The following is a 144,179-nucleotide window of genomic DNA, read 5'->3' as shown; positions in this document are numbered from 1 at the left end:
GAGCTATTTCCAGGGGTCTTTGCTTAGAGAAAAGAGTAAACCAAGGCACATGAGTGGGGCCCTGGAAGCCCACCCACTGGGACTGCAGGTAAAGGAGGGAACCCAGCAGTGTGGTCTCAGGAGGGAGGTCATTGCCAGGCTTCTGGACCGGAAGGAGTCAGAGAGCACAGGAGAGGGGAGAGCCCTGACCATGGGGTCAGGGACCTGGTTAGCCCCAGGCTGAACCACGGGTAGACCCCTTGCCTTCTGGGCCCCCATCTCTTCACCTGTGCAGTGATAGGGCTGGACCACCTCAAGGGGCCTCACCCTCTTACACGTAGCCATGGAAACCTTTCCTCCAATGCACTCATTCCTGGCAGGCTGAGAGTCAAAATTGGGGCTTTCGGAGCAAAGCAGGAGTGAGGGTAGGAGCCATCCTTCTTGTCCTGTCCCTTACCTCCCAGCTGTTCCAGGCACCTCAGTGTTGCCCCTGGGGTCTCTCTCAGAGAGCCTGGGCTCTGACTGGCCAGGAGGTCTGAGCACATCAGGAGTCCCCAGGACGCAGATTTCATGCTCTGAGGTGTGTAGACCTGATGGGAAAAGTATGTTTGGGGATAGGGATTCCCTGGTGGTGCCTGCCAATGCAGGGGACACGGGTTCGAGCCCTGGTCCGGGAAGACCCTACAGGCCGCAGAGCAACTAAGCCCGTGAGCCACAGCTACTGAGCCTGTGCTCTAGAGCCCACAAGCCACAGCTACTGAGCCCGTGTGCCACAACTACTAAAGCCCACGTGCCTAGAGCCCCTGCTCCACAACAAGAGAAGCCACCGCAATGAGAAGCCCACGCACCGCAATGAAGAGTAGCCCCTGCTCCCTGTAGCTAGAGAAAGCCTGTGAGCAGCAACGAAGACCCAACGCAGCCAAAATAAATAAATAAAATAAATAAATTTTTTAAAAAAAGGATGTGTGGGGACTAAGAAGTAAAACCAGGATAGGAGATTGGGGAAAGAGAAGGACGTGGCAGGAAGCCAGATGGCAACATATTCAGAGGCCACGGTCCGGGTCCTCTGGGGGCCGAGCAAGGCTTCATGGCTGGAAACAAGCGTCCCTGTAGCCCGTCCCTCCCTCCAGGCCAACGCAAGTGTCTTCCAACATCCACACCTCCTTCGCAAATGTCCCAGGCCCTGGTGGTCCTGCTGGTACGTCTGGTCTCCTGGGCATGTGGCAGGAGCTCTGAACAGACCCGAGTCCCCAGGTGTACTTCTGTCTGGGGCAACTGGGTGGCGTTTCTGCAGGCCACCTCTGCTTCTCTCCCGGGCAGGGGATGAAAGTTCAGGCTCTGCTCTCACAAGAAGGTCAGAAAGAACCTGTTCACGCCAAGGATGGGCAATGAGCTGAGGAGCGGTCTCAGGAACAGAATGGGAGGCTTACTGGACAATCAAGCAGCCCTGCAGGGGCTCAGAGGTCAGAGGTCAGCTCTCTGACTCCAGGCTGCAACACCGGGCAAGGGAGTGAGGCCTGACCAGGTCCAGTGCCCACCCAGACCGGCCAAATGAGCCCGACCTCACTCCCCAGGCAGGACATGGACAAGCCAGAGGGCATCCACGAGGCAGTGGCCAGGTTGGGAGCCGTGAGACCCTGTAGTCACACTGGACCCTGCTCTGGTTTAACGCTCTGTTCCTGAAATTCGTAATAATTTCTGAATAAGGGCCCTACCTCTTAACTTTTTTGCACTGGTGTGAGATAGTCTGGTACTATGCCCTGGTTCCTGGCACACAGCTCCTGAGATCTTTGTGATAAGAGCTCTAGAAGAGTCTTTTGTTCTAATATTTGGCCTTTGATCCCGGTTCCTGACACGAGTTCTTAAATCCCTTGGAATTTCCTGGGTGATAGCAGGTGTGTTTTGTCCTAATGAGGTGACTCTGGACGACTCCTGGATGGCGGCTGGTCACCAGAAAGGCCAAGCCACAATGAGAAGCTTGGAATTTTCATCCCCGCCTCCCTCCACCGCTCACCCCCCGTTTCCCAGAGAGGGGAGATGGTGTTAACGATCAATCATGTCTGTATGATAAAATCTCCATAAATATCTCAAAAGTACAGGGTTCAGAGAGCTTCCAGTCTGGTGGACACGTGTGGGTGCTGGGAGGGGCAGGGCAGCTCCACGTCCCTTCCCACACACCTCGCCCTACGCATGTCTTCCGTCTGGACGCTCATCTGTATCTTGTATCCTATCCCTTTATCATAAACCAGTAAACATCAAGGAAACTGTTTTCCTGAGTTCTGTGAGCCGCTCTCACAAATTAATCAGAGGAGAGGGTCGTGGGGAATTCCCCTTTATAGCCGGTCGGTCAGAAGCACAAGTGACAACCTGGATTCCCAACTGGTGTCCAGCGGGGAGAAGGAGTTTTTCCTAAGTTATGAAATTGTGACATTTTTCTGCAGATTCTGCAGCTGGGCCTGAGCACAGTGGCGAGGGGCCTGGTCAAAGGCGGACCCCTCGCAGGGCCAGGCCTGTCAACTGGGAGAACAGGGAAGACTCACGGAAAAGAAGGTCGTGTTCATATACCTGGAGCGCCTGGCAGAGAAAAGAAGGATCCGGCTTCCTCCGAGCAACCCTGGAGGATGGAGCCGAGGCCGGTGGCCAGAGCCGGGGTGGGGAGGAAGGGGCTGCAGAGCTCAAAGCTGCAAGGGCTTCGCACCAGAGGTGGGGACACCTGGCAGACAGATGCAGGGGACTTTGTGAGTGAGACCTGGGTCCTGGATCTGATACCTGGAACAGCCTTCCTGGACCTTGAACCTCGACTGAAGGCCATGAGCCACCTGGTGATGGAGAAACCACCATCCAGCACCCAGAGGGAGGTAGGACGATGATGGGGTCTCCTGAGCACAGGCAGCGCCACCTGCCCCGGCCCGGTTCACAGACAGGAGGCCTCGCCTTTCCCAGGTGCCCTTCCCCATGTGGGAAGCTGGTGAGCTCCCAGACCAGGCGCAGGCTGAGCCCAGCTGAGCTGCAGCGGCCAGGCCTCCCAGCATACCCTCCAGTCCCGTCATCAACTTCTCGGGCTGCCGTTTCAGATTTGGCATCTCTCAGCCCTGGGACTTGACAGGTGCCTCCCGTCTGACTGCTCCTCAGCTATTAAAGACGCAGCCGGCTTTCCCCTTGCTGCCCCAGTCAAGGCCCAGCGGTGGTTCTTTTACCAAGCCTCTCTTGCTAGCTGCTGCTTTCTGCTGTTTGCTTAGCTCTGTCATGACTGGTGGTCCAGCAAGAAAAGAAAGGGCTTTTTCCTACCAAGACCTGTGAGAAGCAAAAACAATTGAGCCCAGTTGTTTGGAAATTCCTTGCCTTGGAACCTAATATTCTTTTGGCTTTTCGCTTTGACCTTGTGTCTGGAAAAACTTTCTTTCTTGGCCTGGTGAATGTTATTCTAGCTCGAGTAGCATGTTTAGAGCAGAGAGGCTGTGCGGGCAAACTGGAGTTGGGGATGGTGCTCTCCAGAATGGGAGTGGCCTCCTTCCTTCATTTCTCGGGAGTGAGTTAGTGCTGATGCGGGGGCCAAGCTGTCCTGGTTTGCCCAGGACTCTTCCAGCACAGGAAGTCTCAGAGTCACCCCAGGCCTCTGGCCTGGAAGGAGGGGCTGGGGGCCCTCAGCAGAGGTGGCGGGGATGGGGGAGGTTACCTCGAGGACGTGGCTCAGGATTCTCTCCCACTCTCCCCCCTCCCCACCCCCTCCCCGCAGCTCTGCAAGGTCGTGCTGGCTCGGAGACACCAGCCCACAGCCAGTGATGGGCTAAGGAAAACAGACTCTGCTTCCCAAGCCCTTCCCTGTCTCCCCCCACTGATGCCCCTCCAGCAGTCCATCCCACCAGCATCGCTCCGAAGCCCTCCCTTTCCAGCATTTCCTGTGTGCCTCCCGTTCCCACAGGGTCCTGTGCAATAGACACTCCGACTGGCCTGTGTCCGCTCCTTGGAAGGGCATCTAAATCCATGAGATTTCCCACACGGTGAGGTGTCTTGTTATTCACAGTGGGCCCCTCGGACCACACCTGACGGTTTATGCTAACCGATGGCTCCGGATAGGGGCTGGTCACACCAGGGAGATCAACCGTGTGACTAGGGGGTGGGGCTTGAGCCACAAGATATCAGACCGGACCTGGGGGGGCGGGGAGGGAGCAGAGACTGAGGTCAGCCACGCCGGCCGTGAGTCAATCCATCAAGCCTGCGTACTGGGACCCCCCCCAAAAGTGCTGACGCTGGCGCTCCGGTGAGCGTCCTTGCTTGGCAAACACCCTTTGACCGCTGTCGCACTTTGCTGCTGGAGGAACGCCATGACCCTGACGATTATGGAAGCTCTAGAACCCTCCTGACCTCACCCTATGCACCTCTTCCTCTGGGCGGTTCTAATTCATTATCTTGCTGTAATAAAACTGTAACCATTGAGTCTAGCGCTTTCCTGAGTTCTCGCAGTCACTCTAGGGAATTATCAGACCTGAGGGAGTCTATGGGAACCCCTGGATTGGTAGCCAGCTGGTCTGAGCGTGCAGTTGGTCTAAAATGAGGTCTGTCTCGGGGAGGATGGGGCCCCTAACCTTGAGTTTGGCTGACCCCCAGGAGCTCCCCTTCCTGCGGCCTCATCCTCTCCACACCACCCCCCAATGACAACATCCCTCTCACTTGGTCCCTGACTCCTGTCTCTTCTCTCTGCATCACCCTTCAACTTGCTGCCAGAGAGACCTTCCTAAAACTCGGATCTTACCTTGATCCCTCCTTTCCTCTGCTCTTCACGGGCCCCCGTTACTTTCTGGGTAAGATCTAAACTCCTTGGCCCAGGGCTCTTGCTGACCTCTTTTCTGCCCAACTCAACCTCAGGAAATTTCCCTCTGGCTTCACTGCCTTCCTTGTAGTTTCCTGAATCTTCTTATCACGACATAGGTCATAACTGCTTTAATCGTCTAAACTCAGCCAGAACGCCACCTCCTCCTGGAAGTTTATCTTCAACTCTTTTCCTATGACTCATGACTGATGTAGGTGCCCCCGTACTGGTCCCAGCACTCACCATCACCCCACGGTACTTACACCCGGCAGAGGAACTGTCTGTCTTTCTGGATTGATGGCTACACTGTGCACTTCTCAAAAGCAAGGACCGTGACATTCAACTTCGTGGCTTCAGCCCCCTCACGGCATCTGAAACCCAGGAGGCTCCTAGCACATGTTTGTGGGATGAATGGGTGAATGAATCACTCAAACTTGAGAATCTTCACTGACTCTGTCATCTGAAGAAAGCAAGATTTACAAATATTTATTATTCCATTTGACACTGGTCCCACGTGGTCTGTATGTCAGAAGCTTGTCCTGCACGCAATATACAGAGAGCTCTCAACCACATTTTGGCCCATATTTTGTCCCTTTTTAGATTCGTGTGACATTTGCAGATCACTTGTACCCAGGGGATTCCTATGGATATTTGGATTACATCATATTATATTAGCTAAAGTAACTGTGTTAAAATGGAGAAGTGATTTTGAAATATTCAGCAAAAAACCAAAAAAAAAAAAACAACCTCGAAAAACCTAAGAGTGGAAATAATGCTAATATGCAGGCCCAACTGAATAATAGATATGGTATAAAAAAATAAAGATTTGGTCTCTATCCTAGTTCCTAGCATAGAGCTCCTAAAATCCTTGCAGCTTCCTGTGTGATGAGTGTCTTTTGTATGCTGATGGGATGACTCTTGGGGGGCCAGCTACATAATTTCAGGATGGGGGTTGGTCAGCAGAGAGACCAAGCCATGATTAGGGAGTTGGAACTTTCAGCGCCAACCCCTGATCTCCAGGGAGGGGAGAGGGCTGGAGATTGAGTTCAATCACCAATGGCCAATGATTTAATCAACCGTGCCTATGTAATGGGACCCCATTAAAAACCCCTAACCACTGGGTTTGGTGAACACATCCATGTGCCAGAGGGTGATGCACCCCAATTCCATGGGGATGAGGCTCCTATGCTTCAGGCCATTGCAGACCTGGTCCTATGCTTGCTGTTCACTTGTACCTTTTATAATAAACTGTGACAGTCAGTAAAGCATTTCCTGAGTTCTGAGTCATTCTAGTGAATTATCAAACCAGGATTGGGGGTGGGGGTGGGCGTGGGGATGGGGGCCAGGGGCAGAGTTGTGGGAACGCCTGAATTTGTAGGCAATGGGGTCAAATCACGGGCCACCTGGGGACCCCAAGTGTGGCTGGCATCTGAGATGGGGGCCATCTGGGAATTCCCTGGCGGCCCAGTGGTTAGGACTCTGGGTTTTCACTGCCAAGGACGTGGGTTCAATCCCTGGTCGGGGAACTAAGGTCCTCCAGGCTGCGCCATGCGGCCAAAAAAAAAAAAAAAAAATTAAATGGGAGCCATCATATAGGACTGAGCCTTTAACTTGCGGGGTCTGACATTAACTCCAGGTAGGTCGTGTCAGAATTGGGTTGAATTCTTGGTCCCCCAGAGTTGGCATCAGAGAATTGGAGAATTAGTTATTGGTGTGGAAAAACAACACGCATTTGGTGCCACCAGTGATGGCAGAAAACACTGCACAATAGGTACCGAGCTCACAAGGGTCTAGTAAAAACAGTGCGGATCTAGTGGTCTGTGACAAGAAGTCAGCCATTCTTTAAAAGCTACCAAGACCATTCGAAATGTGGATTTATACTGATTGCTCTTACTGACAGGAAGCCTCCCTCCAAGTTCGTGTTCATGCATTGCATTGTGCCACGCCGCTTCAGTCAGCAGCACACTTATTTATTTATTATTTATTTATGGCCGCGTTGGGTCTTCGTTGCTGCGCGCGGACTATCTCTAGTTGTGGCGAGCGGGGGCTGCTCTTCGTTGCGGTGCACGGGCTTCTCATTGCGGTGGCTTCTCTTGTTGCGGAGCACGGGCTCTAGGCGTACGGGCTCAGTAGAGCCTTCTCTTGTGGCTCGCGGGCTCTAGAGCGCAGGCTCAGTAGTTGTGACGCATGGGCTCAGTAGTTGTGGCTCACGGGCTCTAGAGCACAGGCTCAGTAGTTGTGGTGCACAGGCTTAGTTGTTCCGCAGCATGTGAGATCTTCCCAGACCAGGGTTCAAACCCGTGTCCCCTGCATTGGCAGGCGGGTTCTTAATCACTGCGCCACCAGGGAAGTCCCTCAGCAGCACATTTGAAAACTAAGCCCCCAAAGCCCAAGACACACCTCAATACTTTTCTCTACAAACTTTAGTCAATCCAGTTCTTCACAAACTCTTGCAAATGAACTCTTTTCACTCTTGTATTGAAAAGTGTCTAGAAGCTTCTTTTGAGTTTTATTTTAATAGAAAAAGCCTAAGAGGCATTACCAGTGTGCAAACACTTAAATGGATGAAATAGTGATACAGAAGAGGGTAACAAACCAAAACACATTCCTTTGTCAACAAATACTGCTGGAAAATGCCTAGAAAACACAAGTGAAAATCTGAACAGACAATCATTAGAACAAATTATTCAGTGGGCAGTTTGCTACATACAGTTGGATAAAACTACGGATATTGTTACTGTATCTGGAAAAGATTATGTTTCAAGATCGAAGTGCACAAAGAACTACTATTTTTTTCATGAGCCACCAAAAGAAGGTATTTTCTCAACTCTAAGTGACCTCTTCAAAACAATGTGTTATTGAAAACCTCTGTGAGCAACTGGAGCTTCATTTTCCTTGGAATTTAAAAAAAAAAAGGGAATTCAGAATCAGGTTACAAAGCAGGAACTCATTGTCTCCATCGCTGAGGAAGGCAAAGAATGTGACGCCAAAGAGCAATGCAACCAGAAGTGGTTAATTTTATAAAAACAACACTTTTAAACATAGTAGGATCTTTTCAATACTTTGCAATGAGATAGGAGCGGAGAAAATCTCTCATTCCACAGAGGTCCAAAGGTGACCTTGTGACAGAACACTTAAAAGACCCACTGAGCTGAGAACAAACAAAAAACAAGTGTTCCAAATGCAGGGAGCCTTTCTCTGATCACCTGACCATCACCTAGCAGGTACTTTAAACATAGACACCCGCCCGCACACGATCTGTCCCTTCAGAAAAAAAAATGACATTCTGATAATTCTAAGACAGTACTTGCTTTAGTTTGTGCAATTGAGCATTTGAAAAATATATTTGAAAATGTTCCCATTGTCGTGTGATTTTTTGAGGTGGACCACTGGTAATAAAGGTGTCAATAAAAAACTTCCATATCTGCACACACCAAAAACTTGGGAACAACAGCAAAGACACTTGGGAACGTAATTCTCTGTTTCCAGTTCGTCCCAATAAAAAGTCTTGGTGGGTTCTGAATACCTTTATTAAAAATATAATAACACCCTCTGATTAGTTTGCAAAAACAACAGGTAGACATCAGGGAAGATGGAAAGTTATTAGCCAGATTTTAATGACAGAAAGAAGATCTTTGTGTAATTGGTGGATTTATTTATTTATTCATTTATTTATTTATTTATTTTGGCTGCATGGCTCGTGAGACCTTAGTTCCCTGACCAGGGTTTGAACCCGTGCCCTCGGCAGTGAACGCGCAAAGTCCTAACCACTAGACCACCAGGGAACTCCCTGTAACTGGTGGATTTAGAAGAGAAGCATGATTTAGTCAGAGTAGACAGATGACAAGGCCCTTATTTGTTTGTTTGTCCTTTATTATTATTTATTTATTTCACTTAGCATAATACCTTCCAGGTTCATCCACGTTGTACCATGTGTCAGAACTGTACCTTCCAAACTTATCTCCCTCTAGACCCCGCCACGACCTCTGCTGTTCCAGCCAGGCTGATCTATTGTTCCCCGATACACCTTCCACATGTCTGTCTCTGACCCATAGCTCATCCTATTTCTCCCTTCTGGAACGTTCTTCCTTTGTTCTCACCATCTCAAGCCCTGCTCGTGCTTGGAGCTCAGCTCCAACCTAACTGTCTCTACGAAGCATTCTGAATGACCCCTTTATCCTCAGAGGAGGCTTTCTCCTGGGGTCCCTCCGCACTTACAGACTGCACCCAGCACGCTGGGCTGTCCCCTCTGTGTGCACCCTGCTTCCCAGCCTCACGGCCGGTTCTTGAAGGAAGACTTGGCCTTGTGTGTCCCTGGTACCCCTATGAGCTCCACACCAGGCCACTTGCACAGCAGGTGCCTGATAAGTAAGTGCAAAAACGCATGGACCTCGATACATTGTCCTAAGTACCCTCTGCACCTGCAGGTCAATTCAGGAGCCACTTTCTGTGTCTGCCAGCCCAGTCGGCGGTCACGACCACCCCGGCCTGGAGCAGGCGTGGCTCAGCTTTGAAGACCGAGAGGCCCCAGCTCACACTCCAGCTGGGCCCCTCAGTGGCTGGGGGACCTTGGTTGGTCGGCTTCGATTTCTTCATCTACAAAATGGGCAGACACTGTGGGCTTTCTGCGGTCAGTGTGCACAGCAGTTGGATCCCACGCGCGAAGCGTATCGCCCACAGTGTCCAGCTCTTAAAGGTGCGAGGTCCACAGTGGCTCAGGGACCTGGACACCATCCATGGTGAGGGCATGCCTTCCCTACCCCCCTTAACCTGGGTGGGTCGGGAACGCGACGCTCACCCCAAAGCTCTGCCGTCGTTGGCCTTTTCTGACGGGAACCCCACTTACTGGCTACAGGAATGAACTGAGGGTGGAAAGAAAGAGATTCCGTGGGGTCCCTTCACTGTGGACGGCCGTGTGATGGTCATGACCCCCTGGCTTCACCCCAACCCAAGCCATATGCCCACCACTGCCATCTGGCTCTTTATTTCACAGGATGAAAAGAACTGGAAACAAAACTGAGTGTGAGGCTGGGCTCTGGGTCAAGGGACGACAGGGAGGTGCTGGGACCCGGGACCCTCCTGGTGCCCAGAGGACAGGGATGCCGATGTCCCTGCAGTCTGAGCCTGCGGCTACTGGCTTCCATTCTGACACTTCCCCCCAAAGCCAAGTTCTCATAGCAACTGGAATTCCCAAAGCTTTTCTCACCAGTGACCCCTTGTCTGGTTGACCCCAGAGTTGGAAACAAGTCCCATTGTCAGAGAAGGCTGCGAAAGACATTCCTGGGATTTTATCTTTAATTGTTAACGAGTTCATATTTATTTATTTGTTTGTTTGTTTATATTGAAGTATATTTGATTTACAATGTTGTCTTAATTTCTGCTGTAGAGCAAAGTGACTCAGTTATACACATATATACATTCTTTTTAATATTCTTTTCCATTATGATTTATCCCAGGATATTGAATATAGTTCCCCTGTGCTATACAGTAGGACCTTGTTGTTTATCCATTCTAAATATAATAGGTTTCTTTTTCTTTCTTTCTTTCTTTCTTTCTTTCTTTCTTTCTTTCTTTCTTTCTTTCTTTTGAAGTATAGTTGATATATAATATTGTGCTAACTTCTGCTGTACAGCAAAGTGACTCAGTTATACACATATATACATTCTTTTTTATATTCTTTTCCATTATGGTTTATCTCAGGATATTGAATATAACAGTTTCTTTTTTAAGAATCTGTTTAAAATGTTTCTTTTTCAATGACAGAAGTAGTCAAATAGGCTTTGATGAACTAGAAATAATACAAATGTGTACAGAGGAAAATATAAAAGTTCCTCCCCTCTCCCCATCCCAAGCTGGGAGGAAACTGTCAGTGTTAGAAAAAGAGCCTCTGCTTTTCCACCCAAAGGAAGCTGGCCTCGTGGCCCCGACGCTTTGTCCTCTTTCAAGCCTCCACAGGCGTTTCCTCAACAAGGCTGGCGTCGGGCTGGCCCGGCTCCCCAGCTCCAGCTATTCTCCGTTTGCAGCGTGTGCTCATTTCTGCTAGGATGGCTCCCATTCCCAGGGCGCCGCAGGCCCCGCACCAGAAGGCCTGCTCCACCCGCCAGGAGCTGCCCAGCCTCGGACAGCTGACCCCAGTACTTCCTTCCTGGAAGCCCTTCCTCTCTGGGACGCTGACCCGCACATGGCCTGGGCCAAAGGCTTCATTCAGCAGCCTCTGGGGGGAACTTCCTATCTGGAGAGATTGGTGCTAAGAAGTGATGTCATCCAGACCTGTCATCCACATAAATTAGGTCAAAAGTGAGCTTGGCATCCCTGAAAAAGGGCCTGTCTGGAGCTTAAAATAGGTAGTCTTTAGAATGAAAAAAGAGAAGTATTATTGGCACAGCAGGAAGTCACTGTATAGATTTTGTTACTCCTTAAGTAACAGGATTTTAAAAGGTTGGATGAAATCAAATTAAAACACTTATTACGTGCTAGATGGTGAAAAGAATAAAGACACATAAACCCTGGTCTCTCCCTTCAGGGAGATTTAAAGTCATGGATATTGCTGTCATTTGGATATATTAGTCATTTGATTTTGCATTGTGAGGCAAAGATCCAAAGCTTCATCCTTTCATCTTTCAGAAGTTCAGCCCATAGCCTTGCTGGTGCTGGTACAGGAGCTCCACAAAATCACCGGGATCTGGGCTCTTCCCAACTCTCAGTGCCTCATCCTGGGGTGCGTGCCTTGTCCTCATGGCCCAAGATGGCTGCTGGAACTTGGCCATTGTGCTGAAATTCCAGCCATTGAGGAGAAGGCTGGAGATTGGAAAGGTTGCTCCCTCCATAAGAAACACTGGCTCCCAGGGTGGCACTTACCACTGCCATTTTCCCTTGTCTAGAACTTGGTGACATGGTCACACCTAGCTCCAGGGAGGCTGGGAAGTGCAGTCTTTATTCCAGAAGGGCATGTGCTAACATTTGGGATTTCTATTGGAAGATGGGGAGAGACGGTACTGGGGATGTTGTTACTACTATGCAGTAAACAAAGGAAGTGCTGGGTTTTGGAGGGCTGTGGCCTCGGGGAGAAGCTGGGCGGACAGGCCTCTCGACACCACGCCTAGAGTATGCAGACCACTGGGCCTGTTTGCTCCGGTTAGTTATATAGATTCTGAGACACTCAGGTTGAAAGTCCTGGAGGACACTTGTTCCCGCTTCAAACCCCATGCTGACTTCGGAGGCCCCTCACGGGCTGCCCCTCTTCTGTTTGAACAGACCCGTCGACACGCAGTCATTTCCTTCCAAGGCAGTTCTCATTTCTTCGACTTAGACGGTCCCTCTGTAGCTTGAACTTAAACCAGCTGACGATTTCTACCCAGGAATAATTAGATTAAATTAAAACCCGAATGAGATGTGGGTTCCATGCCAGGCCAGGGGATGCGAAAACCACTGAGAGGGGAACCCCCAATGTGCACACAGACCTCAGGGCACTCAGGGCACGAGTGTGTGCCCTGTGGGTGAGCAGGAAGGGGCCTCCTACCCAGAAGTGAGAGCAGGCAAGGAGGGGGCTGCCCCAGATGAGGGGCCAGAGACAGGCTCAGGGCTGGGCTTGAACCCGGCGCCGCTGGTCTGCGTGCACCTTTAGCAATCGCATCCTTTCCCCAGCCCCTGCGTAAACCTGTGTGCAAACCCCGAGGGCAGCTCCACTGAGGGGGGCTAGACGGGCAGGGCACCCCCTGCTGGGCTTCCCAGGCCCCCATATTGCTGCAGGCAGTGGGGAGCCCCCAAGCATCCCTGACATGATGCTGCCCTTGACCTGTCAGGCCCAGCAGCCCTGCAGGTCATCCTGACAAAAAGGCCCGGAGGAGTGAGACACCCCCAGTATCATGGCCACGTTCCCAGGGGGGCCGACCACACCTCAAGGGTCAGGCGGGTTGCCTGCCCAGGCTGGCTTTTTCCATATTTACCCCTGAGAGTTCCTCCAAACAATTGAGAGGAAACACTCTCAGCCCCAGCTGTCCAGGATACACGTGTCTGCAGCCTTTTTCCAGGGAGGGAGCCGCTGCTCACAGGAAGGAAGCCCGGCCCGCGGGAAGCAATACTGTAGCATCGCTGGTCTCTCGGCCACTGCGTTCTCCAGGCCGTGAAAGAGGCACTGCACGCATCCTTCCCCCAGTGTCGGGTTTGCGGTGGTCCCCGGGGCTGCCACCGTGCTCCGCCAGCAAACAAGATGCCACGGAGGTCTGCACGCCGGGCCACGCAAGGCTCCCCTCATACACACACGCAGCCTGGCTCGAGCCCCACTTTGAGAGGTTTGGGGTCCCTCTAGCCCGGGGACCCCACCTTCTGACATGAATTACAAGGCAAGCCTCAATCAGCCACTTGTGATCTTTCTGTCCGCTATCCCTGAGGCCCACGGGAAAGATCGAAAATACAACCTGAACGTGCAGTCCATCCCTGTCGAGGACCCGGGCCCAGGTGGGAGAGGGAGTTGGGTCCAGCACCACCCTCTCGGCCCCCAAGCCCTACTTTTTCAAACCAAGTGACTCTGTGTCAGCTGTTTGGTTCACTAGGGCTGCCGTAACAAGGTACCACAAACTGAATGCCTTCAACAACAGAAATTCATCAGCTCATGGTTCTAGGGCTGGGAGTCCAAGATCAAGGTGTTAGCAGGGTTGGTTCCTTCTGAGGCCGTGAGGGAGAATCTGTGCCAGGCCCTCCCCCCAGCTGCTGGTGGTTTGCTGGCAATTTCTGGCATTCCTTGGCTGGTAGACCCATCACTGGGATTCTGCCTTCATCTTCACAGGGCCTTCTCCTTGTGTTTGGGGATGTGTCCAAATTTCCCTCTTTATAAGAACACAGTCACCTTGGGTTAGGGCCCACCCTAATGACCTCACTTAAACTTGATCATCTGAACGACCCTATTTCCAAATAAGGTCACACTCACGGGTACTGGAGTTTAGGACTTCAACATGTAGATTTGCGGGGGACACAATTCAATCCATAATAGCAGATAAACTACAGGACCCCTGGTCATTTGTGAATATCAGTGTGTCCCATGCAGGAGATGGGACATACTTATACTAAAAAATTATTTGTTGTTTATCTGAAATTCAGATTTAACTAGGCATCCTGGACTTTCTCTTTTTTCCTTTCCACTGGCAACGCTACGATGAGTAAACCCCACCTATGAAAACTCGGATATTCTCAACAGAAAAATGGGATGATTCGTTGTTTTATGAAAAGATTAATCATAGGATGCCTTTAAATAGCAAATTCCTCTGGAGGCATTAAGGCAATCGGAGTAAAGACCAACGTCTGTGCAGGCTAAGGCAGAACCCCCCTGTCTGTCCTACATCTAGGGCTGGGGTAGGCAGGGTCAGGCTGGGGAGATGTACACGATGGAGCCCTTCTGCATTTGGGCTCCCAGATGTGTGAGGGTGTCAGGGATGGGCCAGGTGGGTGACCCTCCACTGGGCCTGGGGCCCAGGACCGTCTCGGCCCAGTCGTCCACCCTCTGAGCCTCGGTCTCCTTGCCCGCACACCGGTCTCTTCCTCCCCGTCTTCACAACCCCTGTGGCAGCTCCCCGCACAGGCCCCCCAGGGCGCAGGGCCGCACCTTCAGTCCTGGGCTTTAGACAGTTCTCCAGGTAGAGCACGAGGGGGAACAAACATGTCAAACTCCAAGGCCAGGTGACAACGAGGAGACCAAGGGACATGAGAGGCAGGTAAGTGAGGTAAGGGATGCTCAGGGCAGGGGCAGGTGCTGAAGTCCCCACGTCCAGGGATCTGGGTCCCCTCGGGGACGTGAACTCCTCTGTCCTTAAGGCGAGAGGCTGAGAGCCTGAGCCCACCCATGGGAGGCTGGCAGGCTGGAGGCTCCCTTCAAGGGAAGCGCCCTTCAAGGGAAGCGCCCTTGGCCTGCATTCCCCGGGCCGCCAGGCCCTCCCCACACAGTCAGCGGCTCAGTCGAGAAGATGCGGCCGGTCTGGCCGTGGGCTGCTGGTGTTGGGAGCTTTCTCCACTGAGAGAAGGTCTGAGGGGAGCTGAGGCACATCCCTCTCTCCAGGGTTCTAGAAATCCACGTTTTCCATTGTGGTGAGCAGCTCCCCAGAGACAACGGCAGGAAAATTATTCAGACAGATGGGATCAGATGTGGTTAGAATTCACCTGGAGTTCTTTTGTGTCGAGTTGCTGAGCTCCACCGTAGCTGAGATGACGGTAAATCACAGCGTCCATCTAAGGGGCACTGGGCAGCGTGACTCACCAGCAACTAGACAAGGGGCAGTTAGCAGTGCCAAGCAGAAGCTTCAGGAGAACAGGGTCCTGGCACCTCTGCCTAGGGGCTCAGGGCTGCCTCAGCCCCATCCGGCTGGCACGGCAGAGCTGAGCCGAGGGACAGAGCCGGCGTTCGCTCCTGGCAGCCACGGAGGCCCCATCATCCCCTCGAGCCGCACTGAGCGCCCCATTCCAGTCTGGGACCTGGATCCGTCACGTTTGGCTTGCATCTTCCCTCAGACGTGCTGCTCACTACCTCTTCCCAGGTCCTGTGGAGTCTCAGGTGTTCACTCCTGGAAAAGCTCAAATCCAAGTGGTGACAAGGAGGGCCTGATCCTTGGAGCCTGACTGTGGGTGGCAAACACCCATGAGAGGAGGAATTTGTCTGTTTGCACAGTTTGAGGAATCTGACAAATAGATTGGGTATGACTCAGATGGGTAAGCCTACCACCTCCTCCGAATGCATCATACCTTGTGTAATAATACTGGCGTGGGTTTTGTTCTCTTTTTCCATAACTATTATTTAATATCCACACTCATCGTTTCCCTGAATGATGAAACTGCATCCACAGAGAGCCGTCAAGCATTGCAGACAAAATTCCTCCCCCAGAGGGGATGGGTGCTGATGGGCGCAGGGAGACGCGCGAGGTACAGGAGGGGCAGGAGGCGCTGTGCGTCTGCAGGTGGTGGCTGGGGGTCACGAGGGGGGAGCCTGACGCGCCCGGTGGGCAGCGGGAGGGGCCGTGGCTGTCCTCCCTCACGCCTCCTCGGCAGCCACGCGACGGCGCCACGGATCAGGGCTCAGGCACTGCAGTCAAGCCGTAGAGAAAAGACCGAGAGCCCCAGCCCCCAAATGGGGTACCAAGAAGTGGGGTGTTGCTGTAACAAATACCTAAAGAATGTGGACGTGACCTTGGAACTGGGTGATGGGTAGAGGCTGCAGGAGTTCTGAGGGGCGGGCTGGGAGTACGGAAGCGAAGGGTGATTCCTGAGGACGCAGAAGGTAGAGAGGAGAGCTGGGAGGAAGGCCCGGTCTTCTTAGGGAACATCGAAGCGGCCATGAACAGAACGTGAGGAGAAATGCGGGCGGTGCCATAAGGACCCACTGTGTGGCCCAGGGAACTCTACTCAACACTCTGTAAGGACGTATACGGGAAAAGAATCTAAAAAAGAGTGGCTATATGTACAAGTACAACTGATACACTTTGCTGTACACCTGAAACTAACACAACATCGTAAATCAACTATACTCCAATAAAAATAAACAACAAACAAACACACACACACAAAAAACAAGAAATGTGGATGGTAAAGGCCATTCTGATGAGGTCACAGATGGAAGCAAGGAACATGTTATTGGAACCTAGAGAGAAGGTGATCATTGCTATGAAGCAGCAAAGAACTTGACGGAACTGTGTTCACGTTCTAGTGTTCTGTGGAGGGTAGGACTTGTGAGTGAGGGAATTGGATGTTTAGGAGATCTCTAGGCAAAGTGTTGAAGGAGCTGCCTGGCTCCTCCCGACGGCTTCTGCTAAAATGCAAGAAGAGAGGAATGATTTGAACGCAGAACTGTTAAGCAAAAAGGAACCAGAACCTAAAGATTTGGAAAATTCTCAGCCTACCCATGTTGTGAAAAATAAAACAGTGTGTTTGGAAGAGAACACTAAGGCTGTGGCCAGCGAACATTTGATAAGGAGTGAACTAAGACAGAAATGGGGACAGACGGGAGTCTTCTGGAATGTTCCTTGGGAATGGAAGGGACTCTTCAGAGTCTGGTTTTGTTATGTTTTGTTTTCAAGCTACTTATGTGGTGCTGCAAAGAAAGGCTCGTGTTATTCCAAGAAAGTAAGGTCAACTTGTCAACTTCAAGTCAACTTTAGGACTGAAGACATTGGCCCCAAGTACTCAGAACTTCCAGATAATAGGAATTTGGCTTCTGCACTCAGGTCTTAGGAGAAAATGGCCCAGGACAACGAGGAGAGCTTGTGTTCAAAGGGCAACCTGCTGCAGTCAAAGCCGCGTCTTTGCAGGAGGTGCCCTAGCCCCTAATTCTTCCTACCTGCCCTCAAGTCAGTGCCTCTTACTGCCAGGCCCTGGTCCTGGGGACCCACCAGCCCGCAGTGAACACAGGAGGGCGGTTGTGGGCACTGAGGGGGCCGCTGTCCTCTGTATCCCCCTGGAGTCCTGTCCAGTGGTACCTGAGTTTCAGAACGAGAGACCAGCCACATCCAGTCCATTTCGATTCCAAGGCAGGACTTACCACGGCAGCAAAGGAAATCACAACTTTTTAGAAGATTTTGCTAGAAGGGGTAACTTTCCCCTTAGCTGGCTAGAGAATGGATTTAACTGCCCAGCCATGAGATTCTGCTACCCCAGACACTTGCTCTCACACATCGAGATGGAGCCTGGAGCTGGCGTGACGTGGGCCTGGCTGGTCCTTACTGGCAATGCTGCAAGAATGTCACCTTAGCATTTACACCCATTAGTGAGGCTTTGGGCAAAACCACGATGGCCAGAAGACTGGAGATGACAGAGGCCTTAGGAAAGAGCCTAGTATTTCTCTCATGTCATGGTCTGTAAGGAAGTCGTCTGAGCCGATGGGGCAGCCCAGCTGCAAGAAGTCACTGAGGGGCCCAGGTTCCCTCCCTCCTGTGGCTCTGCCACCTCCCCATGTGCACGGTCAGAGCTGACCAGCAGCTTATCTGACACATCCCCAGCTCTCAGGAAGAGAAAGAGAGGAGGTGCAGGAGAAGATGTTTCCCTTCAATCTGGTGACGTGGAAGTAACACGTGTGACTTCTGCTCACATCCACTCCCGGGGGCTCGAGGATGCAGCCTCGGGCTAGATTGTGCGCCCAACTAAATCCGGGAGTGTCCCGTGACTAAAGGAGTGAGGGGGACAGTTAGCAGTCACCTGCACAGCCGGCAGTGACGCGCGGGGCTGGACAGGCGTGGGACCCACCGCAGCCTGGGTCACTGTCCCAGCTCTGGCCCTAACTGACACCCGGACAAGCAGCCTCTGGGCTTTCACTTCTGCAAAACGGGGTGGAATCTGCCCCTGGGGTTTCCACAAGTGGAAAAGCACTGGCACAGTGTGTGGAATATTCTAGGTGCCCCGCCAGTGACAGGTCTCGTTATCAAGCCTGTTATTTATGCTCACAACCTCCCAAATGGTCTGGTCAGTTACACTGAATTAAGATTTATTATGTGCAGGGACTTCCCTGGTGGTCCAGTGGCTAAGGCTCTGCGCTCCCAACGCTGGGGTCCCGGATTCTATCCCTGGTCAGGGAACTAGATCCTGCGTACCGCAACTAAGAGTCCGCGTGCCACAAATAAAGATCCCGCACGCGGCAACAAGGATCCCGTGTGCCGCAACTAAGACCCGACGCAGCCAAATAAATAATAAGTAAATAAATATTTTTTAAAAGGTCTATTACACGCATATTAATGCCTGAAAACCTAGGTGCTCAGAATCTGAGTGTCATCAGCAAGCCTGGACCAGAGCTAGAAAGACAACCCCGTGGCAGCAATCAGACAGATCTGTGCTCACGTGGTTACAGCTCCTTTATACACATTATCGTTCACCCCGTGTTATCCTCTTTTGGGAGGGAGGACACGGGCTCCCGAGCTTGTGTGACCTGCCCCGGGTCACAGAGCTGACATTTGACTCCAAGTCCAGGGCCCTTTCTCCACCATGGCTGCCTCCTCCTTCCAAACCCAGATCCAGACAACGCTTCCCACCCGAGGGGACTCTCTCCACCCTGAGAATTTTGGGTCCTCTAGACCAGGGGTCCCTGTTAGGAACCTGGCCACACAGCAGGAGGTGAGCGGCGGGTGAGCGAGCGAAGCTTCATCTGCCCCTCCCCATGGCTCCCCATGGCTCCCCATCACTCCCCATCGCTCCCCATCACTCCCCATCGCTCCCCATCGTTCCCCATCGCTCCCCATCGCTCCCCACGGCTCCCCACCGCTCCCCATCGCTCCCCACGGCTCCCCATCGCTCCCCATCGCTCCCCATCCCTCCCCATGGCTCCCCATCGCTCCCCATTTCTCCCCATGGCTCCCCATCTCTCCCCATGGCTCCCCATCGCTCCCCATCGCTCCCCATCTCTCCCCATGGCTCCCCATCTCTCCCCATCTCTCCCCATCTCTCCCCATCGCTCCCCATGGCTCCCCATCTCTCCCCATCTCTCCCCATGGCTCCCCATGGCTCCCCATCGCTCCCCATCTCTCCCCATCCCTCCCCATGGCTCCCCATCGCTCCCCATCGCTCCCCATCGCTCCCCATCCCTCCCCATGGCTCCCCATCGCTCCCCATCCCTCCTCATGGCTCCCCATCGCTCCCCATCGCTCCCCATCTCTCCCCATCTCTCCCCATCGCTCCCCATCTCTCCCCATGGCTCCCCATCCCTCCCCATGGCTCCCCATCTCTCCCCATCTCTCCCCATCGCTCCCCATGGCTCCCCATCTCTCCCCATCTCTCCCCATGGCTCCCCATCGCTCCCCATCGCTCCCCATCGCTCCCCATCTCTCCCCATGGCTCCCCATCTCTCCCCATCTCTCCCCATGGCTCCCCATCTCTCCCCATCACTCGCATTACTACCTGAACCATCCCCCCGCCCCCTGGTCTGTGGAAAAATTGTCTTCCACGAAACTGGTCCCTGGTGTCAAAAAGATTGGGGACCACTGCCCGACTTAGTAGCAGTGGTCCTGTGGTATGAAAAGCTGCCGTAGCCTCGGCCAATGCATGTGGGTGTGGAATAGAAGGCGGGTGATCTGCCTGGAACCAGCCAGAGGCCACAGTGGGAGAGGCGGGCTTCATATTTACTGGGGGTGCCTCTCCTTTTTACCATCAATTCTTCTGAAATAACTGGGGTAACAAGAAAAGCCCTGTGAGCAGAGTTCCCTTGGCTGGAGTGAAGGATGTATGGACCAGACAGCCCAAGGGTGTACTGGCTTTACTGGACATGCAGTTACCTTCAGCAGGACTGGGGGGCTGGTCACTGTGCTGACTGGGGTCGCTCCAGGTGAGGCCCTGTAGACTCATCTGTGTCTGAAGAGTCCTCCAGATACTGCTTTGCAGAGATCAGCAGTTGGAGGCCAGAGCTGTAAGCCAGCCTGGATGGAGACCTCCCCATCTCTTGTCTCTGATTTTCTCTCCTTTCTGTCCATTCCCAGTCTGGCACCTTGAGACACCTGGTTAACCCAGACATCCTTTCCTGGAGCATGAAATGCCTAAGAATAGCCCTTCCTAGACCACCCAGGTATGTGCGCACCTTGAATTTCTGCTCCCAGGTATGTGTGCACAGACAGATACAAATCAAATAGAATAAGGAGTGGATATCCAGTATATATAAAGAAATCCTACAACTTAACAACAACAAAAAACCCCCAAACAACCCAATTTAAAAAATGGGCAAAGGACTTAAATAGATATTTCTCCAAAGAAGATATACAAATGGCCAACAGGCACACGAAGAGATGGTCAACATTAGTAGTCAGCTGGGAAATGCAAATCGAAGCCACAGTGAGATACCACTTCACATCCACTAGGATGGCTATTATAAAAAACAAATACATTTTTTAAAGTAAGGAATAAAAACAGAAAATAACAAGTATTGGCAAGGATATGGAGAAACTGGAACCCTGGTGCATTGCTGGTAAGAATGTAAAATGGTACAGCCACTGTGGAAAATAGTTTGGCAGTTCCTCAAAAAGTTAAACATAGACTTACCATGTGACTCAGTAATTACACTCCAAGGCCTATACCCAAGGGAATTGAAAGCAGGGACTCAAAAAGATACTTGTGCACCAAGGTTCACAGCAGCACTATTCACAGCAGCCAAAAGGTGGAAGCAACCCAGTGTCCATCAACAGATAAATGGATAAGCCAAATGTGGTATATACATACAACAGAATATTATGCAGCCATAGAAAAGAATAAAATTTGGATACATGCTACTGCCACAAAGATGAATCTTGAAAACACATGGTTAGTGAAATAAGCCAGATGCGAAAGGACAGGTATTGTATGATTTCAGTTATATGAGGCACCTAGAATTGTAATTCATAGAGATGGAAGGTAGAGTAGAGGTTACCAGGTCAATGGGTACAGCGTTTCTCTTTGGGATGATGAAAAATTCTGGAGATGGATGGTGGTGATGGTTGCACAACAATGTGGATGTGCTTAATGCCACTGAAGTGTTCTCTTACAAATGGTTAAAATAGCAGAATGATTCTCCCCCATGAATGGCACAGGCCACTGTTACTTGTACTAAGAATGGCATTTTCAGTGAGCAGATGCCCCAGGTAGCAGAGTGAGGTTCGCTGGGCACTGGGGCCTGAGCCTGGCCTGGGGAAGGACTGGTGTTATGACAGAGCAGGAGCCCGGCCCGGGGCTCCCACTGTGCTGCTCGCTCCTTCAGGTGCTGGCTCCACGGTGCAGGCCCGGCAAGCATGGGGGACGGAGGGGGCGAGTCGAGCTGAGTCATCTGCAGGATGTGTAGATCCGGGGAGGGTCTCCAAACTTGGCGGCCGTGGAGGAAATGATTTTCATTTTTTTTGAACTCTCATATAACCTAGACATTCAGCTGGGACTCTGTTTCCTATTTCAAGACTTTTCCATACAGTTGTGTTTGCAGAGGCCTTCATAAACACACATCCAGGGGAAGGAACCAGAAGGAACCGGGCTTCTCTGGGGCTGCTGGTCAGTCCCTCGGCCCCAGCGCACCTCAAGGGTTTGAACAGGAACACGGTGGCGGAGCCAACTGAGGGGCAGGAAGACTCTCAGAGAAGCTTTCTGGATTTGACCTCCAGCCATGAAACAACTGTAAACAGAAACGGGAGTCAGAAGACTTACTGAGCATCTATTTACTGGCACCTACAGAGCCCTCCACCTGGCTGGCAGAGGAGGCCTGAGCGGGTGCAGTAACGCCGGCCTCTGCCCTCCCGATATTGGTTAATAGCCGCCTTTCTCTTGTGGCTTTTCCAGGGCTCTCAGAGGGAGGATGAGGACCGGTTTCTGGATGGGGCCTTGGATGGCTCTCTCCTGGAACATCCGTCTTGCTTCCTTCACCCCCTATGTGGCTGGGAGGTGGTCCCCGGGTGAGAGCTCCTCGTGCTTCCACCCCCGGAGCCAAAAGCCTTGAGCTTCTTCTACCTCAACACACCGCTTACCATTTTGCCTGATCTATGTTTCCGGTTTGTCTTTTTTTTTTTTTTTTTTTTAAATACACTTAATGTTTTTGAACAGCTTTAGGTTTACAGAAAAATTGAGAATATGGTACAGGGTGTTCCCAGGTACCCACACCAGTTTCTACTCTTGCGAGCATCTCCGATTCGTGTGGCACATTTGTTACAGCTCATGAATCAGTGCGGATACGTTATCATTAACTAAAGTCCAGAGTTTACTCAGATTTCCTTGGTTTTAACCTAACGTCCTTTCTCTGTCCCAGGACCCCAGCCAGGACACCGTGTTACATGTAGTATCGTCTCCTTAGGTTCCTCTTGGCCTAAGTTTCTCATGGATTTTTGTCTCCCTCCTTAGACTGGAAGCTCCTTAAGGACAAAAAGCACTCCCAACCCCTCACTGTGCGCTGAACGTGCTTTGCCCATCAAGTGCCCCATAGATGAGGAAGAATCGGCTTGCAGCTGTTTTCTCCCAGCAAATATCCAAACACCAGTAAGATCAAGCGAGAAGAAATAGTGGTTGTCCCTGTAGAGACGGGGTTCTGGGGGAAATTCGCTTTCCTTGTTACATTTCTATAATGTTTAAATCATTTTAAATAATCAGCATGTATTTCTCTTCTAATTAGAAGGAATAAGGGAAAATCGAGTTGCGAGTCGGGGCCTGACGTTTTAAGAACACAGCCTGGGCGGGTTCGCTCAGCACTGGATGTGTCCGGACGTCACCCCCTCAACACACGAAGAGGCCGGTGCCCTGAGATACGGGGTGGCCGCCTGGGGTGACCATCGGGTACAAGATGTGCCCAGAGCATGGTGTACTGGCCCCTTCCAGCCCTCACCCCCCGACCCAAGGTGCCGGAAAAGACAAGGGCTTCAGAGCCATTTGGTATAAATGAAATCCGACACATGCCCGTGACCCCCAGCCTCCTCCTAAGGCATTTTGGACACCCAGGTCCCACTTCTGAAAAGAACCATTGTTGGAATGAGCAAGGCGATGTGGTGATGGAGGAAACAGGGGCTCAAGGTGGCCAAGTCACCCTTGGGCGCAAGAAGCTGCCGGGCTACCCTTGCCCCCGAATCGAGGCCCCGCCCCTCTGGCTCCCGTGCCCCGCCCCCCCCAAGCCCTTTCACCTCCTGGCACATCTGCGGGCCGTCACTCATTCCCTGGGCCAGCCCTGTGCCTGGAGGTTCAGACTCCACTCCCCCAGCTCCCACGTTTCCCCTGCACTCCCCATCCCCTACTCCCACCCTGCATTGCCTTGCCCTGTCACGCTTTTCTTGGCTGAATTGTGTCCCCATGCAAGGAGGGACCCGGTCTTATCTGTCTCTTATATGTCCCCGCCTCCCATCCACTGTCTGAGACAATGCCAGGCACACACTGGGGGCTCAGAACACATCTTGCTAAAGGGTTTGAAGAGCAAACTGATTGAACAAGTATTTTCAGGTATAATTGAAATAAACCCTGAAGCCTCAAGCCCTGTTTAGAGACCATATCCTAATAAGGGAAGCTGGGAATTCAGGCAGACGAGCCAAGTCAGGTCTCCAGGGCCTGATTGCCCCCAGCTCCGGGGCCTCCAACCCGTCACAGCCTTGCCTGCTTGGCCGCCTTCCCGCGTTTGCCCTGACCTGGTGACCATCTGTCCAGCAAGGGCCCTCGGGGAGAAATGGGCAAACAGTGAGGTTTTTCCACCAGACATTCTGCAGCCTAGAAATGATGGAAATATTTTCTAAAACTGCTGAGCTATAAGTCAGATTTATACATTGTGTGTTGTTACTTAAACTGCAGATTTGTTTTGGGAAAAAGTCAAATATTTGGTACCCAAGAAATTAGGATTCTGAATCAAAGGCAGAAAGGACAGGGGTGAATGGGTGCAGGGGAATGTTCAAAATTCACCCAAAGCTCAGGGTTTATTCTCATCCAGAAGACTGCAGGGAAAGGAGCAGCAGGGATTTTTCCATTAGGGGTCTTGGTAATATCCCAAGCAAGGCAGGAGAGGCCATGGCGACCACCAGGCAGCGGGACGGAGGAAGGGGGAGAAGCAGGACGTGAGTCCTCTGGTCTTTGTCCCCAGCATCCTCTGAGATGGCCCTTCAAAGACAGAAGCTGTCTGGCAGGTTGTATCGGGAAGGGGGAGTGACCATCTGGTGGAGATTTGGCTTCTATTGATGAAACTTGTGGCGCAAATGGGGTCAAGCAGTGGGGAGCGGAGAGTAGGACTCCATCAACTGTTTCCATGGTAACGGAGCCTGTGACCCAAGTGTGGAGCCCACTTTGCTGACATGGGGCCTGGGACCTCATTTGGGGCTGAGTCTCCACCGTGGTGCCACCTTGTCACACAGTCAGATGACTGTCCTGTGGGCAGAACCCACCGGAAGGGTGTTCCCGCAGTGCCACACCTATGTGCCAAGCTGGGTCCACACTGGACCAAACGTGTTGACAAGACTGGGCAGGGGAGGGGGGTCAGATGTTGAACATCCACAAGGAACCTACCATTTTGTAAGCAATGTCTGGTTCTTTACACACTTTATCTCATTAAATGGCCCTGCAGCCTTGTGAGGTAGAAGTAATTATGCCCACTTGACAGAGAAAGAAATCCAGGGGCTTTTAATGTTTCCAAGTTTCTAGATGTGGTAACCGGCGAACCCGGCTGTTTCCTCTGAGCCTTTGATACCCGGAGATCTGCAGGTGGGAGGCCAAGGGTGGGTGTGGTCCCTGTCGAAGAAGTTGTTGCTATGGTTACGAGTAGCAGGGAGGAACTCTCAACCCACAAAGTTCACAGAGGTGCAGCCCAGTCTGACGGCCTATTTTGTACGGGCACGCTCAGCCCCACGTCCCCGGCCTTGCCCGACGTCACCTCTGTCACCAGAGGGTACGACAGGAGCCAGAACAGGGTAGAGACGTGCAGTGTATTCTGTCCCAGCCCCTCACCCTTTACCAGCATCGGCTGAGACGGGGCTGCGTGGGGCTGACACAGCCCATCTCCTGGGGCCTGTCAGGGCTGGGAGAGTTAATTGGAGGGTTAAGGGTAGAGACGATGGATGGCCCTGTGAACAGAATAGCGAACCTTTAGAAAGTAATAATAAGAGATGAGGACGAACAGAGAGTGAGGAGACGTGGATAGCACCCTTAGATGGTGCGGCCCCTTGGGGCTCCCCAGGCTAAGGGTGAGCTGGCGGGTCTTAGCCCCCAGTGCTGAGTTTTTCACGTTGTGCCTGCCACTCAGCTCTCCACGATGAAGAACACGCTGGTTTTCCTTCACATGTGGCTGCACTCAACTACATGAAAGGCGATGGCCCATACCTGCTGGGCCAAAACCCGAGGGAAAGTAATTATTTTCCAGCAGACGTTTCTTAAATGACTCTTCAAAGATCCATGCTCCATCGCCCCTCTGGCAGGAGGAAAGCCCCCAGTGGCTGAAGAGAGGTCCACAGGTCTGGAGCCACCTACCATTACCGAGAGCTGCCCTGTCCACCCGGCCCCGCCAACCAGGAACTCTAATTAGGGAGGGGAACTCCTTCCGCTTGTCCGCCTCCCATTCACACCCTCCTCCATTTGTCAATTGAGCCCTCTCATAGCATCTTGTTGCTGCATCTTATCGGCACGGAGCCTCTGCTGGGAAGCCCTCCTGGGTTTCTGCTGGCTACAGTCAGTTCTGTCCGCCTTCCTCCTCCTGTTCAGTCCAGCCCGCCTGTCCCAGCTCCGGGGCCAAGTCTTCAGTCCAACCTCGGCAAGGGCTGGGCCGTTAGCCTCAGGTCCTTCCAGCCCTGGCTCTGCCACTTACCAGCCAGTGTTCTGTCCCCGCTGGACCCTCAGTTTTCCTACTACAGCCGCCCTCACAGGCTGGTTGGTGTCAGGGCTCCGTAAGGCAACTTCCCAGCACAGCCGGATTCGAGATCAGCACCCAGCCCACGTGAGTCCCCCACCTGTGTTATCCCCTCCTGTCTTTCCTCCGTGTTCCTCTGTCAGCTTCATTATTTTCTCTTTCAAAGCCTGATTCTCCCCAGTCCATTCCTTTCTGACCATTCGTGGTGTGTCCCTACGAGCATTGCATCCAGGCAGTTTACCTGAAGTGTGGGTGTAAAGTCTTTGCCCTCCTCATGGGTCTGTAACTCCAAGTTCTGCCAGGGATTCCGGATCCCCTCTTCCGGCGGGATGGATGGGGCAGGGGGTGGGGAGGTTAAGTGGCCACGCACACCAGGCTCCAAGCCCCCCGCCCCGCCCGAGCTCCTGATGGCCCTGCGGCGGGGCCTGCAGCCCCTCGCCTCAGAGGGCCGGGTGCAGGAGCAGCGAACATGGGTCAGGCCCACTGAACAGTCCTGGGATCGCAGTTCCAGAAGCTCGGGGACCTGCTGAGTTGCAAGGAGGCCTTCTGGGCTTGGAGGGGATTATCTGCTTTGTCACTTGAAGTTCATGGACAGACGGCACATTTCTTGTTCAAGGAGAGAAGGAAAACCCAGCCGGCACTGGACCTGATTCTTAGAGCTGGGACGTACCCTGGCCCTCTGCTCACCTCAGACCCAAACCTCAACACGTTCCTCATTGTTCATGAATTGAGGCGTGATTTCTGCCATCCTCCTTGACCTTTTCAGCCTCATCTTCCAATCTGGATTGTTAGTATGTTATTAATGTCTGCTCCAAGCCTCCTGGCTGGTCCTCAACATTTGCTGTTGCCCTGAAATGATACCCAGTATCTGTGCCGAATTCAGTTGAATCCAGCGAGCTTCCCGCATCCTTTCTGTTCACTGATTCTTGATTCATTCAACAAGTCTGGGCCGACAACTCGGTGTGTGTGGGGTTCCAAGGCTGGCACATAGTAAGCGGGTGGCAAATATCAGTGGGATGGTTAATTTCATGTGCCAACTTGGCTGGGCCGCGGTGCGCTGACATTCAGTCAAACGTTACCCTGGGTGTGCCTGAGAGGGTGTCTCTAGGTGAGATGAGCGCTCGAATGTGTAGGCCGAGCGAAGAAGGTGGCCCTCCCCAGGGTGCGTGGGCCTCATCCGGGCAGCTGAAGGCCTGAATAGAACAGGAAGTCAAAGCTAGAGGGAACTCCTCCTGCCTGACCGAGTGAGGACATCGGTCTTTTCTGGCCTTTGGACTCAGACTAAAAAAATTAGCTCCTCTTGGGTCTCCAGCTTGCTGGCTGCACATCTTGGGACATGTCAGCCTCCATAATCACGTGGGCCAATTGCTTAGAGTAAATCTCTTTATAGAGAGATTCCCTGGTGGTGCAGTGGTTGAGAATCCTCCTGCCAATACAGGGGACACGGGTTCGAGCCCTGGTCTGGGAAGATCCCACATGCCGCTGAGCAACTAAGCCCGTGCACCACAACTACTGAACCTGTGCTCTAGAGCCCACGAGCCACAACTAGTGAGCCCGTGAGCCACAACTACTGAAGCCCGCATGCCTAGAGCCCATACTCCACGACAAGAGAAGCCATCGCAATGAGAAGCCCACGCACTGCAACGAAGAGCAGCCCCCGCTCGCCGCAACTAGAGAAAAGCCCGCGCGCAGCAACGAAGACCCAGCGCAGCCAAAAATAAATAAATTAAATAAATTTAAAAAAAGAGATTTATATCTCTTTATATCTTTACTCCTATTTGTTCTCGTCTCTGGGGAACCCTGACTAATACAGTCAGTGTTGTTATAGCGTGACGATATCTCCATTTTATGCGGCCATCAAGCAGCCAGAGCCTGTGGACTTCATCAGCTCAGAATCATTTATTAAGCGCCTGCTGTGTGCACAGGAGAAATAGTCACGCAGTCCTGGCCACAGACACAGGAGCTAGCAGTCGCTGACCGTCCACGGAAGACCATAGGTAGGGAGCTATATGGTTCTTAACTGCAGTAGAAACCAGCAAAATAAAGTTCACTTATTATTGTGAGATTTACAGCCACGCCTTTTTTATGTGTGTTTTTCAAACAAAGCTGTTGTCATGGTAACCCTCTTAAAACAAGATGTGACCTAGTTAAAGAACCAGAGCTAATTACAATAGTGCTTTATATTTAGTTACACCTTTCTTCTGAGGAGTTTAATGGACCTCATTCATTAAGCTCCACCCTCTGAAGTCTTTAGGGGACAGATACTATTAAACCCATTTTATAGAAGCAGACACCAAGGCACGGACGGGTTAAGTGACTTCGCCGCTTAACCACGAGCAAGTCTGGGCCAGACCCAGGTCTCCTCTTGTTTCCGTCTGTTTTCTCTGCTCATCAGGCTCCATTCTGGGTTTTGAAGCCCTTCATCATGAAAGGCTCAGAGTTTCCCACAGTGTGGCTGGGGGACCCCAGATTCTGCTGCCATCCTTGTGCAGAAAAGGCTGCCCAGCCAGGGGACTTAGGGGCGCGGGGAGGGGAGAGAGGAGGCCGGCCCGTCAGGGGTCTGGGGGCCAGAGGTGCTGTTCCTCCAGCATCGCGCCGCCTGGGCTCACAGCCTGCAGAGCCCGCGTCATCCCGCACACTTGGCCAGATGTTCCCAGGGCTGGTGGGGCGGCAGGGGCACACAGCTGACACCAAGCCGCTCCTGCCTCCATGCCAAGAGTCTGACACTACACTGGCCAACAGGCTCTTCCTTCAACCTCCAGGCAGAAGCCTGCCCTGGGGCCTCTGCTCGGTGGCTCTCAAAGGGGACCCAGCTCAGCTGCGGCGGCAGCTGCTGTGTTAGAAACCCGAAGTTTCTGGCCCCATCTCAGACCCGCTGAATCAGAAACTCTGTTTCTCAAGATTTCTGGGGGCTTTTCAGTATCTCTGCCCAAAATGTTCCTCCCCCAGCAGCCTGGCCACCCTTCCTCCCCTCCTTCAAGCCTTTTCTCAGATCTCACCTTCTCAACAAGGCCTATCCTGACCCAGCCTCGCTGGCTCAGAGACGGGCTCTGTCCCCTGTCCCACCTGCCGCTGACCCAGCCCTCGTGGCCCTCTTCACCCTCACGACGTTTGTGAGATAGTGTCCGTCCCCCCGTGGAAATGGAAGCCCCACGAGAACACGGCCCTTTGCTTGGTCACTTGCACGGTGTAACCCATCGATACTGATACGAACCATGATTTTTGACTCAGGTGACTGGATGAGCCACGAGGCAGAGGAACAAGTACTTGGGCTGAGGGTTGGTGGGGGCAAGGGGTCGATGCTGGGTGCTTTGGGCGAGGTGACCCGAGGCACCAGAGGGCACACGGATGAAAGGTGCAAGGGGTGGTCTTGTGAGAGGAGGAGGAAATCCCGGGGCACGTCCGCACCTGTGCAGTGCACGAGGATCAGCCACGGACCAGACAGCGCCCAACGCGCAAAGGAGCCAAGCAGGGCAGGAGAAGTGGGTCTCAGATCTGGCAAACGCAGGAGATGAGCCTCCCCATCTGCAGGGCTTCAGTACAGGAATGGGGGGAGGGCAGGAGGGCTGGGCGGGGCCGCCCGGAGACATTCAGCTTGCCCTGCAGAGACCTAGGAGGCAGACCCAGCAGGGACGGGAGGAAGGGTTGGGGGAGGGAGGTCTCAACTCCCCCAGTTTTAACTCACAGTTGGAGCATCTGAACCAGGAGGAAGGCCATTTGTCAGCTGGGTATGTCAGCAGAGACTGGATGGTGAGTTCAAAGGGACAGGACAGGGGAAATCCAATTGGGCAGGTGTGTGGCCAGCTGAACTGGAAGGTCGGTCCCGTCAAATCCCGAGAGTCTAGGATTCATGACTCTGTCCTGAGTCTGAAAGAAACCCAAGGCTACTAGAAAAATACAGTTGGCCTCCCTCCCACCCAACAGGAAAGCTTGTGGCCCTATAACTTTGAAGTTCCATCGGGGTTTACAAAATAGTCTCAGAGTCTGGAACCCAGCACCGTCAGAGAATAACAACTTCCTCCTCAATTAAGATGTGTGTGTGTGTGTGTGTGTGTGTGTGCGCGCGCGCGCGCGTGCGTGTGTGCACGTGTGTGTGTGTGCGCGTGCGTGCGTGTGTGTGCGCGCGCGCGTGTGTGTGTGTGCGCGCGCGTGCGTGTGTGTGTGTGTGCGTGCGTGTGCGCGTGCGTAGACAGGAAGACTGGGAGTGTATGGGTGATTTCCAGCCCCTGCAGGACAGCTGGGCAGCAGGATGCCCCACAAACACCCTGAGCTGTGTCCTTCCTGAAACCTGGCTCCAGGCCCATCCTATCTTTAAGGGCAAGGACAGAACATCTTCTAATGCATTTCCATTCACCCAGGATGTGTTCATGGTCAAGGTTACATGCCTTGAGTAGGAGGTGGCACCCTAATTCCCAAGAGAATTCATTCAAATGTCACAGACTTTTTATTGCACTAATTTTGGAAAATTTACATGTGGATAAAACATGAATTTCAGGAATAAAAATGATTAGGACTGGAATTTCCCCTACTTCAAAAAGGTGTGTGGTATCCTAAATCAAGCCACTTATATAGGCCTAAATATAAGGACACTCCAAATATAAGGCAACTCCATATTTTCCCAAAGAGAAGAAAATAATTTATGCCAACTTGCACAGGGATGTCGAGGAAATAATCAAGTATCTACTTACAGTATTTATTTATACATATACTTTTTCTAATACTTTGCTGTCCTCTTTCAAAGTTTTGAGTAGAATTCAGTCACTTCAAGACCCAACATGTTAATTTACTTTGGACTTTTCTTGGATTAAAATACATTACCTTTAGTATTCTCAGTGCAAATGAGAGATGAGTTTTCTATCAGATAAGAAATATGGAGGCAGGTCTTTTACAAAGGGTAAAATGGTTATGTAACTACCATCATCTACATTTGCTTAAAAACAATGACAGCATAAACTCCAGGATTTTGTTTCAACTTCATGGCTACATAGGTAATGTGAGGTTTAAAAATCATTTCAAAACCAAAATCAATCAAAAAACAATCAGATTTTTAATGCATCGAAAGTTTACTTAACAACCATAAAATCTTTTAAATTTTCTTATAAAACCACCCAAACTGTTCTTCTATAAAATCTATTTTGCATTTAATTTGTGCTGAAGATAGAGCTTTGAAAAAAAGAAAAGTCACTGAAATACTCATCTTGTGCATTCAGTCAAAAAAAAAATTCTCATGGAAGCTCCAGCAAAATGTCTCACTACAGGGCTTCCCTGGTGGCGCAGTGGTTGAGAATCTGCCTGCCAATGCAGGGGACACGGGTTCGCGCCCTGGTCTGGGAAGATCCCACATGCCGCGGAGCAACTGGGCCCGTGAGCCACAACTACTGAGCCTGCGCGTCTGGAGCCTGTGCTCCGCAACGGGAGAGGCCGCGGTAGTGAGAGGCCCGCGCACCGCGATGAAGAGTGGCCCCCGCTTGCCGCAACTAGAGAAAGCCCTAGCGCAGAAACGAAGACCCAACATAGCAATCAATCAATAAAAATAAATCTTAAAAAAAAAAAAAAAGTCTCACTACACAATTTATCACTATTAGAAGTTATAGCAACAATTACAGGTTTGCGGGACAAATTTTAGGGGGTTTTGCCAACATGCTCCTGGAGCATGAAGACAAATCCATCTGTCAGGGTAGGTGGCAATTTCCAACTCGGGGCTGGAGCCATCATTACTGGGTCATGTAATCAATTTAATAGGTGTGAACCTATTTGGGGGAGGATGGTGGGGTAAAGGAAATGTAATAGGACAGAACAGAAAAATGCCAGCCTGCTTTATATACTGGGAGGTACAGTTTGTAACACTTTTGATACACGTGTTCTGGGTCACAGTGTCAAATGTATTTCTTACTGTGGGACACGGTAAAAAAAAAAAAATTTGAAAAACACTGAGGTAAGATTCTGGAAACTCAGAGAGGCAATAAAATCCGAGGAAAAGCAAAAGCAGAACCCAGACTTCTCAACTCTTATGTCCTGTGTTTTATTACTCTGAGGAAGCAATTGGTGTTCTACAAAGATGCTCACGGTGGGTGGAGGGGCAGGAAGGAGAGAAAGGAACGGGATGGACAGTTCCTGGGGATTAAGAGATTCAGCCAGAACAAAGGGTTCTGAATCAAGGGTGAGCTTGGTGTGTAAGCACAGAAGTTCAAGACACGGTGAGCGGGGGAAGAAGCTCACCTTGGCCCAATGAGAAAACAGAAGCTATTAGAAGAGAACGTCCACCTGCCTCTCTGTCGCCTATCTGAACCCCAGTGGCCTCTGCCTGTGTGTCTGTGTGAGGTCGGTGTCTCTGTGCACTCTATCCCATTCCCTCTCAGGCTAGTGTGTGGGTGCTAAAATTTGTCTACAGATTCTTTCTAGGGTTGCCAAATCTAGCAAATAAAAATACAGATCATCCATCACATTTGATTTTCAGGTGAATGATTTTTTTTAATATAAGTATGCCCCATGCAATATTTGGGACATAGCTATACGAATAAGTTATGTTTATCTGAAATTTACATGTAATTGGGTGCCCTGTATTTTATCTGGCAACCCTACGGGATACTCCCTCCACTCGAAAGATGGTACCCAATTCCTCTCCCACTGTGAGTGGGCTGTACTTAGTGACTCACTTGTAACAAATCAAAGAAAGGGTGAGTGATGACGTGCCACCCCTGACACCAGGTCATAAAAAGCACAGTGGCTTCTGTCTTGGTCTCTCTTGCTGTCTGGGATCCCGTGCTCTTGGGGAGGGAGGACACTCGAGCAGCCCTATGGAGAGGCCCATGGGGCACGGAACCGAGGCCTCCTGCCGACAGCCGTGTGTCTGAGCTTGGAAGAGGGATCTTCTGGGCCCAGTCAAGACTTTAGACGACTGTGGCCTTGGCTGACGTCTTGAGTGTATCTTCACGAGAGACCAGGAGTCAGAACCACCCAGCAAAGCTGCTCCTGAATTCCCGGTCCACTGAGGCTGTTGGATAACTGTTACTTTAAGCCACTATGTTTTGGGGCAATTACACGGCAATAGCAACTGCTATACCTACTAATGGATATCACTCCAATAACTGTCCCCTGTCTCTCTGACGTCACTGTTTCCTTTTCCTGGCTTATTTCCAGTGGTGTGCAGTCATGCTGGATTTCTCCCGTTTTAAAGAAAACTCTCTCTTGATCTCACATTTTCTGTTCTCCTGTATTCCCAAACTCCTGCCAACTGCTGTCTATAGTCACTTCTTCTGATTCCTTTTTTCCTCTTCTTTCCTGAACTATCCAATTAGGCCCTTCAGCTCTGTAAAAGCTCTTGTCAAGTGAGAATCACCCCTCTGCTATTCAATCCAAAATCTGCCGTCCTCATCTAACTTGACGCAACTATTCATTTGATAAATACTTATTTCCGTCCTCATCTAACTTGACTCAACTATTCATTTGATAAATACTTATTAAGTAGCTACTATGTAACGAGGCATTGTACTAGGTGCTGGATATACAGCAGTAAACAAAACAGACCAGAAGAGAAAAGAAAACACTATCTCCCTATCCTTATGGAAGTCACATTCTGGTGTGGGGTGGAGGATGGGATAAACAATAAACAAGTAAAGAGCTACGAATATTTCTTGTAAAATGATACGATGTCTGGGATCAAAACACTTCAAAACAAAGGGCCAGTGGCCAGGAGTAAAGAGGAAACAGGATGAGCTTCTGTGGTTAATTACTGAAGCTGGATGATGAATGCGTACACGGAAGCTCATTAAACTGTTCTCGACTTTGGTTTGTGTTTGAAATTTTCCATAGTAATAAGTTTGTTTGTTTTTCTTCTCTTAAAGCACATTGAGGTGGGTATCGGTGCTGGGAGCAGGGGTGGGACAATTCTACACAGAGTGGTCGTGACCTGAAAGGTGAGACAGACATGCCGTGGGCCGACGAGAGAGCGTTCCAGGCAGAGGAAATGGCAGCTGTGGAGGCCCCGGCTTAAGAGACACTCCGCGTGTTCCAGAAACAGCATCACATGGCGACGAGGAGTAACTGAAGGGGGCGCAGAAGGGCCTGACCACACCATGCCGTGGAGGCTCTGAGGATCTGGGTGTCTGCTCTGAGGGTAGCCCCTGCAGGGTTCTCAGAGGAGAAGGGACCTGATCGGATCTGGTCCGAGTGGAATCCGTCCTCACCCCCGCAGCCCCACACCGGTTCTGTCCTCCGGGCGAGTCAGTGACAGCTCCATCCTTGCCGGGGCCGGGGGGGTGCCCAGCACTGGGGCCGCAGCCTCCTCTGCCCCTCATGCCGCGCCGCCAGCCCAGCCCAAATCCTGCCAACGCACCTTCAAAACAAATCAGGTCCCACCACCGCCTCCGCCCCGTCCAGGCCCCCCCCAGCTCACCCAAGGGCTTCAGCACTTCTGCCCATTCTTCTCACGGCAGCTGGAGGATAAGTGAGGCAGGTCTTTCATGAGGTGGAAACCCGTACAATTGTCTTAGGAACTTTAATCATTTCAGTTGCAGGCGTAGTAAGACGTCCATGAATGGTACTTGAACAGCACGTTACAGTGTGAGGAACATCACAAATAGCACGACACGTTGGCATCGTGGTAGGTACGGTAATAGTATACAGTTGTTCATACAACAGAAAAATATTTGGAAAGATATACCTTCTACTGTTAGTAGTTACGGATTAGTGGGGAATTTGTTATCCTGGGTACATGTGACTTTGGTGAAATAATTCTGTCTCTTATGACTTTAACTGAAGTATCACATGACACAGGGAAGCGTACAAGTCATGAGGGTAGCTGAGCACCTAGGTGAAGGACTAGGCCCAGCCAGGCGCCAGCTGCCCCATCACGTCCCCCTTCAACCACTTTCCCTCTCTCCAGAAGTAACCACTGCCCCAGCTGCTGCAAACACCTTTCTGTTAATAGTCGGAGCCAAAAAAAAACCATATTAGGCGTCAGGTTGAGGGTATCAGAGAACGAAGGGGATCTGGCACAGGCAGGCTTAGAGAAGTCATGACTCAGTAACCGCAGGGTGGTCCTGAGGTAAAACCCACGCCCCCAGCTTTAGGCTGGGCGTCTCCTACTGGCTCAGGAACGCCCTGCCCTAGAGAAGCACGCCACAGTATCGGGCTGCTGAGGAAGCTATCAGAAACACAGGGAAATTATGGAGCACGAAACTCATGTTTAACATTTTTAAAACAGAAGACTTCAAAGAAATGGGGGCATTGCAGCAGGTGCTTCAGGAATCGCCACCCTGAAGAGGTGGGGCTGTTTAAGGGGTCGCTAGGGGAACAGCGGGGCCTGGAGGATGTGCTCTGCAGCTTTCTATCTATCCAGCAAGTTTTTCTCGAATGTCCCTCACAGCTTCAGCTCAGGCCCTCCATCTGCCCTTTCACAGGAATCCCCCAGAACAAAAGCTGAGGGGCACCTCGCTCTAGGAAAATCTTGATATTAAAGAATATGTGAGGGACCTCCCTGGTTGGTCCAGTGGTTAAGAATCCACCTTCCACTGCAGGGGACGCGGGTTCAATCCCTGGCCAGGGAACTAAGATCCCACGTGCCACGGAGCAACTAAGCCCGCATGCCACAACTAAGACCCGACACAGCCAAAAATAAATAAATAAAATATTAAAAAAAAAAAAAGTATGTTGAGTTCAGAGGGGCGCGTGTGCAGGGGTGGGGGGTGGCTGCTGAGCGAGCACTTCGTCGAGCGCTCCTGAACCCGTGCGAGGTGCTCGTGCACGTACGGGCCGCGTTCACTCCGCACCGAAATGAAGCATCAGGCCCACTTACAGGAGGAAACGAGACTCAGAGAAGTTACGGTCAGTGGGCACAGAACTGGTAGCAACAGGCCTGGGACTCCACCCTGGGTCAGGCCGGCCCCGTTGCCAGCGTCCCAAGCGTCCAGAATGGGTCCACACCATCCTCCTGGCCCTGGCAATGCTCCGGACTCAGACGAGCCCTAGCTTCACAGGGCGAATGAGGCCCCTCTGCCAGCTGCAGCACTGCTTCTGGAATCTGGCACATGGTGTACTGGCTCCCCGCATCACACGGAGGACCCCGAAGAAAGAAGGAAAAGGGGGGCCCGGGAAGGCCAGGTGTATGTACGGAAGCGCCTGACCCCAGGAAACAGGTCTGGAGAACAACCCTCAACCCCTGGAGAAAAACTCCAGCTGGCAGTGTCCTTCTCTAACTTCTTCTCAAACTCCCAGCTCCTGAAGACAGCAGCGTGGGAAACAGAAAAGCAAGCCACAGAAAGCTGAAGCCCCGTGAATAGCTTAGGGGACCAGCTGAGAAAGGAAAGTACCAAACAGGTGGGGGACCCTCTGGTATCACAACACAAGTTGGGTTGGCTGCCCACGTAACCAGAGTCTCTTTCTGGTGACCGTGTCTGCCCACACACACACACACACACACACACACACACACACACACGCCTTTTTTCTGGAAACGTACCCTCTCTCTCAGACCACAGAGGTAACAGTGTGCCCCACGCTGTCCCCTGCCTGGGGGAGCAGGCCAGTCTGCACAGAAGCGGAGCTACAACGGGGAGGGGGTGTAGGAAGAGAAGACGGGAGACCTGAGGAGACAGGAGTAATGTTGAAACAGGAGGGAGAAAAGAAAGGAGGGCCGACCGGCCTGAGTTTGGAAGGCCTGGATCCAGGTGTCCCGAGGCAGTAAGGCTCTACAGCCTGGCTGTGTTAATTAACGCCTTTGCCTTTTTGCTCACAGCATTTCAAGTTCGAGTCTATCATCTACAATCCAAAGAGTCACTCTCCCAGTTGTACATAAAGAAACGCACCTCCAAAATCACATTCATACACAAAAAACTAAGGAAACCAAAGTTATTTTTCAAATTAACTCAAGGAATGGGTCTCTCTCCAAGAAGCTGTTCAAATGAAAGCATTTATTTTTATAAACATTTTCTCCAGCCAGTACGTCTCTAATTACACTTAAGAAACAGAATAAAAAAAAAAATCTGTATTTAATCTTGTGCCAAGTTAAAAGAATATCCAGTAGCTTCCACTTCTTGTTTTAGAGTGTTATTACCATTACTTTATATTCTCTTGGTATAAAAATGTTTTAAAAAATCCCAAACTAACACATAAACAAGCAACACAGCTACCAGCATATCCTTATAAACATAAACATGACCGACGCTCGCAAGTCAGGCAAGACAGGAATGGCATCTCGGGGTGGCTGATTCATGGATGGCGGCAGGCAGTGCAAGAACGTTTCTGGAAGACCGTCAGTCCTGGTTTTCAGCACAAGAGAACCTCTCATGTCACGGTGCACGTTTCACAATATTCAAAAACCACCACCTCGTTTACTTGATTAAAACCAGGGGAAAGGGGCAATGTTCTCGGGGAGCCACAAGGCACAGAAGCGCCCTGGGGGCACCGCACGGCCAGCGGGCCCAGCCCCGCGGTCTGACCAGAGGCCTGGGACCCGCTGCCAGATGCTGACCCCCGCAGACGCGGCGAGGGTTTCCGCGGGGCTGTGGAAGCGCGCGTCCCCGGCGCAGACAACACCCTCTAACGACGGTCAAGTGGGGGAGGCGAGCTCCTCCGAGTCACACGTGGGATCAGTTCCAGACTCAGTGGAACGGCCGTCCTCTCCGGGGCCTGGACCTCAGGTGACCGGCCGAACGGCGGAGGGCCTTCCTCTCTTGTCGGTGCAGTTTCTCAGCCTCCTGCTGCTGCTTCTGCTGTTCTGACTAAAAGAGAAAATTAAATGAGGAGAGAGAAAGAGAAAGGAAAGGCCAACACCCCTTTTTTGTGACCCTCAGAACGCCAACAGCACAACCACCAGTCACTGCCCTGCTCCGGCAGGCACAGCAGGACGAGAGCCAACATTTACCGTCACTGTGAAACCTGAAATCCTAAACCCCTGGGTAAGAGAACGGCCTTGACACACGGGTCTAAACCACGCAGTCTGAGGCTGGCTTTCCAACTCCCCACACAACACGGCCCCTCCCAGGAGAGCCAACTTTAAGAGACGCCATTGCTGTCAAGATGTCCACGACTTCTCGTGTAGAACTGTCTTTCGTTTACAAGCCAGAGCCATTCATTAGTTTACTCACACTGTCTTACAGACACAAAAATACTTCTGTGTCCTGAAAGCGTATAATAACCCACCCATGATTAAGCATTCAGTCTCCAGAGCCGGTTCCAAAGAGTTTTTGGCTATTTCCAAAAAGTCACACTCCCCTTGAAAGGCAGAGATCTACCATTAAATGCTGATAAAAGCTCGGCAGACACATCAGTCACAAGTTCATGGCTGGAGTGGGTGCGTGGGTTCTAGGCGGGCTGCCTGAAAGGCACCGTTCTCAACACTCAGGCGAGAGCCAGACCTCCTCCAAACAGTTTCACTATGTTTAGCAGAAATTCTTAAAAGAGAGGAGTTTCAACGCAGAATCCGTGATGAAGGTAAGAGCTACATAGTTTTAAAAACACTTTTGGTGGTTTGGATAATACAAACTCCTAACCGTGAAGCTCAAAAAAAAATTCTTAGCAGGTGGAACTGACAGAAGGTAACTGTGAAAGCAGTAGCAGGGACAAATTTTTAAAGGTTGAAAAACACTGCCTTATAGACACCTACGTACGCAGCCTGCCTGCCTGTGACCTGTATTTTCCATGCACCTGAAAATACTCATTTGTATTTTAGTCTTGAAGAGAGTCTCTGTGTTCACTTCCAGCTGGTATCATTCAATATTTTAAAGAGTTGGAAGGTGAGGGAATTGTGAGAAAGGAAAGCAATTCATAAGACCAAAAGGAGCTGAATCGCCCCTATTCTAGGAGACTCTCAGAGATTCCGAATAATTATTTAAGTTCTTTTTCTGATTATTACCATTTTTGCAAAGCCTTTTCAAAATAAAGCCTGCCCTGTGTACTCCTCCCCTTGGCTCTACCTTGGCCCCGTCCCAGCCCGGGGTGCTGTCCGCACCCCACGGGCCCCTCACTGCAGGGGAGGAGCCTCCAGCCACAGGACTTTTTAAAAATAAAAACAGTATGTAGTCTTCTGCTAACTAGACCTTTTCAATAACTTTCCACAGCTCTTAGGATTGAGGTTAAAATTGAACATGACCTACTCACGAGGCCCCACAGGACAGCCCTACACGTCTTTCCAGTTACACCCGAAGCCACAGTTCCCTCCCCAAGATGGCTGTTTCACACGCGTAGGCGCCTTCAGATCCCCGAGCGCGCCTGGAAGCCTGCCTGCCCCACCCAGGCTCTGACCTGACTCTAGGACCCAGCCTGTCCCTCACTCATCCGCCCCGCACTCCACGGTCCAGGCCAGGCCCCTGACACTCACAGCCCCGGGCCTCCCTGGGAGCACGTCCCACATTACAGTGACGTGACTGTATGTGTAGCCCCCTCTACAGCCTGAGGACTGCGGGGGCAAAGACCAAGTCTGTCTTGTTCTGTGTATCCCCAGCATGTGGCACAGAGCAGGTATTTGATACACATTTATTAACGGAAAAGTCAGAAACCCCGAGGGAAACCGCATACTCCCTAGCAGACCAAATAACGGTGTCATCAAGACCCCTGTAAAGTCAGTCAATTTGTTTTTTCATGTTAAAAAGTATCCCTAGGGCCTCCCTGATGGCACAGTGGTTAAGAATCCACCTGCCAGTGCAGGGGACACGGGTTCGAGCCCTGGTCCGGGAAGATCCCACATGCCGCGGAGCAACTAAGCCTGTGCGCCACGACTACTGAGCCTGAGCTCTAGAGCCCACGAGTCACAACTAGTGACCCTGCGTGCCGCAACTACTGAAGCCTGTGCGCCTAGAGCCCGTGCTCCGCACAACAAGAGAAGCCACCGCGATGAGAAGCCCACGCACCGCAACAAAGAGTAGCCCCTGCTCGCCGCAACTAGAGAAAGCCCGCGCGCAGCAACAAAGACCCAATGCAGCCAAAAATAAATAAATTAATTAATTTTTTAAAAAAAGTATCCCTAAAAAAAGTGCTTCTTGTCCAAGTAACTTTGGGAAAATAAAATAAAGATGAACAGGGTGTTCTGGGTGGGGCTTTTAAGTCAGGTGCTGTTATGCGTCTCTAATACAGACAGCAGTCGTAGATTTCCCTTATGTGTCTGGTGGCAAAGCCCCTTTCCACGAGGCCCTGCCCACTGGTCTCCACAAGGCAGGAGCCTACGCAGGAGCTCATAAGCAAGAGCGATCGTCCTGCAGACAAACCCCTGTCCAGAAAAACCTCTCATCAGCCCCTTTCTGAAAAGCGGCTGTACTTGGAAGACGTCGCCATCATGTGACCGATGCGCTATGACTGAAGAGCCAACTAGCTCACTCCCCTCCTTGTTCCTGTCCCGACTCCTTCCCCACATCCACAGCAGTCCAGTCACAGGGACAGGGGAGGGTGAGCGCGAACCCACACCCTCGCACTAGCAGCAGCCCAGGGCCCCTGAGGAACTGAGCTACAGGACATCTGAAACACGATTTGGGACCTAATCCCAGTTTTGCCACCTCACAATTTTAAATAATATCAAAGCATAGGTTTTCTCCCTCAATTTGATTCACATATGAAAAAACTGGGAAAACTCGAGATCTTACCTGACTGTATCGTACCCCTAGTATAAAAAGATATGTATAAACAAATATACAAACAATTCCCTAAATATTCTTAAATCAAACTAAGACTTAATAGTTCAAATTCTGTTAGTCGAATGGTAAAACAGGCATAAGCCAAACACCAATTGACGCATTCCCAAAAATAGTTTCCAAGCCTCTGCTAGACTCAACCACGAGGCTGTTTTAAGTATTTTTTACTTAGTGCTTCTTTTGTTTTCAGGGAAAAAAAAACCCCAAGAAAATCAGAGCCATCTTATTTTCACTTTACCATGAATTACAAACTGATATTCAACTCAGTACCTTCCAATTAAGGGGAAAAAGTGGGAAAGGAGCGTGCACGCCTCCTCCCTGAAGCTCACTCCGAGCCACAGAGGGAGCGCAGGGCCGGGGCGGCCGCGAGCCTGAGGTCCTCCCACAGCTGCCGTGCGCCTGACGCCCCCTCGGCCTCCTGGACTTCAGAGGGAATCGGGAAATGTCTGATGGTACACAGAGGATTTCTAAGAAACCAGGTATAGGCACAATGAGCTCGTCTGAACACACAGCCAGTTTTGGCTTATTTAAATGAGAAGTGTAAGAGTGCAAATTTGCTCTAAATGGAGACAGATTTAACTGAAAAGCTTCTTACACTTAGAATAAAGACGTTCTGAGGGGAGGTGGGAGAAGGGGGGACTTGGAGAAAGGTGGTCAAAAGATACAAACTTCCAGTTACAAGATAACTGAGTCCTAGGGATGTAACGTACAGTGTGATGACTACTGCTAACGCTGCTGTATTATATACGTGAAAGCTGTTAAAACAGTAAATCCTAAGAGTTCTCATCACAAGGAAAAAACAATTTTTCTTCCTTTTTTGCTTTTTCTTTTTATTGTATCTATATGAGATAATGGATGGTAACTAAGAAAAAAAATGTCCTTATCATTTGGCAAGCCTCCTGACGACACCAAGAGAACTGTCAAAGAATAAGAGATGAATGGGAGAGGGTGTGAACCGACATTTCTCCAAAGAAAATATACAAATGGCCAATAAGCACATGAAAAGATGCTCTACCCTCATTAGTCACCAGGAAAATGTAAATCAAAACCACAATGAGATACCACTTCACACCCACTAGGATGACTACAATAAAAAAGACGAAGAATAACAAGCGTTGGCAAGGATGGGGATAAAATGGAACCCTCATACATTGCTGGTGGGAATGTAGAATGGTGCCATCGCTTTGGAAAACAGTCTAGCCGTTCCTCAAAAAGTTAAACAGTTATCATATGGCTCAGCAACTCCATTCCTAGGTATATATCCAAGAGAAACAAAAACATGAGTCCATGCAAAAACATATGCCTGAATTTTCACAACAGCATTATTCATAACAACAACAAAAAACCCAACCCAAATGTCCATCAACAGATTAAAGGATAAGCAAAATGTCGTATATCCACACAATGAAATATCAGTCATAAAAAGGAATAAAGTTCTTACACATGCTACAACATGGATTAATCTTTAAAACATGCTAAGGTGAAAGAAGCTGGTCGCAAAAGAAGACATGTTGTATGATTATATTTATATACAGTGTCTAGAACAGGCAAATCCATAGGCAGGGGAGATGTGAGTATGGGGTGACTGCACAAGGGGTTTCCTTTTGGGGCGATGAGGATGGTCCAGATTTAGACAGCGGTAATGAACACCCAACTTGGTGAATATACTAAAACCTCTGCACTGTACACTTTAAAAGGATGAATTTTATGATATGTGAATCATAACTCAGTTTTAAAGAAGAATCAGAGGCAGAGTCTTTGTTACTCTTTCCCTCTTGGTGACAATGTATATTAAGGAAGATGGACTAAATGAGAAAAAAAATTTGAAAAGCAAAACCATGTAGCAAAAATAGAAATAAAGTTTTCCCTCTCCTGAGAACAAAGAAAAATAAAGGGAACAGTGAACAGGCTAGAGAAGAAACATAACCTGGCCTGAAAGAGTTAATCAATCCTAGTTTCATTTTAACTGTTACTAATCTGTAGTGTCTGTAGTTAGATTTGTCCTTCACAAAGCTAACCTGTCACCCCTAATCCTGTGTAATTTACATTCTGCACCTGGTATTTGCTCCCCCTGTAATCTCTTGTAGCAAATCACCCCTTGTAGCTGTTTGCACTTCAGAAAGGAGGTCACAGACCCATAACCCAGAGACTAACGGACCCAATTACCGGGCTGCCGGACCCAATTACCTGGTTGCCTGACTCCAGTGGGGACTGTTTTGAAATAATGCAAGAAGAAGAAGAATGTAAGACCTTCACCATTTTGATCCTTATCACTCACTTCGGACTGCGAACTCCCCTATAAGAATCCCTGTAACTCCCCAGGAAGCGGGGGCACAGTTCTTGAGGCGCTAGCCTATTGTGTCTTCCCTTTGCCTGGCAAAGAAAATAAAAAGCCTTGCTACTTCTTATCTTCCGAATCTCTGTCTCTGTATTTGTACTCGGCATCCGTGCGCGGGGAGCCGAGACTCGGCAACAGCCTCATTCACGAGTTACTAGCAAGTGTTTAAAGCAGCTTATTCCTCCTTCAGTGGGCGCCAGGCATCATCAAAGCCGGCTAACGAACTGACTGTTATAAGTCAGTTTAGAATAACCTACTACTGACAGAAACTATCTACGCTGGACAAGCTGATCCTACTGCCACGAACATATCGGAACTCACCAGTTCTTGATCTCCTTTCAGTCCACGTGAGTCTGAACCAGTCCACTATACCGCAGGAGGTCACGACTTCTGCTTTAGAAGGCCCCACTCCCGTGGTCCAGCCACCCAGAAACCACACGGCAGCTCCTCACCAACAGCACCAAGCCTGGGGTCACGGAGGCCCTGTCTCCCTCAGGACAGCAGAAACACGCCAGCTGTGCCGAGGCCAAGCAGTGCGCTTGCAGCCCAGGACGCGTGCTGGCGGCAGGAAAAATGCCTGAACAGAACACGGCTCCTCAACAGGGGAAGAGCTTGGGAAGGCAGCTCTGAGGTCACACATGCACAACACTACTGGAGGCCTATTTTTCTTCTGTAAATTAAAAAAGAACATTAAAAAGCAACTTACCTTCTTTAATGTAAATGTCAACTGTTTGCTGCCAACCGTGGTGTCCGATACGCTCAATGTCCCATTTTTCGCTTCGAGTTTCAACCGGTCTTCAAGGGTTTTACTGCAGGAAATTTAAGAGAATGACATATTAATTAGCATTTTGTTTTGATTTACCATTTGAAACAAGTTTTAATTGTAATTGATCACACGAAGAATGATCTTTTACAAATTTGGTGAAGACAGAAAATGGCATTCGTTTAATACTATCAATGGAGAGAATTGCGGGCACTCAAACCGTCGTTATTCAGACTCAGCAGATCCCTAGCAGAAACAGTGGCTGCCCCAGACACCCACTAATTTAGTATTTCAAGTGGTGGTTCCACATATTTCAATGCTTGCTACTTATCTTACTAAATCACATTTCTGAAGCCAAAATGCAAAGGAGCAATATTTCTGAAGCCTGTAATTTACTGTAATGGTCAGCGGCACTTACGCTGCTAAAGCATTTTATATGTAATCCACGCATGAGTTAGGTATGTGAGCATCTCAGCAACTCATTCACCTTCTGCAAAGGAAGCTCTCCAGGTCAAGCCCCAGAGAAGTGCTATGAGAATTCTGATTTTTCCTTCACTCGGTCTTAGCTCACGGACCACACTCATCACCCACAGTATGAGCAACCTGAAACATGAATACTCGTCTGATTACACAGAGAAAACAAAAGCAGTTACACTGAGGGTAAATTCTATCTGATCCAGCCCTATTCACTGCTACTTCTCCAGGTGTTTTCCTTTCAATTTCTTACCTGAATTACCCTTTCTGACACAATTTGCCCAAATTTCAATTTCATTTCATTTCTTGATCATGTTTCTAAGGTCTCTTTTTATCATCTTTGTCCCTGCTATGGTTTGCTGTGCCCGGCAACTCACTGCCATCTACAACAATCAAGACGTTAAATTTGAATTTTGTACCAGTTATATAACACTTCATTGAATGTTCTTAAAATAATGTATTATTATAAAATCAGATCATTGTTAAGTTGGTTTAGAGGGAAAAAACAGAATTAAGCCTAAAGATAGACATTTTGAGTAAGTTTTAAAGTTAGCTCTAGCCCTTCTAGAAAAGGCTAAAAAGCAACACCCTCATATCCCTGGGATGAAACTAGGAGGGGAGAAGAGAGGGAACAAAAAACAAGAATACGGTTTTCTCTTCTATTCGGTTCCTTCCTCAAAAAAAAAGTAAATATACTTCCCTTTCCAATCCTCCTTGCACCAACTTAAAACTGAATGCACCCTTTTTAAAAGTTAATATGAAAAAACTTGGTTGAATTTAAAAGGGGGGGTGTGCACTGTATGAAAGGGTCTTCTTTTTCCTGAAATATGATCTTCGTAACTAATTACTGAGGAGAACACAACTCCTAAATGATCCATTAGACAAAGTGATGCTCCTTTGAAATTCTGAAGCCAATGTTTGATGTTTACACCTTTGAAAGCCCTACCTCTAGTTTATGACTACTAGTTAGTACTAAACATACCTTCTTTACATGATTTGAGACATAAACGTGGTTAGGCATAAAAGTGGCACTGTTTTCTAAGCAATAATGTTATTAAGAAGCACTTTTAAAGTACTTTTCATCTTCAAAGTTCTTAACAGACTAACTAATTAATCCTTTCAACATCCCTGAGACAGAAGCGCTTATCCTCTATAGATGGCACAAAGGGAGGCAAGATGTTCTATGACTTGCCCCAGGCCACAGACGGATTCAAGCCTAAAACCAGGATTCCACCTGAAGAATTTCTGGTTTCCAGGCGTGTGTCAGACCATGCCTGATTTATAAAGGTTTGTTCAGGAAATGTGTCCACTAAGTATTCTAAATGACAAGCTTCCACATGACAAACTGAATGAGAAATTAAGGTTTGGTTTCGCCTTTTTTTCACTTAAGCAGAACTCAAAGGTGACGTGTAAACTGACTCCAGCGCGCCTGTGACTCATGGCAGCTCTGCAAATTCCTCCAGCCCTTCATTGCACTTTTGTTCTTTCCTTTCAGAGCTACAAGTGCTGAGATTTTAAAGGTAACAGGAATTCTGAATAAGTATGGAGCCACTGAGACAAGGTGGTACACAGAGAACACTAATTTGGGAAGAAAAAGACTTTTCAAGTAAATTGTGGGAAATTACTACTCTTTTCAGGATGACCTATTTCCTGCAGATAGGGCAGAGAAGCTCTGGTCTCCTCTCCGTGTACCTGGCCGGGCACCTGCAGCAACTTGTTCTGCCTCGGCTCCTTGGAGAGACCTGAGCTTTAGGAGGAGCCGTGGCAGAGGATCAGACGCAGGGGCCGAGGGCAGAGGCTCCTGCAGTAAAGCAGGTCCCACTCCCCCCCCTTTAAAGTCGGCTCGCGGAAAGCGGCCGTGAACCACCAGTCCCGAAGCCTGAATTCCCGAAGTGTGAATTCGCTCAGAGGTGACTGAAGACGCAGTCAGGCCCCTGAAAACTGTCTACTGTAACCGAAGAAGAAAACGCAGAAACCCCCCTGCCCATCCTCCTCACGTTCGCCCAGCACTGGCCGGCCCTCCCCGTCCTGCTCCTCTTCCTGTCTAGGCTTTGGGTCGCAGGCCTCCGGCTGCTTTGTAACTGACGGTAAAGTTAAGAGGTTTAGGGAAAAAGTACCCCCCTGCCGGTCACAAGATGATCAAAACTCCCCCACATCTGCGGGGACTGCTAAGAAGACAGCCATGGGCTGCAGAAGGTGGAAAGGGACAGGAATGACTCAGTACGGGATGGAGAGGGTATGGGGGGGGGAAGAACGTAAACGATCAGTACGGCTGCATTAAAAGAATGCAGAAAAATGGGCATAAACTACGAGGGGAAAAATATCAAATTATATATTTATTAGATGTCCCAGGACAGCTAAATGATTTACTTCTTTGAGGCTTTAAAAACACACACACACTAGTATCTACTTCCTTAATTAAAACTAATTAAAAATAATGCTCCTTCACAGAGTTTTTAAATCACTCTGTGAGGAAAGGGAGGTAGGGGAGTGGAAGACATACCTAAAGGCACCTGCTTTAGTACAGCATAGAGAAGAGTGAAATGAGCTTAAGAGAAAGGAATCACCCCACACAGTCTACATCAAAGGGAGTAAGAAGAGAATGGAGAAACAGAAGTATTTAAAATTTAAGTACTTCGTTTTAAATATATAACTTTGACAAATATTTACATACACTGTAAAGGTTACTGGAAACTATTTCAGTGCTTTCAGTTTGCATACGGTGGCTTCAAAGCCTCTATCTCAGCAGATGTAAGTTCAAGCAACCATGAAATCGGTTATCTCAACTTGCAGCTCAGTTAAAATTTTAGAAGATCCCTAATATCCACTATTGTTGCGAGTGTGGGGAAACAGGCATCCTGGCAAGAGGGCAAAGGGCCCAAAGCCCTTCTGGAGGCCGATCTGGCCAAATTGATCGCACACCTCTTTTGGTCCAGCAAACTCCATCACTAGGTAAGGCAGTCTAAAGAAATTCTTGTACATGTGTACATATTTATAACTGTGAAAAAGGAAGAGAAAAACAAGAAACAACCTCAACATCCAAAATTAGATAGCACGGCCCATCCATCTTACGAAATATTTATGCAGCCATAAGGCAGACCTCCATGTATTTACAATGAAAAAATTTCAAAACTTATTGTTCAATGAAAAGAGCACGTGAAACAGCAACAAGGTTAGTGTGATCCTTTCATGTCAAAGGCAGAAAAGCTACAACTGTACATGTGAGTGTGTGCATACACGGGAGTGACTGAAATCTAAGAAGGCGCCCAGAGCAGGACCTCAGGAAGGGAGTGTGGGGAAGAAGGGACTTTCACCTTTCATCCTATGCTCCTAAGTATTACAATGATAATATGCTCGTGTATTACTGGAGCACATATTACTGGAGTAATAAAAGATTCTCTTTTTTTTAAAGTGAAGGTTTGGAATTAAACTGCTTTCAAAATTAGATTTCAAAAATGTTTATATTAAAAATGAGACTGCATTCTTTTAGTTCTTATCCACAATCAGTGAAGAAAATTAGCTGAAGGGTAAAAACTGGCCATAGTTATTTAATTTAAAGTGGATAAGGTTGCAGACATGATAGGCAGCTCACCAAGAGCTACTGAAGTAGCTGGTGAAGAAGATGAGGTCGTCAAAGGCAAAAAGTGTCTTAAAAATCTTTGAATTTCCAGGACCTAACACAGGGTAGGTGCTTCAAAGAATGCTCTCATAAATTGGGCTGAAAGGGCCACCTAGCATGTAGTACTCATTACCCAAGAAGAGGGGCTATCCTCAACTACTGAAATTTAGAAAGTTATCCCAAGGACTCTTTCTCTGGGGTTTACCAACAGACACCTCCAATATTTACATCATGCGCCGCAGACCAAGGCTGCCCCAGGTAACTGAAGAGGCTGATGTGCCCAGATTCCTAACGGAGACCAGCCGGCGTGAACTCCCAATCTTTCTACCTAGAAACACAATCATCTCCACTCGTCCTGACTTCTCTCCCTTGTCTCTGAAGATGTACTGGTGCTCCTGGCCCCATTCACTCCTGACTGCTCACCTAATTCAGCTCTGCCAGTTCAGTCCAGTCTCTCATTTCTTCACTCTCCCCTTCCTCTCTGTGTACTGATAAGTCACATCTCTCAAGCCTCAAAACCCTTTGCTACCAAGTTACTGGCTCTGAATTCCTTCCTTTCACTGCCAATGTCTTGAAAGAACCATCTATGCTAATTGTTCACAATATTCTTTTATCTCCCATTCATTCATCAATCCTGAGAAATTCATCGCAATAAGACACTCTTCCTACGGCCTTTCTCCAACCTCCATTCCGGGGACTCCCCTGCTCCCCCTGACATTTGTGCCACGCCCCTCTCGGTGAAATTCTCTCCATGCTTGGCTCTTTCGTTTTCCTCCCGCCTCTTGGGCAGCTCCTTAGTAATGTTTACTGCCCATATTCTCCTTTACCAGCCCTCTAAATCAGAATTCTCAGCCCCAGCCTAGCGATATATTCCCGACACCTCTAAAGTCATATGTGTTACTTTGCCTGCACTTGTATGTTGTCAGAGAGGTGTACGGTTTTCATCATAGACGCAAGAAAAATACTTGTTGTTCCCAAGGGCTCCACTCTTAGCCCTCATCTCCCTCTACATAATTGTGGGAAGTCTTTTTTATACCACAGTTTCAGTCCCACAATGAAGCTGGTATCTCTTATACCAATGTCTCTGGCCCACCTCCTACATTTCCATTTGTCAGCTGCATGTTACCAAGAGGACATTTGGGTCTTGCGGACTTAATGTGCTGAACATCCAGCTCAATACTTCAGCCTTAAATTTGTTTTTCATTCTGTATCCCGTATCTCGGCGGCAACGTTGCTAGACATTTCAGCATCACCCCTGACTCCTCTGATACTAAATTAGTAACCAAACGTGTGTCTTCTTCTTAGACACGCTTACGAATACTCACGCTCCTCTCCACCCCACGCTTCAGGCTTTCGTCACTTCCCGCTGAGACTACTGTACAGCTTGTGAGCTGACCTCACAGGCCGTTTCTCCCTGCATTTTCTCTCTAAAACTGCGGTATTTCGTAACAGCCTCTGGGAAATAGGGACTTTTTCGCTTATGTTTTTATGTTTATTTTCTACAACAAACATGTACTGCTTTTCCTGTGTAAGTATTTCCATCGTTGGGAGGAGGGGCTGAGCAGATCTGATCACGTTAATCTGAGCCCAAACCCTTCCCTGGCCCACCAGGACCTGGGTCGGGGCCCAACACGCCTCTCCGGCCGGCTCATCAGCTGTGCCCCTGCCACTCACTCTGCGCTCCCGCTGCACAACGAGAGCGCTTCCCTCACTCCCACGCAGCAGTCCTCTCTCCACGCCACGCCCTCGGCGAGAATGCCAGCTTTCCCACCCTGCTTTCTGTGCTCATCTTTTTCTGTCAAGGGACCAGTTTTAATATGACCTCTAATAAAGACGTCCTCAAATCTCTAAAAACTGACCCTCTTTCTCCCTTGTACACGTTCCCCAGGCCTCTGGACAGCTCACAGTGTCAGCGAGAATGGGAATGCTACGGGCATGTGAGCTGTGCTTTTCCTTTCCATCCCCCGGGCCTAGAACAGCACTTTGCTCACATGAGGCACCCGATGAATGCTTGACTGATGAATGGGTGGGTGGAGAGGCTGACAGGTGGATGAACAGACACACAAACAAAGCGCAGCATACTGGAAGGCATATGAAAAGGTGCTGACAGACATATGCATTTACCTAAAGCCCTGTTACTACGTCAAGCAAAGGACTCACTCAAGTACCCAGTCGGGATTCACTCTTCACTGTTCCCTTTATAGAAATGCTTTTAAGGTTGGGCAAGTCCAAGTGAACTTTTAAACATAATACACTTGCTTCTGATGTTGTGTTTTGTTGATTGCCTTGTGGTAACTCACAGAATAAACATAAGGAATCACTATAGCTGTCTGAAGGATAAATGGTTCAATGCTTCATTAAATAACATTAAAATATTACAAGTTCAGAATTTGCCAGAATAATCCAGTCAAGACCAGAATTCAATAAGCAGTATGTGCCAAAATGCCAGCAAACTGCAGGCTATTCATACCAATGGGTTATTACTTTAAGCAACTGGATTTGGCTTTTAAGCTTGTGTAAGTATTATCACTCATATAGCTCCTCTTCTCAAAAAAATTGTTTAACTTATTGACGTTTAACTTAGTAAGAACGTGTAACTGTAGTGCATTAACTTAGCTATTATTTATCATTAAATACTAAATTTTCATCCCTTTTGTTTTTTACATTAATATCCTACTACAACCCACAGGCAAAACAAGAATGTCAGCAAGTTTAGTCATGTCTCCCACCCCGAAATCGTGGCTTCCTGTTACCATGGTTATCCTGAAAACAACTGCTCCCAGATTTTCCTGGGTTTCAGGTAAATGAGTTCTTTTTCAGCAGATCTTGAAAGGGTAACTTCCAGAGTTGCCTGACACGTAGGCAAGGCATAGAAGATTCACACTCTCACAAGGATTTATCAAGTGCCTACTCGGGTCTAGGTACTGATCCAGGAGCTAGGGGTAAATAATCCAAGACAAAAACAGCAGATAATCTAACAAAGAAATTCACTCCACGGAATCAGAATACTGAAAACAAGCAGTCTTCCCTCTGCTTCCGAGTAGGACTCCGAATAAAAATCTAAGAATGGCAGCTACGTAAAAAGCGAGGTCGCACGTACTGCTGATGGGATGTAAAATGAAGAAGCCTCTTTGGAAAACAGTGTGGCAGTTTCTCAGAAGGTTAGACATAACGTTACCACGGGACCAACAATCCCACTCCTAGGTACGCAGCCAGGAGAAATGAAAACACATGCCTATGCAAACACATACACAAATGTTCATAGTAGCATTATTTGTGATAGGCAAAAACTGGAAACAACACAAATATCCTTCAACTGATAAATGGATAAATAAAATGTGGTATATCCCTACCCTGGAATATTATTTGGCAATAAAAACTAATGAAGTACTGACACATACTACAACATGGATGAACATGTAAAACATTATGCCAAGTAGAAGCAGTTGGACAAAATGCCATGTACTGTGTGATTCCATTTGTATGAAATGTCAGGGACTTCCCTGGTGGTCCAGTGGTTAAGAATCTGCCTTCCAGTGCAGGGGACGTCGGTTCGATCCCTGGTCGGGGAACTAAGATCCCACATGCCGCAGGGCAACTAAGCCTGTGCGCCGCAACTACTGAGCCCCCGTGCTCTGGAGCCCATGCGCCTCAACTGGAGAGAAGCCCGCGTGCCCCAACTAAGACCAGACGCAGCCAAATAATAAATAAATAAACATTAAGGAAAAAAAGAAATGTCAGAATAGGCAAATCTATAGAGGTAGAGAATAGATTAGTGGATGCCGGGGATGGGGTGGGGTAAATGGGGGTGAATACCAATGGGGTAAGGAATTTTGTTTGGGGGCGATGAAAATGTTTTAAAACTGACTGCGGTGGTGGCTGCAGAACCCTGTGAATAGGCTAAAAACCAACGACTTATACACTTTAAGTACGTGACCTCTATGTTATATAAACTATATTTCAAGAAAGTTGTTATAAAAAAAAAAGTGAGGTTGGCAGGTAAAGAAAATTTCTTCAAAAGATATTAAGCCTATCACTAGATTCTTTGTCTACCAACGTCTCTTTTGTTAGTCAGAACCAGAATTTCTAGGTGCTCCTGGATCTAAGTTGAAGGGTTTGCTCAACATTTGGTTTCCCAGATATTTGCCAGAAACTGCTGAAATAAAGATGAATAGGCATATCTCCATTCCAGAGACAAGTCAGCCTGTCTATCAATATCCTCCCCACCTTTTCCCCCTTCTTCTGCCTGAAAAACCACATTTTTCAAAACGGGAAGGTGGGAGCTAGAAAAGCACGGGGCACAGCGCTGGTATTGCCCCTGACCCAACGCCTCGCCGGTCTTGCTCGGGTCCTCCTCCTCCTCCCCTTGCCTTGGCCCCCCAGACCTTTAGGCTCTTCTCACAAGGTACTCTACTCTGACTGGCTATCACATCCAAATCCTGTATATCAATACTCAGCCTAGAAATTCTCAAAGCAGAGACCTGGGTGACTTAGAGCTTATACACGCTTTGGGCTTACGTACCCAGCTAGTTCCTTACTTAGACACCTGACAACTGAAACTGTTCAAATAATACCACTTCTTTTAAGGTTGATTTTTTTATTGTGGTAAAATATATATAACATAAAACTCACCATGTTAACCATTTTTCAGTGAACAGTTCAGTGGATAGTCACACTATTGTGCAACCATTACCACTGCCCATTTCTAGAACTTTCTTATCATTCCAAATTGAAACTCTGTATCTCATTAAGCAATGTCTCCCCACCCCTCAACCGCTGGCAACCACCATTCTACTTTCTGTCTCTATGTATTCGACTATTCTAGAATACCACTCTTTCTGATCTCTCAGTTTTCCTACAAGAGACTTAAAATTCCTGGCAAATTTTCCAAGTGACCTTTTTAATAATCAGGTAAACTACGATGACGGTAAACATAACTGAAATTCTAACTTTTAAAAATAACTTTCTGTTAAAGAAGTTGTTACCTCTTAATTACCACCATAATTTAAGAGAGTGGCTTCTGCAGTATAAAAGTGATCCAATGTATATATTTACTAATACTCATGGGGCCACACCCTGCACCTTATTGTATGTAAACTATACCTCAAAAAGTTGTTAAAAATAATCACAGTAAAGACCAGTGTATTTCCCCTCAGGCCTTGTGGTGCTTCCCTCACATTAACTCCAAAGATCCAAATGCCACCTTTAGGGCAAGGAGAAAAGCAAGGCTGGGACAACTCGACGAACCATCACTGAAGGCTGTACTACTCACTTCATCAGCTTCTGCTTTGTGGCAGAATCTCTGAAGCTTCTGAATTCTTCGCCTGCTTTGATCTCATAAAACTGGGGCTTGAGGACCGTCTGCCGGTCCTCCCTGAGCCGTTCCTGCCGCTTCACTTTTTCCTCCTGTTGGAGAAGCCGGCGCTGTTTCCTGACCTCTGCAACCCAGGCTTTTTCATCATCCGAACTCTCAGAACTTTCTGCATCACTTGGTTTTCCTTCCGGTTCTTCCTCCTCTTCCTGAAAATAAAAATAGTAAGAAGCAGCTCCTCTCCCCCCACCAAAAACACTGACCCACTATTTTCTCTTAAACAGCATTAGCCCATCAGAGTACGTGACATCGCATGCATCAGAAAAAACATCTTTCATTAAATAAGATATATTCCTAAGCTGAAGGTCAAATTACAGCTCAAGTTTGTTCAAAGACTCTTTCAACTTACACAGAAAACTTTATTTTAAACAAACAGGAGCAAATTCTAAATGATAAAGAGTACATTACTTTTTCATGAAGTTCCTGTTGCTCGAAGAGTCTTAGTTTCTTCTTCCTTTTTTCACAAAGTTTGGAAACAAGTGGATTCAAAAGCCTAAATTCTTCACTCTCTTCGTCTACTTGGAAGTCAGGGTTCTCAAACATAACTTTAAATCGATCATCGGTGAGAATATTAGGAAGGCTCTATAAGAAAAAGAATGTCAAAATTTTAAGTTAATATTGGAATAAAATCTGACCAGAAAGATGGCTTAAAAACATTTTACTCAATAATAAATTAATAAGCTACATAAAGCACAACTTATTATTATGAAATTGCTAAAAGAATCAGTTTCCAGAACTTTCTAATTGCTTATCTCTTACCCACAATCAAATTCTATTCACCTATTTCACAGAAAATATGTATTAGTTGGCCGTTGCACACAATGAGCTAAGACTGAGTCTTTTGGCCTAACCTTATGCTTAATACATTAGAAAGAATTTTCTTCAATTAACATTTTTGGATGCAAAAACATTTTTCAAGAAAATACATGTTTTTGAAACATGGCTTTTTAAGCATAGCTACTATACTGAATGAAAATTAGTGAGACTTTCAACTTCATATTGTAAAACTGGGAGAGGAAGTATGCATCAATAATAAGTCAAGAATTAACAAGGTGGGGAGCTGGTGGTGTAAGTTTACTGACTCTGAGTTATTCGGAAACCTAAGGGATATTTCCTTCCCTCACAGGACAGCCTCGTCGATCTTTTTCTCCTAGGCCATTTAATTGTTCTCAAAGGATATAATGTGAGACTGCGATTTTGACATAATAAAACTTTACTATTGAGACCCATTTTGGACAGCTCAGGACTGACACTGCATTCCCTTTTATTTATACCACTCTGAACAGAAACATTTTCTAGAATGTACTGTAAACTTATCTGTTCACTTAAACAGATGATAATCTTATACACTCAGGGCTCTCCTATTGTTCCTTATCTGCAATAGGTTTGGAAACCAGATACATTAACCTACTTAACATGGTTTGTAAAGTAAACAGCCTAAGCACAGGCTGGAAAAAATGAACCTGTTTGTGGTAAACTATGGCTCTACTTAACAGACTTTATTTTACTGGCTGCTTCTCCACTATTGGGAGTAAATAAGGTTGTAAGTAGTTGAGCTCAGAATGTTGTATAACTGAGCTACACAAAAAATTGGTAAACCATGAGACATTAAGGAACTTGGGTTGTTTATTACCTGTATGTACCTAAAATCTGACAAACCCTTACTAAAATTCTATGATATACTGAATATATATTTGAGATATATCAAAGTCTTCCCTGACTAAGTATCATTTCCAAGACAGATTTAGATTCAAGGAAGAAACAAAGATAGGTAAGTTCTAGCTCCTGATCCCAAGGCATTCACAACCTAATGAGCAAAAAGCAAACAAACCTCTATGCTACAAGGCACCTTAAAAAGGATGCTAAACAGAGTTGAAAGTGCTCTAGGAGCAGAGAGGTAAAAAGTAATTCCAACAAGGTACACCTCAGAAGGGTTCACAGGGGATATGCATCGGGGAGGAAGCTTAAAAGATGGGTAGTTTTCAACAGATAGAAATTTGGGAAGAACATTTCCAGACCACTGAGGAGTGGTGAACAGTCTAATGCAATAGATAATGCAACAATAATGGCAAAATTTGAAAAAGCAATTCTTGATCAGGCCAGATTGTAAAGGATTTTAAATACCGTGACCTTATTCTGCAGGTAAGGGGAAACTATTAGGGAGGAAGAGGATAAGGAGGAGAAAGATACAGACAGAAGAGTGCGTCAAGAATCTCAGATGACAGGGCTTCCCTGGTGGCGCAATGGTTAAGAATCCGCCTGCCAATGCAGGGGACACGGGTTCAAGCCCTGGTCTGGGAAGGTCCCAAATGCCGTGGAGCAACTAAGCCCGTGCGCCACAACTACTGAGCCTGTGCTCTAGAGCCCATGAGCCACAACTACTGAAGCCCACGCGTCTAGAGCCCGTGCTCCACAACAAGAGAAGCCACCGCAATGAGAAGCCCACGCACCGCAACAAAGAGTAGTCCCCGCTCGCCGCAACTAGAGAAAGCCCACGCGCAGCAACAAAGACCCAATGCAGCCAAAAATAATAAATAAATTAAAAAAATAAATTAAAAAAAAAAACAATCTCAGATGACAAAAAGAAGCCTGCTTTGCGATTCTGCAGCAGCGTGCTACATGATGGGCTGTTGAGGGAGAAACCAGAGTCATACGAAGAGGCCTCTTGAGGAAACTGGGAAAAGAGACAGGGCCTGAGTTAGGGCAACTGGAATCTAAGGGTGTTTTAGGAAAGGATGATAGTGAGATACACTTCTAAGTTCGAATTGATAGATACAGCTACAGATGAGATGGGAGGAGGAAGACTGAAAAAGAGGGTTAAAAATGTCTCTCAAGTGTCTGGCTTAAGTGACTAGAAAGCTGGAGATACAGCAAGTCAGGATCCATCAGTGGAGATGATCAGAAAAGGAGGCACAGGGTGGAATAAAGGACAAGAAATTACATACCAAGAAACCAAGACATCCCCCAGTAGCTAAACAGTAAGTACACCGTGGTACACTCAAACAACTGAGTATTATTTAGCGCTAAAAAGAAAGAAGGGGGCTTCCCTGGTGGCGCAGTGGTTAAGAATCTGCCTGCCAATGCAGGGGACACGGGTTCAAGCCCTGGTCTGGGAAGATCCCACACGCCGCGGAGCAACTAAGCCCGTGAGCCACAACTACTGAGCCTGCGCGTCTGGAGCCTGTGCTCCGCAACAAGAGAGGCCGCGACAGTGAGAGGCCCGCGCACCGTGATGAAGAGTGGCCCCTGCTTGCCACAACTAGAGAAAGCCCTCACACAGAAACAAAGACCCAACACAGCCAAAAATAAATAAATAAATTAAAAAAAAAAAAAAAAAAGGAAAAAACTCAACTATATGCTTAAAAAAAAAAAAAAAAAAGAAAGAAGGTTTTCAGCCACAAAAAGACATGGAGGGACCCTAAATGCATATTATTAAGGAGAAAGAAGCCAATATGAAAAGGCTACGATCCCAACTATATGACACTGTAGAAAAGGTAAAACAATGGAGACAGTAAAAAGATCAGTGGTCGCCAGGGCTCAGTAGGAAGGGATGAATAAGTAGAGCATAGAGGATCTGAGGGGATGTGAAAATATTCTGATGTTCTAATAGTGGATACATGTCATTATACACTTGTCCAAAACCGTGGAATGAACACCACCAAGAGTAAACCCTAATGTAAACTGTGGGCTTCCGGGTGATTATGATGTATCAATGCAGGTCCATCGATTGTAACAAATGTTCCCTCTGGTGGGAGATATTAATGGGGGGAGGGGGGATTACGCATGTGTCGGGGCAGGGGTGTATGGGAAATCTCTGTACCCTCCTCTTGATTTTGCTGTGAACGTAAAACTGTTCTAAAGTAAAAATTGTCTTAAAAAAAAATCCAGTGCATGAGAAAAGTTAAACAAAGAAATTACGTTCCATTTAAGACTGGTTAACTCAGTCTATGGCTCAAGGAGAACATCATCTGGATTGATGGACACCATTAGGTGCCTAAAATCAAGGCACCAGGACTCAGGAGAGAAGAGGGGGATAAACCAGATAAATTTTGGAGTTACCTGTAAACACAGGATACGTAATACTGCCAAAGACCACATGAATAGCTATTGGCCTGTTATACATTTTCAGGTTTCATGTATATATATATATATATATATATATATATATATATATATATATATATATATATATAAATCCCAAGGGAAATCTTTTCTTTTTCATCTTACTGTATTATTAAATAATCACATTTAACAAATAACTGAGAAACATGTTAGAAAAGGATATGTTGGCTAGTATTCTCTTTTTCCCTTAATTTAAAACAAATAAGTTGCATTGCCTAAAGACAAGTATGCCTTAGAAGAACAAATATAAAATAAAAACTCTTCTAACCCAGCTGTAAAAATATTTCCATCAGAGAGTTTCCTAGTCTAATTGTTTGTTTTCACAGCTGTCTTAAAAAAAAAAAAAAAAAGTAGGATGAGATGTAGTTAGTGATGTGCTGTAGCAGTTCACGAGCGTCTGGCTAGCGAGCTGCCCTACAAATACACATGTGCATATGCCAAACACTTGCCACTGGAATTTAGGAAACATCTTAAAGTATTGTTTATACCACAGCCCTGCCTCAAAGAAGTGTATTATGTGTAGATCTGAGTAGGATGCTTATTATCAATATTTTGTCCCAACACAGTGACATATATGAGAAATACTTAACATTTAAAACAGATTAATTCTTTCAATGCTATGATATCTATGAAATTAAGGTGATGCAGACTTCTGAGTAAAGATGGTGGTTCGAACATGAGCATCTTCTAATCTCTGCTAAAACCCCACTAAAACAACAGAAAAGGGGCTTTAAAAAGACACAGACCCTTAACGTTGAGAAGGACAGGAAAGGAAACAGGAGCAACGAGGCTGCAGAAGCAAGAAAGGAAGGTCTAGCCCCCGCGGTCTCCAGCTGAAGGAAGGCTTCTCTGCAGGGGAGGGCGTGGCCAGCCGGGCCCACAGCGCGGGGAGGCCAGGGGAGCACCTGGCACCAGGGGGTGCAGGCGAGGGGCTGAGGTGCCACCCACCCCACCGCCCCAAGCCCTCCTGATGGGAGTTCTCAGTCCTCGGAATGTTGGCAGCCAGGCCACCACCCTCCAGTCAGGAGACTCGGAGCAGCCGAGGGAAAGGCGGAAGACCCTGCCATTTGGCGCTTCCCCAGATAAACAGCTTGGCCAGGTCAGCACACAGGACTGAGGAGCCCTGTCTCCACCTCAGAGTCTCCCCTCAGTTTTTCAAATCTTTCACTCTTAAATTTGAACAAGTGACCATGAATCACAGCAGGGAAAGACTACTTAAAATTTTTTTTTAAGAAAATTTCCAAGTGCTGAAGAACCTAAGTTCCTGGATTGAAAGAATAAAGCTGAAAGAACAAATGAATTAATTCTTAATTAGAATTAATACCACCAAATTAATTAATACCAAATTTCTAATACTAAATACCACCAATTAACACTACCAAATTTCTAAGTTTGGATAAGGTCCAGATAATGTTTCTTGACATTATTATGCGGTGGGTCACTTGCCATTGCAGATGCAACATCAACTGAAAGGTAAACATCTTATTAGACTTTAATTATGTTATCAGTGGTAGCGATATCTGGAAACGTATTTCACCGTTGGCCTCCGTGAAATTTCAGCTGGAGCCAAAGCAGAACATAACCGCACCACACTGACTTTCACATCAGAAGTTACCAGAGCTATTAAAGCTCCTGAGGGCTTAAAGAGCTGAATTCAAAGACCAGACAAGACTAATGAACTGCTGATGGATTTCACAATTCTTTCAAGTATTCTTTACAATTATAATGAAGGAGTCTTTCCTTAATTCAGGAACCGTTTTTAAGGTCTTTTTTTGGGGGGCAGGGGTGGGGGAACCACACCACGCGGCCTGTGGGATCTTAGTTCCCTGACCAGGGGTCGAACCCAGGCCCTAGCAGTGAAAGCGCCAAGTCCTAACCACTGGACACCAGGGAATTCCCCAGGTCATTTAATTAGATAAAACTGTTAAACAACGAATCACACAAACTGTCTAATAACAGTCTCAGATTTTTAGATGACTATATTTAAGTATTTCTGGAAAGAAACTGAGCTCTGATAACGGAGCCTGACTTGGGTCAGCAAGCCACTAAGAGCAGACGAGGAGCACGTTTTACAAACACCACCTTCTAGCGGGATTCTATAGTTCACACAGCTACAAACACCGTGCTTCCAGCTTCCAACAGCTGAAGGGGAACTGCTTGATGGAAGAAGATAAGAATTTCCAAGGTTCTTCCTCCTTGCACCTGCAGTAGAAATAGCACACAGTCTGATGACTCTTTACAGGGTAACCCTATAAATGTTTTGACTAAAACTGTTTTAAAGGCACAGACAACCATGATTTTCCCATTGACTCTACAGATCACTTTGCATGTTTTCAGCTCCCAGGCTCGTTGTTACCACCCTGCACTAACGTGCACAGCAAGGGCCGCCTGTGTTCTACATCTCTTCCAGCCGTCCCTACCTCAACAAAAGTCTGTGAAGCAGAGGGGGGATGGTGAGAAAAGGACGCTTCCCCCACATCTCCACAATCATAAGGCCTTTAAAAAGGCTCCGGAACTGTGTATACCGTGCTGCACAAAGTATCAAAATTAAATTTTAAGTGTCCTACTCTCTATAACATTAAATGTAATAAAGCCTCATAAGCATAAAACATAGAAAAGAATACATCTGCAGCCTAAATTAGCTCCACTCCCTCCTTACTGAAACTTCAGGGCATGTAAATCCAAAGATCACTTCCATTAAGCTTGCAGAATGACATATAAAGCTGAAAGGTTACCTCCCTAACCATCCTCAGGCTGGGCTAACAAGACAATCAATGTGGGGACTTCCCTGGTGGCGCAGTGGTTAAGAATCTGCCTGCCAATACAGGGGACATGGGTTCAATCCCTGGTCCGGGAAGATCCCACATGCCGTGGAGCAACTAAGCCCACACGCCACAACTACTGAGCCTGCGCTCTAGAGCCCACGAGCCACAACTACTGAGCTTGTGTGCCGCAACTACTGAAGCCCGCACACCTAGAGCCCGTGCTCTGCAACAAGAGAAGCCACCGCAATGAGAAGCCCACACACTGCAACGAAGAGTAGCCCCCGCTCACCGCAACTAGAGAAAGCCCGCACACAGCAACGAAGATCCAACACAGCCAAAAATACAAATAAATAAATTCATTAAAGAAAGAAAGAAAGAAAGGAAGAAAATAAATCAATGTTAATACTCTGAGGAGAAAGTCAAGGTAGCAGGAAGCACTTACATTTTAAACATTTTAAGATATACATATATACTTAATACACTGATGTAAATTAGGAAGGTGCACAGCCATAGCATATAGATGTATAAATTCATATAATAAGTTTAAGTCATTGCTTCAACATTGGTATACTATTCATGTAATGAAAATAGAAACGTAAAAGCCATCTATGTATTTACTTGTGTGTGGGGGGGTGGGATGAACTGGGAGATTGGGATCAATGCATATACACTAATATGTATAAAATAGATAACTAATGAGAACCTGCTGTATAGCACAGGGAACTCCATTTCGATGTACAGCAGAAACTAACACGACACTGTAAAACAACTATACCCCAATAAAAAATAAATTAAAAAGAATTGGAATAAAAAGGGAAAAAACAGCATATTAAAAGAAGCTAACAGACCAGGATAAGAGGATGCAGAAAGGATGAGGAGGCCAAGGACGACAGAGGGAACAGTGAGAGTGAACCCATTTAGAAATCATAGCGCCAAGAACGCCCCTCGCTGGTCCTACTCTTGCATCTTATAGAAGAACAAGCTATGACTCAGTGAAGCTGAGGGTCACCCATGATGACACAACTAGTTAGCAAGGGGGCCAGACACAAGACCCTTTAGTTGCAGTCCCCTGACGTCACTGAAGAGAGTGGTACAAAAATAAACACATGAAGAGCTCACTTATCTCCCGTTCACTCACCTGGCTAAAAACTAGAGAGAGAACCGAGAAAGAATAAACAAGCAAACAATCCCCTCCTGAGAGCTCAACACAGCCGGCCCAGATACGAGGTTCGGCCATCTATCTACTCAGGCAGGTCCTGCAGGCTTGCAGGAGAGATCGGATGTTTACACCTCATTCCAGAGGACAGCCCAGCTTGGTCATCTGCCTGCCTGATCTAAACAGGTGAGAAAACAGCACTGGGGAGGAATGAGGAAGCCTTCGCATATCCGGGAACATTAGAAAAACCTCCTCCTGTCTTGACAACATCAGCTAAATGAAGCATTGACCCTTACTTAGTTTATGACCGATCTTTCCCTCTTTTACATTAGGAACGGAATGTGGAGAGCAGTATTCATAGGAGTGCACAGTCCCAATGATGGGAAGTCTAAATGAAAACTGGTTACTTGTGAAGTTATAAACAAACCTAGTTAGTACAGAGAAAAACAATAAGCAAACTCAATATTTAACAATAAAAGGATTATTTAAAATACATCACAAGATAAAATATGCAGCTCTCAAAAATATTTATGAAAGAACTTTTAATAAAAATGGGAAGCTATGTGTGTTATTTTATAGAACCAGGATAAATATTTTATATATACAATAGTATCCTGCTATTATAGTTTATAATTTTAAGAGAAATAAGACAGGAAGGAAATTCACTAAAATATTAATGATGCCTTTGTCTGGATAGAATTATATGGGTGACTTTCTTCTTTATATTCTATTTTACAAACTTCCCATATTGAGCACATACTATCTTAAAAGCAGGGAAAATAGAAAACTAAATGCATTTTTAAAGTAAAAAGAAAAAAGATACAAGTTACTGTCAAGAAAATGGAGAGACAATTTATCAATATTTTCTCTGCCTTATAAAATCTTACCTTAACCTTCTTTTTCCATGTAGATTTTTGCTTTTCCTCCTCTTCCTCAATTAATTTAAGTGCCAGCTCTTTGTTAACTTTTGGCAATTTCTAGTAGAGGTGAAAAAAAAAAAGCTGTACTGAAATACCTACAATTTAGCTTTAAAGGTTAAAGCGAAGAGCAGGGACAGAGGACTCCGTGTCCTAGCCTGACCTGGCCAATATACACACACACTCACTGCTTTTAAAAACTTAACAAATAATCTGGAAAAAGGAAAGACCTGTCACTAGTCTTTTGCACTGAAAGTGTGTGCATGTGCTTTAAACAATGTCCAGTTGGAAATGATTGTATCACTTGGTGGCTGATCTCAGTCGGGACGGGAAGGCAGAAGGAGATGGGGTTTGCGCTTCCCCTCTGCTTGCCGCTGGCGTGACATCACCCGCCAACGCTGCTTTGTCCTGGCAACAACCGGTGGCTCCAGCAGAGCGGGGAGGCCACTCTGTGGTTCTCCCCCGCTCCCGGGAACGGCCTCACCCGACCTCGAGGACCCCACGGCCAGCTGTCAGCCCTCCACGGAGGTCTGAGTCCCGGCTCGCAGACCTGCCTCTCTCCTGCCGCCCAGCCCTGGAGTGTCAGCTGCTCCCTGAAGCCACGGCCTCTCTTATCAATACCTCAGTATTTCTGCCTTTTCAGTTCTCTAATACCTGGGTAACAATTCTTTACATTAAATTCCCTCTGTTAATAGAACTAGTGTGGCCTGATTCCTGTCTGGGCCCTGGCATAGTCTAATGACCATTTCCCATGATCCAAGCAGCTAGCCTAAGACACTCCCAAATGTCAGGAAGAAATGGGGATTAGCAAAGCGCCATCGCTCCAAACTCTAAATCCCTGTTTGAAAACAGCATCATATCTTCCTGGTAGGACGGACACTATCAGCTCACCTGGCGTGATCTGCCACACTACCATTACCATAGAGTCTATAATGATAAAACTGTAAAGAGTGTCCACCCTCACAACAAATAAAATATACCAAAAATACCAGTAAAAGATGTAAACTAAGGATGGAAAAACTAAGAAATGGATGGCAGGTTTCTTTGAGTAATAAATAAAATAAAAGTGAAGTACCCTTCTCTAGTACATTCAATGATGACTACAATATTTACCTTTAATTGGACTCTCTGTGCTCGTGTTTCTTCTATCTTCTGTCGGATCTTATCTTTCCTATATTCTTCAAAAGCAAATGGATTTACCATCAATTTCACCTTTTCAAAGTGGAAAAAAATTAAAAATAAGAGAATTGTATTTAGCAGCATGTCTCATATACAGCATGACTATCATGCCAAAGAACAGACAGATTGCTTACAAATCTTAAGTATGTTTTATAAAAATGCAAGTAAGTAGAGAAGAAATGGCTACAGAGCGCTCATCAGTCACCTAAAATAACTGTAGTTTTGTAGTTACCTTGTGGTAGAGTCTTATATCCATGAAAAATCCATGCATATACGCCCGGAGAAAAGGTGATCCAATAAGATGGGTGAGCCCTGGGGAAAGTTAATCAGAAGAGGGCAGATTTTTATGAAATCTTGATTAAAATTCAACGATTTTTCATGACAATTTGATTATAAGTTCACTTCTGAGTAAAAATTTAAGGATCAGAATTACTGATCTTCTTCAATAATTGCAAAGAAAATTTTACTCTGCTTCAGCAATATCATCCTTACTTATTTTTAATGTAATACTAAGCATAAAAATGATGGCAAGGTCTTTATGAACTATGACAGATAAGTAAAGAAGGGTTCCCTATACAAGTGGTTCTCAGATTTTTGGATTCCATGAGCTAGTTTAACTTTAAAAATAATACTGAGGGCACTTCCCTGGCGGTCCACTGGTTAAGACTCCACGCTTCCACTGCAGGGGCACAGGTTCGATCCCTGATCGGGGAACTAAGATCCCACATGCCGTGCAGCGCGGCAAAAAAAAAAAAGCCCAAACAAACAAAAAATGCTGAGATCAACACTAGGTTGTCAACTTTCAAACTGCCAAGTAGGAACAGTGCCAGGGTTGGGGGGAGACCACTGTTATGGCCCATAATTTCCAAAAACAAAGGACACTGTCACAACAATAATGTAGAAAGGGCATGTTTTTCCCCCAAAAGAACTGCTTTTGGCAAATTTATACCAACATATATATTATATACAGACATACTTCATCATGAATGAATTAAAAGTTCAATGCCAATCAGTGTTTGGAAGCTTTGAACAGTATAGTATCTTTCACAGGGTTTCCTAGATTTAGATTTCATTTACAATTAGTGGTGCTGGTGGTCAGAAAAGGATGCTCTGCCTATGTCACAGAAATTATTTATTAATTGCAAATATTTACACAGAGAAAGGTTATGAGAATATTTATCTTCAGAATAAGACCACCTATGATATACTCACATAAATGGCAGCTTTAGTTGGTATAATACTAAGTGACTATGTTTCCAAGGAAAACATTACCCTGATTTCCAAATTTTAGAAATTAACATCCCTCCAGACCTAAAAATCACTTACTAGGCAAAATCACATAGATGTACAAAACAGTACACATTACAGAACAACATCAAAAGGCAAAATTAAATTTAGGATAATCTCATAAAGTAATAAGACTTGGTCAGAAAAATACTTTCCTAGAATTCATTAGGTTAATAAAACCACAGGGTTTGGATTTGCACAGTAGAAACTTAAAAGGTGGTAGGGGGGTTCGGACGGAGGGAGGGCTGAACCTTAATGAAATGTCCAATGCATAACAATCTGCATTTAGGTACCTGCACATGTGGGTTCATAATTTTTTGTTTCCTCTATTAGGTGTATAAAATTTATATTTACGGCCCAGCATTATTCCCATTCCAGGAGAAAGCTTTTCATGTTAAAACAATTCTACACAGAGAATCTGGCAGGAGCAGCAGCTTTTCCCATCATTAGCTCCACAGAACACTAGTCCCAAGAGATCTTTGAGGAAGAAGAGGTTCTACGATCAAGTTAAGTTTGGGAACTGTTTCATATTTTCCTCCCCCTCCTGGATATTTATAGTGTATGATGGCATTAAAGGCTCAAAGAAGTCCATAAGTAGAGAAACTGATTTATCTTGGCTTAACCTAACATTTCTCAAACTTATTTGCCACAAATCTCTTAAAATGATAGGTAACATTTATGTATTATGTTTCGAAACTGTGCTGAGTACTTTTCAAGCATTATCTGATTCATTCTCCAAGCAACCCTACGGGTAGGCACCATTACTACTGCCATTTTATAGATGAGGAAACCAAGGCACAATGAGGTTAAGTAAATTGGCCAAGTCATAGAGCTGTTATGTGGTAGAGGTGGGATGTGAGCCCATGTCAGCCCATCTCTAATGCCCATGATATCAGCCACAATGCCACCCACCCAGCACTGCATACACAGTGGCCCATGAAACACGTTTTGGGAAACACCATGGTATAGGACCTGCTAAAGGCTATAACTGGGAAATGTCAGAACTTGCAAGTATTCAATGCTATAACCTTAAGAAATAAGGGAAGTTAGTTACATGGCCTTATTTTTACTTTAACATAAATTATTTTAAAGGTTTTATATATGATGGTAAAATCTGTTGAAAAATTATAACCAATGGCTCATTTAATATTAAAAGATATTACTAATTTACATGAAGATGATTTCTAGTATAACTTATTTTGTTGAATATTATATCTATTTCCATAGTATTAAAAATAGGCAGTATGAATGCATTTTAACAAAACGTATCTAAACCTTTATCACTGCCTTCCTCACCCAAAATAAACACAGTGAAGAGACTGAAAAAACATCCAAAATATACTAAACACAGTTTTTAAAAATCCACAAAATAGCAATGACTTTTTAGTCTCCAATTTAAGAAGGTAGGTGAGTATGACAGAAGCATACTGTAAAAATTACATTGGAGGTATTTAAGGAGGCACTTCAGTAGGAAGACTCAGTTCACCCTATTTCATCCATAAGTCATATTTTTAAAAGGCTAAATACAACTCTTTTCTTTTTAAACACATTAAAATTTAAAGAATTATTTTGGTGGTAGCTAGTAGAAAATAATTCTGCCTGGATTAACTGTGCTAAAAGATATAGTTTCAAAATAGAGTTTAAGAATCTCTCTTCTAATCTGTTTGTTATACGATTCTATCTTCTTTTAGCATTTAACTGCTATAGTACATCTATTTGTTCTAAAGACAACTAAGCTGCCTAGGCTTGTGGAGAATGGATCCTCTAAGTTTCCCCATTCTCAGTAATTTGCTATGTAGCCTTTTCCCAACAATAGGACAAGATTAGCAAAACCTACTCTTGTTATCCTACAAACCAGTACTAGTCAACTAAGATAAACATGTTCTTCAGAGGGGTCAGTATGGCTGAGGTTAAGAGCATGGACTCTAAGTTTAAACTCTAACCCTCACATTTACCAACCACTGAAGCCTTTGGCAAGTTGCTTTAATCTTTCTGGGAAAAAAAAAAAAATCTTTCTGGCCTCAGTTTCTTTACCTATAAAATGAAATCATAATAGTATCCACTCCATAGCTGTGAGGATTAAATGAGTTGTATATAAAACATTCAGAATACCGCCTGGCACATGTAAGCCCTATTTTAAATGTTGGCCATTATTAAGAAGCATTTCTTGGTTTGTATTCTTTAAACCTAAGTAACTGTTAAGGTTCTACATATTTGAGGATTCAATCTATGGGTTCTAAGTTTTGGATTAGGTCTTTTAATAAGCAAACCTACAGGGGGACAAAAATCGTTTCCGTGCAGTCTCTGAGATTTCTCAAAATCTTATTATATTCAAATAGTACTTGAAAGTCACTGCTCCCTTGACTGATATTTTTCACATACATAGGTGGTAGGTTAAAAAAATTATTCCTCATTTAAGATACAAAAAAGCTTCAGTAGGTTGAATTTATCTGAATCTTTTTCTAAGCAGAGATTATATATACTAAGTTTAATGTCTGATTTGCCAGAAAGAGATTTGGAAAATCAGATAAATGTGACTCTATCACTTCTAATGTTCAAAACTCAAAACAAAAACAAGTAGAAATAATCTTATAAACATTTCATCATAATTTTTTTTACCTAAATTTTCAAGGTCTTTCTTGGTGACAAATTTGTAATCATCATAAACTGTGCTTTCTGGATTCTCTTCCAATTCTTCTGTCAAGTTGTCTAAGAAGGAACACCACCTGGGAGCAGGACCCAAAACCTGTTGGCGTTGATTAGAAGGTTAGCAAATGTGCATTCTAATCATGTCAACTAAGAGTTGTTTTACAACCAGATTTCATATTATATTTATATAATTTAAAAATCCTTGATTCTATCATAAGTACTGAGAAACAACTGCAATATGCATAATCAAGTCTATAACGGAAGAGAAAAAAACAAAGTAGGGAGAACTTAGACCTATAAGGGAAAAATCTCAGTCTGGGACACAACAATATTAATGAATATCCTTACGTGATAACTATGAAAATAGAAATAATAACTCAGGTAGTAATAATAACATCCATCTATAATTCTATTATCTCTTTCATTCAAAACAGTACTAGAATCTACAAAAGCATACTTGGCATACCAGACTTTTTGTTTGCCACTCATGACAAAAGTCCAAAATGAGAATTATCCTTTTTAAAGGTTTTCAACTAATTACTTGATAATTACATTCTATCTTGTATGGTCCACTTCATTGATTAAAAATTAAAATTCTGTATACAGAATTCTTTAGATTAAACCTAAAATGGGCTGCCAGGATCCACAATCAGTCCCAATAAAAGGCTGAGGAACAAAGGATTGAACAGAATTTATAACCAAGTAATAAAATATGAATACTTCAATTTGTTACCCAATTACTTCCATAAAATACCGTGATTGCTTCTTACTCTTTTGCCCCTGGTACAAATCTTTCCCAGCAGACGTCTCACGCACTGAGGTCAACGCTTATCCCAAAGGAAATAACACTCAGCGGGAGAGCCAAGCTACCGAAACCCTCCCTCGTGGTGGAGGCTTTCAGAAGAGAGAACTCTGGGCTCTTACAAAATGAAACTTCCAATGACTTCTTGCCTGTGTATTTTGACAGTAATCAATCATACAGAGAAAAAAAACAAAACTCATAATGGAAATTATTAAATCTAGCTTAAACTTTTTGGAGGAGGGAAGGTAGGAGGAAGAGAGTTATAACAAAGGAAGACAGCCCCCAATAGCCTCTTCAACCATTAAACAAAAAGAAAGGAAATGTAAGACATAGCCATACTAATTCATTCTATTATTTTGCCTGATTAGAGGGGGTGATCCCACCACTCCTGCCAAAGGCTACGGGGCTCACGAACATGAAAAACAACTCTTAATGAGCATTAAAAAGTCCCATGGAGTATTTTCTTACTTGCATAATCTGTACAATTTTTAAAAACAGAGGTAAAGGTCTTGATACGCTAAGTGGTTTGACTGACCATAAAAGACAAACCTTCAAGAAATGAAAGGTATTTTTAAAAAAAATTCGATGTAGACCATTTTAAAGAAACTGCTGTGGTTTTAAGCAATTTTAGGACAGTAGCTTGAAGTCAACAAATATTGATATTAATTGCTACTATATATAAAGCACTGTGCTAAACCAAAGTCCCCGACTATGCTCTTATTCCCCAAGGAGTTAGAAACCTAACTGCAGCAGATGGTTTGTGCATGCACACACACATGCACATGAGCACACACTCAGCCGTTTAAAGCAATGAACTGAGATTGTGCTGAATCCACGTGGAAGACGGGCAAGGGCTAGATGAAACAGGCCGGGTTGGGACACTCAGTAAGTATATTTGAAAGGACTTCCGGTTAGAATGAACACGTGAGCAAGCTAGGAAAACCACGGGGCACCTTCTGAGAGTGAGAGTTTAGGCACCTGCAACTACAGGGTATCTGCTTCCCATCAGTCACAAATATGCAAAAGCAAAGCTCGACCATGTACTGGTGTACAACCTAGGACAGCAATCGTCTCCTCTTTTAGAGAGGAAGAAAGTACACTAACTCTTAGCACTTTTCTAGAATATAAGATCCTCAAGAAATTGTTCTCATGGGAGGGTTTAAACTTCATCTGTTTTAAGTGCTTAATTTCCAGTACCTAGAACATTGCCTGCCAAGTAGTAGGTGTTCAGTTAAGTGTTTCATAAATAAATCTAGTCACACATAAAACATGTATGAATGCATTCATGAATTCCACTCCACAAGGCATGAAGACTTAAAGGGTCTAGTTTGGCAAAAGTATTTTTTAAATTGTCTAGTTGTCCTTACTCAGATAAAAACATTCAAATACCTCACCATAAAACTACTGGATATAAGAACACTTTTTAGTGAAAGTCAGATTTATTTTGCCTCCTATGCGAGGGGGCACTGGTACCAAAGGACCTCATAATAAAGTAGTTTCAGTCATAAACATGGGCTTCAAAGACAATGAAAAGATTACACTGTGTTTACTGACTTTTCTTGGGGGATGAGGGGTAGGAATATTAAAATATCAGACCAGATCTGAACTTACTTTCACATGGTCCTTTTTTATAATGTTCCAGAACACTCTTTTTGATAGTTATCTGGATTCTAATGAAACTGTTTCAAATTGCCTCTCTAGGGACAGCTCTGGTTATGGAAAATAATCTCTGCAATCAAATTCATGGCCATTAAATTTTACAGGAGGAAATATTTCCATCAAAAACAAAACGAAGTCTAATGGGTTGATTATTAATCACGTTTCCCTACTTCCTACTCAGAGAAAAAAACATCAGAATAACCATAACAAAGTTCAAATTACTGATTTAACTGGTATTCACTGAAGGTTTTATCCACATTAGAGCTTTCCTCAAAGGTCTACCACTAAGTTGCAAAAACAGTGGTTGGCTTAACTAATAAGGAGGGCTTAAGCACATGCACGGCTCTGATGTACCTATAACGACCACAATATTAATTCATGTGTAAAAATTCTTGCTGTCTTTATTCATAAAATATGTTAATCCTTCAACTAATACATAAAAATATATTAATTTATTCTTAAATTTCAGGCTTTACAACTTGAAGAAAGCATCTTTTTTAACAACTGGTGTACTATTACTACTACGTCAAAAGTTTCTAGGTTTTCCGTAGTGTCATTATATTGCTATATTCTATACTGCAGTCAAAACTGATTACTGCTTGATTATCTACATTTTTATGCACCAGAAGAGTTTTGTTTCAGAAACTTGGTGAAGACTGTTCTATTTTAAACTTCAGTTTATCTGTTAATGACTTTCCACTGTTTATTTATAAGAATTTCCTAAAGTCATAGGTCAGTAAAAGTAGAGAACTGGAAACGGACTCATCAAACCGCTATAAAGGGTTCCATGGGTCCCTCAGCAACTTTAATGACAATCACATCAATCAATTCAAACAGAAATACTTGGTCCTCCAAAATAGGAAAGAATCTTTATCAGTGTGCTTTGGGAAGGCCTTGACTGAAATGCAGCCGAGTATCTACTTGCTCTAATCCGTTTGGGCAAAAGAACCAATTTTAAGGTACATGAAAATACATGCCACATGCCCAAGCTCATCCGCCTGTATGATTACAATCTACTTTTAAGATGTTAATTACATATGCTTAATTTAAAACCTCAAAATTCTCCTGTATTCTGGTAATGGACAAAAATGACTAAGAGTGGGGAGGAAAGACAATGAATATTAAGATTCTTAGGGAGTTGACAGAAAAGGGTACCCCATCCCCCATTCTTTTGAAAAACCACTGTGCCACATCCTAAAGCTGGGTTAAGGCAGAAATAAGGATTGAGGATTACTGGATGGATGGTTTTAACAGATCAAGGGTGATTAAAATAACAACAAAGTATTATTAATATCATTAGAGACAAAGAACCAAACTGTACTAATTCAATATAGATGCCATAATTTTTCCCATTTACTTATAATGCTACTTAGTATTTCCTATTTATATGAAAATCATTGATAATACAGCACAGCAATTAAATATGAAATTGTTATCTTGACTTTTTAAAATAAATTTATTTTTTTTAAATTTATTTTTGGCTGCATTGGATCTTTGTTGCTGCTCACAGGTTTTCTCTAGTTGCGATGAGCAGGGCCTGCTCTTCGTTGTGGTGCGCAGGCTTCTCAGCGGTGGCTTCTCTTGTTGCGGAGCACGGGCTCTAGGTGCACGGGCTTCAGTAGTTGTGGCACATGGGCTCAGTACTTGTGGCTCGTGGGCACTACAGTGCAGGCTCAGTAGTTGTGGCACACGGGCTTAGTTGCCCTGAGGGATCTTCCCGGACCAGGGCTCGAACCCATGTCCCCTGCATTGGCAGGCGGATTCTCAACCACCGTGCCACCAGGGAAGTCCCTTCACTTTTAAACTAATGATTTAAAAACAATTTTAAAAACTTTAGTAACTAAGAAAATTCTTAATTACTCCATTTGGTAGTACTGTATCAACATACAATAAATAACTTTTTTCTTTTTTCACAATAACTTTGAACAAAAATGGGAAACTTTAACTGTATGTAATATATCCAAGTGTTCTAACATGTATCAGTTAAAGTTTCCCCATTAGAATTTTAACCCACATCTAATCTGAAATCTGTTACTCTCACTATAAGGCCACAACTCTTTATCAGAAATTAACGGGGCCAGGGACTTCCCTGGTTGTCCAGTGGTTAAGAATCCACCTTCCAGGGACTTCCCTGGTGGCGCAGTGGTTGAGAATCCGCCTGCCAATGTAGGGGACACGGGTTCGAGCCCTGGTCTGGGAAGATCCCACATGCCGCGGAGCAACTGGGCCCGTGAGCCACAATTACTGAGCCTGCGCGTCTGGAGCCTGTGCTCCGCAACAGAAAAGGCCGCAATGGTGAGGGGCCCGCGCACCACGATGAAGAGTGGCCCCCGCTCGCCGCAACTAGAGAAAGCCCTAGCACAGAAACGAAGACCCAACACAGCCATAAATAAATAAGTAAAATTAAAAAAAAAAAAGTTAAAAAAAAAAAAAAAAGAATCCACCTTCCAGTGCAGGGGATGTGGTTTGATCCCTGGTCGGGGAACTAAGATCCCACATGCCGCGGGGCAACTAAGCCTAAGCACCGCAACTACTGAGCCCGCACGTGCTGGAACCCGGCACTCCACAACGAGAGAAGCCCATGCGCTGCAACGAAAGATCCCGCACGCCACAATGAAGAGCCCATGGTGCCGCAACTAAGACCCAACGAAGCCAAATAAATAAATAAATATTAGAAAAAAAAAGAAGAAGAAGAAGAAACTACTGGGGCCATAAAGCATTTGAAACCTTAGAATCTTCTGCATTTTCAAAAGGTAACACAGTATGTATACTGCTTTTACGTAAAGCCTTCAGTGGGGTCTGGGCCAGTGACCCATAAGCAAACACATTAATAGTTCTCTGCGGCAAAACCTATACATCTTCGCACCGGCGATCTGGATAAACAGACGAGAAAGAGCCTCATCATTGCATGTCAGATTTGAGTCCTAATGAAGCGATTCAGGTTTTGCCACTGATCAGTTATAAAAAAAAAAATTCAGGGCTTTTTGGATTTCAGAATTGCAGATCAGAGATGATGGGGGTATACTATAATGTGACTATCATTAACCACTATTATGATTAATCATAATTTTTCTAAATGTATAGCCTGCATCTCCAGAAGGAGAACGGGATTTTGCCAACTAAGATGACCAACTCTGCAATACATAAACTCAAAGGCAAACTTCCTTTTCAAACTTTCCCTCTATTATTAGTTGAACAGCACCACTAGTACCAGCATGTATTTTCAAATTCTGACAGCTGGGGCTTCTTAATAACCAGTCATAAATAAGCCTAAGAGAGGAGAGACAGCTGGGTGAGCCAAGGGAGTGGCCATGAATTTAAGCATGTAACTGCATTTGCAACATAATGAGCTGCCTAATTGCGTATCCAAGTTTACATGTATTTGCGTGAGTAATTATGAGTCATTTAAAGGTACTCTACTTGTAGTGCTTTGTTCTCTCATTCCTAAAAATCAGATCAGCAAAAGAGCAATTTAATTTCAACATTTTAAAATATTTATTTTAAAAAGGAGAAAAATTATTATCTGCCATGATTTCAATTTTTTTTCAATTCACTTTTTGAAAAGCAGTGTAGGCACTGAAATAAAATGATAATAAAATAAGGCCAGGTGAAAAAGAAAAAGATCACCTATGCCATTCTATCTGTATCAGCCGACAAACCAATAGTTAATCTATGCAATGCCCTATGAGTACAAATAAGCATGAGATGGAGCACCTATACTCAAGGGTTAGGGGAGATAGGACACCCCAAGCAAACAATTAAATGGCGCACTAACTGTATATTTTTATCTCCTTTCCCTCCCAAGCCTACTTAAAATGATAGTAAACCAGTATAAAAGGTATTACCTTCAAGGACAAAAAGAACAGAAGAAGAAAATATAGTGGTTAAAGGATTTAACACAGTATAAATGTTGGGTACGGGCTTCCGTGGTGGTGCAGTGGTTAAGAATCTGCCTGCCAATGCAGGGGACACGGGTTCGAGCCCTGGTCCGGGAAGATCCCACATACCGCAGAGCGACTAGGCCCGTGCGCCACAACTACTGAGACTGCACGCTAAAGCCCGTGAGCCACAGCTACTGAGCCCATGTGCCACAACTACTGAAGCCCGTGTGCCTAGAGCCCGTGGCTCTGCAACAAGAGAAGCCACCGCAATGAGAAGCCCACGCACCACAATGAAGAGTAGCCCCCGCTCGCCACAACTAGAGAAAGCCCGTGCACAGCAATGAAGACCCAATGCAACCAAAAAAAAAAAAAAAAAAAAAAAAAAAAATGTTGGGTGCTTCCAGAGGTAAGTATCGAAGAGGAGACTAGATTCTTTCCTTAGAGTCCTTGAGGCCCAGCACTTCCAGGCTCCATGTATCCGGGAAGATGGGCCCAAACAGAGGGGAGATGATGGAGTTGATGAATATCTAAAGTCCCACCACCCCTTAGGAAACCAGAGGATGATTTTTTGGAGAAAGTGAAGGAAAGCTGCTCCACGTGAGTAGATACCTGGCACAGGTGACTTGAGCTGTGGGAGCTGAAATTAGCAAACTAACTGGCAGCCTCCGTATCAGTGTGCGACCCTCAGCTCCTTTCGCAGATCCCAGAATGCCAGAAGCCAAACACATGTTGCTGTGCTTCCATTCCTGCCAGCCTAAACCCCTAACACTCCTGGTGAGAAACTGGGGGATTCTCTATAGAAAATGTAATATCCCCAAAGACAGACTTCCAGATGTTGATATCTGGGAATCCTCCAATACAGGCACAGACCTCATTTTATTGCACTTCGCACATATTGTGTTCCTTACAAATTGAAGGTGTGTGGCAACCCTGTGTTGTCAGATGGATGACGGTTAGCATTTTTTAGCAATAAAGTATTTTTAAATTAAGATATGTACATAGTTTTTTAGACATAATGCGATTGCATACTTAATAGACTACAGTATAGTGTAAACATAACTTTTATATGCACTGGGAAACCAAAAAATATGTGACTAACTTTATTGTGACATTTGCTTTATTGTAGTGGTCTGGAGCCAAACCTGTAATTTCTCCAAGGTATGCCTTTGGTCATTAGCTGAAGAGTTAGCATGAAAATTACCAGAAGACAAGACCACGGCATACAAAAAGCTTCCAATCAGCATTTAGTATTTCATTCTTTTCTTTTTTTTGGCTGTGTGGGGTCTTTGTTGCTGCACACGGGCTTTCTCTAGTTGTGGTGAGCGGGGGCTACTCTTCGTTGCGGTGCACGGGCTTCTCATTGCAGTGGCTTCTCTTGTTGTGGAGCACGGGCTCTAGGTGCACGGGCTTCAGTAGCTGTGGCACATGGGCTCAGGAGTTGCGGCATGCGGGCGCCCTAGAGCACACAGGCTTCAATAGTTGCTGCACACGGGCTCTAGGGCGTGTGGGCTTCAGTAGTTGTGGCTCACGGGCTCTACAGCGCAGGCTCAGTAGTTGTGGCACACAGGCTTAGCTGCTCTGCGGCATGAGGGATCTTCCCAGACCAGGGATCAAACCCGAGTCCCCCGCACTGGCAGGCAGATTCTTAACCACTGCGCCACCAGGGAAGTCCCTAGTGTCTCATTCTTAAATAAGAATAGATTCATTTATTCAACAAAGTTATTGTCAAGCATTTTTCTCTTCACTGTAGATACAGCAGTGAACAAAACAATCAAGAATCTCTACCTTTAAAGAGCTTTCGTTCTGGAAAGGGAAACAATAAACAAACAAAGGAAAGACAGTATAGAGTATGACAGACAGTGATAAGAGCTATGGAGAAAATCAAGCAGTGAAGGGTGATGGAGAACACAGGGGAGGGGGAGCAGGGGTGGACAGGGAAGCCCATGTTGAAGTGACAACTGAATACAGACCTAGAGGACACGAGAGAGTAAACCATGAGAATATCTGGCATATGCAAAGGTCCTGAGATCAGAACTGCTTGGCATGTTTGGGGATCAGCAAAGAGACCAACCCAGTATGGTTTGAACAGAGGGAGACAGGAGAGGGCTAGATCAGGTAGGGTCTTGCAGGCCACTGCAGGACTTTACCTTTTCCTTCAGTGAGATGGAAGTCACTGGAGGGTTCTGAGCAGAGGTGTGACATGATCTGACATATGTTTACAAGGATCCCTTTAAAAAGGATGGGAGACTTAACTGGTTCCAGGAAAGCTCTGTCATTAGCTGAATTAAGTCAACTAAGCAGAGACTTTGGTGGCCACACAGAGCAAAGCTATCAGATTTTACAGACTTAATCCAGCAGTCACTAAACAAACAAAACGGCAACAACAATGAACTCAGGGTGGGGATCATCTGAGTTCCATAACTCCCAAATTATATTATTTAAAACACCTAGTTTTCAACAAAAAATTACAAGACGTGCAAAGAAAGCACGGCCTATACACAGGGGATAAAAAGCAGTCAACAGAACCTGTCTTTTGAGGAAGCTCATACTTTAGACTTACCAGACAAAGACTTTGAATCAGCTATTATAGATATGCACAAAGAACTAAAGAAACAGACCCGTGTCTAAAGAACTAATGAAATGTATGAGAACACATGTCTCATGAAATAGAGAATATCAATAAGGAGAGGGAAATTATAGAAAAGAACTAAATAAAAGTCTTGGAGTTGAATAATACAATGATTGAAATAAATTCACTAGAGGGGCTCAACAGATATAAATCAGCAGAAGAAAGAATCAGCCAATTTGAAGACAGGTAAATTGAGATTATCCAGTTTGAGAAACAGAAAGAAAACTGAACAGAGCCTCAGACACCTGTGGGACGTCAAACAGACCAACATACACATAATGGGAGTCCCAGAAGAAAAGAGACAAAGGGGCAGAAAGAGTATCTGAAGAAATAATGGCCAAAAACTTCTCAAATTTGGTAAAAACTATTAAACGGCACATCCAAGAAGCTCAACTCCAAGTAGGACAAATTCAAAGAGATCCACACCTAGACACATCATTGTCAAACTGTGAAAAGACAAATGTATCTGAAAACAGATATTCATACCACTCCTTTCCTTTTTTAAACTTTTAAATTTGAGGTATTGTAATGCCAAGAAAGCTTCTGGGAAACCAAAGTAACAATGTACTGAAAACTAAACACATATATCCACTGGAGATCTACTGACTGTGAGCTTGGCAACATTCAGAACATGCAAGCTTAGTAAACATTCAGAACATGCAAGCTTACACCAAATAGTCCTGCTAAATTGAGGAAAAGGGGAAAGAGAATTACTCTCAAACCACTGCAATTTAACAGAGCAAAAATCTTGTTCAAAACCATGAAATTCCTTCATAAACCAAATCTCTTAAAGTTCTCTTGTAAGTATTCAAAGCTGTATTATACTTAACCTAAGTAAGTCTAATTTGAGTTGGAATGAAAAGCTTTACATTCGTCTGCTTTTCCTGAAAATTACTAACAGTGCATTAAATAGCATGAAAAAGTCCTCAGCTTCCATCTTCCTTCAATTCTCAAGAAAAAAGAAAAAAAAAATCTTAATATGGTCCCTGTCTTTTTCAAAGTCCACTGTTAGTTAAATAGGACAAACATATTTCTTTTAATGTCTCCCCTTTATTCTTTCCTGAAGAGCCTGGCTCTGCACCTCTGCTGCAAATCACCACTGGATGTTTATCATCATGTCACACTTGAAATCCCATGCAGTTTCCCCAAGTTCACATCCAGAGTTTACCGTTCCAATGACTCCAAGCAGTGTCAAAGTCCTCTACTTCCAGCCTTTTCCTGTCCCAGTTTCCTAACTACACTAAAAATGCTCAACCTTGACAGCTATGTCTGCACATATGCGTACACACAACAGTCCCATGGGTGCTAAAGGCACTAGGCCAATTTTATCATTTGAGAATGTCTTTATCTTTTTGATCACACACCTGGTAATGTGCACTCTCCAAGATCTTGTTTTGTCATTTTATTCCTGCCAAGAGTTACACAGATGGTTTCAGTGTGTTATCCTGGTTACCACATCAGCAGTTTCCTGGTTCTATCCTACTTCCTCACAGGCAAAGGAATTTATTAATAATTTTTCGGCATATTCTTACGCTTTCCAATTCTTAAGTCTATGTAAAAACTAAGGGTATCCTAATATTTAAAAATATCTAGGGATGGAAACTTGGCAGAAACAAAGGAAGAGTAAAATGTTTTTAAATGAAGGTTATACACTTCAACAGTGCTACTCTAGAAGGGTCAAAAAATATTTTGCCACCATTTAGCAGTTAATGTTTATCTACAGGGTGCCACACATGGAACTAGGAAATCCTGAAGAATACACTTTAAATTCAAGCAAAAGAAGATTTCCATATATTCCCAAAGAAAGCCAAAGTAGAGCATGATACTGGCAAAACAAGAAGGTAAAAGAACCCAATTTGGACTCATAATTGAATAAAATGTAACCAACCATAAAGCACGTAATTTTCTACAACCCGGGTAGAATGTCTATTTCAGATTTTAAATACATCTATTTCCCACTGGGATGATAAACAGGATTCATACACATGACGATATTAATGGCCCTATTAAGATATATGATGTATGTGTGTGCAGGGTTGTGGGAGGGAAGTAGTGTATATATTGTATCTATCTTTTTTTAGTGAAGTCTTAGGATAGATACCAAAAACTTCATGTAAATTTAATCATTTTCAAAAAGAGAAGTGCTTTACAAGGAAAACCATACACATAATGAAATCTTTAAACTCAGAATGAAAGGAAAGCTATATAGTTTGGTGGGGGGAGTGATGAAAGGGAAAAGATTACCTGCTGCAGCAGAACCAAAAATTGAACTTTGGAATCCATGGCAACCAAGGCAAAAGAGATGCAAAATGAGGTAGAGAGAGATCACTTACTGGATAAAGGAAGCATACTGATATGTCTGGAAAGAGAAACTCTCTTTTGGAACTAAACTCGAGAAGCATTTCATAGATCTCCCTCTAAGGAACTCTAACACTGAACAATACTTCTTTAAAAGAGGTTTACAAGAGAAACTTTATATGACTGTTAAACATCAAAGAAACACCATTAAACTGCAATTTATGAAAGCCCAAGTAATGTGATCCAAGCAAGCACCTTGATGGCCTAACTTGACTCTAACATAGTTTAGAGCTGCGCTGTCCAATACAGTAGCCACTAGCCACATGTGGCTACTTAAATGAACTAAGATGGAATAAAATTTAAAATTCAGTTCCTTAGGCACACCAAGCACATTTCAAATGCTTAATAATCACACGTGGCTAGTGGCTGCCACGTTGGACAGAGCAGATCTTAGAGCATTTCCATCAGAGAAGTTCTACTAAACAGCACTGGTTTAGAGAACGGAAAGAAATGAGTGGTGAATATCCATTAATAGGAAACTAGACAAATAAATTATGACATATCTATATAATGAAATACTGTACAACTATTAAAAAGAATGGGTTTGCTTTATATTTATCTGATCCGATCAGAATAACGTATCGTTAAGTGACAAAAAGCCCTTTCGAAACTGTATGCATCATGAGATCCCAATTCTGCTAAAACGCACATGCTAGTGTTTGGGGGGTTTGGGGGGAGGCATGGAGGGAGAGAGTTTGGGGGGGGGGCATGGAGGAAGAGAGAACTGACTTGACTCTGCAAAGAGTATGCACCGTCTTGTTAAGACTGGTAGTGGGAGGGGCGGTTATGAAGGACTTTTTCTTCCTTGGTTATATATTTTTACAATGTTTGATTTTTTTTTTAAAAAATTGAGCATTTTTCCTAAAGTAATAAACAACATCTCCAAAGGGACAGAGGCACAGACACAGACAGAGTTACCAAATGATTAACAAGCCCCCTACAACATCAAACTGTAACATCAATTGTTTCAGAGCCTATAATTCAGGATTGAGACCCTCAGCGAACATCTGGATTGGTATTTGTGATATTGACTGAGAAGAGACCTTTAAGAAAGACAAAAGATCCTTTTTCTCTCCACAAAATTCAAGAACTTAACTCACTCACAACTTTTGATCCTTTCCATAGAGATAAACCAAAAAACCAAAAGATCAAAACTCCCTCCCAGGAAGTAGTTTGCCATTATCTGAAGCTTCGGAGTTTTAAATCATACACCTGGGAGAGAAAATGTCAAGTCATCTCAACACTTCCAAAACTCAATTTAGCATCTACTCCATCATCTGTAGCTTTTATCTTTGTGAATGGTACCATCATTCATTCAGTTCCCCATCTCCCTCTTAGTCTCCACTCCCAATGATCACCAAGCCCTAAGGAGGTATTACCTCCTTACTGCCTCTTCTATCTGTCTCTTCCTTCACCAGCCACTGCCACTGCCTCAGAGGGCACTCTCAGGACTTTTCCCGGTCAATTACAATCTGTCCTAGCCCCTGCTTCCAAAGCCACCCACTCCCTATAGGCAGAATAATCTTACACCCACATCTCATCGCGCTCCCCTGAATAAAACCCTTCAAAGGCATGCCGCTCCACTTCAAATCAAAAGCAAAAGCTCTAACATAGTACAAAAGGTTTAGATTTAAGGCCCTTACATCTCTCCAGTTTTATTTATTTCTTGCCCCTCCCTGCCCCTGGAAAACCTAAGCTCCTCCCAGGCACACAGAACAGATCTGAGGCTCTAGCATCTAGTTTCAACTCCCCGTGTGTAGAAAGATCTCCCTGATTCCACCACCTTTCTTTCTACCTCTTTGTTGGTTAATTCCTACGTGTCCTTCAAGATTCCATTCAAATGTCTGTACTCCCTCTGACTCTCCCACCTATGGGAAGATGGCTTCCTAGTGCGCTCCTACAACTGTGATGTTTGTTCCTTTACAAAACTATAAGCTCGGGCTTCCCTGGTGGCGCAGTGGTTGGGAATCCGCCTGCCAGTGCAGGGGACACGGGTTCGCGCCCCGGTCCGGGAAGATCCCACATGCCGCGGAGCGGCTGGGCCTGTGAGCCACAACTACTGAGCCTGCGCGTCTGGAGCCTGTGCTCCGCAACAGGAGAGGCTGCGACGGTGAGAGGCCCGCGCACCGCGATGAAGAGTGGCCCCCGCTCGCCGCAACTGGAGAAAGCCCTCGCACAGAAATGAAGACCCAACACAGCCAAAAATAAAATTAAAAAAAAAAAAAAAAAAGACAGAATCCAAGCTAACCACATATTTTAAAAAAAACAAAACAAAACAAAAAAACTATAAGCTCCAAGGCAACAAATAAAATGTCTTTGATATCCCAGGCCTTAGTGCAGGTGCATGAAAGGTGCCTACTAAGGATCTGTCCAATGACCCTTACTCCCCCAAAAACTCAAACTAGAAACTAGTCAACATAGACTATCTAGTCAAGCCCACAAAGACAAAAAACAAAGGGTTGGATTTCCTTCAGTGACCAATATAAAAATAAATGTACTTACAAATTAAAACAATGAGATACCACTACACACCATTAGAACAGCTAAAGTCCAAAACACCGACAGCACCAAACGCTGACAAGGATCTGGAGCAAGAGCAATGCTCATTCAGTGCTGGTGGGAATGCAGAATGGTGCAGACACTTTGGAACAGTCTGGCAGTTTCTTACAAAACTAAACATACTTTTATCAGACAATGCAGCAATCACACTCCTTGCTATTTACCCAACAGAGTTGAAAACTTATGTCCACACAAAAACATGCACATGAATGCTTAAGGCAGCTTTATTTATAACTGCCAAAACTTGAAGCAACAAGTTCAACAGGTAAATGAATAAACAGACTGTGGTACATCCATACAATGGAAGAGTATTCAGTAATAAAAAGAAATGAGCTATCAGGCCACAAAAAGACATGGAGGGATCTTAAAGGTATATTACTAAGTGAAAGAAGCCAATCTAAAAAGGCTAAATACTGTATGATTCCAACTATGTGACATCTGGAAAAGGCAAAACCACATAGATAGTAAAAAGACCAGTGGTTGGCAGGGGCTTGGGGGAAGAGGGAGGGATTAATAGGTGGAGCGCAGAGGATTTTTCGGGCAGTGAAACCATTCTGTATGATATATAACGGTGGATACATGTCATTATGCATTTGTCAAAACCCACAGAATAGACAACACCAAGGGTGAGCCCTAATGACTTTGGGTGATAATGATGTGTCAACGTCAGTTCATCGACTACAACAAATGTGCCCCACCTCTGGTGCAGGACACTGACAGCGGAGAAGGCGGTGTATACTGTGTGTGTGTGGGGGGTGGGTATGTGGAAACTCTGCACTTTCCACACGATTTTGCTGTGAACGTTTTGAAAACTGCTCTAAAAAAAATAAAGTCATACAAATAAATGACTGAATGAATGAATGAATGATACAACCATGTGCAAATATGAAAGAAACATAAACAGATCTAAACTTCCTTTCAATATGTCTCACTATTATCATTTACACATTATTTGTTTCCAACCAAGAATAATGTTCTGTTCCTCAAGAAGGTAAATACACAACCTAACTAAAGATTTGTGCCAAGGTGCAGATCAATTATTCATCTCCATTTAACAATTTTCAACAACTTCTTTCTACAGCAATTTAAACTGCTAATAATACGAGTCAATCCCACCACCGCCCCCCAAAAAAGCATGGGGGGAAAGAACATGATACTGAAGCAAGGAGATGGATAGATGGGGGCTCTTTATATTGCTCTTTACTTTTACATATATTTGAAATATTTCCAGAATAAAATTTTTTAAATGAAGTGTCAGTAATAGTCATTCCTTCAAATTGGCACGTATTCAGCAAGAGCCCACAAAGTACCAGACACTGTTCTGGGCACCAAGGACACAGCAAAAAGTAAAACACACAAAAGTCCTGCCCTCAGGGTGCTTACATCTGAGCACATGTGCATTAGAAGACAAACTTGCCTGGGATTTGAGAGAACACTAAATCAAAGTAAAGAAAGTCTAAGTCTTAGAACTTTCTTCTTATTTTCTGTATTAGCTGGGCCTTTTAAAAGAACGTAGCCCAAATTTCTGGCCTATTTGTATAACTTGCTTTCTATTTTTAAGGAAAAAAACCCAAAACACAACAAAAAAAAACATAGTAGGTAATGGGCATATTAATCAAAGAAAGTGCCAAAGGATTCAAGCAGTCAGGCAAACTCAGAAACTAAAATCAATCCCTGGTTGTGAGCACTACATTCTACCACCACCACCGAGGTGACCACACCAACAGGACAAAAGAACACTAGATTTACTTCCAACTCTATCTTGTCCAAAACAAGAATGGTAAAGAGACCAACCTGGTAAGCATGTAATCACCAGGGCTGGGAGATAAGATCTTTGGTCAATATTTGATTCAGAACTAAAAACCTAGCATCTGAATAGGAAGTTGTTATTTACTTTCAAGAAAACGGGCATGCCAGATGTTTAACCATTTAAGCAAAAATAAATATCATCTAACATATTAACATAATAAGATAAATGTCATACGTGCGTCAAATATTTCCATATGGAAATTACATTCATTTTTACCTTGCCGGAACTGAAATTAACTTTTGAAAATGTGACAGGATGCTCAGAAAATTACTTCCTGAGTGTCACACATTAACGCTTTCTGTATGTCTGCTATTCTTGTGACCCAATAAAATGTGATGGGAAATGGAGAGGATTTCCTTTGTTGAGAAAAATGCCACAGATACTATGTTACTGCCTGAAAGTGTTTAGATTAAAATAGGAAGTCCACATTTCCCCTTTGTAAAGACACAAACAACTTGTTTGTATTAGATCAGAATACTTTATTAGCCACCTGACATTTATGCCCTACTTCCCATTTCACAATTATGAATATATAACTGAAAAATTACAAACAGAACACAACACCTTATAAAGCGATTTCATGCATGAGATAAAATTCAGTTACAGTAGATCTGCTGTGAGCTTGGGTTAGAAAGGAAGCTCACTAAAAAGAAATGTATCTGCTTTTCATCCCTCTCCTTTTTTTGTTAATTAGAAGAAGGTAATGAAAATACATGGTGTTTGGAATCTAACTTTTCCACTAACTTGCTGTTCTGACTTTAAGTGCCTCACATTTTTTTCCCCATAAAAGTAGGTCTATCACCTTCCATAAGATATGTCTTATCCCTCCAGATCTTTCTTATGGGCTTGGCTTTATCTTTTAAATGCTTTTTTTAGAGAACTAAATAAAGCATATGTCCCATCTGCATTATTATTAATCAAGACATCTAAAAAATACACATCTTTGAACTCAAATTAAAATGGATCATGTTTTTCATTCAAATTTGTCTTTTTCTTCCTTTTAGAAGCTCTGAAAGGTCAGTCCTTCAGTCCCTCCTGTATTCTGATTGCTCTTCCCACACTCTCAATAATGAAAATTTTCTTCCTTAGTCTAATGCCCGATCATTTTTTTTTTTTAACCTCACAAAGGGTGACTTTCTTTTATGAACTTATTCTTTTCCTAAATCCTAAAAACATGCCTTCTCTAGATGGTGCCTGATAACACAATTCCTGAATTCTTTTCTGAGTTTTCTCTAATCCTCAATCTGTGAAATATTTCTCAATGAACATTCACGTTAACAGCCCCAAGATGGCCCTTTCATTGTATCCCCTAGTCCTTCCCCACCCCCATTCACATGTGGAATCACTGCCAACATTCTGCTTAATTTATTCCTTTGATTTAGAGGTGAACAAAACCCCTGGATCCCTTTTTCACAAATGCTGCTGCTAAGCCCTATCTCACTCATTCTGAACTTGCTAACTGTATTTTTAAAATCTTTCCCTTTCTCCTACTCTGTCCATTGCATTTAAAATTTCTGAATTTCACTGGTTTAACCTCTTACATAGAGACCAGGTTCTAAAGTCAAGCAGCTAAGACTAAATAAAGTGTAATCAAACTTGAAAAATCCCTTTGGGATGTCCTTCAGTATGTCTAAAAGAGCACCTATGCCTCAGGTGTTGGACCAGGACCAGATACAGTGACCTACAGCCAGGAGCCTGGTCATACCAAAAACCCCTTATCTTAAATTACCAGAATCACACTCAGTGTGGCAATGCTATGAGAGGTACTGGGAACAAAAATCTTTTGAAGAAAACATTCAAGCAGCCCTTTTTGAATGGCGGTCCTCATCTCAACCACATAACACAGAAAATGACTGTTTTCTCAAGTCTCCCAAGAATGATACGTAACTAGCACCTACCTAAATGCATAGATGAGAAGGTGACCGACTACATTCAGTGGATGCTTTAGAGAATTAGGGCTGATTTCTTTTAGCTGATAAACGATCTTCCACCTTAAATTCAGTCCTAGACACATGCCTGCAGCGTGAGATGGATGGAGTCACATCACTCCCCAGCACCCACACCTTGAAAGACTTCTATTTAAATTTCCGTAAGCTAAGTGAGCGTAATTATAGGATTTAGGTGAAAATGTAATCAATAGCCACCAAGATGTTCCCAAATGCAAAGAAAATGTAACAGAAGTATTAGCAAAATGCCTCTGACTCGGTGAGACTATAGTTGGTTTTTTCATCTATTTAAACATTTTTTTAAAACTATATATTATTTTTATATTCACACACAAAACCCACTTTTTAATGATCTCCAAGAGTTTATGATAATTTGGGGAAACATTAATTAAGTGGGAAAAAGGCAAGATATTAAACCATATCAACGCTTCAGATTAAAACAATGGAAAAAATAGAGCCAAATGTTAAAATGTGTTTGCCTTTGGATGATGGAAGAGTGATGTTTCTACTCGTCTTTATTTGATGTTTTCTATAAAGAGTGTGCTCTGTTTATATAACGTGGGGAAATGGACTTCACTTTTAAAAATCAGATTTTTAATTTGAGCAACCAGATTTCATCACTGCTTTCTGTTTCAATAACTAACGGCAAAACCAATGGCATTCAATAGTTCTTTCTCAACCTCTATTTTATATGATCTGTAACAGCCCGAACAATCTCAAGTCATATTTCTGAAGTCATTTTCCTCACTCACACCTATGATTCTGTCACGACCTTTTCAGTGTATCTTTATTTTCCTCAGTATCACATTCCTCCTAAAAGCTACATAAAAGCCCATGTCCATATAATGCTAAATGTAAATACTCTTTCACACTGGACCCATCAAATTTTACTCACTGCAAAAAAAGTATAACAGTAACAATCAGCTGAACATCTATCAGGCACCAAGCACCATGATAAATGACTAAGTATCTACTGTACATAGCTGCCTTACAACATCATTCTTCCTCTGTAGCTCAAGAAACCAAGGCTGAGACAAGATAAGTAACTTATTCAAAGTCACCATATTTACAAGTAGCAAAGCTGGTATTCAAACTCAGGTCAGACTAATTTTGAAATTCGTTCCATAAGTAATATGGAATGAAGAAATGCCTTCTATGATTCACTTTGTTATAAAGCAGAAACTAACACACCATTGTAAAGCAACTATACTCCAATAAAGATGTTTAAAAAAAAAAAAAAAAAGGAAATGCCTTCTAGATTCAGCTCTGTGACCAACTTGTCATTTGACCTTGAATAAATGACTTGATTCCGCCTATAAATTAAGGGGCTAGACTAGATGACCTCAAAGTTCCCTTCCTGCTCTAATGTTCTGTACTTCAAAAGCTTCCCCTGTTCCTTTGCAGCACGTTGGAAAACCCTTTATTGTGGAAAGCCATTTCAGCAATTACTTGTCCAGTTTACGTTCTGTTTTGTACATCCCTTGTATGTTGGCAAATTCCCCCGAGGACAGTTTTCTTTGCATCTGGTACTGCCTCCCTAAACCAAGAGAATATGTTGCAACTGGCACTAGAAAATAGGAATTTCTAAATCTAAAAAAAACTAAAAAAACCAAAACAACAACAAAGAAGGAATTTCTAACAAAATTACTTCTGTCACTACATCTAACAGCTCTCTGCTTAAACAAGCATCTTAGAGGAAAACGTGATCCGTCACTTTTAGGACTCTACATGGACACTAATATATTCAGGGCTATTTCAACATACACTGGTGGGCTGAAGAGAGCTCATCTGGGGAATCCCTGGTATCAAATCAGTAAACATAAATGCCTTGGGCCTCGGCTTCCAACCGAAACGCATCAATGGTCCAGATTCAAAGCCACATCTTAGGGAGCAGCACGCGCAGCACCTCCACCAGCTCCAGCTGACGCACAGGAAGAAAAACAGCGGCATTGCTGCCAATCTGTAAAACACGCAAGTCCACCCTATCCTAGATGCAAAGCCAACTTTTCCACAAATTTCAAAAAAGGTACAACAAAAGCTAAATGCCCTTACTTTCACATTCTCCTTTTGTGTTTTTCTAGGAAAGAGTTCATCTTAACAGCACCACTATTAAATCTTTTGGACAAGGCATTTCTTTTAGAAATCTGTCAGCATTCCCAAACACAATGACTGCACCGCCCCAAGATTCTCTGATTCTGCTGATTAGAACATACTGTCAGAGCAAAGGAACTGATCCTTACCCTACTGTATAAAAATTATGTCTAGGGGCTTCCCTGGTGGCGCAGTGGTTGAGAATCCGCCTGCCAATGCAGGGGACACGGGTTTGAGCCCTGGTCTGGGAGGATCCCACATGCCGCGGAACAACTAGGCCCGTGAGCCACAATTACTGAGCCTGCGCGTCTGGAGCCTGTGCTCGGCAACAAGAGAGGCCGCGATAGTGAGAGGCCCGCGCACCGCAATGAAGAGCGGCCCCCACTTGCCGCAACTAGAGAAAGCCCTCGCACAGAAACGAAGACCCAACACAGCCAAAAATAAATATAAAAAAAATAATAATAATAAATTAATTAATTAATTAACTTTTTTAAAAAAGTCAAAACTCTCTAAGGAAATCATCTTTAAAAAAAAAAAATTATGTCTAACACTTATGAGTCATGTTCTCCACTTTTTAATTTCACTAATGGTAGGAGAAAAGGGCAGATGTTAAATTCGAATTTGGTATCATAACAGCTAAAAATCATTGCAAACCAGCCATTGTCAAAACATTATCCAAGATTCTTCAAATTACGGTCATCAGATTACTCTCATATGTATTTGTTTTATTAATTTTCAGCACATATTAATTGAATGTCTACAGTGTAGTAGACACTGCTTTAGGTGCTGGGAATATAACAGAGAAAAGAGCAAAACAATATCCCTGTGTCCATGTTTTACATTATAATGAGGAAAGATATACATTTATTATTTATAAATTTATTCATATATTTATTATTTATATAAATTTACAAATAAGTAAATAAATATAGGAAGATTTTGTGTTCAATGGAAAGCTACGCATACTCTAGAGTGGGGGCCACAAACTTTTCCTTAAACGACCAGGTAGAGATTTTAGGGCTTGCAGACCACAGGGTCTTTCTGTCGTAACTACACAACTATGCCTTTTTAGTCAGAAAGCTGCCATAGACAACACGTAATAAATGAATGCGTGCACTGTGTTCCAGTAAAACTTTATTGACAAAAACAGGCAGCTGGTGCTTAGGTGTTTAGTTTGCCAAACTCCTGGTCTAGAGATTATCTGATTCTGATGCCATGGGGTGTATTTTTACAACTCTGTAAATTGCAAGTAACTGACAGCAATGCAAGATAATTGTCTACAGTCACGCAAATGCATTCTGTCCTGGACAGATAACCCTCCGTAACTTCAGAAAGGCCTATCCATTTATTTGCACATTCCCAATTCAATATCACTTTATTCCACGTAAATCTGTGCTATTTTAGACTTCACCTTTGATGACATGTGCCTGATTCCCTTATTTAATTAGTAAGTTAAATGAAATTTTCAACACGTATTCATTTGATATCTATGTGAAAGTCATGACTTCACATTTTTCTGAAAATTATCCTTTAACGGTTTTAGAGGTCTCACCAAGATGCACAATGGATTCACCTGACAGTGTCAGGGAAACTTCATCACCAGAGAAGCACAGCCACGCACAGCTTTTCTTCTTGGCTCCATATGAATCCAAAGGGGCAGCAGAACTTCGGTGACTCTGTTTTTCTAACTTTAATTTTCCTCTCTACTAATTTTGTGTTTGGGTTTTGGTTAATTTATGGCCTATAAGTTACTCCCCCTTGCTGGCAGCAGTGACTGAGGATTTGGTCTTATGCTCTAACCATCTGGTGATCTCTGTAAATGGATGAATGGTTTACAGAGATCTAGTCTCTAATGGGTGAGAGAAAATGGAGACTCTGGTGTTTTAGCCTTTTTCTGTTGGTGGGACATTTTAAGTTACAATAGGAGTTAAGATGCTACGCTATGCAAAATGATAAGCCTTTGGAAGGTTTAGGAAGAATGACAGACTCTGATTTTTGTTTTTATTTTTGTATTTTAAATCAACCTGGCTGTTGTATGGAAAACAGAATGCAAGAGAGACAAAAGTGAAAGAAGAAAGATCAGTTAAGAGGCCACTAAGATAACCCAGATGAGTGGTAGGAGCGGAAGTACTGAAAAATGGCTGGTTCAAAATTTGAACCAATGTTGGAAAAAGAGTTGATGTGACATTCGGATGGACTGGACGAGGAGGCGTGAAGAGAGGGGGAGGAAACATGGTGGTGCCTGCGCTCTGGGCCTAGAAACTGAGGAGACAACGGTGCCTCTGCTGCAATGGGAGACGGGCAGGGGTGGGGTGGGTGGAGAGCTGGGATCAAGACTTCTTCTGCGGGCACCTTAATACAGTGCACCAAGTAGACGTCCAGGCGGAGAAGCCCAGTAGCCCAGTGGATATGTAACTCTGCAGCTCCGAGAGGAAGGAAAGGCTGGAGACAGAAGTCTGGAAGTCAGCAGCACGCAGGTGCCTTACAGAGCCTGGGGACAGATGAGCTCCCTGGGGGAGAATAAACAAAGAGGCAAGGACTAAGCCCCAGGGCTCACTAACATCTGGGTCAAGGGGAGAGAGGCGAGGCCCAAGCACTGGGCCATGCCAGCAGGACAAGCCACCAAAGGAGGCCAACTGGAAGGGCCAAGTGGGCGACGGGAGGAGAACCAAGAGAATGTGGTGTTCTAGAAGTTAGGCACAGCCTGGTCAACTGTGTCCAACGTTAGCTAGAGATAAAGTTAAGTGATCTGCATACGAGATGTACTTCAAAGGAGAAAGCGCATCCAACTCTCCAGGAAAAGCAGAACCTTCTCTGTTGGCCAAAATTCTCTCTGCTGTTTGCATCGTTTCTAGAGATTGTGGGACAAACGTTGTCAGTCACCATTTTGCCCCCAGGTGTGTGATGTGATCACCAGACAAAAAGAAGACCAAGGGACTTCCCTGGTGGTCCGGTGGGTAAGGCGCCACACTCCCAGTGCAGGGGGTCGGGGTTCAATCCCTGGTCGGGGAACTAGATCCCGCACGCGTGCCACAACCAAGAGTTCGCATACTGCAACTAAGAAGGCAACATGCCACAACTAACGATCTCGTGTGCTGCAACTAAGACCCTGTGCAACCAAAATAAATAAATTAAATAAATAAACATTAAAAAAAAAAGACCAAGTCTCTAACCCTAAACTTTAAAATTAAAATGGAGAAGATAGTAGTTATATAAAAAGGAGACATAAAATATCTGTAAGACACTGTCAAATCTAATGTTAAGCTAAAATAACATATTTACAATTTGGACAGCTGATAAAAATGTGTTATCTATGGTGAAGGTGAGGAATAATTGTTACAAAGCACTATATAACTATGTTCTTAAGCCTTCTGGAAAATTATGCCAAAACATACCCAAACAGTAATATTTGAAATACTGGCCTTGAAAAAAGAGGCCATCTCTGAGGGAGGCCACAGAAATACCTCGATAATGGACAATCTAATATAGTGGCTGAGTTTAGAAGTAGACTAACAAGTTCAATTCACCACAGACAGAACAGTCAAAATTGTTCATATCTAAATTTTTTTGTTTTAGTCACGAAAGCCCATAGAGAAAAAAACACCAGTGAAACGATTATGATACCCATTTTTAACTCTTTACTGAGCAACAAAAACAAAATCTGCCCAAATGCAAATATCCATATACCTACTACAAAATTTTTCATGCCACTTCTCTAAAACTGACTTCCAAACACTACAAATGTATTTCAAAAGCACCTCTCCGACCACCCCCAAACCAGGCCGCACTCACTGACCTCTTGTCTCCTGGAGGGCTGAAGCACAGGTGTTTGATCTAAATCAGACTAAACCCCTCTGAACAGGAGCAAGTGAACCCAGAGATGGTATCTGGAGGCCATGGCTCTTCTGAAGACCTTTTGGGTTGGTGAGTGATAACTCACTTAAGTGAAGAGACTTAAAGACATTCACTAGACTGAATCTTTTATTACATTTCACAAAATTTGGCTAAACTTCACTAATTTTTTTGCACTTCCTTTGGCTTTACATGCCTTTGGGAGGATATGTGCGTGTGTGTTACAACTAAGTGAAGCAAGCGTTCTTGAGATTTTATGCTTCTTAATACGTAGTCATCTCTCTTTGCAAAGATAGAGTTCCAGAGGTTTCATGCATTATGCTGGATAAGTTCAAGTGCTATTTTCTTAAAAGAAACAGAAGAACTGGTGCAAGTTAAATATAACCCTTTATGTTTTTAACTCTGCCCTATTTGCAGGTACTCTGGCTCCAAAAGTACTTTCCAAATTTAAAATATAATTTTAAATGAAATAGTAAATGTTAAAACATTTAATGCAGTTTTTTGATTCATTATAAAGAATAAAAACATCTCAATAAAAACAAGTATTTTTTTCCCTAAGAAAATGTTTTAAAATAAAACACCTAACTGCCAATACTGAAAGATGGGTTCAGTGACATTGCATATAATCATTATAGTGGCTTAAATTTACATGTTCAGGAAAAAAAAAAAAAAAACCAAACCATACATCCTTAATCAACTGACTTTTATTCTTCTAATTCAAATAGCTTCCTAAACAAATAATAATTCTCTTTTTCCCAAGTTTACGCATCCATACACATTATCAAACATGCAAGCTATCAACTATCCCGTCATGAGTGGTCTCTGGAGCTCACTGACCCACGGGGGCTTGGAGCCCAAGGAGCATTTCCAACAGAAACAGTACTCAGCACACTGGCAGGTTTTGGGCTGGGTGCCACAGGACTTGGATTCCCTCTGGAGTCTATACAGTTGCCAAAGGTGTTAATTATGAAGAACTAACCTACGATTAAATTACATTTCAGAGGAAACCAAACTTGAAAAACTATTCCTGGCATTAGTCCTGAAAGCTGCAGTTGAATTAGGCCCTGGAATTTAAAAAACAAACAAAATAACAGATCCTGGTCTCTGAGAGGGGAAAAAAGAGTACTGAGAAAACGGGGAAAGGGCTGGAGAAAATCCATTTGGTCATAAAAGACTAGTTGGCTGCTGGGATATGTAAGTAGCAGAGAGTATATAAATCAGTAATTGCATTTAATCTAAAAAGACTTCAAGTATTCAAGAAAGATGGTATCAGGTAGAAAGGCAAAAATTAATAAGCTAAAAGAACATTAAGCTGTCTTCATTTTTAGCACAGCCCCAAAGCAGGGAAAAAGAGTTTTCATACCTGGTTTATAAGATGTTGATACAAATCACAGTCCAAACCTCCCATATTTGGCATGAATTATATATTAAACACACACTTCTCTGTTTCTATAGGCCTCAAATAAACCTTTGTGCCAAATATCAGCTTGGTGAGTTTGATAAAATCTTATGAAAGATGGCAGGCTTTCAGACCCCTGGGCTCTCTCTGCTTTGAAGGAGTGTCACAAAGAAGAGGTTCCAAGTAAAGACAAGCGGCACTCTAAAACCTCACTCCGTGCAAGGCAGCAGGGCAGAAAGGCAGGTCAGGAAGGAACACTGCGGCACCAGCTGCAGCACAATGCTTAGCTGGGCAAGAACAACTCTGCTCTCACTGTCCGCACACGCACAGTCGCCTGGGAGCAGCCTCTGGATTCTTTCTCGCAGCGCTCAAGTTAAATCTGAGCTGCAGAGGTGAAACTAAAAAGACCTTATAAGATAAGCTAACATTTGTCAAGAAGGCCGTTTCTCACCACCTGGCCAGCATCTAGCCCCTCTCACATGTGCAAATTAAAGTTCCCAGAACTTGGAACAAAAAAGCCCACTCTGAGAAACAGACCCAGAGAAGCAGAAGGGACTAAGGGTCTCCTCCAGTTCTAAGAGTCTATCATCCCCTTTCTCCTCCTGGATTCAGGGAGGGACGTCCTCGTCTGCATGTTTACCAAGCAGAAAGCAGCTGTCATCTTTGGTTCTTTCCTCTCCTTTCCTCCTCACATCCAATCAATGACCAAGCCTGTCTTACAACCTTGACAATCTTTCCAATTCTGTCCCCACTGCCACCATCTTAGCACAAGCTGGTAAGACAGCCTTCCCACAAAAGTACCCAGAACTGCCCTCCCCGGCTCCACACCAAGGGGCTCTCAGCCCACGGCTGCTCACCAGTTGAGCAGACCCCCAATGCGGCCTCCACGCTCTATCTCAGATTCTGGTGGATTCTATACACTTCTGACGGGAGGAAGGGCTCGTCCATTCAAGACATCTACGCCTTATAGGCAGCTGCTGACAATCAAAACACAGTAAGCACTCCTGAGAGGAAGACGGAAAGAGACCTCGGCCAGGAGAAGTAAAGGGAGGGGCAAGCTGATTTAGTCTGCCTCTCCTGACGTTCCCAGAGGGGCTGACGCTGTGAGAAGACTATTAACGCTGGACCAAGGGAAGGCTCTTCTCGTGATCGACACAAGTCTTCATCAGTGGACACCTCCGGACACACCACCTGGCTATTCATGGATAACAAACCTCTGAAATCACCGCCCACCAGATCAGACTTCTTTCAAATTACCCCAGGACCCCCAAAGCTCCAACTACTAAAAAGGGAGGCCTGGCCAAGGTAACACAGGGACCATCACCTCGCCTGTGGGTTCCGATAGCCTGTTCTTGCTGCTTCCGGACTGGATCCTACCTAGTCCATTCTCCTGACGGCAGCCAAAATAATCCTTCAAAAATGCAAATCTGACCACAGCACTCTCCCGCTCACAACTTTTCCAGGAGTGCCTGCCCTGCACCGTCACGCCTGGCCTACAAGACCATCATAGCCTGGCTGCGGAGCACCTTTTCGGCCTGAGCTACCGCCAAGTCTCAAGCGCTAGTGCTTGGCCACGTGTGTTATCTTCTCCCTGATCTTAGCACACAATGTTCCCTTTACTTCCAAGATCCTTCCCCCATTCTGAACCCCACCCTCTTCATCCAGGAGACAGAACCAGCCTTCTGGTCTCTCCCTGGATATCAATTCCTCTGGGAAGGTTTCTCCGAGTATCCTCCACACTTCCCACCAGTTTCCAGCCCCATGCTGGGTTCCTTACTTCTGTTATAGCATTCATCACACTGACTGGAAATTGTCTACTTTCTTGTTTTATTCCCTAATAATGAACTCCTTGAAGAAAGGGGCAGTACCCTATACACTGTTACACTGCCAACCTATAGCACTGTGCCTGCCACACAGTTGATACAATCACTTATTGATCAGATGAAGACAAAGATATATGAACTAACAGGAATATGGAAGCAGTATCTGTGAGACTCCGGGGAGAAAAGGAACAAATGACAATTTAGGAAAACGGAAAAGCTGCTGTTTGAATAGTCTTCATTTCACTATCAATCAAAAGAAACATCTCAAAGTGCTTTCAACAACATATCAGGTTCCTGAAACCACAGAAAGTCAACATCAACAGAATACTTTTTTTTTTTGAAATACACGCATGGTTGAGCTATTTCAAAAAACCATCATCAGTATAAAGAACTTTCATAACTGGAGGCTGACAGTGATTATAGAGAGCTCACTGCCCTAAAGATCTGATCTTCAACACCCCTCATGCTCCTCCCCAAATCTCAGAAAAGGAGATGTTTGCTAACCACAATCTAATGCCAACTTTGTACTATATGCTTTTCTGTTTAGGTAAAGGGAGGGAAGCTTCTGGCAAACGTAACAGAAGAATTCTTTAAGGAAGAAAAAACGGCACAAGATTGCAAACTGCATGTCATCACTGATCATGGCAATCTAAGATAGTTTCTTTTATGTAAACTCATTTTTAAAAGACACAAACTACAAAGAGATGACTGGAAGAGAACTAGACTTTTATTTTAGAGGATTAGATCTCCTGATCACTAATAGCTGAAAGTTTAAGATTCTGGAACGCTTTTAAACAAAAAACAAATGTAGATCTGAAGAATAAAGACGAATTTCTACTATTTTAATGGGATATTATAAGTAGTTTCCCATAAACAGTGGTTAAGCATTATTTTACCGGTTCCAGGAAGCACAGGGAATTGACAAGTGAGCCACTGTGTCTAATTTACACAGCCACATGCAGACCCAAGTCCCTCGACACAGCCAGCTTAAAAATACAGCATCTTTTCTTGTCCTATTTTTATCATAACTCCTTTCTGTATCACTTACCGGAATGTAATAGATGCCCATCTTGGGGGTTTCATTGGCAGTAAAAAGCATTCCTAAAAATAAACACAATGAAAAATGTAAACACATGGGGAAAAGAAAAGCTCCCTTTTCTACTTGTTTAACGTTTTGAAATGGGTGAGGTGCTCAGAACACTGCGAATGGCAGAAGAGCCAGACCGGCAGCCAGGCACCCTCGGAGTCAGCTTGTGGCCTGTGGCCCCTGACCATCCCAGACGGGGCACCTTAAGTATCAGAAAGACCAGCTTCCCCATCTGCAAAACACTCAGGCTGTACTAGCTAAGTGACTGAGCAGTTCCCACCATGAAGTGCTCAGGTCTATACAAAGTTTGCCATCATTTTTAAGGGGAAAAGTTTTAAGCTTCAGACACATAGATAAAACGTAGTTTTGATGCACTATTTATTATAATAATAATAAGGAAGTCAAGAAGAAAGGTTTCTCTCTGTTAATCAGGAATCAAAGAACCAAGGTAAAGTATTTCCCACCAAATGGCACAGCAAAGTAATTCCTAATGTTTGAATTATTAAACTTTACACCTTAACAGAAAACAAAATGGCTTACAGGGAACGCTATGTGTAGCTACACTAGAAAAGACCCATACAGAATCTAACAGCCTGGGACTTCCCTGGTGGCGCAGTGGCTAAGAATCTGCCTGCCAATGCAGGGGACACGGGTTCGAGCCCTGGTCCGGGAAGATCCCACATGCCGCAGAGCAACTAAGCCCACGCACCCTAGAGCTTGCATGTTGCAACTACTGAGCCCATGCGCCCCAACTACTGAAGCCTACGCGCTCTAGTGCCCCCGTGCCCCAACTACTGAGCCCCCGTGCCCCAACTACTGAGCCCACGTGCTGCAACTACTGAAGCCTGTGTGCCTAGAGCCCGTGCTCCGCAACAAGAGAAGCCACCGCAATGAGAAGCCCACGCACCGCAACCAAGAGCAGCCCCAGCTCGCCGTAACTAGAGAAAGCCCACACGCAGCAATGAAGACCCAACGCAGCCAAAAATAAATTAATTAATTAATCAATTAAAAAAATAAAGAATTTTGCGTCTGCAGACCTGCTTTCCTCGAGACCACACTATTCACTGTGCGTGGGACGTGGCTCCCAGGGTGAGGCTGCAGATCAGGGTGGGGCTTCACAACCACTTGGGAAGCATGTGAAAAGTAACTCATTTCAGAGCTCTCCCCCAGACGCCGAGTCAGTACCCCTGATGTGTGTAGGGCCAAGCAAGCCGTACTTTTAAGATGCTCCCAGGCGATCCTGGGGGCGGCCAGGCTGGAGACCCCCTGCCAGACACTGCCACTGTCCCCCTGCCTCCTCATATTCAAAGGCTCAAAGAAGAAAACATAGTCTCTCTCTCCAAATTTGCTCTCTCTCCTGTGCTCCCAATCTCGGCTCCAAGTATCACTTCCTACTCATCTTAGTTCAAAACTGATCTACCTTTCACCTGGTGGACAGAACCACCTCGGGAAGCAGGGCCTGCGTAGGTCCTGACCACAGACAGCGCCCAGCCACTCAGCAGGTCACTCCTGGGCCCACACCACCCGGGCACCACCTGCTTCCCACCCCCTTCCTCCCAGAGCCCCTCCGTGCACCGTGCTGTGCCCCCGCCCATCCTTCCTGCCCTTCTTACACTGTCCCCTCATGGGGATCACCTCACCTCCCAACTCCACCCAGCACCCCAGGCTCAATGCAAACAAAGATCTCCTCTACGTTCTCCTCTCACTGCTTCAGCTGCACGTGCTCTCTCTCTCTCTCTCCTGCCATCTGTACATGCATAACAGAACTCTTCCTGCTTTGCCTTGTATCCCCCCGTCAAAATTATCTGTGTACGTCCGTCCTCAGAATACAACCCTGCTTGAGAGTGGGAAGTATTCTCATTTTCCAGAATTCTTCACAGATTTGCCTTGAAGGGGTTGTTAAATCTTGAAATCTGCCAGGTTATTTACTGAACAGCCTGCAACACAGAATATACCAAACCCATGGCTTTATGAGCCTGTGTATCACCATCAGGGAGCTCCAGCCTCCTCCAAATCCCTAACCTCAATTTCTACACACGATTACTAATCACATAAAACAGCTAAAGTGCACACTAAAATAGCACCTCACCTGCCACCGACCTACAGACTGCTACTAGTTTCTACTGATAGCTAGGCTGGCTGAGGACTGAGTCACTGAGAGGGTCATTTTCTCAATCATCCACGCCACTTCCTGCTCGTAATTTTTCAAGTAAATACAATATCCAAGAATTGTCCCAACCAAGCCAAACCCTGTCTTAAGAAATAAAATGAGTTTAAAACCCTATAAAGCATAACCTAGATTCATCTCGCAGAATGGCCCGTTGCTACATACTGCATACCTGAGTTGGGATAGAGGCAAACATCATTAATGTCATGTTCTGGCTCCAAGGAAGTAAATATTTTTCCCTGAAAGAGTAAGCAAAAAGGAATTATTAAGATAGTTAAAGGAAGATAACTTTTGGCAATGTGATATATAGAAAATAACCTGGAGACATAACTCCACTACACTCTGCTGATGTGAAAAAATAAAATCACCTAACTGAAATCACAGAATTTAAGTTCAAACAAATCTTAGAGAATCTGTTTTATCAATCTATCAAATCCTCTCATTTTAGAGAGGAAGAAACTGAGGCTCGGGAGGAGAGGTGACTTTCTTGGGAAAATAAACACAAACTTTTAAAGATAATGTCTAAACAGGAAAGGGTAAAGTCTAAAATAAAGTTGTACATCAACTTTAAAAAATTCTCATAACCTGGAAAACACACCCTAGGTAAACTTGTCCTCAAAGAAACCAAAGATGAAGAGACGGTCAACATGGCAGAAAGAGGATGGTATCTGCCATAGCTGCGTCACGAGGACTTGAGGGGGATCAAGTAAGATGATGAATATAAAATAACTTACAAAACAAAATCCTATAAATACATAAAGTGTTAGTTATTACATAGCAAAGGGTAAAATTTTTTTTTTAATGTGGGGGGAAATATACTATAGTTTTAAAAATTAAAAGAAGTTAAGTAAAAGAAAAGAGACAGAAAGTAAGTATATGGGAGTGGAAAAAGGTGATGAGAAAGATAAACAAGGAAAGCAAGTCAAGCAGAACCAAGTAATTTGGGTGTTGGTCAAGAGGGCGTATTTAGTCATTGGCAACAACGCCAAAATAAAACTTACTGTAGCAACTACAATGTGATTTCAAGAACTGCTGTTGAAAATGTCTGCCAGCTCTTGCATTTATTAACCCATCATTAGAGGCTCCACGGCAAAGTGGGGGCAGTAGTTAAAAAACTAATTTTGCACTCAGTGAAAGACAGCAGCCAGGTTCTAATTCAAGACAGACAATGGAACTCACACAGCTACCTCCCTTTCGTCTCAAGTGCCCACTGAAACAAAAAATGGAAAGAGGGAAGGAAAAAGGAAGGTGAAATGGGAATAATAATAGCATGGAACAAAAAAGAAAAGGGGCCACAGTTCATAGAAATCCATGTAGGGGAAAACTATGCAGCAGTTAGAGGGCCTGGGAGGATACATCCAAACTGGTAAGTTTACCATGAGGTAGGATGGAAGCCAGGTCAAGGAAAACGTCTACTTTACCAGTATGTTATGACCTTTCAAAAATAAAATGTTTGCATTTGTAGTATTAAAAAGAAATACTGTGTCAAAGTAAACTAGTTTGGATTATCAGAAAAGAGCAGAGAAAATTCCGGCCTAAGACACCACGAAACTTCCTAAGAAAGCCCTCAAAACCCTCCAACTCAAAGCAGCATAGTCAGCTCCCGGGCAATCGTCAGGGTAATTCTTCCAGGAATTGAGAAAAGCCGGAAGCCCTTCCTCTTCTCCCTAACAGAGTCTCAGGAGCTGCAAAGGTAACAGGGCTTGAGAGACAGGACACACCCCAAGGATAACTCCGAACCTCCACAGCTGATCCAGAGAAAAAAAGAAAGGGAGCTAAGTAAGGTCAATACTTTGAGAGTTGACAAAATGAAAATGGAAAACAAAAGTAATGGTCCGAGCAGGCAGGGAATCTGACCAGTAAGTAGCTGAACCGTGACGGAGCTGCTGGTAGCACCTCTGCCCTAAGCTCGTGCAGCCCTCACAGGAAAGACTGACGCTTGCCCTCCGGCAACTAATGCTGAGGCTGCTGGGCCCTCCACCCGCTTCATCTCAAAAATGAATTTTTTTTTTTTAAAGTAACACTTTTTGACTAAAGATGCTAAATTTGAAATCAATAAACGCAAAGACTCTTAAAAGCAATTGCTACACTGAATGAATTTTTTCCCAGTTGATGAGCTAACCTTTTACTACTCTCTCAAAATACTTAGGTTTTAAAATGAAGAAGCAAAAGCAGAAAGCAGAATAAAACCAGCAACACAGGGTTTTGTTACCTTTTAACTGACATCCAGAAGGACAGAGAACATCAAATATTCTGAAGAAAATATTGTTTTTAAGAAAAACACTATAAGAAATTATTGTAAAGGTATCATATCTAAAATCCAATTGTTTGACATGGGGAAAGGGTATGAAATTGAGACGTATAATAATACTGATACGGAAAGATTAGCAGTAGCTCATAAAAATCTTCCTAAGGTTGTAAGACAGCCTCAGAATCTAGGGGGTTTCTCATGGATCAATCTTTTTTTTAAACAATGATTTACTCTCTACCTAACTGAACATGTAAAATTGCATGCCCGTTCCAGCAAATGAGGAAAACTTCTTAACAGGAAGAAAACAATCTTGACTACTTTGAATATGAATATTATCTGTCCCGAAGTAACTGACTTCCAATGAAGTGCCCAAACGGATGCTTAGTATTGATATTTCTTTCTCAAGAACCGACACTGCTCAAAAAAGGCAACAGAAAGAAAAGAAACATTAAATGGAAAATAGGCAAATAAGTAAGTAATGTTAACAACAAAAAATACGTACTGAGTTCTTATTCCACATTTTGATAATTCGAGAGTCAGCAGACAAAATCAAATCTAATGAATCCTGGAAATGAACTGATTTAATGGGCAGCCCATATTGGTGATCCTTAACTAGCAATGGCTTATCAGACCGAAGATCATACAATAAAACCTAAAAAAAAAAAAAAAAAGTTATTTCTGTTTAAACAAACTAAATATTTTATCTTGAAACTTTTACAACTTAGAATAACAGCTGCCATTTACTTCATTACCTTTTTTATCAACACAATGAACACCCCTCACTCAGGGTACAAAGATTCTAAAGTCAGCCAGCAAAAGTACTCCAGAAAAATCTCTTAAATTACCCTTCCAGTATATGGTTTTATGAATTCAAGCCTGAGAGTAGTTTTTAAGCACACTGAGATTGAGAACTACTTAGCTATATTAAGGAAGGAACCAGAAGGAAAATCCACAAGAATTTGTGTCATTTATGAATTCAACAAATATATACACTGAGGGCCTACTGTGTACCAGGCACTGTCACAGCGGCTGACAGAAACAAGAACAAGAAGCATAATGAAGACAGTCCTGGTAGATTCAAGTCAGATGGCGGCGGCAGGGTTATGACTTTCGGGGGGAGGGGGGGGTCTCTTCTGAGCCCTGTCTTGATAGGCAAGGGGCCTGGTGAAGCTGGATCTTAGTGCCAGGTGACAGATGACAGAGGCAGTAACTCTACTGGAAGTAGGGCTCACACCTGTGCTGAGGTGAGAACAGACTTACAAGTGTGGGGGCTCTGCCTTGAAGGAAAGAGAGAAAAGATGAAATTAAATCTCTGAAGCTATTTCATTTGTACCCCTCAGACTAGCGTTTGCTGAGGTACGTCCCACTGACCACTCACTGCACGGGATATGGGTGATAGTGCTGGGTGAAAGAAAAGGTTCCTTGGGCAAATACATTTTGGAAATACTTACTCAACACATTTTTTGTCTACAGGAATTCTCCGAGCCTTCGATACATATTTAAATGCACTATAAACCTCAAAGAGTAGAAATCTGGAGAATTCCAAACTTGTATGACCACGGAACTCTACTCCACACACTCTAGAAAATGCTGTTCTAAACCACAGTCAGGAGGACACCTGAGGCATACCCCACTGCAGCTTCAGCTCGAGAGCCTCTCACAACAACCATTCAGGCCAGAACCAGAATTTCTCAAGGTACTGAAGGAACACAGCATTCTGAGTACCCTCTCCACTCTGGCCAAAACAATAATGCTTCATTTTCTGTTCCCACAGTGAACAGACATGTGGATGTTTCCCATGATACATACACACCCCTGAAGTAGTAACTTAAGTGTGAAGTTTCCAACTTAAACATATTTACCTGCCCTGTGGATGTTCCAACTGCCATGGTCAAGGCACCATTAAATTTCAAAGCAGAGATCGTTGGTAAACTGTTTATCCTGAAAGGCAAAACATTTGTGTTTCGTGCATATATGGCCAAATCTCCTTCCAAATAACAAATTCATTCTTAATCTTCACTTCAATTCTAATGGGGACAATCACATTTCTTAGTCTTCTGTTTAAAAGTTAATTGTATCCAAACTTTCTTAATCAAAATGAAAAATAACCTTTACTTATAAATGTAATCTACCTTTAAAAATCTATAGATTATGTTCTTTAAGAACTGTAAGAAATATTTTCAAAGTAGCTACAAGCAAAAAAAGTTTCTGAAAATATAAAACCAATTGAAAAAGATCAGTATGACAATATCTTTCATTTTGATTAAGCCAGGATAAGGTATTTACAGTAACATGCCCTTTTTCGCTTAAGAGAAAACAGTTTTATATTCGGGCATGGGTATACCCATTTTCATTTTTAAAGTTAGTGATGTCAAGCTGAAATAAAGACTAGTCCCCAAACAGGGACCCAGAACCTGTAAACGTAACAAAATGATGGACGTTTATGGCTCTGAATCTAGAGTATGCTTCTCACTCAGTAACCAAGAACAATGCTCTGAGGGGCAAAGGGTCCTAGAAGACGAGTCAGAAGCGGGCCACAGTCCTGATTTCAATACCTACTGTCTCCATGACCTTGGCCCAGGACCTTCAGTCCAGGCTGCTGACTCTTGGCATCCTCAGGTCTCTTATGCCACCTAAAGCCTCAGCCTGCAACTACACTGAAGCATCCAGGGAAACCTGGAGGCCTCTCGTCTGCATCACTTTCAGTCATTTACTCTTCAAGATGAACTCTGGAATCATTTCTCAGTGCGGTGGCATTATTTTTCCTCATTTATTCAAACTTCTTTTTTTTTTTGTATTTCTTTTTTTTTTAAATTTATTTTATTTATTTTTGGCTGTGTTGGGTCTTTGTTGCTGCACGCGGGCTTTCTCTAGTTGCAGCGAGCTGGGACTACTCTTCGTTGCAGTGCGCAGGCTTCTCACTGCGGTGGCTTCTCCCGTTGTGGAGCACGGGCTCTAGGCGCGTAGGCTTCAGTAGTTGTGGCTCACGGGCTCAGTAGTTGTGGCTCGCAGGCTCTAGAGCACAGGCTCAGTAGTTGCGGTGCATGGGCTGAGTTGCTCCGCGGCATGTGGGATCTTCCTGGACCAGGGCTCGAACCCGTGTCCCCTGCATTGGCAGGCGGATTCTTAACCACTGTGCCACCAGGGGAGCCCTATTCAAACTTTTTTGTTTCTTAATAAAATTTTGTCCCTTTCTTCAGATAGTCACTTATTAAGCTTATCCCTCAGTATTTTACAATTTTTTTGTTATAAATTATTTTGTTATAAATGAGAACTGCTTTTCATTGTATCTTTCTAACTGGATATTGCTGATAAACATCAAAGCCACTGATTTTGTACATTTATTTTGTAACCAATTTACTTAACTCTCATATTAGTGCTTATAGTTTTTCAGTTAGTTCTACTGGGTTTCTTAGGCAGACAATCACATCATCTGCAAAGAACAAAAGCCTGTCCTCCGCTAGCCAAAATTTAACACGTATTTCTTTCTCTGACTGTGTTGGCTCCACCTTCCAGAACTCTACCTATGTCAAATAACAGAGGGTGACGGCTTATAATGTTTGTGTAGGAAAAAAATAAAGCTAAGCATAAAAAAATTAATAAATAAAATCACCTGAAGCTGAATCAGCAGGCAGAGCTACTTTTAACACTCTGTAACATATCCAGATTTCATCCCTATGACTGTACACATAAGTTCATTGTTTTTCTTATGAAAATGTGATAAAACTCTATAGGGAACTGTATGATTTGCTTTTCCACTTAACAGCATATTTAGAACATCTTTCCCTAGAAATAAATATGCTTCTGCCACATAATTTTTAAAGGCTATCACTTCCTCATCTGTAAAATAAATACAAAACAGTACCTGCATCAAAGACTGTTGTTGTTTTATTAAATAAGTTAATATACATAGAGAACTTAGAACACTACCTGGCAAATAGAAAGTACTGTTAGCGATTATTTCTACCAAGCTGTATTTTGATTCGATATCCCGGGCTCTTTCTGACATCTTAGTATTATTATAACGGAATTAACACCTTGGGCTATGGAAGGTGGGAGAATGTGCACTCTGTACACGTAGGTAGACCTTTAAACTGATGTTATCTTTTCTGTCAGGCAATTTAGCAATGGGTACCAAAAGCCTTAAGAACATGTATGCTGTTCAAGCTCTTGATATTCTCCCTCAGGAAATAATCATAAAACTGTAAATAGATGTGTACTAGTGAAAAACTATAAGCATCCTTCATGCACGAAGAGTGGTCTGTTACTTAAATTAGACCTGCCTGTATATATGCAGAAGTCATTTTTACTTTCTTTTGTGCATTTTTGAAACTGCTTAGTATCTTTTTACACTAAGTACAAATCATCTTTACAAAATAAAAAAAAAATTTTTAATCAATAAAATAACCTCCATCATGATAGCTGAAAAATGCCTCACCCCTAAGGACAAAAGAGGCCACCAAAAATGTTTGTGAATCAATATTCTATTAAAAAAAGAAAAAATACTCCCATGTTTCTAGGGACCACAGTTAAGATTATTTTTTAACATCCCTTCCTTAAATTTTGTATAATGGTACTTCTATTGTAGTCATTAAAGTAGAAATAACCTTAAGACATACTGCAAATAACTCCTGCTGGCCTGTTTTCTTAAATGACTTTTCAAGATGAAACAATTAATGACAGAGTTTGTACACAAATCTCTTTATTCTAATTCAAACACAAGTTAATGCTTAAGGGTAAGAGAAGATTAACCTCTTTGCTTCCTAGAGAGTGAGTAAATATCTTTCACTTAAACCTGATTTTCTACTTTCTAAAAATAAACAAGTTTCTGATTCATTTTCTTTCATACCTATTTGATGAATACTAATAAGCATTTTCCGTTGCTTTACTCTATTAACAAATGTAGAGACTCATAATTCAGTAATCTGCACATTAATGTTTTATGAGTTTTTCTGTATGTGTACATTTCACAATAAAAATGTCTAAGTAATTCCAAAACAAAACGAAAAATCAAATGTAGAATGAGTTTTCCATTTTTAGATTGTTTAATATACTATATTCCATACCATGACTAATGAAGTTATTCATTAGTATTACTTTAATAAAACTCAGTAACAATACTCAGGAAAAAAATTTCCTATACTCACTTTCAATGTCATAATTAAAAGATGGAAAAAATTTTTTCTTTACTTATGACAGAGGAAAAAATGTATACATTAGAAACAGACATCTTTCCATTCAGTGATTCTTAGCTTTTTTTCCTAGGTCAACAATGCTTTACAAAGCTGATTTTTTCAAAAGAAAGAACTATATTTCTTCTTCTCTCCTCCAGAAAAATGCAAATCACACAAAATTCTACAATAAATTTAGAGTTAGTCTCTCTTAGCCCACCCATCTAACACTCCACCTCCCATGTGACATGACTGTAGATAAATGTCTGACCAACTGAAAAGACAAGGTAAAATGACATTTCCATGAATAACAAGACCCCAGAGAAAGGGCGTTCCCGAGCTGATTACAGCAACTAATCCCATGTCAAGGATCTGACAGGGTGATAATCTGCATGTGTTAATATGAGCACAGAAAAATGTCTGAAGGGAATTCCCTGGCGGTCCAGTGGTTAGGACTCGGAACTTTCACTGCCGGGGGGGCCCGGGTTCGATCCCTGATTGGTGCAGTAAGATCCCGCAAGCCATGAGTCAAGGCCAAAAAAAAAAAAAATGTCTGAAAACATATGTACCAAGCAGTGTAACAGTAAGTACTCTTGTGAGTGGGAAAAGGACAGGGGGCTTATAGGTATTACTTAATTCAAGCTTTAGAGGTTTTCATCCCCCAACTGTGATTTACTTTTCCAATTATTTTAAGTGTAGGAATGGCCAAATAGGAACAAGAAAATATCAAAAACATTGCTTCCCTCTACCTTAGAATTCAAAGCACATATTTTTGTTTGTTAAATGGAGTGGTGGACTCCTGGTTCCACCACCATATCCTACAGAATGGGAAATAGAAATTCCTGCAGTGTATTTGTTTTAACAAAATTCCACGGCAACTAAATAAACAAGGAATTCCATCTGGCTTCCCCACTTAGTGAGCTTTCACAGGAAAGGATTTTTACATAAAACAATCACAAAACCACAACCTCAGATAAACATGTTTTAAGAGTGTCATCCTTTAGCAACTGATTTTAATTTAGTGTTGATACGTTTGTTTAAATCAGAAGCTGATGAGTATTTAAACTGCGACTTCACTCCCACTTACTCTGAATCAGCTGTGACGCTACTTAAGGCGCAATCTAACAGGCCAACCCTGCCACGCGTCCTCGGGTCCCAACACTCCACTCGGCCCTAAACAAACAAAACACAGTCATTTTAAATACTAGAAAATTTTTAGACAAATACCAAAAAAAAAGCCTCATTAACACTGATTATCTCGTGGGGAATAAGAATTTAACTTTTTCAAACTTTTTACTTATACCCTTTTTAGTACTGTTAAATGTTTTATCATTAGCTGCATTTATTTTATAATTTAAAAGAAGAAAAGAAGGATGGTTAAGAAAAACAAGTGCAAAATGTGATGCATCATCCTCGAATGGACCCTGATTTGGTTGGTGTGGTCGAGGGGAGAGGAGTTATGCAAGACATTTTGGTATAACTGGGAAAACACAAATTTGTAAATATTATTGTATCAATGATAAATGTTTAATATATGTACTACAATAACTATCACAAAAGAAATCAAAATCCAACATATAATATAAAAATCAGGACTTCCCTGGTGGCGCAGTGATTAAGAATCCGCCTGCCAACGCAGGGGACACGGGTTCGAGCCCTGGTCCGGGAAGATCCCACATGCCACGGAGCAACTAAGCCCGTGTGCCACAACTCCTGAGCCTGCGCTCTAGAGCCCGCGAGCCACAACTACTGAACCCACATGCCACAACTACTGAAGCCCAAGCGCCTAGAGCCCATGCTCCACAACAAAGAGAAGCCACTGCAAAGAGAAGCCTGCTTGCCGCAATGAAGAGTAGCCCCCGCTCGCTGCAGCTAGAGAAAGCCCGCGTGTAGCAACAAAGACCCAACGCAGCCAAAAATAAAGAAAGAAATAAATTTATTTTTTAAAAAAATTAATGTAAAATGAATTTTAAAGTCTGGTCTGACTATGCATATCAAATTTCAAGCCCCCAGTAATCAAGGTACCCAAGGAATTTCAGGAACCCAGCCCTTGGCCTGGGGGGTTCTGCTCTCCCTTCAACAAGTCTCAGGGCTGGTCTTAAAACAGCTGGTGAAAGAGCAGCCTGCTCTAATACATAACTTCTCTTACAGAGCACGCTTCCTGATTTCTAGCCTAGCTTGCTCTGTAAGGACTCTATTCAAATAAACAATTTTTTCAAGAAAATTATTTTAAAACTTCCCCTTGGTAATCTCAAGAAAAGTAATTAGCAAGATAATGCTTCATTGGCCTGACTTAGGCTTAATAGTATTATAACACTGTCAACATAGTTTTATATGTTTCCATTAAATCAACCTCATGTGTTCCATTTTGAATCTTAATCTTTTAACATAAAAATAATTTCAGTAAAGAAACCTAAATTTCATCCAGATGGATTGGTTTAATAAACTACAGTACATTCAAACAATGGAATCCTATCCATCAGTTTAAAAAAATCACTTTAGGGGCTTCCCTGGTGGCGCAGTGGTTAAGAATCCACCTGCCAATGCAGGAGACTCAGGTTCGAGCCCTGGTCCGGGAAGATCCCACATGCCGCGGAGCAACTAAGCCCGTGCGCCACAACTATTGAGCCTGCGCACTAGAGCCTGCAAGCCACAGCTACTGAAGCCCATGCGCCTAGAGCCCGTGTTTCATAACAAGAGAAGCCACTGCAATGAGAAGCCCACGCACCGCAACGAAGAGTAGCCCCTGCTCGCCGCAACTAGAGAAAGCCCGCGTGCAGCAACAAAGACCCAACGCAGCCAAAAATAAATAAATTAATTTTTAAAAAATTACTTTAGCTTTATAAGTAATTACAAGTACCAAAGTATAAAGACGTACATTATATACCATTAAAAAAAAAAAAAAGCAAATGAAGAACCATGGTATAATTTCAATTTTGTGAAAAAGTTTTAAAACCATGTTACTAACACATATACATACCCGCACATACATAGAAAAACAAAAAAAAAAGAGGAGAATACTGCAAGCCATTAAAGAGTTACCTCGGGTGTACGAGGATTTGGTAACTGGAAGGCACAGAAGGGTACTTTTTTAATAATACGTTTTTGACATTTTTACCTTTTTTTAAATTATGAGTATTTAACAATATTGTAATTAAAAATGCAAGTCTAGAAAAACTTCTGGTAATCATGAAGGACACTGATTCAAAGGTGCTGTAGTTTAAAATGAAAATGTTGTGCATTTATTGAATGCTACTATAGAGGATGTCCAATTCACAACCCTATATACCTTTCCAGTTTATAATGTTTTCAAATAGGTTCTTTCATGTGATTCTCACCAGCACAGCACCTCTATATAGTTGCCAAGGTAAGTATTATCATCTCCATTTCACTGACAAGAAAAACAAGCCTCAGGGCAAGTCAGTCATAAAACTGACAAGCAGCAGAGAGCTGGGACTGCCTCCTGTTAAGAACAAGAGTGGCAATCACACTGCAGCTGGCAATTCAGCAGCAGCTTCAAGTCTCACCCCCAACGAGGACGGCCCTCGCAGACCAAATCAGCGCACGAGGGGCACAGTCTGCAGCAACGGCGCAGCTGTATCTCTGTGGAACGTGACCCATGGTCCGTACGAAGAGCAAACCAGTGGCTTGTGGCTTCATCAGCACCCTGCTCTTAGGGACCAAGCAACGCTGTCTTTAAATAAAACTCCATTCGTTATCAAATACAGAGCAAATGTTCTGAAAAATAAAGTCAACGTACGCTTACCTCTATTGTTCCTGCGGCAAATAAGCCATGCACTGAATTTACGTCACAAACATTATTCTCCCTAAAATAGTAAAGCGATAAGGGACAGAGTTTTAGCATCTACTTTTGCGAAGGGCGGGGACGACAGACACTCAGTAAACTTTGTAAACAAACAGTAAACCCAATGCTGTGCAGAAGGTGGCAGCAGATTCTCTCGCTCATCTGCATATGCGAAGCACCGAGGCATCAAAGAGGCCAGTGCATTGTACACAGTCCCCGCAGTTTCAGACCCCAGGGTGACACTTTATCTGCCAGGGGACGAGACAAGGAAGGGCATTCTTCAAAAACACTATTCCACCATCGCGAGAACACATTTCCCAATATATTTTCTCCCAAAGCAAAAAGAACACAGGCTATCACTACACCAATCCTGAGACTTGACCAGCTTGTTGAGTACACTGATCTAGGCTCATTTTCTTTTTCTGCAAAATGGTATTCACCAACCTCATATGGTTGTTGTGAGGATTAAATGAAAAAACTACATGTTCAGCACAGCGTCTAGAGTTTACGAGACACTCAATAAATAAAAGTTGTTATTATAAACAGGAAATTCTGCTACTAAAGAGCAGATAACTTTTTATTATTCAAGGATGCATCATGACATTACTATAATTTCTTTTTAAAGAAAATAAGAGGGGGCTTCCCTGGTGGCGCAGTGGTTGAGAATCTGCCTGCCAAGGCAGGGGACACGGGTTCGAGCCCTAGTCTGGGAAGATCGCACATGCCGCAGAGCGACTAGGCCCGTGAGCCACAATTGCTGAGCCTGCGCATCTGGAGCCTGTGCTCCGCAACAAGAGAAGCCGCGATGGTGAGAGGCCCGCGCACCGCGATGAAGAGTGGCCCCCACTTGCCGCAACTAGAGAAAGCCCTCGCACAGAAATGAAGACCCAACACAGCCATAAATAAAAAAAAAAAAAAAAAAAAGAAGAGTATTTCAAATCAAGGTGGAAAAAAAAAAAAAGAAACCCAGAGTTTACCTGGTTTTTACCACTACCTGTTCTTCCAACCTTTAAAAATCCCTTTCAAAGCAATAAGGAAAATCCAACAAGCTCATTATATACATAGGTGAGAAGTAATCCAGCTTCCACTCTATACTAGCTGTGTGAACTTAAACAAGCTACTTACCCTCTCTGAGTCTCAGCTGCCCTATCTGTAAAATGGAGATAACACGGTACCTATACTGTAAAAATTTGTTATAAGTTTCAAATGAGTGAATATATATAAAATCCTGAATAATGTTTGGCACATAGTAAGTGCTTTCACTACTGCTGTTGTTGCTATTACTCAGTATTAATCCTATTATGACAGATTCATTCCTAAAGGATTTCTCTATGAATAAAACAAAAGTACAGACCATAACATATGATGAAAAGAAAATGTGAAAAAATCTTAAATGTCTGCCAGCAAAAGCATAAAAAAATAAAATTAAAAAATAGTACTCCAAGTTATTTCAAAATTTCTCTATAAAAGAAAATATCACAAAACTAAATCATGAATGAAAATTTAAAGAACACAGCAAAAAACAGTAACTGAATTTCTGGAGTGAGTTAAAAACTCTTCACATATATTAAAAAAAATTTTTTTTTAATTTTACGACATCACTAGGTCTTTTAGTGAATTTTTTGTGTGAGAAAAAATTTAGTGTTACTCTTTTACCTAAGTTGCCCAGAGCTCTGCTTAAATGCAACAACATGTCATGTGACAACTAATTGGGCGTCTGGCTTCATCTCCACGCCAAAATAAATACAGCAGGATTCTTATAACAAAACACTCACGCAGCATCAGTCTGTAGAGGATTCAGGAACCGTCCTTGTTCCAAGTTTAATCTATAAACTTCAGAGCTGCCAAACAATGAATAAAGTAAAAAATCCAGTAAACTACAATGAACGTTTCTTCAGGTAAATATAATTTTTAGAAACATGTATCTGTCATAAAGCATCACTTCCCTTTGTAAAACTGATACAAAAATGTATTCTAAACCTAAAAGATAACCACCTTACTTGTAAGTTTGTTCACGCATAAAAGTGATTTAAACTACCCATGTGCCAAGGAAATATTATGAAGTCATTAAGTAGAATATTATTTACAAATAACACAGAGAATACAAGATCCAGAATGTATCTATAAGTGTATGTATATAAGACTACAATGAAATAACAATAAAATACTAATAAGGGTTTCCTCTGAGTGGCATAATTATGGGTGATTTTTTTTTCTTCTTTATTCTTTTTTATATATTCCCAATTTTCTAAAATGGATATGTATTATTTTTATAATCATAAAGAAGGCAGCATTTAAGAATAAAAGTTTTAAAATGCATGCAATGGGGCTAAGATACTGACTTCACACCACTGCTGCACTACTGGGTCACCCATGTCTGTCTAGATTTAGAGCACCATGCTAACAGAAGTCAAGGATGTAATTCCTAAATGAGCCAGTCACTTTGGAACTACACTCTTTGAGCAACTATAAGGCAGGGATAATGTCTTATTCTTCTTTTAATCCCTCTCCTCAATTTTAAGAACAGAAGTTGCCTGGGGAGGTGGAAAGGAGAAAACAAAGGGTGATTAGATCCCAATACCTTGCGCCAACAAAGTACAAGTCACAGGATGGATAATGGTAAGAAAAATCTCTCCCAAACTTTGGTATTCTGGTTTTGTAGTAGAAACCTGATTGTGAATGAAATTCGATGTATCTATCATTATGCAAGAAGACAATCTGAAAATGAAACAAGAAAATCAGTTTGCTTAGGTTAAAGTATTTATTTCATCATCATCACTGAAACCGGCAAAGCAAGAAAATCTCTGATCTCTCTCATCCTCCTTCTTGCTCTCTGTAAACCCATGTGTATAAACACAACTCGCCATCATGGTTAAGAAATGTGTTTAAGAATCAAACCTCTCCATTAGTTACTTAATGCCTTCCTGCATCTTAGATAGGTTTTTTGGCAAACTTTACCTTCTAACTGAAAGACTTAACACAAATGCCCTTCATTTATCTGGCACCAGCACTTTGTAATGAAGAGCACTGCTCAGTAACCTCAGTGAGTCATTTCCTATTTTACTTAAGAACACATTTTAATAATCTCACTATTATCAGAGTTTGACAGACTCCTTGTATAAATTTAACGTATTACAAAGGTATCTTAAAAATCTGCAGATGGTATTTAAAAGCAAATTTATCAATATCTAGAGAAAATATACTATAAAATTACAAGTCCCAAAACATGATAAACGGCTACCACAGGCAAAAGGATAAACTGTACTCCATGGTTTCCAGAACTGAAGACAACATAGAAAGCATGTCAGCTCTGAAAATTCAATTTTCCTTCATGATGACATCTGTAAAAGTTTTTCATTTTAAATTGAATAAGGCACTTTTACTGACAATCTTGTAACTGTTGAAAATTACTACAAGAGTTGAAAGATGCACTAATGGCACCAAAAAAGAAAGAAAAGGAAACAGAAATATATTAGCTGTGTCTTGAACTGTTTCAGTATATGCACAACCACTTATTTGCAGGGTTAAGAGAATTAAACGTACAACACTGCTACTGTACTTTTCACATATGAATAAGAAAATGAAAATAATAAATGCAATAATGAAAATCACACATCTAGAACATAAGATGATCTAAAAAGATGACTGCTATCAATTCTTAAAAATACAGAAAAGGTTTCATTCATACATGCTATGGAAAACTTATTTCGATATTAGACTGGCCAAAGGCTATCTCTATCCCGGTTGTCACATACATGTGACAAACTAAATATATATTAATAGAAAACAATAGGTTTTATTTTACTATACAGCCATTTTAAATTTAACAATGGAAACATCATAAAAACACTTATCGTAAAAACAAATCCCACTCATTCACTTCTTGAGGACAGGCAGTAAAAACCAATACTATAAAGCATACCTTTGAATAGTCATCAGACAAAGTTTCAAAGGTGACAACTGAAAAATAAGAAATAGTAGGAAAAATACAATTATCAGTCCACTTTTTTAACAAAAATACAAACTTGATGCAAAGATTCTAATGCAACACAAATACTATATACAAATGCTGGGTTTTTCTTCCTTTTTTTTGCACCTACGTAACACAAGAACAAAGTTTCCATGTTATATTGCCCCCCAAAACACCAAATGGAAAATTAAAAGCGTTATAGTTTCTTTATACAGATCAGCTAGATTTTCTACAGAACTGAAGCAAATTAAATAATAAATTTACAAAACATAATGACTTCTAAATTTTGTCACAGTTTTTCTGAGATGTTCAAAGTAAAACAACAAACATTAAAAACTCAAAACTTTTTGCTTTAAAAAAGGTAACAGTAACTTTTTACTCATTCACAGTATACCTGCTAAATGAAAATAAAGAATGAAAACAGTTATTATTAGCGGCACATGGAGTTTGTCCTGTTTTTTAAAAAGAAGACAGTGAAACAAGTTAAGAGAATACATATCCCATTAACTTCTTTTCCCTCAATCTCAAACATGGGGCCACCTGACAAAAATACCTGAACTCTCCCATTTCAACCTGCGCCCTGTGCCAGGCAGAATTCTAAGAATGACCCCACTGACCTTCCCCCTGGGACAGTCCCCTCCTCCGGAGAGTGCGGGTGGACGCTGTCAACGTAAGGAGACACCGCTCTTGTGATTACATCACGTTCTATGGCAAAGGAGAGATTTATAATCACACGAGCCCTTTCAAAGCAGAGTTTTCTCCAGCTGGCGGCAGAAGGGACGGTCAGAGAGATTCAGAGCACAAGAAGGATCCAATGAGCTGCTGCTGGCTTGAAGGAGGAGGGGACCAGGTGAGGAGGAATGCAGGGGTCTCTAGAAGCTGAGCACGGCCCCAGGCTGACAGCCAGCAGCAAAGGGGTCCCTAGCCCTACAACCAAAACAAACTGCATTCTGCCAACATCCTGTATGTTTGAAAAGGGGTCTTGCCCAGGGCCCCTGGAAGAGTCCCACCTGGCTGACACCTTGAGGTCAGCCCTGAGCACAGAACACAGGAAAGCCTGGACGGACTTTACCTACAGAGCTATGAGCTAATAAATGAATCTTTTTTAAGCTGCCACGTTTATTGCAATTTGTTACACAGCACAGAAAACTGATACACAACCCATGCCCATTTTAAAAAGCAGAAAAGCAGCCAAATATAAAAACTATTTTTGTGATTTCAAATATAACCTCTTACCTTCTGAATCTAAACACCTTTCAAACTTCAAGGATAATTGATAGGTGTCATAACATCGAACTCGAGGTTTATATGTTCCTATAAAAAAATTTAATGTGATGTAAAACCTAAAGGACATACTTTTCATTATCAATATCCTGCAGATATGTTGAGTACACTTTTTGTTTAGAGGTAACTAAGATTCATTATAAGTACATCAAACAAAAAGAACTTAAAAGCAGCCCTCTCCTAAAATGGATGGCTAGTGGGAAGCTGGTGCATAGCACAGGGAGATCAGCTTGATGCTTTGTGACAATCTAGAGGCGTGGGATAAGGAGGGTGGGAGGGAGGCTCAAGAGGGAGGGCATATGGGGACATGTGTATGCATATGGCTGGTTCACTTTGTTGTACAGCAGAAACTAACACAACACTGTAAAGCAATTATACGCCAATAAACGTATTAAAAACAAAAAGCAGCCCTCTCCAACATCCCAAGGGAAAAATGAACAAAGGATATAAACAAGCAAGACACAGAAAATGTATAAACCTGTGTATGAAATACAAATAGCTAATCAACTTCACAAATAATCTAACAAAGTAGATTTTTAAAAAATTAGTTTTTGTCAATATTTATAAAATAGATAAATAATAAGAACCTGCTGTATAAAAAAATAAAATAAAATTCAAAAATTCAAAAAACAAATTCAAAAAAAATTAGTTTTTGTCTATCAAACGGCAAAGATGAAAAAATGGTTAGTATCTGCATTGAGGATGCTGTTCAAAAAAAGTTCTCTCATACTTTGGTGATAAGTATAAATTGTTACAAATTCTTTGGAGGACAATCTGGCAATATCTGTAAAATATGTGATGCTCATACACCTTATATCTGTATTTCAACTTATACAAATTTATTCTACAGAAACACACCCATAAGTGTACCAAAGACATGAAGAATGTTCACTGCAGCATTATTTACTGATGGCCAAAAATTGAAAGCAAATTAAATGTCCACTGATAGGGAAACGATTAAATAAATGATGGTAAATCATTATAGAGGTTATAAAGAGGATGACGCAGACCTGTAACTCCTGACATGGAAAGCTGCCAAAACATATTACAAAGTGAAAGGGAGAGTGAGTAGAGCAGGTGCAGTGAGGGCTGCAGAGTGGCGCTTATACAGTGATCTGGCTTTTGTAAAACTCAACAATGACAATGTTAGTACTCTGTACAGAAAGAAGATGGAGGAATAAGCACAGTGATATTTTGTATATTTTAGTGTCATCTTAGGGCCTTTCACATTTTATCTTATGTATTTCTATAATGTTTGCATTTTTTATAAGTTTATCATGAAAAGAAAAAGACTGACTTTTAAAACCACTAAGGATATTTTTAAAAGAAAGGAATGAAGTAGTCCTATGTTTTCTGGCATGGATCAAAGCCCAAGATCTCATTTAAAAATAGTATATAGTATAGTATATATACACACACATACTCTATATACAATATATATGTTATATATAATCTATAATTATAATCTAGATTCTGAACATAAAACTGGACGCTAAAAAATGTGGATAGTGTTAGTAATGAGACAACCATTGACACAGAAAAAAAGAGACTAGCACATGGATGTATAAAAGTTGTCAAATAAGAAAGTGGTTGGAAAAGAGATATAGATGGATAATGTTAAGCCAACAAAAAAAATGTAAGTGGACAATACCCAGGATATATGCAGCAAAATCACAACCAAAAACAGGTTGGGTAATGCTGTTCTAACTTATAATACATTAAAAGTTCCCTATATTTGATGACTTTTTGATACTGATGAATACTGCTAACATAAAATCTTAGTGACATAAAAAATACTAGTATATGATAGAGAAAATCATTATGATAAAAATGACCTTTCCTATCATTCATTGTTGGTGGGAGTACAGAATGATCTGACTACTTTGGAAAACCATCTGGCAGTTTCTTATCAAACTAAATATATAGCTACCCTATGACCCAGCAATGTCCTCAAAACAGACTTGTACAAGATGGTTCATAATGCTTTACCAGTAACAGTCGAAGAATGAAAATAGCCCAGGTGTCCACCAAAGGAAGAATAAATTAACAAAGTGTGGCATATTCCTATAAGGAAATACCATGTGCTAATAAAAAAAGAACACATTACTGACACATATAATGACATGAATGAATCTGAAATATGAAGTCCTAGATGAAATAAGTCTTACACAAAAAAAGTACATAGTGTATGACTGCACTTACATGAAGTCCATTTAAAACAGGCTACACTTGTCTGTGGTGAAAAAATAAATCACAGCAGAAGCTCGCTACACATGGGTGGGAGCAGGGACTGACTGTGAGGGGCATAACGGAATGCTCTGGATGAAAGAATGTTTTGTATCTTGGTAGGGGTTTGGGCTACACAGGCGTATGCATTTGTCCAAAGTCATCAATGTACTTATACAAATTTATCTTTAAAAAAAAAGCCATAAACGAATACTGAACTCTAGTTAATGATGTACACACTGAGGTATTTAGGGGTGAAGTATACTAATACCTGCAACTTACTCTAAAATGCATCAAAAAACAGGATGGATTGATGGATGGCAGAAAGATGGATAGACAGATATGTGATGAAGCAAATACAGCAAACTATTGAAGAATCTAGGTGACAGGCTGTTCACTATACAGTTTTTTCAATATTTCTATATGTTTGAAATTTGTTAATAATAAAATGTCAGGGTAATTTTTAAAAAGTGACCTTTCCCACCACAGCATTTCCTGCTACGAAGTATATGTAAATCATAACCAAAAAGATACTTACCGGTTGCTAAAATATACTGTCCATCTTTTGATACCTTAATAGTGGTACAAACAGTAGGCATTTCAAAATCCTGAATAAGTTCAATTCTCCTACGGACATCTACAAAGAAAGAAGATAAATAACTGGTTTAACCGCCACGTGCTTACTCTGTGTCCAGGAAGACAGTGTTCAGAGTGGTCACTACCAACGGCAACGCCCCAGTGCTTCCCAGCCTCGGGAAGGCGCACGGACACAGCCCCGCCCATGACACAGCAAGCTTTTCTCTTAGCTCATACCTTATTTTTCTAAACTAAGTATTTTATTTTTATGTTTCAAAAAGGAAAAAGTGTCATCGTTAATTGGAAAAAAAATGTCCATAATAGTGCATCAAACATCCAGTTTCAAGCCCGGGATAAAGGGGGAACAGAATAAACATTAAACCACTATTGTTATTCAATCATGGATCATGGCTAAGACAAAAATCTTTACCATTTTTTCTCCTAAATAATAACAAGTCTAAACCTTTAAAATCTTAAGTTTATATAAGAAGCTGCTACCAAGCTGACTTTTGCCTCTTTGTGGCAGCACTGATCTGCGGCCAAGAAGATCCAGGCTAGCGGAAGCCTTAGAGCAATCTTTCTGGGTCAAAACACTTAAACGTACTCTCACAGAAACTGGTTTCCTGCAACAAGAAAGTGTGGGTTCTTGCTGGCTGCTATTGTAACAATGTGCTCACTGTAAGGACCGTGTATGACTCTCTGGCACATTACTGCCTTGTTCACTAAACCAACCAACTGAGCAGGAGTGGCCCACTCAATTTGGAAGACACATGACAGTTTTGAGATGGGCTGGAAAGGAGTCAATGAACAATTTTTTCCTCTAAGTAATCTGAATCTGTTTTCTTACACGCTAGAACACTGGAGTGTAATGAGAGAATCAGAAGAAATCAACATCAGTAAGCATTGCGAAAGCAGCAATTATTCTTTTCCTTTGATTTAAAGTTGTAATTTTCTAATTTTATATAAAGCCTACTTTTCCAAGATGCTTGCTTTGAGGTATTTATCTCACATCCAGAAACCTTTTCAATATCTTAGGTCTCTGATTTTCAGAAAATAACTTGAACAAAATATGTGGGAAGTTAATCATCTTTCAACTATGACAAGTTGTAACAGAAAAAATTTAATGAAAATTTGTCCAAAATGATTTAAGTTAAAAACTGATCTTACAAACCTATCTTCCCTGCTGTCATAACTTAAAGAATCAAAATCTTCTACAATGATCATATGTTCATGTTCATATGTCCTGTATGTAAAATTACTTTGTTCAGAAAGAAAATGTTCATTGTCTCTGTATCTCAAAAACTGACAAATGGATTTAACAAATGGAAAAAGATACGATACACAGGAAAACAAAGTGATTATGGAAGCGTTAGGAGAGCTAGTCCTTCTAGCACTGCTTGCATCCTATTGGGCTTGCTGGGTATGGCGAGACTGTGAGGCCCTGGCCACTCCTTTACCTGAGCCATTTCTCAGCATTATTTATGCAGCTGGGAACCTCCACAGGTGAGTTACCTCTAGACAAAGAGCAGGCTTGTTTACTGCTTGCTGTGAAGGCAGTGGACTTCTCAAGTTCAGTGTTCCTCAGCTGCAACACGAACCCACTGCATGCAGTGCACCCATCTGGGCCACACTGAGTGCCCCTGTGAACTTGGGCAGGGGGGTGACAGAAGCATGCTGGTGCTCATGCTATCTGCTGTGCCGCCTGAGTAATGGAGCCCTTGTCTCTGACCCAGGAGTCTTACGTCTTCTGCTATCATCCAGGAAACAGTAACAAGCTAACTTACTAGTGCTTAAGTAGGTAAAATCAAACCCCATACCCACGGGACTGTATCAAGCACAGCAAAGGTTTCCTTAAGAAGGAAAAGGGGGCTTCCCTGGTGGCGCAGTGGTTAAGAATCCACCTGCCAATGCAGGGGACACGGGTTCAAGCCCTGGTCCGGGAAGATCCCACCTGCCGCGGAGCAACTAACCCCATGCGCCACAACTACTGAGCCCGCGTGCCACAACTGCTGAAGCCCGCACGCCTAGAGCCCATGCTCCGCCACAAGAGAAGCCACCGCAATGAGAAGCCCGCGCACCGCAAGGAAGAGTAGCCCCCGCTCGCCGCAACTAGAGAAAACCCGCACGCAGCAACAAAAAAACCCAACAGAGCCATAAATAAATAAATAAATAAATAAAAATTTAAAAAAAAAAAAAAAAGAAGGAAAAGGGCAGGAAGTTTATTTTCCACTGCATGAATTCCACTGTGTTTTTGTAAACCTTCACTTAAATATGATAACAATAAATGAGAAAAGCATTATAACGTGGATCACGAATGTAACTGAAATGAAAAAAATAATACTCACCGACATCTTTCTTCTGAAGTGCTCTCTTTTTCCTGTCAGAAAGCCACTTAAAGAAAAAAAGAGACTTTATTTTAAAACATATTTACTTGAATTGTTTCTCTGCTTACAAAAATAATACATGCTCATATTAAAAAATTGAAACTTTACAGGAATATGTCACATAGAAAATGAAAATGAAAATACTCTGTAACCCTACTGTTAACATCCTGTTACATGGATTTTTTTCTGTTATATATTTACATAAACTAGACAGTAAATTTTTAGAACTTCCATATTTTACACAAGAGAAAACTAGCTCATCTAATCAGCCTACGGGAAAGGAGTGAGCCTCAAATGTTATGGGTTGTAACTAACATATGGAACTTCATTTAGGTGAAATTGTACAAAGCAAACATTAAATGGAGAAAGTTTCTTAAAGAAATATATTTTTTACAAAACATAAACCTAGATAAATAACTGACCAAACAGCTGACACTTGATAATAAAGAAATGATACTTTTAAAAGTCCCATTCGCTGACACCAGATTTTGTTCTGTAATTCCTGTACCTTATTTTAGCTTGCAGCATAGGTCCATTGCATGAACAGGTGCCAATGATGAAGCACTAATCACTACGATTACCTTAAAGCAGTGGTTCACAACCAGGGCCAATTTTGCCTCCAAAGGGCATCTGGCAATTCTTAAAGCGCACTTGGCTGCCACAATGGGAAGGGGTGGGCGCTCCTGGCAACTAGTGGGTAGAGGTCAGGGATGCTGCCAAAGCTCCTACAAGGCACAGGGCAGCCTGTACAGCAAGCGCTGTCCAGCCCAACACGTCAATAATGACGAGGTTGAGAAGCCATACCCTCAGGAAATCAAAGAACAGCAAGAGAAAAATTAACAGATGTCACTTCTAAAAGCACAAACCCAATGTACAGCCCATGTCAGACACAGGACATTATAATCTTTAGGACTCTCTGGTCATGTAGTCCCACTCCTGAAGACCCTAAGTGTGACGCCTGAGGCAGTGTCGACACTGGAACAGGTGTCACTCTTTGAAGGGCCTGAGTCTGAGCCAGAGCTCTCATCCTGCCTTTGTCTTTAGGGCACTGATTTACAGGTCTGTGCTAGACTTCGTGATTACACTGCTCTGATTTCATTTTAGGCAGAAATGTTTCAATTAAAGGTGATGTTAGGGCTTCCCTGGTGGCGCAGTGGTTGAGAATCTGCCTGCCAATGCAGGGGACACGGGTTCGAGCCCTGGTCTGGGAAGATCCCACATGCCACGGAGCAACTAGGCCCGTGAGCCACAACTACTGAGCCTGCGCGTCTGGAGCCTGTGCTCCGCAACAAGAGAGGCTGCGATGGTGAGAGGCCCGCGCACCGCGATGAAGAGTGGTCCCCACTTGCCACAACTAGAGAAAGCCCTTGCACAGAAACACCCAACACAGCCATAAATAAATAAATAAATAAATAAAAGAACGTGTATTTCTTTAAAAAAAAAAAAAGGTGATGTTAAACTATATTTCCGGGCACTCGATACATTCTTCTACATCAACCTAATAGAAGCAAAACAAAGGGCTTCTCCTTTAATAGGCGATTCGATTTCCTCTTCTCAGGGAGTTATGCTAAAAAAGGGGGCAGTTCATTCAATAGCTGGTCTCACACATCATGAGCTTGGGGCAAAGAGGAGGGGACTGAGATTGCCTCCTAAATGGGAGCCTGGGACCTAAAAGAGCCAGAAATTCCTTACAACAGTGATGATGGAAAACAGTTGAAAAATGATGAAAAACAGTTCACTCTGGAGTTTCTGTACAAACTGACAGCACTACAGGAGAGCACGCAAGACAGAGTCAGCGCGGGGCGGGAATGGATCAGTCTAAGTTTTAGAAGTTCACCAAAGAACTGAAAGTTGTCACTGATACCAGGCATCCTCTTTGTGCTCCATAAAATCACAGCTGATAGAGAATGTCACTTTACCAATGCCAAATAATTTAACCAGAAACCCAGCAAAAGAGCTCTGGGAATGCTGATGACCTAATTCTCTCACTGGACAGGCACCCCGCCATTGTTGAAAAAAAAACAAAAGAAAAGAAAAGAAAAAAAAAAAAAACCCCTGCTTGATCTTACATTTGAAGTAGGTAAAGCAAAACAGGCAATTTGTTGATAAGTCAGAATTACTTTAAAAGAAGATTCAGAGAGATTCCCTAACAGGATACACATACCTGTTTACTCAGCATTTCCACCTGATGTTTATTAGAACATCAAACCTTCAGTACCAAAAATAAAACTTTTAATACCTTTTGCTCACTACCGTCCCCCGACCCCCAATGTGCTCAATTCTCCATTTCAGTTATCAGCAACACCGTGTACCCAGTTATTCAGATCCAAACCCTAAAAGTTCTCTCTTGATTCTTTCCTTCGCCTCAACTCCCTACGACTATCCAACCCATTAGCCTACCTCCAAAACACCTCCTTTACCCCACCCAGTCTTAGCATCTCCTCTGCTACCATCCTAGCCCGAGCCACCCATCTCTCAGGTGGACCACCTAACTCATCCCCACTCACACCCTCCCCAGCTGCAGTAATTTACCAGAGAGCAGCCAGTCTGAAACCCAGCAAGAGCTTCCAACAGCACTAAGAATAAAACCCTAACTTCCTGCCTTGGCCTACAAGGCCCACCTCTCCAGCCTCAGCTGTCCCCACTCTCTTGCCCCACTCAGCATTCCACAGCCACAACCTGTGCTTCTCCTGTTTCTCCAACGTGCCAAGTGCCTTCCATTGTGGGTCACTGACACTTTCTGTTCCCTCAGTACGGAAAACTCTTCCTTTCCCCCATCTTCACAAGACTCGATCCTTTTCATCATCCAAGTTCCTGTTCAAATGTTACCCCCTTGTAGAGGGGCCTTCCCTGAGGGCTTGAGTCCAAACCACTTTCTCTAAACAATTCATCCACAAGTGCTCTCTTATAGACACTCAGCACTCAAAGCACTTTTCAGTATCTGAAGTTGTCCTATTTGCTTACTTATCCTTTTCCCCAACAGGGAACCTTATCTGACCGGTTCATCACGTATCCCAACACTTAGAACAGGGCTGCCTGCAGGTACTCACGTCTCAGCAAATGTGCAGAACCAAAGAACAAAATGAGAAGGATCATGCTGTGTGACAAACAGCTGGAGAACGAGGAGTTATTTAACCTGAATTCTGAGAAGAATCTAATCACTGGCTCCAAACCTTTCAGGGTCGGACACAAGGAAGAGTTACACTTATTCTGATTTCCAAGGGCAGGGCTCGGAGCCACAGAGCCATGTAGAAAGGGGGCGTGTTTTAAAACAACTGTCTAACAAGCAGTCTCAAAATGGAAGAGCTTCTGCCAAAAGTTTCTTCTCACTGGCAGTGCTTCGACAGCAGCCTGACCAGCACTTATGAGAAATAACATCCAAGCTACAGAGCCTAGGCGGATGGCTCTGGACAAGTCACCCTTCCCCTCGCTGGATCTTTTGCATATTTTCAACATGAAAAGATTGGAAGAGAATGGCTGACTTTCCAAACGCTTTCCAATTCTGATGTCCTAAAACTCAACGAAATCAAGTTAAGTTCCGCAAGGTTCAAAAATACTGCCGTCCACATCATAAATGCTGCTGACGCAAAGTCTGCATTTCTCTTCACTGCTGCATTTCTAGAACTTGGCATATAACAGGAATTCAACGAAAAGCTGATGAGCGGGCATTAAAATGGGGGAGAAATACCTGTCAACCAATTTGTCCACGTTTTCCTCCTCGGTGTGGCAGCGGCTGTGAACATTATACAAGCCCAAAGGGACAGTTCCTCTGTTCTAGAGAACTTTACCTCAAAAAAGTTCAAGCCAACTCATCAATCCCGATCACCCCTCGGCCCAGGTTCTGGCGCAGTAACAGCACTGCCCTCGTCTCCCACCACCGACCAGCTCCCCCAGGCACCGTCCCTGGGCTCTGGGCCTCCCCTAGTCTGGGGCCGGCCCGGGCCCAGCGGAAACTACCAGGGACAGGGAGGAGGAGAGGGGCGGCTGCCCCGCGAAGAGGAGGACCCGACGTGACTCACCTCGGGAAGGGACTTGCCGCAGCTGAGACTGTAAATCTTCACTTCGTTGAGGCTGGAGACCTGCATCGCGGCGCCGAGGAGCAGCGACCCCCGTTCCAGTCCAGGACGCTGCAGTACGCGCAAGAACCCGAATCTCAGGGCCTCCGGGGGCGCCTGGGCGGCGTGGGGCCGGGGCGCCGGCGCTGGGTGATGACGCACTTCCGGGCGCCGGAAAAAAAGCGCCGGTCCCGGAAGTGGAAAAGTGGCGGAGTTAGGGAAGAGTAACTCGTGAGGTCTGGGAGGCGGCGGGGCTGGGAGCGACCTTAATATGGGGAGGGCGAAGAACTGCTTTCCCTTTTCTCAGCAGGGAGGAGCAGGAAGCTCTTAGGGTCGCTGCTCAGGCCGAAGGGTCGAGGTACCCGGGAGGGCGAGGCTGTCTGGGCTGACTGAGGCTTTGGGGGTCCGGTCAGGGAATCCAGGGAGAGAATGCGACCTGGGAGCGAATTCAGAGTGGAAGTGAGTTCTTTTCTCACCAGTGTTTCTGCAATATTACATTAGAAATAAAAGCTTTTTAAAAATGATATTAAAAAAATATTTTCATCTGGAATTGACAGTTATCCTGCAGGGGAGCAAAATTTTCCACCCCAAAATGTCTCTTTGGCATGCGTATTATTTCAAGCTGAAACCAATCAAGGCCCAAAAGACACAGGAAGAAACTTTGACCTTCCCCTTCACTGTCTAGAAGAATGTAGATAGAGGACCTGTTCTAGGAAGGGCGCTGTCGCCATGGGTAACTAGAGTGTGAACTGGGTGTGGTAGACAAGGAGGAACCTAGCAAAGTCTGTTAAAATTCCTCTCTGTGTCCCATTGTCTCTGTGATACCCAGCAAGCATTTGTTTACCAAACATTTGCTTTTTAATCTCCTTGTCAGTTGCCTTCCTCGCCTTTGAAATCTCAAACCAGTGCCCCAAACAATCTTTTTTGTCTTTAGCTGAAGATGGTATTTAAGATGAGGGTTTCCAGCATTTTGGTGCCTTACTCAGTTTTCCTGGGTCTCTCCCATGTATACATGTTATAACACTTCTGTTTGATTTTCACATATTAATCTGATGTCAATTTAATTCTTAGACCAGCCAAAAGAACCTAGAAAGGTAGAGAAAATTTTCTTCCTTCCTGGCAATCTCACTACATAAGGAAAGAAAAGAAAAAGCGTAGTAAGAAGAGGGGAAAAAAGGTAAAAGAAGAGGTGATCAGGGAAGAAATGGATTTGAACCTGATGTTTTTTGAGATGGGTGTGTGACAGTATTGACAGACAGACCCTCACTTAAGTATTGTTTTCAGAAAGTTCACAAACTTTCTCTGTTGATCATCCAGTTACTTAGAGACTGTTGCCTAGATCTGAGGACTTAAGAATTCTTGGAGTGGTTAGATGAAACTTCAGCAGAAAGTGTCGGTTAACTGTGCAAAAGGGTCCTTTTGAAACTGGAGAGTAGTACTCACTTCACTTTCATGTAACTGAGGTGGGTCACTTTGAGCACAAGCTATATTGTTCATGGCAGAGTAAGGACTTCTGAGCTTAACAATTTTGTTCCTATTGTAACTGTCCTTATTCTGCCTTAAAGTTCCAGTCCAAATTCTGCCTTCCGCCTGAGACTTTTTTTGAGAAAATATGCAGGACTGCCATCCTCCTTGGGGAGGCGGTGTCCCAAGGGAGAGAAAGATCATGGGCTTCAGAGTGGTAATAAAATAGGCCTTTTAAGCAAGTTGTAAAAATAGAAAACGTTAACAGAAACAGACTGACAGATCTAGAGAGCAAACTAGTGGTTACCGGTGGGGAGAGGGAAGGGGGAAGGGACACGATAGGGGTAGGGGATTCAGAGGTACAAACTACTGTGTATAAAATGAACAAGCTACAAGGATATATTGTACAGCACAGTGAATATAGCCAATATTTTATAATAACTTTAAATGGAGTATAATTATAAAAATATTGAATCACTATGTTGTACACCTGAAACTAATATTGTACTCAGCTATACCTCAATTTTTAAAAAAAAATGGAAACTTCTTATTTTCCAAAATATGCAGGATGATTTCCAAGACACTTTGAATACTTTCACACACACAAAAATACTACCTTTATCATTTGTTTTTAATAAATTTTTATTTATTTATTTTTATTTTTGTCTGCCTTGGGTCTTTGTTGCTGCGCGCGGGCTTTTCTCTAGTTGCGGTGAGCGGGGGCTACTCTTCGTTGCGGTTCCCGGGCTTCTCATTGGGTGGCTTCTCTTGTTGCAGAGCACGGGCTCTAGGCGTGCAGACTTCAGTAGTTGTGGCACTCGGGCTCAGTAGTTGTGGCTCACAGGCTCTAGAGCGCAGGCTCAGTAGTTGTGGTGCAGGGGCTTAGTTGCTCCGCAACATGTGGGATCTTCCCGGACCAGGGCTCAAACCCGTGTCCCCTGCACTGGCAGGTGGATTCTTAACCACTGCGCCACCAGGGAAGTCCCTACCTTTATTATTTTCAAGAATGTATTGTAAAGACCCATTGAGTGTAAACCACAAGCATGTCTGTCACTTATTAAGTGACATGTGTTAGGTATAAGATATATAGATATAGCCTACTCCTCACTTTGATAATAAAGAGTCCTAGGCCATTTCACTTTACCTTAGTCAATCCGATTTCCCGCTGACTGACCCCTAGATTTGCCATCTGCCTCATGGATATCCATTTCATTACTCTGCTTTTGAATCTTGGCTGATGCTCATTTGAAGCCCTCCCCTTGTCCTTATATCCAGAGGCCACCATCTCCTCAAAACTCACCTTTTGAATATTTTTCTCATTCTCCCATGCTTTCACTGTACTGAATAAATAACTTTATTTTTTTTTGCAGATTTTTATTATTAAAATGCACAGTAATTTAACACATCCTACAGACAATGAACATGGATGCCATGCTATACTAGATGCCTGTTCTTGGCAGTTTCCTTCAGACACTCTGGTTTCCTTAAGTGACAATCTCTCAAGGCTAATTAAAATATCATTTTTTTAAATAGAGCCCAAAAAGCTTCCTTTTTTGTTAAATTTGGGATGGGCTCCTTTTTTAAAATTTAAAAAATTTTTGATTTCTATACAATTTTTAAAGGTTACTTTCCATTTACAGTTATTACAAAATATTGGCTATATTCCCCGGGTTGTACAGTACATCCTTGTGCCTATCTTACACCCGACAGTTTGTACCTCCCACTCCCCCACCCCTGTATTGCCCCCCACAACTGATAACCACTAGTTTGTTCTCTATATCGGTGAATCTGCTTCTTTTGTTATATTCACAAGTTTGTTGTCTTTTTTAGAACACAAATAATACATATAAGTGATATCATACAGTATCTTTCTCTGTCTGACTTATTTCACTTAGCATTATGCCCTCCAAATCCGTCCATGTTGCTGCAAATGGCAAAATTTCATTCCTTTTTATGGCTGAGTAATATTCCATCGTATACATATACCACAGTTTCTTTATCCATTCAACTGTTAGTGGACACTTAGGTTGTTTCCATGGGGGATGGACTCCTTTTGAACATGTTCTTCACCCTGTTATTTTCTTTCTCCCTCATTTTCATTACTCTAGGAAATTTTTAAACATATTTAGAAGTATAATAGTGTATTGAACTCATGTACATAAAACCCAGCTTCAACAATTCACACATGAACCATTATGTTTCAGCTATACCCTCACCACTTCCTCATCCTCGGATTATTTTGAAAGATTTGAAGTAAATCCATGGCAATTACCTTTGTGGTTTGTAATGTACTTGTCTGACCACCCTTTCCACCTAGACTTGATGAAAGTCTGGGCCTTAATTCATCTCTGGGTTCCCTGAACCTAACCCAGTGCCTGGTAAATAGCACACTCTCAGTAAATACTTCTTGATAAAAATGAGTCAATTAATCACTCCACATCCTGACCCAGAGTCCTAATTCTTTGTCCCATACATTTTGGCCTTTGGAATATTGAAAACAGCACAGCTCTCTGCCAAATGATTGTTTCAAACATGCGCATTTATACATCTTCCTTCTCCAACAAGAAATGTCAGGGCTTCCCTGGTGGCGCAGTGGTTGAGAGTCTGCCTGCCAATGCGGGGGACATGGGTTCGAGCCCTGGTCTGGGAAGATCCCACATGCCGCGGAGCAACTGGGCCCGTGAGCCACAATTACTGAGCCTGCGCGTCTGGAGCCTGTGCTCCGCAACAAGAGAGGCCGCGATAGTGAGAGGCCCGTGCACCGCGATGAAGAGTGGCCTCTGCTCGCCGCAACTAGAGAAAGCCCTCGCACAGAAACGAAGACCCAACACAGGCATAAATAAATAAATTTAAAAAAAAATGCAAAAAAAAAAAGAAATGTCAGAGAGTCGGGAACCACACTGCAAGGAACATGGTGTTTTCTGCCAGGTAGAACAAGGCGTTCTTGGTCCCCGGTGCCAGGGTGGTGCCCTCCCGCAGTCACTGGCCTGAGGGTTCAATCCTCTGTATTCTAGGGTTGTTTTCCACTGAGGGTGGAACTACAAAGCAGGTGCTGCTTCTCGGGTGTTTCTAGTTTCATCTCTAACACAAATATTCAGTCCCTAGACTGTGATGAACTTGAATGTGGTGCTTTATCCAATGCCTGTGCTTGGAGCTAAGAGTACAGTCTTCAAAGCCAGACTGCATGGGTCCAAATCCTGGCCCTACCACTGGCTACCTGGATAGAGGCTGGATAGAACAAGTTCATGTAATCTCTCTGCTTCTGTTTCCTCATTTGAACGATGAGGATAATAATAGAACCTACCTCAGAGGGTTGTTATAAAGATAAAATGAGTGTGTGTTATAATTCACTTGAGTCCAGGATACCTATTTTTATCATCCCTGAAATCAGGTGTGTCTTGTGTGTCATGCATATTTAATTGACAGTATTTTTCTTCTAATGGTACATGGGATAATGGTGCATCTTATAGTTAATGGGCTTTTAGATTCAATAAAATATGGTACATATGAAACGCTTAGAACTGTTCCTAACATGGTAAGCACTATTTATTAGTTATTATTATTTACTTCTGGGAACAAAAACATTAAAAACTGTCTAAGAAAAAAATAAAGTTGTAGACTCCAAATAATCTTAACTGCTGTGTTATTAGTTGCCAACCCAGAGACCTTCAAGTAAACATTCAAGATTCCTCTCCCAATTCTTTACGTCCACAGCCAATCCAACTCCAAATCCTTTTGATTCTCCCTTTCAGATGTCAAATTCATTCTTCTCTGTTCCCACTGCCAGAGGAATTCAAATTTCATCCTCTCCCACCTGGCCACCGCAATCCTTTTATTCTGGTCTCCCTGCCCCAAATCTGTCTCTCACAGGAGAGAAAGTCATGTCTCTAATGGGCAAACCTGATCACATCAACAGTCTAACTCAAAACTCTAGTTCTCCCCAAGCCTAGAAGAACACATCTGAACACCTTTGCTGGCCCCTTCCGACTTTCCCAGCCACCATACCTGATGCTGCCCCCTCCCCAGCTCCTCTCACACCCCTGCTCACTCCCTAGACTCTCCAAGCTGAATTACTCACAGCGTGAAAAATACGAGACCCTCTCTCACACCTCCTTCGAGTCTTTGCACCTGCTCTTCCGACTACTATTAATCCCACCCTCTGTGTACCTCAGTAACTCCCGTTCATCCTCCTTCATCTCCAGGGGGCCTTAAATACCTAGATTCTCATCATACATTGTGTATAATCTCACTGCAGTGTTTCTTAAACTGGGGCTTACAGTTGTATTTGCAAAATAACATTTTGTTGTTTTTTTTTTTTTTCTATTTCAACAATAATCTTTTAACCAACTGATTATATTCACCAAGTGGTTCACTCTCCAAGTCAAATCCACTGGGAAGTCTATCTGCTTTATCTCCAAAGAAGATTTTCCGGATTTCTACACTGTCACTGCCACCCACGGCCTGGCTCCCCAAGCTGCCAGCTGGTCTCCCTGCTTTCACTCGTCCCCTGACCCTCAGCCCTCAGAGCAGCCTTTTTAAAATAGTGCATCAGATGGTTTCGCTCCCCTGCTTAGAATCCAGTGCACTCACATTTAAATCCAAACTCCTTCCTGATGCCTAACAAGATCCTCCACCACCTGTGTTTAGCCTACCTCTCCCTCCCCAGTGACTTGGCCACACTGTTTTCTTGCTTTTCTGGCCTCAGGGGCTTTGCACTTGCTGTTCTCTCTGTCCAGAATGCTCTGTCCTCAGCATTTCCACGGCTGCTACTTTGCAGCATCCGGATCTCATTTCAAATGTCACCCCCCACCCCCAAATGCCTTCTCTGACCCATAGCAGCCCTGCCCCCGCCCAGCTGCGTCCATCACATCCATGTGCTTTATTGTCTTTCTTGCATTTATTACCTGAAATGACTTTACTCTTTGACACTTGAAGTGTTTTATACTCTGGTTCCTCCATGCTCACTAGCATGTAAGCCCCGTGAGAACAGGGACCTTATCCATCTGACTGCTATACATATGTGTAATTATATGCAACACTGAGAAAAGAACAAATATAAATATTTGTTGAATGAATGAAAGAGGAAGATGTTACTATAAGCGATCCCCAAAGATAACGTTTCTGTCTTCCAGACTCTTGCTGATCGCGTGGTCTTCTTCTCGCCTGTCAGACCCCATTTCAGAACACTGATAGCTAGCCACGCCCTTCCCAGCCCAGGATGCCGAGCTCACCCACTTCCCTGTTACTCTGAATCATTGCTTCGGGTTCCGCATAACCTGCAGAGGAATTTTCCACACCTTAAAAATACCATTAACAACTGGATTAGTTTTCTATTGCTAATAGCAAATTCCCACAAACTTGGTGGCTTAAAACAGCGTAAATATTGACCCACAGTTCTGTAGGTCAGAATTATGGCGTGGCATGGCTGGTTCTCTGGCAGAAACTAAGGTGTTGTCGGCCAGGCTGGCTGGTCTGGAGGCTCTGGGGAGAAATCAGCTTCCCAGATCATTCTTGTTGTTGACAGAATTCAGTTTTCTTCCGTTGTAGGGCTGAGATCCCTTGTTTCCTTGCTGGCTGTCGGCCGGGGGCCACTCCCAGCTCCCAGAAGCCGTTCTCAGGTCCTTCCCCGCGACCCCCGTGGGGGGCTCACAGTGTGGGTGCTTGTGGTCCTTCAGGCTGGCCACAGTGGCTCTCAGTGACTTCCCCTCTGCATCCAGCAGAGAAGACTCTTCTAAAGGGCTCATGTGAGTAGGTGGCCCTGTCTTAAGATCAACTGATTAGTAACCTTAATTATATCTGCAAGATCTTTTTTGCCACGTGATGTAACATAATAGCCTATCATACTTACAGAGGAGGGAACTATGCAAAGGTGAAGGACATTGGGTCATCTTAGAATTCTGCCTAACTACACGTGACTTGCATGGTCGTCACCATCAACATCATCATCGTCATCCTCATCACCATCATCATGTACAGGTTGTCTTTCCCACCGAGGGAAAAAGAGAATCACTCCTCCCTCCATGCGATAGACTCCTGGAGTATAGCAAAGATGTGAGAAATTAAATTTAGTTAAGCACCCATGTATTCAGCTACTACCATGTGTAAGTGCCATGTTTGAATTGAATTGAAATGCCTTTAGGACTTACTATAAAGTTTTTGTGTTATTTTAATACTTAACTCTTAATCATGTGTCCTGTAACCATATTCATTCATACACTCATTCAGCGAATATCTATTGAGTTACTACTATGTGTTCAGACATTTGTCAATATGTCTGCCTTAGGTTGTAAGTTTTTAGAAGGCAGATTTCAAGTGAAATTACACAGGTGAAAATGCTTTGTAGATGACATTATTATATAAAAATAAGACAATACCATGTAAGTCTTTCTCTGTGGGCTGAATTGGCACACAGATTCCAGAATGTATATGAGACAATGTTAACATTTTCAGGTATGCATGTGCAGTTTGCACATTGGTGCTGCCCTGTATTTTTACACAGCCTTGTGTTATGCCTTCTGTCCATTTTATGTGACTTTAGCAAGAAAGAGAAAGGAATAGACAGTTAATAGTTTTACTGTTAAAAAAAAATAGTTTTACTGTTAAAAAGGTTTACTTTTGGGCTTCCCTGGTGGCGCAGTGGTTAAGAAACCACCTGCCAATGCAGGGGACACGGGTTCGAGCCCTGGTCCGGGAAGATCCCACATGCTGTGGAGCAACTAAGTCCATGCACCACAACTACTGAGCCCGCACGCCTAGAGCCCGTGCTCCGCAACACGAGAAGCCACCGCAATGAGAAGCCCACGCACCGCAACGAAGAGTAGCCCCCGCTCACCGCAACTAGAGAAAGCCTGAACGCAGCAACGAAGACCCGACTCAGCCAAAAATAAATAAAATAAAATAAATTAATTTATATTAAAAAAAAGATTTACTTTTTTATTATGTTAAATCCACAAATGGCCAATGGTGAAATAAGCTATAGAATGTTTGATCATGAAAATCTATTCCCTAGTTATAACACTATTATAGTATTATAACACTATTATAACATAATAGGCACTCAATGTCTGTTGAATAAATAAATGAATAACTAAATTAAAAAATGGTTAAAGCTATATGCACGTTATTAAGAAAATAACTTTCATAAATGTTATTAATATAAATTTATTATTGTTTTCATTAGTATTATTAATATGGACATTTAACTGTCTTAAATGCACCAGAATGAGTTATTATCTACATTTTGGACAAAGTTAAGCTGAACCTTAGATTAAGTAAAGCTGTGTTTTCTTTGCTTGTCTGCTCTAGGTGGTGTTGGTAGGGATAATATAAGTTATCTTACTTCCACAAGATAATATAATCCAACGCTGAAATCCCCATTCTGTTTCCTTCCCTCTTTTTTTCTCCCTTTATCTTCCATTCATTAGCCAAACATTTACTGGACCTATTGCCAGACCTTGTGCATATTAGGAATAAAAGTCTGCATAGGATGTAGTCCACACTGCCAAGGAGTTCTAGGGTGGGAGAAATCAAGCCAGAGAAGTTGGCAGTAAGACAGATTGGAAGCCCTCTTACACTTGACCATGAAGACCCTCACTAGGACCTGGGCCCCAAACCAGATTGCAATAAACACCCCACACCTCACCCCAGACGGTGGGATGCTACCTCACTGCACGTTTTCTCCTTCAATCACACACTAACACTTTGCATAAATGATACCAAATACACATGGGCGTGCATTTCCAGTCTATTTGAAGGAGCTCTTTTGGAGAGTTGAATGTATAGAATCCTTTGAATAAGAACAGATACTTACTGAGAATGAGCACAGGCTAATTATACTACACAGAAACCGGTGACGTCTGTGCTTGAAAGTTTATCACAACCTCCACCTATGTGGTGGGATTACTGGCTGACATCACAACCACAAGCAAATTCATTCCATCAGGGCTCTCAATGCCCCGATCACAGCAGGTCTCACTGAACATAATCATTTGTTGACTCAGTTTTCAGGGCTGAGCAGCTGGACTGTAATAGTAGTCAATGTTCTACCTTCTGAGGGCATTCGAAGTGACCAGGTTATAACAAAGGACAAAAGCCATTGATTTTGGAAGAAAGCAGCTCACTTCATGGATGACTTGCCTGGGTCCTTCAGAGTTCTAGGGCTTCCTGCTCCACAGAAACAGAGACAATGACAAGTGTGGGAAGTGCAAAGGCCCTGTGCAATCCCACAGGGCCCCATGCTCATAAGACCCTCACTCGCACCTGGTTTAAAACTCTGCTGTTGTCGTCTTGAAATTCTTAATAATCTTTGAGCAAGGGACCTGCGTTATGTGCCCAGACCTGTGTACAGGGCAAGACTGATGCATCAAGGAGGGGTCCCAACTCATTTGGGGGGGTGGGGAGGCTTTCGGAAAAAGGAAGGGACAGCGAATATCAGGAAATGTAGCTGAAAAGGTGAGAAAGAGCCAGATCATGAACTGGTACATTTCAAGTTAAGGCAACTGGGACTCATCCTGGAGCTAATGGGTTTCAAGCCAGAGTAGTGGGGTCAGATTTGCAAAAGCAGTCTCTCTCAGGCTGGTGCATGAGCTACATTTGCAGGGTCCAGGTAGTTAAGCAGAGATTGCAATTATCTGGGTGAGTAATGAGGAAGGCCTGCACTAGCATGGAAGCGCTAGGGACAAAGAGGAGAAAAATCAGTAGGCCTTCATGATCACTGTTAGGGCTAAGGGAGAGGGCAAAGTTAAGGGTGCCTCCCAGTTTCAGGGTCAGGTATGACAGTAGATAACACAAGAGCAGGTCTTGGTGTGGGGTGGGGAAGTGGGAGGATGGGGAGATACATAAATAATTCAAGATGAGATTTGTCATTAAGATGTCATTCTCGGGCTTCCCTGGTGGCACAGTGGTTAAGAATCCACCTGCCAATGCAGGGGACTTGTGTTTGAGCCCTGGTCCGGGAAGATCCCACATGCTGCGGAGCAACTAAGCCCATATGCCGCAACTACTGAGCTTGCGCCCTAGAGCCCGCGCCCTAGAGCCCGCAAGCCACAACTACTGAGCCCGCGTGCCACAACTACTGAGCCCGCATGCCATAACTACTGAACCCCTTGCGCCTAGAGCCCGTGCTCCGCAGGAAGAGAAGCCACTGCAATGAGAAGCCCTCACACTGCAACGAAGAGCAGACCCCCACTCGCCACAACTAGAGAAAGCCTGCGTGCAGCAATGAAGACCCAACACGGCCAAAATAAATAAATAATAAATAAATAAATAAAGCCTGAAAAATCACATTAAAAAAAATAATAAGATGTCCATTCTCACCACATTAATCTATAGATTCAATGCAATCCCAATCAAAATTTCAGCAGGCTTTTCTTTTTTTTTGGTAGAAATTGACAAGCTGATTCTAAAATGTGCAGCAATACAAAAGGTTTTTTCAAAACACTTGAAAAAACCCCCAAAGTTAGAGGAGGTACACTACGTGATTTCAAGGCCTACTGTAAAGTTACAGTAATTAAGATAATATGCTTCTGGAGGAAGAATCAACAAACACATCATGGAAAAGAATAGAGAGCCCAGAAATAGATTCTAATGTGTGTAATCATTTGATTTTCAACAAAGGTACCAAAGCAATCCGATGAGGAGAGGAAATTCTGTTCAACAAATGGTGCTGGATATATGTATATGTATAGCTGATTCACTTTGTTATACAGCAGAAACTAACACACCATTGTAAAGCAATTATACTCCAATAAAGATGTTAAATAAATCAATAAATAAATAAAATAAAAAACAAATGGTGCTGGAATAACTGGATATCCATATAGGGAAACATAGGCCCTGGATTCAACCTCATGCCATACAGGAAATATGAATTCAAAATAGATCATAGGGCTTCCCTGGTGGCGCAGTTGTTGAGAGTCTGCCTGCCAATGCAGGGCACACGGGTTCAGGCCCTGGTCTGGGAAGATCCCACATGCCGCGGAGCAACAAGGCCCGTGAGCCACAACTACTGAGCCTGCGCGTCTGGAGCCTGTGCTCCGCAACAAGAGAGGCCGCGATAGTGAAAGGCCCGCGCACCGCGATGAAGAGTGGCCCCCGCTTGCCGCAACTAGAGAAAGCCCTCACACAGAAACGAAGACCCAACACAGCCAAAAATAAATAAATAAATAAATAAAATTTAAAAAGAAAAAAACTGCTAAAAAAAAAATAGATCATAGACCTAAACACCAAAGTTAAAACAATAAAGATTTAAAAAGGAAACATAGGAGAATATCTTGTGACTTGGGAGATAAGCAAAGGTTTTTTAGGTCACAAAAATCCATAATCATAAAAGAAAATTGATAAGTTAGACATCAAAATTAGAAATTTCTGATCATCAGAAGACACAGTTAAGGGACTTCCCTGCTGGCACAGTGATTAGGAATCTGCCTGCCAACCCCGGGGAAATGGGTTCAAGCCCTGGTCCGGGAAGATCCCACATGCCGCAGAGCAACTACTGAGCCCACACGTCGCAGCTACTGAAGCCTGCACACCTAGAGCCCGTGCTCCGCAACAAGAGAAGCCACCACAATGAGAAGCCTACACATGCAACGAAGAGTAGCCCCTGCTCACCGCAACTAGAGAAAACCCGCGTGCAGCAACAAAGACCCAATGCAGCCAAAAATAAATAAATTAATTAATTAATTTTAAAAAAAAAGACAGTTAAGAAGATGAATAAGCAAGATTCAGGCTGGTAGAAAATATTCGCAAAACGTATATCAGACAGTGGCCTGGTATCCAGGATGTATAAAGAACTCCTACAACTCAACAGTGAAAAAACAACAACCCAATACAAAATATATGAGTATATTAATGACCAACAAACACATGAAAGTGTCCTCTACATAATTAGTCATCAGGGAAATGTGAGTTAAAACCACAATGAGCTGTCATTACACACGCATCTGGACGGCTAAAATTTTAAATTCTGACAACACCAAGTATTGATGAGGATGTGGAATGACAGGAACTTTAACACATTGCTGGTGGGGTGTTTGGCTTACTGCATGCAATCACTTTGGAAAACTAGAATTATCTACATAAGTTAAATATATGTAAACTCCAGGACCCAACAATTTCACTCCCAGATATATATTCAACAGGAGTACGTACAACGTGTTCACCGAAAGACATGTACAAGAATGTTCACAGCGGCATGATTCCTAAAAGCCCCAAACTTGAAAGAGAAGTCCACCAAAATACACCATGGTACACCTGGCAGTGAATATCACACACCAATTAAAATGAACAAATCATCGTTACACCCAAGAACATCGAACCTCACAAGCGTAACGCAGGCATCAAGAAGCCAGACACGGAAGAGTAGATAGTGTATGATTCTATTTATAACAGGCAAAACTACTCAATGGCATTAGAGCTCGGGCTGGTAGTTTCCTTTGGAGAGTGCGAGGAAATACCAAATGGCAGAGGGCAAAGGGGGCTTCTGGTGCATTACTAATACTCTTTTTTCTTTTCTTTCTTTTTTTTTTTAAACTAATGCTCTACTTCTTGACTTGGGTCATGGCTCCATGGGTGTTCCCACCTGTGATTCATCGAGCTGTATACCTGTAATTTGTTCTCTTTTCTGTATACATTATAGTTCCTCTTTTAAAATAATAGACATTAATTTTTAGAGCAGTTTTACGTTCACGACCACACTGAACGGAAAGTACAGAATTCCCACGTGCACAGCCGCCCCCATTATCAAGTCCCCCACCAGAGTGTTATATTTGTTACAATCCGTGAACCTACATTGACACATCATTACCACCTAGTTTGTAGTTTACATTAGGTTTCATCCTTGGTGTTCATTCTTGGTATTCTGTGGGTTTGGACAAAATGTATAATGACATGTATCCATCATTATAATAGTATTATACAAAGTAGTTTCTCTATCCTAAAAATCTTCTGTGTTCTGCCTATTCAGCCCTCACTTTCCACTACACTTCAATGTTTAAAATTATAAAGAATAGATAGTCCTGCGGGAATGGATAAAATCTCTCTGGGAAAGAGTATAGATAAGGCTTCTAGATCTGGAGTCCGAGAGTCTAGAGGGGCCCAAAAACTCCTTGATAATATCATATGAAAAGAATCCTATGTATTGTGTAATGTGCAGTTATTTTTTCTAGGAGGAGAGATCAACAGAGAATCAAAGGGATCTGTGATCCCCAAAAGTCATAAACCTCCGGTGTAGGGAGAGAAAGGAGCGGGCAAAGAATGGAGTTTTGGGGACAACAAAAATAAAGGGAGGTCAGAGAAAGGGCACGCAGGAAAGAGTCAGGAAATGAGTGACCACAGGAGAGGATGGACTCGTGCAAGTCCCAGCAAGGGGTGATTCCAGAGGAGAGCGTTAAACGAGGTTACCTGGAGCAGGGAGCACTAACAAACGTGACTGCGCCTGTTCCCTGGGCTTAAGAATGGAGGGAGGATTGTTTTCGAGGAAGCGGCGAGGACAGATGGTAGCGGCTTGAGGTGGGAATGGCTCCCACCTACACACACCGTCCCCAGCAGAGCCGGGGGTCTCCTCCCACCAGGCGTGGCTCTTCCTGTCCCCACCCCTCACGAATCTGGGCGATTCGAAACTTTCAGGCCCTGTCCTTTCTCCAGGGAGAACACCCTATTTGAAGTGGGTTTTCCCCGTTACTCTCAGTCTCACTACCCCTTTTTATCTTCTTCATAGAACTTTAAAAAAATATGTAAATTTCTCATTCTTATTTACCTGTTTACTTGCATGTGACCTGCTTTCCACACCAGAATGTAAGCTGCCTGAGGCTGGAGCCTTGCCTGTCATGGCTCCCGTGGTTACCCCAGCAATGAGCATAAGTTCAAGCACACAGTAGGTCCTTCAACAGCAGGGGAACTTGGGTGTGCCTGGCAGTCAGGATGTGAACACAGTGCTGGAAGTTTAGAAGGAAGGAGAGAGATTGGGGAGGCGGGGTGTGTGGAGTGGGGCTCAGGGCCCAAGGAGGGCGGTTTAAAGACAGAAGATGATTGAGGGAGGTCCCTGGCGGTCCAGTGGTTAGGACTCAGTGCTTTCACTGTGGTGGCCCAGTTTAATTCCTGGTCAGGGAACTAAGATCCCGCAAGCCGCTTGGCAGGGACAAAATTTTAAAAAATTTAAAAACAAAGAAGACGATTGAGCTTGTTTGCATGCTGAGGGGAAGGATCGTGGAATGACGGTGTGACGATGAAGGATAGCCAGGAGATAAGTGATGGGGCAAGTAGAGGGGGGCTTCGGGGATGAGCACGGGGGTGGGGGACACTGGCCTCGAACAGGAGGACCTGTCGCGTTCTCTAAACAAGAAGAACAAGGCAGCTGCAGGGTGAGAGGTACATAGGGTGGTAAATTCATAGATTGGCAGAATTAGAAATGATATGACATCCGAGGGTATCACTTTTCTTGAAGTAGGGGGCAAGGTCACCTTCAGAATGAAGGCTGCAAAGCCCCAGGTAGTAACTGCAGCAGAACAGTGAGGCTGACCCCGCTGAATCACCGTGACGGTCATTTATCTATTTACCGTGTCCCCCCAGCAGCAGAGGAGGTCTCTGAGAGCAGGCACCTGACCTGGCTTTGACCACTCAGCCCCAGGAACCTTGAACAGTCCTGGCCCGTGGTTGGAGATCAAAGCGTATTCGCTGAAAGCATGAACGGGTGAGTGACCAAAGGGAAGGGACAGCTGGGAAAGGAGGGCAAGAGCGGTGCTGGGCAGCTCAGTGGGGCCTCTCTGGCACTGCTGAGCTGCCCAGATGCAGGTGGGGAAGACTCAGCATCAAGGGTTTTGCTGAAATGAGCTGAGGATGATTCACGGGAAGAGTAGGGCACGAGAGAATCAAAGGTGCTGATGAGATGGAAGTTCAGTCAGTCAGGCCCGGCAGGAAAAGAAGCCAGATTGGGAGGAGGTGACAGAGCAGGGGAAGGCAGAGCATGCGTGTGTGCATGTGTGTGTGTGTGTATGTACGTGTGTGGGCGCGCTGAGGGCAGTGCAGTGGGAGTTGGGCGTGAGAGTGGGATATTGCTATTTAAGCTTTCAGAGGTGGGGCAGTTTCATGTGATGACAAGGTGCAGGGTGCTGCCACAGGAGTGGGCAGCTGAAAGGACAAAAGGGAAGGGCCTTGGAGTGGAGGAGCTTAGAGGCCGGGATGGACGTTGTCCACAGGGACACTCAAACCATTCCATTCGAGCTGGAGAGAAATACCGCACCAAAGTCAGATGCCCGGCCTCACAGAGGAGGGGGGAGGGACCAGATGATGACATTTCACTCATTCATCTTCATCCATCCATCCATCCATCCATCCATTCATTCATTCATTCAGGAAATACTCATTGTTGATTTCCCTCACAGGGAACCAGGCAGACAGGGGTCTCTCCCTGACGGACCTTGTCATCTCCAAGGACCTACCACCATGCACGCAGGTCCCTTCCTAGGAGGGGGAGAGTGCGGTGGTCTGCTGGACCCTTGGCAGGAGGGGCGTCTTCACGGACACGGAGGCATCTGGTCTGGCAGCATCGGTCTCCCCATGGATGTCCTCGGGGGAGGGCTCAGCAGGAAGGAGGAAGGTTGACATACAGCAAGTGTGTTTGCCCCGATGATGCCTCCAGGGAGCCCGGAGGCTCTGAGATCGGGGGAGGACTCAGAGCATCCTGGGGGGAACCGGAGTGAGGAGAGCAGGGCACAGAAAAGCAGGAAGTGCTCACGTGTGATGGATGAGCTGGTCAAAGAAATGAGGGTCCCCAAGGGCCTCCCGAACTCACAGACACACGGCTCAGGGTCACCCCCAACCTGGACCCACAGCGCTCTGCCGAGAGATTTCACCCCCGAGTTCACTGACACCTGGAACGCCCTGCTTAGTATGTCAGCAGGCTTCCAGAAAGCAGAGACTTGCTGAAAATTCGTGCTGCTCCTCGTGGCAGTCATGTGTGTTGAGAACCATTGTTCCTTTAAACACTCTTAGTCAAAATTCCCTAGGGTTGCAGCGCTCCTTTTCCAAATGGGTACCATCATTGCGTCACTCTCGCCAAATATATCCACAGAGAGAGAAGGATGTAGTACAGATCAGTATACGTTTTCACAGGGGCTACCAGCAGTTCTAACTGGGAATTTTAAAGGCTCTTTAAGAAAATGCTGGGCAGGAGCCTCATCTGCAGCCAGGGAACCACCTACGCTGTCCTCCAAGGGGCGTGGGCTTTCCCCTCGGCTGGCCTCAGGCTCTCAGTGGAATGAAAGGACAAGGAGGACAGGATCGGCCACTTCCTCCACCACTGTCACCTGTGCTCTCCTGTCTCTGCCTGCAAACTTCTTCCTGCTGGCCCGCTGGCTAAGCGCAGGTCTCTAGGACCAGTTCAGGTAGGATAGCCCACAGAGCAAGCCTTCCTGAGGACCGCGTCCGTGTGGGACACTATGTCTGCAACAGGGGCCCAGAGGTGATTCAGAGGCAGGGCCTAGAGGGCCTGGATCACCTCCAGAGCCGGCTGCAGGCTGAGCATCAGAGAGGGGATGGGCAGCTGGGCTGGTGGATTCAGGGCAAAGCCCGGCCACTCCAGCCACCTACCCAGTGGCTCGCTCCCTAAAACGCTGGCTGCCCAGTGCTGAGATCAAAATAGAGGTCAAGTATTCGGAGAATCTGACACACTTGACCTCTGAAGTTATTAAGTACAGCACGGTTCTCAGAACCACAGACTCAACAATGTTTATCAGATGTTGATGAATCAAAGGTTCATGGCTATGAACATTTATCAAACAATTAAATATCTAATTGACATATTTATTAAATGTCACAATATTTATCAAGATGATTATGAGAATTCACTCATTAAACAAACATTTACCGGCAGCCTTCCTTGTGCCGGGCACGTGGTGACGCAGAGAAGCGTGAAGTATGACCCTTGGCCTCCAGTAGCCCCAGCCCAGCGACGAGGACAGATGGACTGCAGACTCCCACGCTGAAAGCCGTGAGACAGAGTTGGGAGTTGTCAGGCCGTGGGAATCCAAACAAGGATCTGGAAAGATTTCACCAGCAGGTCATGCTTGAGCGGCCTTGTTTGTTTTCGGTTACCTTTTTGGTAAATGGTATTTGTGGTTGATTTCTATTTTTTAACAACTTTATTGAGAAATAATTCACATACCATACAATTCACTCATTAAATTACAATTCCCCGTTTTGTAGTGTATTCATAGAGTTGTGCGATCATCACCACAATCAATTTTACATTTTCATCATCCCTCAAAGAAACTCCATACCCGCTAGTAACCACTTTCTATTTTCCTCCAATTCTTCCTCATTCCCTGCTCTCTCTCAAACACTAGGAAACTACTAATCTGCTTTCTGCCTCCATGGATTGGCCTGTTTTGGATATTTCACATAAGGTGAATCATATAATATATGGTCTTCAGTGACTGGCTTCAATGTTTTCAAGGTTCATCATATTGAAGCATGCGTCACTGCCCCACTTCTTTTTGTTTGTTTGTTTAGGGTTTTTTTTTTTTGGCAGTGCTGGGTGGCTTGTGGGATCTCAGTTCCCTGACCCGGGATTGAACCCAGGCCATGGCAGTGAAAGCCCAGAATCTTAACCACTAGACCACCAAGGAACTCCCCCCACTCCTTTTCATTGCCAAATAATATTCCATTGTGTGGCTATGCCTCATTTTATTTATCTACTCATCAGCTGAAGGACATTTGGGTTGTTTCCACATTTTGGCTATTATGAATAATGTTGTTATTCACATTTGTGTCCAAGTTTTTGTGTATATAGTTTTAATTTCTTCAGTATATACCTGGGTGTGGAATTGCTGGGTCACCTGGGAACTCTGTTTAACATTTAAGAAATTGCCGGGGCTTCCCTGGTGGCACAAAGGTTAAGAATCCACCTGCCAATGCAGGGGACACAGGTTTGAGCCCTGGTCCAGGAAGATCCCACATGCCACGGAGCAACTAAGCCCGTGTGCCGCAACTATTGAAGCCCACGCACCACAACTACTGAAGCCCACGTGCCTAGAGCCCGTGCTCCGCAACAAGAGAAGCCACCGCAATGAGAAGCCTGCGCACCACAATGAAGAGTAGCCCCCGCTCACCGCAACTAAAGAAAGCCCATATGCAGCAACAAAGACCCAAAGCAGCCATAAATAAATAAATAAATGAATGAATAAATAAATGAATGAATGAATAAATAAATAAATAAATAAAGATAAGAAAGAAAGAAAGAAATTGCCGAACTGTTTTCCAAAGTGGCTGCACCGTTTTCTATTCCCACCAACAATGTATGAGGGTTCCAACTTGTCTACATCCTCATCAACACTTGTCCTTTTTAAAATTATAGCTATCTTGGTGAGTGTGAAGTGGCATCTCATTGTGGCTTTTATTTGTATTTCTCTAATGACTAATGATATTGAGAACCTTTTCATATACTTATTGGTCATCTGTATATCTTCTTTGGAGAATGTCTGTTCGGATCCGTTGCTCATTTTTTAATTAGGTTATTTCTCTTTTTATCACTGAGTAGTAAGTGTTCTTTATAAATTCTGGATACAAGTCCCTTATCAGATATACGATTTGCAAATATTTTCCTCCCATTCTGTGAGTTGTCTTTTCACCTTCTTGATGATGTCCTTTGAAATGCAAAAGGTTTTGTTTTGATGAAGTTCAATTTATTTTTCTTTTGTTGTTTGCGATTTTGGTATCATATCTAAGAAATGGATTTTTTCCCAACTCAATCACAAAGCTTTACTCCTTTGTTTTCTTCTAAGAATGTTATAGTTTCAGCTCTTTCATTTAAGTCTATGACCCATTTCGAGTTATTTTTTGTATATGATGATGGGGGCTTGTGGTGGTTTTCTTTGGATTGTTTTAGTTTTCTTAGAGAATTAACAAAGTCCTCTGCTGAGGGTAGAGATGGCATAAGAGGAAATAGACATACAGGAGAGAAGAGAGTTTAAAATACTTGTCTGGGAGAGTGGGAGAGAGAATGAACTGGGGAAATAACATAAAGTACTGGACTCTACCAAGGGCTCAACTTAGGTTCCTGGTCATAAATTTAAAGTAGAATTGCAGGGGAGGAAAAACTCTCCTCCACCCTATCTGGGTCTCTGGCCGGTCCTAGGAATTAAACTGACACAGAACAAATTAACAGAAGAGCATATAATTTTTTTGACCAGAGCAGGAAGCTTTTATATCTTTCAGACAAAGACACAATGAATTTGTGACAAATTGACAAGACAAAGGGGTTTGGACGAGGGGTGGTAAGTGGTGAAGAAGTAACTAGGAAGATAAAGGTTAGTTTAATAAGGTTGTTGGTACAGATTTCTCGGCTTCCAGTCTCCCGCCTCTGGTGATAAGAATGTCTTCCTTCCCCCCCAGGACAGGGCAGACACGTGGGAGCTTTATCTCCTGCTTTTAGCAAGAAACACAGGGTCAATGTCCTCCTTGCCCCTGATGTTTCTTGAGTGCCTTTAACTCAAAATAATCGATATGCCAAAGTGGCCTATTTTGGGGTGAGATATTCTAGTTTCCTTCAAGACCAATCAGTATAGTCTTATGTTTTCCTCCAGCCAGTGGGTGCGTGACCCAGGTGAGGCAGGTGGAGGGTTGGATTTTTGACCATCAAGTAAAACCAAGCAAGTAAAGGACAAGAGGGCTGAAGGGAGGGGCAAGGAAGTAGACAAAATGATGGGCCATGAAGTTTAAGGAGGGAAGTGAGGGCATGACGGTGTGACAGACAGATAGACAATGGCAGGGTCGATGGATTTTGGTCCCAGTGGGTACTAGGGAAATGAGGAGGAAAAATGGGAGTGGTCCGTGTTGGGGCAAAAATAATTCACCTGGTAAATGGGGTAGGTACCTGTGTTAGTTACCTGCCTTTATCTGGAGGAAAAAGAAAACTTCTCAAATTTCTATGACAAGCAGTAACAGGAAGGTATCTTCCTTGATGTTTACATTTCAAAGAGGTGGCTCCTAGGCCTTTAAGAAGAACATCTCTGGGTTGTAATGTTGACCAGAACTTTTTAGAAGATTTATATACATATCAAAGGGACAGATGTAGGGTTTAAAAATATTCTTTTCTCCGGCAAATGATCTAATAAAAGGAAGGAAAAGGAGGGAGGGAAAGATGTCTTTCTCTTTGGGCAACAGGGAAAGTTCAATCTTTTTGTTATTTACCCTTACGGTGGTCAGAGGGTGGGATGCAGGGCATTGGGACCAGTGAGGGGTCGCAGTCGGTGGTAATGGTAGAGTCCAGGTAAGACCATGGAGTAAAGGGCAGATGGACACCATCACTGAAGAAGGAGAGTTTGGGACGTCCCTGGTGATCCAGTGGGTAAGACTCTGCGCTACCAATGCAGGGGGCCCGGGTTCGATTCCTGGTCAGGGAACTAGATCCCGCACATGGCAACAAAGATCTCGCGTCCCGCAACTAAGACCTGGTGCAGCCAAATAAATAAATAAATATTTTCAAAAAAGAAAAGAAGAAGGGTTCAAGGAAATGAGAGACCACGGGGTGGCCAGAATCATTTTGGTATATGGTGCCGTCACCAAGCATTAAGACATGAATAGGACCAAGGACCTACTGTATAGCACATGGAACTATACT

At 44.0% G+C, this 144,179-nt stretch overlaps 1 protein-coding gene across 2 annotated transcripts; it reads right to left on the bottom strand.

Moving 5' to 3' along the window:
* Positions 1-36,944: 36,944 nt before the first annotated feature.
* NOL10 (nucleolar protein 10) lies at positions 36,945-123,268 on the bottom strand. Of its 2 annotated transcripts, XM_082425839.1 has the most exons (21): positions 123,065-123,267; positions 119,007-119,052; positions 116,624-116,722; positions 113,812-113,889; positions 112,528-112,565; positions 111,187-111,323; positions 110,381-110,446; positions 108,567-108,627; positions 105,888-105,973; positions 101,492-101,570; positions 100,132-100,281; positions 97,551-97,617; positions 95,173-95,225; positions 67,286-67,412; positions 63,612-63,691; positions 63,314-63,412; positions 62,171-62,260; positions 53,649-53,822; positions 53,142-53,389; positions 43,720-43,822; positions 36,945-37,774 (listed from the first exon to the last, which is right to left on the bottom strand). In XM_082425839.1, exons 1-21 carry the CDS (start codon positions 123,128-123,130, stop codon positions 37,655-37,657), a joined length of 2,067 nt encoding a protein of 688 aa, XP_082281965.1. In that variant the 5' UTR covers positions 123,131-123,267; the 3' UTR covers positions 36,945-37,654. The 2 variants fall into 2 exon arrangements, with proteins under 2 accessions (XP_082281965.1, XP_082281966.1); XM_082425840.1 differs by lacking the exons at positions 105,888-105,973; positions 108,567-108,627 and having other exon boundaries at positions 123,065-123,268.
* Between the last annotated feature and the right edge of the window lie 20,911 nt (positions 123,269-144,179).

The sequence above is a fragment of the Balaenoptera physalus genome (genome assembly GCF_965194825.1).
Source record: "Balaenoptera physalus genome assembly, chromosome: 15".
Lineage (NCBI taxonomy): Eukaryota > Metazoa > Chordata > Mammalia > Artiodactyla > Balaenopteridae > Balaenoptera > Balaenoptera physalus.
This window is presented reverse-complemented; position numbering and strand designations above follow the sequence as displayed.

What these genes read in the sequence shown, in the direction of transcription:
- NOL10 (XM_082425839.1), bottom strand. Translation starts at nt 123,130, where the DNA reads ATGCAGGTCTCCAGCCTCAACGAAGTGAAGATTTACAGTCTCAGCTGC. An exon ending in TTGTACTTTGTTGGCGCAAG is followed by an intron (nt 110,447 to 111,186) that starts GTATTGGGATCT and finishes ATTGTTTGGCAG; the next exon opens with CTCTGAAGTTTATAGATTAA. An exon ending in TGACATTTACATTAAAGAAG is followed by an intron (nt 37,775 to 43,719) that starts GTAAGTTGCTTT and finishes TTTCTCTTTTAG; the next exon opens with TCAGAACAGCAGAAGCAGCA.